This window comes from Phoenix dactylifera, unplaced genomic scaffold, assembly GCF_009389715.1.
Source record: "Phoenix dactylifera cultivar Barhee BC4 unplaced genomic scaffold, palm_55x_up_171113_PBpolish2nd_filt_p 000194F, whole genome shotgun sequence".
Taxonomy (NCBI): Eukaryota; Viridiplantae; Streptophyta; class Magnoliopsida; order Arecales; family Arecaceae; genus Phoenix; species Phoenix dactylifera.
In genome coordinates, this window is record NW_024067718.1 from 47,035 (window position 1) to 191,213 (window position 144,179).

A 144,179-nucleotide genomic window follows, 5' to 3' on the forward strand; every position below is an offset into this window, starting at 1 on the left:
AACAATTGACATGAGGTATGAGAGACCAGTGTATGAGACCACTGGTGTGATGCCGCACAAATGCGGAAAAAGAGGAGAAGAAGGAAGAACAAGAGAGGAAGAAGGAAGAAGAGGTTCTAGAGACACAGGAAGAAGAGAAGGGGAGGAGGAGGAGGAGGAGGAAGAATAAGATCTGGGGGAAAAGAAATTCTTAATCATTCATTAAACCCTAATCATGAAATAGTTCCCTATATATAGGGCCCAAATACACAACTTGCATAAACCCCCCTTACACAGAAATAAATCCTAATGAACCCACAAATAACACAAATAAGCCCTAAAATGCAAATAAGCCCAGAAATAAAATAAACTACAAAATAAACCCTAGAATGCAAATAAGCCCAAAAATAAAATAATAAAATAAATATGCAAATAAACGAGTCTGGCTCAATCCGGGGGCTCAGGATCATCTGGATGAAGGGCTCTGATGTCCCCATCAACTCCTCCCGGTGAGAAAAACTCGACCCCGGTCGAGTACAGGTCTGGCCGGCTGTCGTACTGCTCCAGAAGATCGGGGTCAATGCGCTGCAACTGTGCTTTGGAAATCCACGTCACATCAGACTTTGGTCGACCTTTCCACCGGAACAAGGTAACGTTGGTAACCACCGTTCCTGCTTGAAATAACCTGCTCATCCAATATATGTTCTATTGTTCTCTGCGTGCATGAAATTTGGGAGGTGGTGGCTCAACAGCAGGTAATAGGGCAGGGTATCCAACATAGGCAGGTATATCAATAAAGGGGTCGGAAGGCCAGGAATATTATCTTTTTGTATGGGACTAAATCTTCAATATTAAATGTCGCACTAATCCCATAGTCATCAGGAAGATCCACAACATATGCATTCGAACTGGTTTTCTTTAAGATTTTGAACTGTTCTGCACTACAAATTTGCAATTTCTTAAACGTTTCCGAAGAAAGTCGTTCAAACCTAATTCTTATCATGATGTAATCTCTTTCACTTAACTCATTATAACGTCTGTGTAAATCAGCAAAGGATTATATTTAAGTTTTAAAGTACTACAATTGCTGATTTCTCGATGCAATGAATGTGGATGTGATACAATTGATTGTGCAGACTCAAAGACTCTATACTGATGAGAAATGAAAAACAGGTCTATGGGTTGCCTAAGTTTGTAATCATGCACTACTTCGAATGGACTCATACCTATGGACTTGTTAACCCGAACTATTACATGCAAACTCAACTGTCGGTAACATTAAATTCCAGGTCCTAGCATATGCATTCGGTCTGAGCCTATGATGTAGAAGGTTGGGCAGAGATGCTCCGGAAACTAGATCGATTGCGCGTTGGATATCATGCATTGGAGAAAGTGCATCCCGGAAGATCATCAGGGAGTGCATCATGAAACTCCTCTAGAAGAGAAACTACTACTGGGGAATGTTCAAGGTTGGACTCTGCATGGGTATCCTTTAGCTACAAGTGCCAATTCAGGTGACTTGCTCTCAATATCTGTCACTATCTCTTCCACAATAGTGATGTGAAGTGGCTTGGTTGTACTTAGATCAATAGTCTTCCTTTGGGAATCATTTTGGACAAAGTCTAATTCTGTAGGTTCGTCTTCAAAGTCTTCTTCATAGTCTTCTATATTTGGTTCATAGACTTTCGACATATTCGGCCTCTTGGTTCCTAACTTCTGGTTCAGTAATCGGGTAGGTCTTAGTGAAACATTGGGGCGCTATATGGCCGAATTGTTGACACCTAGAAGTATTGGGTTTGGTGCCTAGGAGAGTGGGGAAGGACTACAGGTGGTGCGACCAAACCGATTTTAGTTTGGGCTGTAACAGGGGTTGGCGATTTAGGGGTCCTAGAATTTTGCACGAGCTCACGGATCTCTTGTTGGAATTCCTTGTTTCCAGCCCGCATGGCAACGATTTGTTCTAAGAGAGACCTCAAAATGTCGGAAATTCCATGGTAGCTACAGGGGTTTTCGGTTGACTTGAGATAGTGCCTCCCATATCACTACAAAGTTGGCTTGCCACTGATGACACTGGGTGATGATGTTGAAATGTAGTTGTCCCTAATGAAACCCTTATAACGAATGATGCAGGACCAGATTTGATGGCAGGGACACCTACTTAATGCAATCTATTATGATTTCCAGAAATCAGCAAGTCCTTTCACAAACTATGAGCTTAAATTTAATGTTGCTGATTTTTACTTTCGGTTATTTAGAATTAAGGATTAAGATCCACTTCAATTTAAGAATTAGATTGCAATCATAGTAGTACAGTTGTTCTGATCCTAAATCAATATGATCGAATAATGTTGAGAAAACGTCCTGTTACTAGGATGTGCTAATTTAATGTCAAGATTTTAAAGGGTAATAGGACGGGTTCGGAAAGTGAGAGGTTCAAGTTCTGAATTATAACAGCAATATAAGTTTTCAAAATGTGGGCTATCATGCAAGAGAACTAGAACATAATTAAATGAACAAGCCAGAAAAAGTAGAAACCTATCACCTGTGGCGGATGCAGTCAACCAGAATCGTCTGCTCGTGGAGTCTCGGACACGAAGTTGGCGCCGGGCAGAGCTAGCTGGAGTTATGGACCTGCATTCTACAGCACAAGGCTTCCGGGGCTGTTGAAATGGGCCTGAAGAACAATCTGGTTTGGGCCTGAGATCGGACCTGCAGCCGCTTGGGCTTGGGCCGCGCTCAATTGATGGCGCACGGGCTTGGGCCAGTACAGAAGCAAGAGCGGCTGGGGCCTTGGTTCGTGCGGGAAAGATGGATGGCCAAGGGGGAGAGCAGATGAGGGAGGCGACGGTGATGGCCAAGGGGGAGAGCAGATGAGGGAGGCGACGGTTGGGATGGCGGCCCGAAGTCGGGGAGGTGCTGTGGTGTGGTGCTCGGGTGGCGGTGGTGAGGATGGCGTGGGTCCGGTGTCGTTCCACGGGAGACGTCCTCGGGTCGCAGTGAAGGCGGACCACGGCGTGCGGCGGCGGACGAGGCCTCGGTGGAGACGGAGCCCGGCGGAGGTGGCGCAACAGAGATGGAGCGGCAGAGAGAAGGCTGCCGCGAAAGATGAGCGGCGGCAGACTCGGCGAGGCGGCGGAAATGGGTTGGCAACGACGGCGGCGAGGAGGAAAGGCGGAGCGGCTGGTGGTGGCGCTGCAGGCGGAGCTCGGCGACGGCGGCGAAGGGGTGGCACGACGGCGGCGAGGAGGAAAGGCGGAGCGGCCAGAGGCGGCGCTTGCAGGCGGAGCTCGGCGACGGCGGCGAAGGGGACGGTGGAAACCCTAGGTTTCCTTTTCGGCAGAACAGAGGTTGGTATTTTTTTTTTTTTTTTTTTTGAGGGGAAACACGTGCAGGTCACGTGATCCAGACATCTTTTTTTTTTTTTTTTTTTTTTTGAGACACGTGAGATCACGTGTGTTGTTATAACCTTGGATTCCGGTCGGATTCGGGTTGTCGGGCGTGAACCGCTCCGATAAACCCGTTAGTTCCTCACGTGCCAAGGCACGTTGTATTTTTTTTTTTTTTTTTTTTTTTGGAATGGATCCGGGCTAGCAGAGAAACGGGTAACGGGTTTGGATCTTACCGTTAGGGTTTGTTTCTTCAACCTCGCCGATGGTTTCGGGAGAAGGCTCCGATCTTCACGCGATGGCGGTGGCGGGGCTCTGGGACTTATGGCGGGCGGCGGGGCCGGTCACGGGCTCCGGCCGGCGGCGCTTCCGGTGACGCGTCGGCAGTCACGGCTGCGGCTCCGTGACCTGCAGCGGGGGATGGCTGTGTTCCCGGGTTTTGCCACGGGTCGGCCGTGGGCGGCGCGGGCGAGCCTGGTGGCGCTGCTGACGTTGTGCGCGGGGGTGAAGGCGGCCGTGGCGCCGACGGGTGGTGGGATTTGGCTCCTCCGACGGTGGGCTCGGGCCTTTCACTGGGCAGCGGCGGCGACTGACTGGATCAAGTCAGAGAGACGCGAAGGAGAGTCTGGTGCAGGGGCTGTGGCTCTTTCTTCTCTCTCGGCTGCAGAACTTTTTTTTTTTTTTTTTTTTTTTTTTTTTTTGCTCTGGTGAAGACACAGACCGAGAGAGAGGGGGGTCGGATGCGGATGGCTGTTCGATCTGGGCCTTCACAGACTCGGCAGTGATCCTTTTTTTTTTTTTTTTTGGTGAGCGGACTGACAGAGGGAAGGGGTCTGTTCTTGTTGTTGATGGTAACCGAGGGAAAGAAAAACTGTTGACGGATCGGGGGCTTTGGCAATAGAAGCAAAACCGGTTGCTCTGATACCAAGTTGATGCCGCACAAATGCGGAAAAAGAGGAGAAGAAGGAAGAACAAGAGAGGAAGAAGGAAGAAGAGGTTCTAGAGACACAGGAAGAAGAGAAGGGGAGGAGGAGGAGGAGGAGGAAGAATAAGATCTGGGGGAAAAGAAATTCTTAATCATTCATTAAACCCTAATCATGAAATAGTTCCCTATATATAGGGCCCAAATACACAACTTGCATAAACCCCCCTTACACAGAAATAAATCCTAATGAACCCCACAAATAACACAAATAAGCCCTAAAATGCAAATAAGCCCAGAAATAAAATAAACTACAAATAAACCCTAGAATGCAAATAAGCCCAAAAATAAAATAATAAAATAAATATGCAAATAAACGAGTCTGGCTCAATCCGGGGGCTCAGGATCATCTGGATGAAGGGCTCTGATGTCCCCATCATGGTGCCTCCATGTTCTCATGTTGGCATGAGAGGATCGGTGTACTTGCAAGAGTGAATGAAATATGTAGGAGATAGTTGAGTGTTGAATTGCCAAGCCAAGGTTTGATCAAACTTATTGTAAGGATTCGTGCGGGCGTGTGTTTAGTCCTATGTCAGTTATTCCCTGGGTAGATCTTAGATACTTATACAAGATCAAGAAATCCAAATAATACATTCCAGCTAGCCATTTTGGATAAGGTCCTAAGTTGTTATAAAATGGTATCAAAGCGGACCTAGCCCATAACCTATGTGGATTAGGGGACACTACAGCACGGATCCATTGGGGTTGACCATGGGCCGATCATGGTGTTTGTGATTAGATTTGAATAGATTGAACTCTTAACCTAACGAGGATGTCGGGGCTTGAACGGAGAAGGTATGTGAGAACCCGCGCGGACGTGTGTTTAGTCCCACATCGGTTATTCACTAGGTAGATATTAGATACTTATACAGGATCAAAAAACTCAAATAATATCTTCCGACTAGACATTTTGGATGAGGTCCTCAGTTGTTACACTTACATGCGTACTAACAAATGCCCAAAACAAGTCTTTAATATGCATTTTTTTTCACTTTTCTAAGAACTAAAATAGAAGAAATTTGGGCAGAGATCGGGTGATGAAAGGATCAAACTTAGGTTACTGGTTAGAGCAGATATGGTATATTGTTTGTGTGGGGAGATTTCGTACGTACTACTTTCAAAAAAAAATCCATGGAGAGTCATGTGTTAAAAAAAAAAAAAAAAAGTTAACATCTCCACCCAATTAGTCTCTTATATAATGTCAAGGCAATACTAGGATCTATCCTGGTTAATTTTTAGGTTGGTTTCATGTTGTTGTCAGGTTGTAACTACGAAGTAACGTAGAACTGAGATAACATATATTAAAGTTTTTCTCAGATGGAAAACTCATCTCTAGCAAGAAGTAATGCAGCTAGTTCTCAATGAAATGGTAATGGAGACAATCAAGAGCGTGTTTGTCTTAGAAGACTGCCATCTCTAGCCTATCTTTATATAACAGTCAGATTCCTTTCTCTAGCTATGGTTGGTTCATCACACTATTAATAAAAACATATGGACTTAAAAAGGGCACTTGGATTCTTTTAGGGACAGCCACCACTGATAAAAACTGGGGCAAGTCTTCTTTCAGTCTCTTTCAATGCTTAGATAAAAGCAACTGTCATTTATTGCTGTAGACCAATTTCATTGATCAATTCCTAGAAGAATATTTCTGCAACATATGAACCGACCCAAGTACTTGGACGTGAGACATATTCTTGGTGATAAGGCCAATCAGCTTTGTCTCAACTGATTTGGTATTTCTATTCACCTGAGGAAGATCTAGAGTTTGAACTATGATTCTGCCACCCCCACCATATTTCTCAACTTTCTTTTTCAAAAAAAAAAAATCTTGGATACAAGTAAACAGCCAAAGGTGGTTTACTTTCCTTGACATTGACCAAAACCCAAATACCAATTAGATTTGTGTTATATTTTTTTTTCTCATCCATGTATCATGTGATCTGGAAAAGCCCTAACATGCCATCAATCAACAATTACATAATGCAAAAATCACTATTTAAATAAATTATGGCAGCATGAACTATTAATAAATCTCTAACCTAGACAACCTCTGAAAGCAAGTGACAGAGTTGGATGGATGCTAACTTAATTAGGTGAATGACAGAGGTTTAGTTGTAAGTCCGGCATGTACCTATTTCAAGATTAGATAACCTTCTCTTTTGAGCAAAGATTTAGTTAATCTTTTCCTCGGATAACCCTATTTCACACCAAAATCATCTTAGTAAACAAATTAGTACGTACTGCTTTCACAAGAATTGAAACCTATTGATGTAGACTAAAACCTTTCTTCTTACAACGCAAGGCTGCTATACTCGTCTAATTTTCACAAAAAAAAAACAAAGAAAGTAAAGGAAACAAAATACCGGGGGCAACCAAGTTATACATTGACAAAGCTAATTGCGTGCAAGGCAGTATCTCCCTCGTCAAAAAGCCTGAAATGGACTGATGGCTGATGCCCACTTGGAGAATTATACACCAAGTTCTTGTATGATGAGGTGTCCTTTTGCTCTCCCTTCTCCACCTCAGGAAGCCTTTAACAATCGCCCACTGATACAATTACTCCAAGCCCATTCATTACATGATCGTTATATTTAAACAGATAGGATGGATGTTGAATTATGACATACCATCAGGCAAATTTATTAACGTTTGACAAATCATTAAGATTCACACAGCGTGTCCTCTGTCTATATATACCTTAGGCTATTGTTTCAAGAGGTAGGAGGGTGGGGATCATCTGGTCCCCTTGGAAGATTTTAAGGAGTAGGTACACATGACATCTTGTCTTAATTAAGCCCGTTAGGTGGCATTCAAGTTTGCTTGATATCTAATTGGCTTGGAAATTGAAATAGTACAGCTTCAGCCCAATCCTGGCAGCCATGGTAAACTAGTTTAGCTCTAATTTCGTTGACTGAATTCTCCCTCTCCATATATGTATGTTTCATGTAGTACTTATTAGTATTTGGCCATCAAGCCAACATTTAGAATTCTACGACGCACTCTGAACAATCATGAATAGCTCAGCTAATGAACGTAAATTCTTTTTTCCCGTACATTTTTTGGAGTTAACGAATGAATGTAAATTCAAATACAAAATGGTGTGAAAATAATATTATAACATCTATGAGTCCTTTGGATTATCTTTATAGCTCTTTGTGGAGAGTCTACACGCAGCTAATATTGGGTATCTCTTCAATTAATGATGTGGAAAATTAGAGTTCTGTGTGCCCCTTGTGTTATGCCAAATGGTTCAAGCACATGGGCTGCAAGCAACTGGATTTAGCCGACAAGGAGCCATGGCGGCCGTGTGTTCCCTTGGGCCTTATCCATCTGCCGTCCTATTAACCCAAGAATACGGCATCCACCGCAGCCCACCCTCTGATTCAAGCACATGGGCTGCAAAGCAACTGGATTCAGCCGACAAGGAGCCATGGCGTCCGTGCGTTCTCTTGGACCTCATCCATCTGCCGCCCCATTAACCCAAGAACACGGCATCCACCGCACGTCTGATCGGTTGGTCTATTAGTTGGGCCCCTGAGCATGTCGTACGTGGTCCAATATTAGGATACATGTTCGCCCGCCAAAAGAGACGAAGAGCTCATGGTTGCACGAATTTTGAGTTGTCTTCCATCAGCCCGACATCATGTGGAAGTTGATAAGGATTTACATAAATTAGAGTATCCTTAGTCTACACACACACACACACCCCGACCGTTTAAATCAGACATGAAGTAGGAATGAACCCAATTTTCTTCATCGCTTTGGACCTTTAATGTCTTAATATTGAACTGTAACAACTCGGAACCTCACCTAAAGGTATTATTTGGGTTCCTTGATCCTATATAAGTACCCAAGATCTACCCAGCAAATAACCGATGTGGAAATAAATGCAAGCCCGCATAGATCTTCACATACTCCTTCCATTCAAGCTCTGACGTCCTCGTCAGGCTAAGGGTTCAAATCTAATCACAAACACCATGATCGGTTCATGGTCAGCCTCAATAGATCTATGCTACAGTGTCCTCTAGCCCACATAGATAATGGGTCGGATCCTCTTTAATACCATTTGTGACAACTCAAGACCTCACCCAAAGTGGCTAACCGAAAGGTATTATTTGGATTCTTTGATCCTGTATAAGTATCCAAGATCTACCAAGCAAATAATCAATGTGAGACTAAATACGCGTCCGCACGGATCTTCACACGAACAGTCTCTCCATATGCTTCCATATGTATATACATACATACATACATACATACATACATATATACATACATACATATATATACACTATTGGCTCTCCTTATTGCCTCCAAATGCCAAAGGCCTTATTGTATGGATAATTGAAGCCAAGGTTAAGCTCTCAAACCTCTTTCTATCCTGTCCCCAAATCTAGCCATTACTCATTAAGAGTCATTCGTATCTTGCTCTTCTTTTGCTTCCTATCTTTCGTCCTGAAGTCAAGGTGATAGCAGAATGTTTTAGTTAATTTGAGGATATGAAAATTGCCATTAGTTTCAAGCTTCTGAGTCCTTTTTGTTTTAAACTAATTCGGTGAGTTAGTTTGTTGGATGCAGGAGAAAGTTTGTTCGGAAGCCTCAGAGAACTAGCAGGCCCTCCATCAGATGCAGAATCACAAACTGGACAGCCATCTCAATAAGAGTCTAGCACAGTAGATAGAATGAAGTGATACTGATATTTAGAGCCACTTCATGCTTATTGTTCTTCTATTGAAAGTCACCGAAGTTTGTATTTGTAGATGAATGCTCCCTTTGCACATCACACGCACACAAAACTAGATACAATGCCATGCCCATGAAGTGTTATAATTAAGTAAACACAGTAGTCATAGAACAACCAATTTAAGCAAACAAGGAGAATGTAATAATAGAAAAACTTACAATATTGGTCTGATCTATAGTACAAACAAAGACATAATAGAAAAGAAATGACAGTTCAAATTGTATAGCAATATAGTCGATTCATTTGTTTTAGTTTGATAAGCATTATTGATAGTTTCCAATAGCTCATTACTTTTAGTGGCTTTGTCAAATGGAAATCCATTCCAGCGGAAATTGATTTCCTTTCTTCCTCAGGTGTCGCATGAGCAGTCAAAGCAATTATTGGGATGTGGAAACCATAATAGTTTTCCTCTTCCCTTATTTTCCTTGTTGCTTCATAACCATTCATAATAGGCATCTGAGAGAAAAAGAATAAGATATCAGAAAACTGATTTAGTTAAATAAGACAATTATTGTGAAGGTACTGCAACATAACCATCATCCATTTTATATGAAATAAGAGAGTACAATGCACGATGAGATGCTTATGTGCAAGGTAAGTAGTAATAGCATTTTTAAATGGCTTGCAAGCATAGTGACAAATAAATACATCAATAGACATAATAACAAAAATAAGATAACATAAAACAGAAATACAAGTCGATGCTTAACATGGTATTTAGTGCAAAACATTATAATATGTTATATATGCATGTGTGTGCATTCTAGCAGATAAGAACTATAAAAATTAAGAAAAAAAACTGAAGGGACAAAAATCATCACAAACTTTGTTATTTTATTTTCAGAAAGACTTACCATAACAGGTGGAATTTAATGTACTTTCTATCTGAAAATCAATAAATAGATCCATATGAGCACTTATGTATTGATATTCGGTTACTCTAACGATGATTTCATATGCTGCTACTCAATATACTAAAACAATTTTATTTATTTGAGCAATGGAGTGGTAATGTGTTACCACCAAGGTTTAAATCCTAGACCTAGCCTAGGATCAAGCCCTTCGGAAAGGGGTATCAACATTGGACTCGAGCCCAGTTGATCAATACAGTCAAAAAGTTTTGTCATTCAAAGTCAGCCACTTAGATCCTTATTTTAACTTGGAGTTCTTTATAGAATTTCAAATCCAAGTAGTTATCTTTCTTTTGGACGACAATGATTATTACTAGTATAAATACATAATTGCTACAAATTTTTTTTGCCTCACAATCCATTAGAATAATATCATAAGGTAAAGGCTTTAAATCTCCTTGTGGTTGGGCAGTTCCATTGTGCTTATCAGATGTTCCTCGCAAAGCCTTTGTAACCAAGTCCACAGCATCCCGCCCATTTTCAGCATGTTCAACAGTTGCACCAAGTCTTGAAAGTGTGTGTTTAGCAACCTTAGATAAAATGGGCATATCCTCCGCAAGTAAGATGTTCATGCCACTTAAGGGCGTGTCATCATCCATACTGTATCTCGATCCAGATGTTTTGTTGGTATGTTGGCTTGATTGCGAAGCAAAAGAATTGGACAATAAAGTTTTATCATCCATAGAAGAACCAAGCTCGATAGATTGTTGTCGTTCTTGCATAGTATTCATAATCTGTATTCCTTGTGGATCATCTACATTTGTTCCTCCGAACTCTTGTAAAAGTTTCAGGAGTGCATATAAACGAGAACCATGTAATGGTTTTTGCAAAACAAGATCACATTTCTCCTGATTAGAACTACTTAAATCAGCGGCCGGAGTATTGAAACTGGCCAACCAAACAATCTTGCACTGGATATTATGAATGCTGCTAGTAAAATTCTTCAAAATCGAGCATATTTCTGACATATTTCCACTGCTCAAATCAATGACAATCAAAATGTAAGTTGGCAAACCACTAAAACTTAGCTTCTTCAGACGTTCCTTAGTGGTAAGAGGCAAAGTTTGATCAGCCACATCTACAGAGCTAGAACACCCCTCATTTTCTTTGTTATAATTGAGAGATGTGGTTCTGGACAAGGAATTTTTACGTGACACTGAATCGGGCTTTGCAGAGGCACAAAGACTATTCTTGATCTTTTCAAGTGAAGGATAAAGAAGCTTGTGGTGGTCGATTGCCCATACCTTTACTCCAAGGCTTTCCATCCATCTTTGCATAATTTCTTTTGTTTCACCTTGAATCAAAAGTAGAGAGTGAATTCCTTCCATTTGAAGACCTCTTTTGAATGTCATGGCACGAATTTTTGATTGGGCAGTCACATTTTTCCCAGCAAGTTGAGTACTAGCAACAGATGTATTTCTTGGATGCAACTGAGAATTGGTATTCTCTTCACCATCCAAAGATGCATCACTTGACTTGAGAAAAATGTTAAACCTAAAACATGTTCCTCTTTCACCAGGATCTTTCTCCTTAATGCTAATCTCACCACCCATCAGTCGCACCTAATAATAGTAAACGAAAGTAGGATATCAATTCAACGAACAGAGATATAATCAAGGTAAAGCATAGAAAATTTGCAACAAATTTGTAGGCAAAAAACACAGAAAAAAACTTGAATATACGTTACAAAGAAGCAACAGATATAATTTTTACTTACAAAGGATTGAACTATTCCAAGTCCCAAACCAGTGCCCTCATGTTCTCCAGTAGTTTTTTCTTTGACTTGCACATAGTTCTCAAAGACAGAAGCTCTCTTTTCCTTGGGTATTCCCTTACCAGTGTCCTCTACCTCAAAAATAAATTCAACAGAATCTGGGCCACGCTGAACAGGATTAAGAATTTCCATATTAGTTTCATTCTTCCAAAGGCACCTTGTCAGATGGCTTAATATGCTAGGAAAGCGGAACTCATGGTTCGAAGAAAGTTTAAAATTTTCTAAGCTAGGCTTCTTAGCCCAAGCACGCACAACCACGTGTCCCTCAGATGTGAACTTCACTGCATTGCCAAGTAGGTTATCGAGAATCTGTTTAAGCCGTCGACAATCTCCTTTGACATTTGAACATCTAAGAACTGAGCAATCACAAGGATCCCAAATCACCTCTAGGCCTTTCTTAAGAGCGACAAAATGGAATATGTCTGCTGACTCCTCAAGCACTTGAGCCATATCAAATTCAACCTCTTCTAGTTGCATCTTTCCTGCTTCTACTTTACTTGTATCGAGAACTGAATTTACTATCCCTGTCAAAAAGGTTTCATCAAAAGAAACCAGTAATTTGTCTGTAGAATGTTTTCTTTCTGAATGTTACCAGAGTAACATGATAAATTACTAACAACATGAACTCCATCAGCACAACCCTTTAAGCTTGAATCAGTCGGGTATCGATAGAAAATTTTGATTTGAAGAGGAAGCTAACAAAGTTTTCCAAGATCAAGCATGAAAGAAACTAACAATGGACTATGAGCAAACATAAATGTTTTCTTTTTTTTTTTGAGGGAAAACAAAAATGATTTCTATACATGCATTTAGATTTATATGTATGTACATTTGTATGATGTTGAAAGTGGTTCTGTATTAAATATGCGTGTCTTATCATGAAGAACCAGATAAGGAAACTATATACCTAGAAGTTGTGATGCACAAGTACTCATCTGCTCCAAGTGCCTATCCAATTTGGAATTTGGGGTGGCATCAAGACGACAAAGTTCTACTAAGCCAGTGATGCCTCCGAGAGAAGTACGCACGTCATGGCTGGCACTAGCAAATGCCAAGCTCTTATTCATACTCTTCCGCTCTGCCTGTTGAATCGCCTCCTTTTGCTTGATGAGGCTCGCATATAGAAATGCCTCTTGTATTCGTGATCTCCTCAACAGTTGCAGCATGATGGAACTTCCGACAATCACACCGAGAATCATAAGTGACAGCAGTGAGACAACAACTATCTTCATCTTATGAACGAGGGGAATTACTTCCTTACAGGGAAAAGCAATTACATATACCTAGTAAATAACCAAAATTCGATCAATTTAGAGCAAGGCAAGGCATAACTATTAATGGAAAGGACTGAACTGAAAATGACATCATTTCATAAGAAGAAAGCATCAAAAAGCTTTAATTCCAGGACCAATATCCAATGCATTACCATTCTGATTCCAGAAACATCAAGATGAGCACAACCAAAATTGTATCTCTTGCCCCAAATGCTCAAATAGTTAGTATGAGATGGATCACTGCCTGTGCCTTCAGGGTTATCAAGCTGGCATGAAAAATTATCATGCTTTTCAAGTGGTAAGGTATCACTCTTATCCATTACATGGATTGAAACTGTATTATTACCAAGCACATAGCGAGTATGCGGTGGTCCAGTCTCTGCTATGACATGCCCATCTTCTGTAGCTACATACAAGTGCCCGCCCCGAAGGTTGACACGAAAAATATTATCAACGAGATCTTTCATGGCAATTCCGATGGAAATAACTCCTGATCTGGCCACTGGAGCAGTGAAAAAGAGCATCTGATCCCTAGCTTTGTTCCAGCCAACTCCCCATGAAGCATACCTGCTCTTACCATTTAATGCATCTTGAAACCATTGGGAACCAATTTGTTGTGGAGAGCAAGGAATCACATCTCCATACACCATCCCAGTATCTCGATCTACTGATTGGCTGTACCATTTATGTGCAGCAGAATAATTGGAAGAATCTGAAATATTCGAAAACATCGTGCGCGCCTGGTTCTCATCATTGTAATAAGAGAGAAGCATTCCACCATGTATACCAACATAAGATATCTGTGATATCCATGGCATTGTTGCAAATGCCAGGAACAAATTTGGCGCCACCTGCAAATCGAAAACATCAATTCAGTACCAACCTACTCTGCTAATGGCATATTGCACTCTAATATCTACCTTGTCTGCGATGTTGGAGAATGCGGACAAGTCTCCAATGGAGCTTAGCACCCTGGTGACATGAAATACAGTGGCATTCGCCTGCATCAGGAGATCCGCACGGTCATGGACGTGCGCCAGCAACAACTTGACAGTATCATAAGGATCATCCCGCATGGCGGGCTTAATTTGCTGGGTCATGAGTACCATCACCGAGATCGCACTGACGCCCAGTGCCACTAGAACCTGCATGTGTTAATGATCACAGTAGCATCTAATTCCATTTTCACCTTATTCCATCTTCCAATGCAACAAGGACGAAGGTTATTTTTATAAGCATAGATTAATGGAATAAGACAGTATAGGGAATGCAACCACATGGCCAACTAATCCTATCCGGAACCCTCTCCTAAGAGTATCTCATGAAAAAAAAGGAAAAATAATAAAGAAGAGAGATGGGAAAAAAGAATGATGAACAAAAAGAAGGGATTAAAAAACAATGAAGAAAATGATATTCATGAAAAAGAGAATGACATGGAAAAAAAAAAGAAAACAAAAAAGAAACACGATAAAGAGAGAAAGAATGATGAAGAACGAGAAGCGATCAAAAGAAAACAACGAAGAAAACGATATAGAAAAATCGAAAGAGAAGGATTACCAGAGGGAATATGATCCAGTAATGAAGAAAAGCGTTCATTTTCGCACTCATTCTTGCCTGCATGTCAAAAAGATCAAGAAGAAGAAGAGTAAGAGGATAACGCTGAAAGAAAACTAGATACGCGGCAAAGAAGATAAAGAGTTTTATCTCTCTTCCTTAAGAGCGAAGGATTATGGATGCATTACCTCTTCTTGAAATCTTCTCTCTCTGCTCTTCTTTTTTTTTTCATGCACCTCTTATTTTTTTCCTCTTCCTGCTTGTTTTGGAAATGTATAAATGCTTTATATAAAATTGATCACCAAAAACAACTCAAAGTGAGAATCTTCCCAGATTTTCTTTTTTTAGGTAACAACAGCGATAAGGCCAAAAACGATATTCACCTTCTTAAATATGTAAATTAAATAGGATACAGAAGCAAAACCCTAAGCAATGAGCATGAAATCGTTTAACCCTAGCGCATAGCAAGAAGTCAGTCCTTGGACTCCCGTTTAATTTTCCCCTTGACTCGCGTAGACCGGCAGCGAAAATATTTCTATTCATGCTTGACTCTGAGATGCTGCCACGCGACATGGAGCCCGAGCCCCCCAAACCGTGGGCCCCCACCGGTTCGGTTGGAATCTTCGAGCGGCCCCCGAAACTAATTCTATATAGGTTTCCACGTCCTAGACAACCATGCCAAACAAGAGAGGACTGAATATTGAAAACAAAAGAGTAATCTTTATTGATTTTGGAAGAAAGTATATTGATCTTGAAAAGGCTTTCACCAACAAAGGCATTACCCCATATATATATATATATATATATATATATATATATATATATATATATATATATTCTTGAAGGTTAATTTTTGTGGACCCTAAATTGATATTTGGACCTCTCTGAACAATTAAAGATCTACGAACAATAAGTTTTCAAAGAAGACATGGCACATACAGAATATCATAGACCTTTTTTTGAAGTTATTTTCAGATCCATTCATCCAATTTCCAAGCACTTGTGCTGCTGAATCATTCCCAAGCATCACATGTCATTCACTAAAGTCCTTAAAGTTGGAGAACCAGAAGCAATCTAAACAAACATAAATGTTTGTTCCAAAGTCAAGCCGCTAATTATTAGTGGAGATATCAAGATTAACAAGAGAGATTAGAGAAACAAACCTAATTGAGTGTTGACCACCACTTTCCAGTTTATTTAGTTGAGGTTTAGGTGCACCTTGACCTTTCCTCAATAGCCTATTCTTCTTGTAGTAGCTGTCCCTGGCAAAATTATTTAGCCTCTTGCACACATAGCAGAATTGTTGGGCCCTTTTGCTTTTGATGTGGGTTTGGACCAGGCTTGCTTTTAGGATGGTTCTGGATAAAGTTAGATCTGTATTTACAATTTTGGCTAGTAAACTTAGAATGAGGGTTCTTCTTCCTAAAGTTCTTCCCTTTAGGTTAAACAAATGGCTAGGTTTTGAACAAGAAGGCTTCGACTGGTTCTTGATCAGGTTCACCATAGGGCTATTATCAAAATTCTGCTTGACCTTGAACCTGTGAAGTCGCCTTGCTTGTGGATAAACTCTTAGGCATAACATAGTTGGCTCAAGAAGGAAAGGAATTAACGCTATGACATTAAAGTTTTCTATGAAGAAAGATCCAAATTTTTTGACTTCTCTATGAATTTCTAACCCATGCTTTTGATCATTAATAGCTTTGTTCTTCACCATAAAGTACCTATGGAGTTTGAAAATAGCAAACTGATTAAGACCAGCATCCTGAAGTCCATATTCTCCCTCTGTGGCTTCCCAATGCTTCTTAGCAATTTTGGTTATTAGTTGATAGGTATATATCATAGAGTGAATCAAAAAGGGTACGTAGACTTCTGTTGCAACAATGGAAATCTATGTCTCGTGGGAATCTAGCAAAAGATTCAGATGCAGTGGAAGAGGAGGGTGTTCTGGGATTCTTTATTAAGGCCCAAGCAATATAGGATTGAGAGAGGCTTGATTAGTTTGATCATTTGGATGAAGATACAATCAGTCCCAAAGTGGTCGGCTAATATGTCACTTGGCCTTGCCACCTTTTGAAAAAAAACTACCCATTTAATTTCTTGGATTTGATAATACGAAGGTGAGCACGGGTTACGATTGGCTAAGGGAAGGATCAAAGAAAAAAAGACTTCTGTACTAAAATTCACAAAGATTTGGTGTTAAGTTTTGAAGATTAATATGTCAAATATGATCAATTTGCTTTAAGATTTATGGAATGTAATTTAAGTTAAGATCCCATATTTTAAAACCTTTGTATTTAACGAGTGAAGAGAAGAAAATTAAATTTTTAATTAAGAGTGTAGGTTTCAAAATTTAAATTGATTATCTTTTTAACTTTTAAGTCATCACTTCAGTAAAGCGTTCAATATAATTATGCGCAATAAAATTGAAACAAAGACAAATAATTTAGAATTGATAGATAGCATATAAGCAATTCGAACCAGAGTATTTAAACCCTTAAATAAAAAGTTGTTTCAAAAATTTTAATCACAAACCAATATGTTATCAAGATATTCAGAAAATATAATGTTATATTAGGTGTGTACAAGAGGCAGATAACAGAAATGTGAGCAACACCTAAGCAGGTACATAGTTTTGAGAATTTATATTTGGTACAGCTACTATTTGCAGATATACAGTATGTGTGTGTTACAGAAACTGCAATTGTGTTAAATTTGCAGAATAACACAATAACAATGTGCAGTTAAGCAGAAAAGTATGTTCAGAAGACAATTAAGTATGCGCAACCGATGATTTTGAGATAAAGCAATATAGACCATAATATCAATTTATCAATCCAATAAATTTTTTAGAGATTGTGGAACTTATGTAAACTAATGTATGATGAATTTCAGAATTAATTTTGATCTGAAAAAAAATTTTTCTATTAATAGTTGTTATAGAAACTAAAAATCTGTGCACGCATTAAACGAAGAAAAGTAATCATATTCAGGAAAATAGATGCGAAAGCAATTTTTTAAAATTCAGATATATCTTTTCGAAGTTTAAAAAGTATGTCTTGCTATTAGACTATTGAACAAATAGTATCATAAATATGAAAAATTCTTGGAAAATCATGTTTTAGAACTTGATATGAATATTTTGAAGTTCTTGAAAGGTCGAAACAGGAAAAATTAATGGTGGGCTTGCCAATGTAAAATGACCAAAGATGTAAAAATGTAGAATGAGTTTGTAAAATAACATGAAAACAATGTAGAAAAATGGAGAAGAGAATTGAAGGAGGCCAGAAGGGAAACCACAAACAAGTTGCATGCCGCCTTGTTCATGAATGTGCACGGCAGGGTCATGCTCAGCCAAGTTTCATGCTTGTGCTTGTGGTGTTTAGCCTAAAAACCCAAAAATCTAGCTAGGTCTTCCTAATTGGAGATGGTACCAATGCAAGTAGACTTGCATTAAAATATCTGACATAGGACTAAATAAGAGATCAAAATAAGAGTCTCCATTTCTAATGTTTAAACTTTTCTTGTGTAATCTAGTCTTGTGCCTAATGGCATACAAGGTGTGAAAACTCTTAAAATCATTAAAAACCTAAGAAATTGTTTTATAATTATTAAATAATTTAAGTTTATCGAGCATTGCATCATATAATCCACTATTTTTGAAACTAACAAACTCTCTAAGCTTTGGAGGCTTCAAACCACAAGCTATATGCTCATGCACCAAACGTAGTTGGGCTTATTAAGTTTGTTGTGATGAATTATCATCAGCAAAAGATGTCGAAATTTAGAAGAGAAATAATACTAAATGAGCACATGAATTTCATAGTCCAGTTAAAATGTTGATGTATAACTTTTTTATTCCTTCTCTTGTGGATGATAATCCAGGAGAATCATCGAATTTGATATGAACCACTTTGACCGCTACGTAGACGACTAAAAAAGGTGCAGGAGCTTGATCTGCTCTAAAGCTATAACTTAGGTCCTGTTTGAGGGAGCTGTTAGTAGTAGAGCTTTTGGAAGTAGAGCTGTTAGAAGTAGAGCTGTTTGAAGTAGAGCGTTTATAAAAAGTTGTTTGCTATTTGGTAACTATATTTTTAAAGTGATGTGGCACTTTAACATGAGTTTGGTAAACAAATTGAGAAAGTACTTTTGTGTGACAAAATGACCATAAAGGACATTACCAGTATTATATAACAGAGCATAATAAAATATAATATGTATTAATATATAAATATATGATATAGTATAATATTAATGTAATGTAATATAATATTATTATAATATAGTGCTATAATATTATGTATTATAGAATAATAATTTAATATAATATTAAATTATTTAACATAACATATCAATGTATTATGATATAATGCAATATAATATTATATTTATAGTATAATACAATAATAAATATATAAAATATTATAATTATTAGTGTAAATTAATTTTTCATCCTTCTAATGACCATTTATCTCTCTAACAAATTTTCTAATTAGGTGATAAAATTGGTTAAATAATTACTAATATTTTTATTTATTTATTTATTTAGATCATATTATTTGTCACTCACTCATTATTTTCCTTTTTATTTATTTATTTTATTTATTTATTTTATTTCATTGAAATATAGAGGGGTCGCCGGTCATGGGTGGTGGCTGGCATGGTGGCTGCCACCGTGGGTAGCCACGAGCTCCCAAAACAAAAAAAAAAAAGAAAAAAAAAGAAGAGGAAGAAGGAACACAGGCGGCGTTGAGAGGAAGAAGAAGATAGAGAGGGAGAGGGAGAGGGAGAGGATGGGTGAGAGAGCAAGAGACGAGATGAGAATTTTGGGGAAAAAAGTGTGATTTAAATAGGGGTATTTTGGTCCAAAAAATAGCTTTCCGACAACGTTTTTGGAAAGCTCCAAATTGGAGCTTCTCCCCAAAAGTTGTTTTCAGCTTTCTGCAAAGCTGAAACAGCTTTCCGAAAATTTTATCAAACACCATTTTTTATCTAAAAGTACTTTTGGAGGGCCAGAAAGTGCTTTTTGGCCCTCCAAAAGCTCCCCCCAACAAGGTCTTACTCATATCACATCCGATTGAAGTGCTCTTTTTTTAAAATCGAATAACTTCTTGAGTTTTATAACATGGAATCTTCTCTTAAAGGTATGGCATACCAAGCGATCAGAGCTAAATTTCTTCATTTTGTCTTCAAACGAGCAGATAGGGCTAAGCTTTGACCAAGCATATATTTCAATTCAGAAAAAAAAAAAAAGTAGTTGAAGACAATGTCGATGTAGAAGTTGAGATCTACCTCTTGTAAAATTTTAGCTTTTAATGCTTATTTCTATTAGCCATGTATATTTCTAGAAAGTTATGTCCTCTTTCAACTAGAAGAAAAATACAATCCGAATTCTACAAGAATGAATCTTACTAGTATAGATAAAGACTATGTAATTCAATTTGTTATTCATTAACAAGCGAACACAGACCCTATTTTTTTCTACTTTTCCTAAATTTTCTTAAGACATTCACTTCTTTCTCCTCAATTGGATCAGATGATATCGTGTTATGTGCTTGCTACAACCGATAAATATAATGGAAGAAATAAATATATATAATGCTTTTATACGACATGTTCTTTTATAATAACCTGAGTACAACTAGAGATTACTTGTTTTGATCATTGCTCAGTTTATTGTGTGTATAATAATAAAAAAACCAGCATAATATGAAAGAGAGAACAACTAGTATGATAAAGATAGATAAGTAGTGTTACCAAATGTCTCTAGCATCATTCAGCCAATTACTAACTTTCACGTAGAATAAGCAAAACCAATCAGTAATCGAACTTTAATATTCTTTATTATATCGCCAAACTAGACCTATTCAACCGGCGTATCAGGCCAAGTTCGAGCTTCAGCCTAATGCTTCCCAGGCCCGAGCTTGGTACTTAGTCAAGCTTCAGGCCAGATCTCGGACTTTCTGAAATTTTTTAATTTTTTAAAAAAAATATAAATAAAATATTTATAGAAATTAAATATTTAAAAGGGATCGATAAGGTCCAGAACCTGCGGAATCTAACCGGATGGTCCCACCAAGCAAGTGAGTCTGTCGACCAGTCGAATTTGGTGGGTTCCACCTCTTACTTTCAGTGGGTCAGGTGGGTGTCACTCGGGTGTGACCCGGTCCGTCCTTTTGGCCTCTCAACGAGCGGCAGTATGGCACATCATCATGTATGGGGCCAAATCCCATCGCTTTCTCCTACCTATGGACGTGAACCGAATGCATCCTCCACAGTACAAACATACCTCAGATGCATGTATCTGGTACTGATGAAGAATGATCAAGGGGCCTTGGCAAAAAAAAAGAATGATCAGAGGGCTGTAGGTTTGAGCTTTGTGGCACTTTATTGTGATCATTGGAATAAAGCTGGGGCTGCATTGGGTACGGCAGGAGCCCCACAGGAGAACCTAACCTCTATTATTCCTTGTTTTTAGTCATGGGCAAGGCTAATGGGGTCCAGACTAGGACATGGCTGTTCTTGCATGCGTTTTTTCAAATGGCTATGATGCTGTTTCAGGTGCAAGTCATTGTCAGGCCTTTTACATATTAACTAAACTTTATAGGATTGTCTGATTTCTCTCTTTTTCTTCAACCAAAGTAACAGTTGGTTGGTGAATAAATACCTTCCTTGTGTTAGGTGTGACAGCTGAAACTATGGTGATTGATGTTTGACCATTTCTCGATTTTGATGCAACCTCTAAAGATTTCAAGTTAGGATCCTATACGCAAAGTCTTGTATGGTTGTAAATAGCTGTTCATCTTGGAGAACAGCATTCTGTAGAGTAAAAGTTGCACCATAGAGAATCCTGTTCGAAGGATTTAACCTAGAACTCTAAACCAAATAAGAAGGATATATGTCGAACCTTTTGGATGTTAGGGAGTTACTTGCATACAATGTAATTATGCATAGACGATATAAAAATTAATGGTGTATTTGTCCTAAAATGATGTAGGATAACATTTATCACCCCCACATGGGGGGAACACATCGAATCTTGGACTAAAGTTGGAGAAACTACGTGATAGAACTTTTATTTAGAGAATACTCCTTAGAACAACTACCCTCGATGATCTCTGCCGAGAGCATTGTTCTTCCAAGCAAGTTCGCTAGTCCATCAAATCATCAGAATTATATATATATATATATATATATATATATATATATATATATATATGCATGTGTGGGCATGATAACGATTTATAGAAAATGACTCCTAGCATAAGGGGTAGAAATGATTTTATTTTATATTTCTCTACTAGTGCGACCTAATAGGTAGCAGAAAATATGAGAGGTGGGATATATATGAGTTTGAGTTAGCTCAAAGCTATTAAAATATTGACCAAGTAAGAGTCAGATTTGATTTGTTGGGAGCTCTTTGATAGAACATTCAATCTCTTTCTGAATAGCGATTAACACACATGGGATTCATGGTGCATGCAAATGATTAAAACTTTGAAGTAGTAAATAACTAAGAAAACCAAAAAAATACAATAATGCAATAGGATTGTAAATATTATCAAGTAACCAAAAATAGTACAATAATGCAACAAGATTACAAATATTATCAAGTAACCAAGAGTTCATAGAATAACTTAAATAACAATAGCATTCTTTTACATGCTGATAGAACAAATTATAGTTATATGTTTTAGTTTTGAGAATTTTGCTTTAGAGAGGAAGCACAATGAGCTGCCTAGATATTGTCCTACTTAATACCGCCTACACTAGGTAACTTTCAATACTAGAAACACATGCCTCCAATAGTATTGGGATCTTATATTTAATTAAAAAGAGTCAAGATTTACATGGCATTGTTATATTAAATCAAATATTATTGTGGACTATCCTTTCCAAATGCATATATTTGATTTTTTTTTTTATCGCTAACATCGGGGACAAATATTCCAAAAGGAGAGTTCGCTCTCTATTTCAACATGTATGAATCTATTTATGTATCTATACATGTATATGCATCTGCATACATATTTATATGTGTACATTAATAGCTTAAAATCAAGATATTGATTTAATATTATTTTAATTTAGTGTACTACAAAAGGTAAACCTACATCATTATGTTGTCATCACCGTAGTTGTTGTAAGTTATTTAATGTTATCATGACTCATAGTGCTTGTTGTCAGTAGTTGCTTGCTATAGTCGCCATGGTAATTGATAACAATGCCATGAGATGGTTGTCAATTACATGTAACAATCTTTGAAATCCATGATTTGGACCTGACAACCTTGATGTTGGCCAATGACTTCCACCATTGGTAGCTCTAATGAGAACCAACAACAATTTTCACTATTGAGAAACTTCGACACAAGTCAAGATGCATTTGATTGATCTCACAATATTGCTGTTACTGACGTGGGAAGTTGATTTTCTTGTTGGCCATTACCTAGACATCAAGCTTCCGTCCTTTCCTCTAGGTTTAGAACTATCGATAATATTGTTCATCCTCCTCGAAAACTAAATTATACCAACAATCACGTCAGTAGTGGACCACCAAGTGCAATTATAAGTTTCGATCCAAACTATGGTAGTCCACTTGCATCCCAATTGATAAGAAGGCATTTAACAATATAGTTGATCCAAAGCTATCATTAGATTTGTTTGAATGATCTGCAATTGGGTAGAATTATTCTTTGGACAATGAGCAAATTAAAGCATATAGAAGAGAATTAGGTACTAGTCTCTTTCTGATCAAAGTGGTTGCATCGGCTTGCATGGTCCAGAATTCAATTTAAATGGATATTACGTACGTAAAATCTGCAAAAAACGTTTTTTGCATTTCTTCATTTCCTTAAACTTAGTCTGTGAGACAAAATCATTAGTTTCTCCAAGATAGAGTAACGGCAGAAATGAATGGAGAATCATAGAAAAGCCAACCTATTTGAACCTTTATCCATGGAAAGACGACATTAAATTTGCTTCTTGATGTTTTCTTTGTTTCTCCTCATCCTCGAAGGGGAAGTGCCTCAGGCCCAACTCTACAACTAAAACAACTAAAGGAAGGCTCCATTGCCATGCGTGATCTGGTGATTGGTGATGCAAACCACAAGCACCCACTGTGTATTCCAGTAAATTGCACCACAGTAACAAGGCTGGACCCATATGATTACTCCTATGGGAATGATGGTTCTACCATGCTCTTGTTTCTCATTTGGACATTGTTTTCTGCATGTGGAACGCTGACAAGAAAATAAATCTTGGATTCCATTTCATCATCAATTATTATCATCAATAATTGCTCATCCACTGGTGATATGACTTACTAAATAGTCCGACATAGACTGGAAGCTCTATAATGCAGTAGAGACTCCGGACCAACATATAAATGCAGTTCTTTTTTTTTTTTTTGGTAGCATATAAAATATGAAGGTCTTTACATGACAACTCTATCATAAATTTTATTTGAAAAATTCTTGATATCACTCATCAGATCACCACTCTCTTCACTAATTTTGTAGAAAAATGGGTGATTAAGTGTTTTCTCGGAACACATGAAGGTCACTTATTATTATTGAACCACACCAATTCCCCATTGCTATATTCATGAAATGCATACAAATTATACTTTTGTCAGGTGACAGGAAAGACTGGTGCAACTCATGAATTTGTTGTCGAACACGATAAGTTGATTGATTATAGAGATGCCAAGTTAGTAGTTTCAGGTCTATTGAATTTGTTGTATGCACTTTACTGGCGCATGAAAACATTTTTCATATTGAACTGGTGAACTGAATAGTGAATGAGTGGATTAGGGATCCGAACAAGGCAAACTGAGCTGAGTAGAGTAACAAATTATTTGAGCTTGTATCACTATATATATATATATATATATATATATATATATATATATATATATATATATATATATATATATATGATATATGTATGTATGTATGTATATGAGTTGCTCAAATAGCTCAAGATTAAGTTGAGCTTGACTTCAATTTTTGAAGTTTGGTTCATTTAAACTTAAGGCCAAGCTTTTATTGATTGAATCGAGCTTATCCATTACATTTAAAAATATTTCATATTCAAGCTTAGGTCATCTATGAGCCAAGCTTCGAAAGCTATTCAAACTCGGTGCAATTTCAAGTCTAAGCCCAGCCTGGCTGCACCTGAGCCAAGCCAAATCCAAATTGCTTCTCGGGCTCATGGCATTGAATTTTCTTCAACACACTCTTAGAAAATATTAATAAAATACCTTAATATACTTTTATAGATATATTTAATATATTTATAATTTTCTAAAGTTTTATTTATTTATTTTGAGCCGTGTCTCCAAGACAAACGAGCAGTCAAAGTTCAGTTTGCGCCTTTGTGGTACTCCTGAGTGTAACTCCCCAAATCTCAATAATATTTTTCAGCAGCTGATGTATTGATGAATAGTGCGAAGGTACACGTCGTTAAATTGGCAAACTTGTTGCATCAAACGGCCCAAAAGATGAGTCCAATCGACTTGTACGGTAGCGATGTATTCTTATCCAAAACTGGCACGGCTTCACCCAAAGCGATGGACCCCACACGTACTACACGCGCCCGCCCAAGCAAACAGCCGAGCAGTATATTTCTTCGTCCGGACCACAATTCTTTTTCTTAATTTAATTGAAACGGATACATGGACCCCGTCTTTTACAAATACGAACCGCATGTTTTCCTCGTGATTGAGAGGGCCAAGAGTAGTTTGTTGGAATATTTGGCGTGTGTTTATCTACCCCTCGATAGGACCAACGAGGATAACGTCGCGTCACCGAAATGCACGGCATATTTCCCACGCCAAGGGGGGAAACCCCTTATGGGTAGTCCCGTAATTCCACTAACCATGTGGGGGTAATACTGTCCTTTCAGTCTTACGGACCCTGACACGTTTCGAGTTACCATACGTCTCTGGCCGGTGCCCGACCACACTTGTTGACACGTTAACCCGTCCTTCTCATCAAGGAAAAAGAAAAAACAGTGTCAACTTGTTAACTTCACCAACTCTTTAACCCATTCTATAGTAAGGATGTTCTCACAAGTGGGGCCATCGAGTCAGCGTGAGAGGGTCGGACTGCGCGTGGACGGGGGCTCGGTGGATGTGAAGGAGGAGAACACGGTTCGAATAGAGAATGATATGGGGAGTGTACCAGCGAAGTGAAAACGGCAGGGTAGCGCTAATTAATCTCGAAGTCTATGCTGTTTTACTCCCTCTCTTTCTCGGTTAAACTCCGGAATCGTTTACCAAAAATAGCAAACGAAAAGTTTTACCGTCTCTCTCTCGTACCTTCTTAAGGCGGGCAAGGAGGGCCAAGAGATTCTCGCTCCTCCTTTCCTCTCTCTCTCTCTCTCTCCCCCCCCCCCCCCCTTTCTTCTCTCCAAAGCTTCTTTTTTTCAGGTCTCTTGGATCCATATATGCTTCTGTTTATCTTTTCTAGATCTGGAAGCTCGTTTCCGTGATTGCTATGAAAAAGATTGTGGATTTGGTTCGATTTTTCTCAATTAATCCGGTTTCGCTGTCGATTTTCTCGATCTCCGGGGTGGAACGGTTTCATTTCAAGGAGTTGTCTGTTATTTTTTAGTAGATCTTTGGCCTCTAGGAGTGGGGAGCTCTCTCCATTCTCTTTTTTACAATGACTTGACGACGAGAGTTCGGGTTCTAGAATCTTATTCTTATCTTCTTCTGTTGAGACATTTCAGCTAGATCTGGTTCTCACTATCTTCGATTAGTCCACAAGTTTTTTTTTTCTCGTTGGATTCATTCCTCAAACCTTCATCTCCTTTGTTTTTTCGATCTGAGTCTTAAAGAACGTAAGGATATGATGCACTTGCACAAAAAGAATATGAGGTTTGCTTCTAGCCCTCTCTCGCTACTTTTTGCTCTTGATTTGAAGAATGTTTTGGTATAAAGATTATTTTGATATAATATATGAAGATCGATACTTTCTTTATCTCTTTCTGCTACTTACCTGTTGCTTTTTTTTTCCTTCTTGTTTTTGGTTAGCAGGTGATGGGTTGGGTTTGGTGCTTTGGCCGGGCATGATGGGTGACAACGAGAGAGAGCACGCCGGTCGGCAGTCATGCAGGGTGCCATGGCTGGGTACTGGCGTGCTCTTTCTCGGTGTCACCTCAGTTCTCCCCACAAAGCATCTCCTCAATTCCTTTGGATCAAAACATACATATGGAGTGTGCTGCCTCTAAGAAGGTGCCCTCTTCGGCAATCCTTGCAAAAGGTACTTACGTTAATCTATGCTGCAATTCATCCTTTTGGTTGTTGATTTCAAGCTACTTTGAGCTGGAAGTGGATGGTATTTGGTGTTCTAGGAATGTACTAGTTTTGTGAACTATTAGGTCTTCGAGTTCCCTTTACAAGTTTACATGATCAATCTTTTGTAACTTTGGGGCGATGAAAAGGAAGAGATTGAAATGACTGCTTAAGATAAATTCATGATTTTTATTTGGATGACGTGCAATTTCTTCATGAGATACAAGTAAATGCGGTTGTTTTCAAGAAACTGATTGTCCAGGTTGATGCTCTCAACAGAGATCTTAGGCTATTTTTATGCTGGTAAATTAGATAATACTTCAGGTTCCGTTTTTATTTCTTAGACGGTTCGTTTCTATCTGGTCAAGTAGGAGCTTAAGGATTTGAATCTTTTATCTTATGATTTAATTTTTCATGTCTTTAGCAACTGGATCTTTTAGGTAAAAGTCAAGTCAAGCTTTAGTAAAGTTTTTGTCTTTAGCAATCTTCAATGCAATAGGTTGTGCAAAATGTTTCTCGATTTCATAAACTTCGAATCGTATTAGGGCTTTCTTTCCGATCTTTAATTGGGAAAAACACTTATATGGATAGGGAAACTGTGGACCGTTGACGTGCAAGTGTGTTGTTGAATTGTAGCCCTCTTCCTCCAGTCCACATTTCTCGAGCATCATGCCACTTCTCTAGTGAATAACAGGGACCGGTAATTGGGAAACTGGCTTATGTGTTGATAACCCAGGCACTCTCTTTGACAGCTTCTAAGAGCAGCACTTTGTAGCATCTTGTGCGCTTGGAAGATTGCAGTTGTGGGAGCTAATAGGGTCCACTAGACAAAGGGACTTTGTTAGGCAGTTAACAACATAATGATTATAAAATATATTAATCTTTGTCTCCAACTTATTAAGCTAATTATTTTCATACTAGTTACGCATTAAATTGGCAACTGTTTATAACTGATGGCTTAGGCTGCTTAATTAGCTCAAGATAACCAAAAAATTTACGATCAGATGTTCATCTTACTTTGTTATTTCTAAGTTTTACATAGGCATTTCCACGTAAATTGAGCAGATGGTTGTGCTATAACATTTATGCATTGCTAAATTTAGCTAGCCAAAAAAGTGAAAAACAAGGGGTAACTGGGAAATAACATATTAAACTATCTGTTTAAGGATTTCTCTTACTAATGTAATGGAAAGACAAACACCTTAGCTAATTTATCTTCAATGGATTGTTTCTTAAAAGAAATGGATTTGATAGTTTTAAGCCGGCTTGACAATGTTTGCTTAGATGTTTACAAGATGGAGGCTCGATGGAGCCACGTGCTTACTAGTGATGGTTCTCTTTTGTTTGTTATGATACCAAGAAATTTTTGTTCCCAAGAGTCAGCGAAGTCAATTGTGGTGTTCTTATGGTCCCTAATTATGAATACTTTATGTAACTTATGCATGGACATGATCTCTTACAGAATTTCATTTTTTTTTTCCTTCATTTGGATTTTATTTTACAAATTTTAAATAATTCATAATGAGCTACCTTCATGTTTTGATTCATTTAAGTACGTCATGATTCTCACATAAATGCTTACATTTGAGTTTCCGTATGTAATAAACCCACTGTGGCATTGTCTGCATTCTTCATAATTTTGTTATATATGACTTTGACTTTCACCAGTATTTTTCTTTTAGTTTTTCTCCTTGTTATCAATTGTAAAGTTTCTGGTGGTTTCCTCATCTAGATTGCTGTTTAGAAGTTTGTATGCAACTTCTACAAAACTTTTTCCTTCATTGAGGCAGTTTTTTTATTACTGTGCTTAGACTTTTTTCACACAATGTGTTGATGCAAGCATTTAATCTTTAGTCTACAGAAGAACCATATGAATAACATTTACTATGTGAACGTTTGCTTTTCTATTGGCGTGTCATTTGATTTTACACTTTCCAACTTTCGTTTTTTTAAAAATATTTGAATGTCCTCCATGAAGTTTTTGCCTTTAACATCAACCATGACGATTCTCCAAACCAAATATGATATAGTTATTAAGAAATATGACCATGATCTTCATGCAACTAGGTGCATATGACCTATGTAACTTGTCAGCACCAATCAGCAATGCACGAGATGTTTGGTATTCGAGATCGAGCCCTAGGTTATACCAGTTATTCTCAAAATTTTAAGCACTGTCATAGATTCATAAGTTTTTTTAAATGAATCTAGTTGCTTCTGATAGCTGATTTGCTACTATCATTACCAATCATGGAGGAATAAAATCTAGACTGTATTGATGGTTGAAGTTAGTACACAATTGGGTGTCTATATTATTGATATAAAACTACAATAAGAAATGGATTTTTAACCTAATTTATATCCATCATTTTCATCTTCATAATTATCATCGTCAAAATCCATTAATACTATGTATAAGTTCAAACAAATTATGCCAAACATAAATGTTTAAACTATATGTTCAAAACTTTGAATGCTAAGCAAGGAATTATTGTGTACCATTTTTGTTATGTACATCGTAATTGTGGCTTGAGGAAAGAATTAAATGCAACATTTTGATGAATTGGATTTGGTAGTGCAAGAAATATTGGAAGATTATAATTGGTGACAATTGAACGGTGTAGGGGAAGATAGTAGGATAACATGGCATTTAGAGACTAATAGATGGAGCAAAGAATGAGCTCGAAGATGCAACCCTTGAACCTCTAGTGGTACATGACATTGTGTAACAATCATCACCTTTTCTTTTTGGAACAAGCTTGCATTGACTTCTAGATGGAGTAGGACCCAATAAATAACGGGTAACGAGACCAAAGTTAATTTTTGGAGATGTTTTGACTCAATGTAAGCTAGTAGTCATGCAACATTTACTAAATTAAAGCAAATGCTATGAGAGTTAAAATCATCTAAGTATGCGATGGTGGAATCCGGGGGGGGGGGGGGCTAAGAAACATTGTGAGAGTTAGATCTAGTGGGAACACTATTGTTTCTAAAATTGTAAGAGATGTGAGCTAGAGGTCATATATTTTAAGCTTGTGCTGATGGAATGTAATGGAGGCAAGGCAATCATATTGTGCAAATTACTACTATGATAGATCATGATGGTATTCTAGAAGTTCATGAATGATCAGATCAGTTTTTGGAATCAGAAATGAGTTGGGATATGTAACACTTGAATTTGTTATGATGTGCAATCATGTAATACAAGATACCTATATTAGAAGGTACATAGTGAGGTTCAAAAGTGGCAGTGCAATTGCAATTGTATTAGTTTTTTCTTAGAGTAAATGAATTACTTTTGAAGTTTATACAAATTACTTTTGAAGAGAAAGTTTGATGATTCAAATGGATTTTCCCTTGTGGTTTGTCATTGATTTCTTTCATTAAACTGAGTGGGCATGTTACTAGGGCATTTCCTCAATCATCTTCCTTAGTTATAGAATTGAGAACTTAGGAAATGCTACTATTTTGAGAAATTAAATGGTTACGAAGGAGGCAGGTCTACAGGGGTATATTTTGGATATTAGTGGAACATAATTGTGTTTTTACCATATATAAGAAATCTTGAAAGTCTTATGGGTTGAATGCATGCTAAAAATTGTTAAAGAGTAGTGAGAGTTAGTAGATATGCAAACATTAGATAGTGGTTTGCAAGCTAGGGGAGTAGCTATAATTCTGTATCTTGAATGCATAGCTATAATTCTTTGGAGTCAAACTACTAAAGGAGCAATTTTAGATCTTGAATGCACACTAATTGTCCATAGTGTGTCTAGAGTTATTGATACAAGAAGAAAAGATTATGAGTAACAATGTTATGAAGTTGTGATTTGTAATTCCTATAAATAAATTGATGTATTGACTTAATCGATGATCATCAATAAACACACTACTCAAATTTTTGGAGTGAAGAATGTATGAATCTAGGAGAAATGAAATAGATCATGAAAGAGTTAGTGATATCCGACAATTGTTAAAAGATAGTTCTGTGTCTTACATCTTTTGATGTTAAAATGTATTTTGTTAGAAAAAGCATTGCCAATAGGACTTGGGTCCAATTGTTGACATATTTCTCCTAAGGTCTTGCTCTTAGGAGAGGCGAGGATTCAAAGTTGGAGGTCGCTCATTGCCTTAATATTTCTCAAAATAAGCATTTTGTTACATCATTTTAGTATACTTCCCATAAAAAAGTATGTCAAAAATCCTTTGAAAGCTTTTTTAGATGTTTGATTATCTTGGCATCAAGATCTACAATCTTGATACTAAGTACCGTACCCGTCAAGTATTGGTACGATATGGTACTAAGCCGAACCATACTAACACTTGATACATAGATATGAATCGATTCAATATTTTTTTTATTTTTTTTGGTTTTTAAGGTTATTTAATCTTTAAATTATGATTCTAAGGATATTTTTGTATTTTTTTATTTCATATTGGTCTCAAGAGATCATATGATTGCTTAATAAATGCAATTATAATATTTAAACATAGATCTTATAATAATTAAAGATAGACACTGCATATTTTTGAGCTTGAAAATACATATATCAAATTGATTTGAATTACAGAATACAATATAGTTATTTAGTTCCTCGTGATGTGTCCGTATCGCTTGTAGACATAGAGATCTTATTTATGGTTAGGGTCTTGGACAGAATCCCAACTTGGATATTGTGCCTATTCCAGCGTTCGATAATTTGTGCTTCCTAAATAGCTATCCTGATATTGATCTTTTGTTGGATGTTGAGCTGGTCATCCCACTCCTATTCAAGGAAAGATTGCAGTAGCAAATTTTCACCCATAATCTGGCTTACTTTGTGAAGGGTAATAGCCGTTGAATATGATGATATGCAAGTGGGTCATATTTTGGCTATGTAGTATAGGATCTAGTGTATGATGAGGATCCAGATACATCTAGAGACCTTACTCTATATGTTATATCATTACCTGCAACAATATCGTATACTTAAGTACCTTGAGGGGCCTATCTTCTAGTTATCATATCTTCATGGGCCTTACGATGTACATGATTGTCCTATTCTTCGTGGCATCAGTGAAATGTGGCTCGTCGGTTTCGATTCGGACTAGATGGTTGTGAGTCGTATACACTCTCAACATATCCACTGCTACCTCTCTAGTCACCAAATGCATTCTCACTTGAATTGTTAGCATCATCGTTCATACTGTGAGATGATCTTGGCACGGTCGGCTAGGGGCTCAATGACCTCAAATTTGAGTGTATGGGCTTCTCATCAACCCTCTCCAACGGATTTGCAACTTTCTTCTTTTTTCTTTTTTTGCTACTTTGAGAAACTACTTTCTTTCCATAGCTATCCCTACTTGCATGGCTCTGCTGGGTGGCTTAATTAGGCTCACCACCCTCATTGGCCCTACCTCATTAACTGGATCGGGTGCCATGGTAACCTTTTCATAGTATCTCTTTGCCATATCTGTAGGTGGATGTGTTAGATATAGAGCCTTACGATCCTGATCGGCTCCCTCGGCCTTTGTTTTAACTAGGAGGTCATGATGGTGGTTGTTTAGGATGTAACAACCAACTCTTGGAATTTGGGAGTCTTGATCTCGGTCACATTAGAGCTGTTAGTGGAACTAAATGATTTGGTAGGTGTTTATGACGACTTTCACCATTACTTTCCCAGGGCATTGTAAAATGGAGATGGGACTCTTTGGGAATTTACTCTTTAAGATATTTCTATAACATGGGACTCGCACCAATCTAGGAGCTTTGAGTTTGTGGAAGTGTGCGGTGCTAGAGAAAGACAAGATGTTCAGTTGTCTAGCTATCAACAACAAGCTATATGTTGACCAAGTACTGTCTCAAAAAGGATGGAAGATCAGTTGAGATTATGTAATTTGCACAGCAATCTTGGAATCTAGAGATCATAGTTTCTTGTATGTTCAACACCTAAAGGTATAGAGAGCCCTGCTGAACATCCTAAGCCAACCCTACTGTTTTAAATACCTATGGATGGCTTCGTGAAGGAAACTAGTTAAGAGGCAAACCATCCAACATAGGTCAATAACCTGGACCATTTGGAAGGGAAAAAATGTAGAAGTATAAAGCATGAGGTGCTAGGAACATATAACAATTTATTCCTTTTCATTTTGGGAAACTCTAGTGGCTTAATGTAGCATGGGTGCCTTTACAGTGGAAAGAAAGAAGTATGAAGCATGAGGAACTAAGAACAAATATCAATTTATGTTTTTTTCATTTTGGGAAACTCTAGTGGCTTAATGTAGCATGGGTGGACTATACAGTGGCTTAATGTAGCACGGGAGCTTTGGACAATGGGGGCCCCTCTAGGCGATTTTTATCTCTTCTTTTCATCAGCTTTTCTCTTAAAAGAAAAAAAAAGAAATAATGCAATGAGTTTATCAACAACAAGATATTTTTTTAAAGAAAAATAAATGAACAAGTTTATGCACAACAACAAGATTCTTTTTAAATACAATTCAATTTTTGGTGCTTTCGGGTTGGGAAGGCCTAAAATTTAGCTAGATAACTTGATTGAGGCATTACTAGTACATCATAGCATACCTAATCACATTTGTGCAAATCTTGCAGACAAGTTTAAGACGAATAGCTCAAATAATTTCGATTCAGCATCTCTAAACCTTCAAGTCAACAGTGTAAGTTGGAATGGTTATTTCATATTTTGTTAAGATCAACACTAATACATGAGCAAGCTTTAAGTTTCTATTTGTTGCACAGTAATCCATTATAAGCAAGCAACAATCTCCTTAAATGAACAAAATCAAGGCATGGAACTAAAGGAAATCTATGCAGAAGAGCTAGGGTCATGCATGGAAGTAAGTAGGCTGTCCTAAAAGCTCAAGAAAGTGGATTTAAATGACTCAAATAGGTTACAATGCGTGTAAAATGATGAAAAAGGAATGCAAAAGAAGGAAGGATTAAAAAGAAATATTATTTGTATGGAAGGATATGTCATTAGAGAGAGTGCTTGCATAGTCTTCCACATGTTGTGAAAGGACAAATCTTAATATATCATGTCTTCATAATCTGAAGAGTACTGGGAGAGGAAGGAATAAAGGTGGTCAGAGAAAAACCCCTTTTTTGTTATTGTTTTGGAGAAATGGATAGCAGCTTGCATTCTCAAGAATTCTACATAACCTTTTCCCTTAGTTGTGTGGCTCTATAAGTTGTTTTGCAAGACTGCTTAGTAGACTAGGAATCCCAGAAGGAATTGGAGGGAAAGTTGTGACAAGACAGAGAAAGAGAGAGAGAAGAGAAACAGGCTCTAACTAAAGGAAGTTGTAGTAGGCTCGTTGCAGTCTTTATCTGCTTGTATATGAGTAAATGGGATGTGCGCCTTTTTGAATTAACTATTATAGGAGCTAGTACCAATCAATGCTGCATCAGCCCTTCTGTTCAAGCTATATGTCTTGAGCCCTGAGAATCCTTTTCCATTTGTTTGGTACTTCACAATTTACGAAGTTACACCTTGCCCGTTGGCAGTCGCTTAAGTCATTATGTGATGAACCTGTAATAACCCAAGTGGATGGGGAAACTGAACAATGAAGATAAAATAAAAAGTAGTTCTTTTTGCATTTATAAATAAAAACCTCGTACCCTCAATTTTACACTTGTCCTTTATATATTCTATTAATTCCCTATCACCCCATATCATTTAGTTGTTGAGAATCATTGTGAGTCCTAGATTTTCTTGGAGTAATGTTCATTTATTTTGGTAATCTATGGTTTACATTACAAGGATCCCCATTACTTTTGGGATTTAATATTGGAGTCCAGGTCTTAGTTATATTTTCGTGGGATATTGAATTAGTTACTGGTAGCGTAATGGTCCAAGTAGGACATGTTGCCAAGTCGGGTACTCGGCGTTAACTTTTTAAGGAAGTCCAGCTTTCAGTAGGATAATAGAGTCCTTATAGTGGGCATCCTCTGAATTGTTAAAAAGAAAGTCTTCTTATGGTTCTGTGAGAGATACTAGTGTGTGTCCTAGTAGTGGAGAGGATCCTGAGGTGTCCTTTGAGTAAATTTTTTATATTTCTCTTTTCAAGTTTATTTCAAATCTCCCATTTTATGCTTCTTTTGTACAGCTTGTTATTGGTGCTTGTTCTTGTGTTCCTGAGCATTGGACAGTCCTCCTATGTAAGATCATGCCATTCTACACTTGGCTACACAGTAAATTAACCAGGCTACACCTAGCATGGTGATAATGGAGTCAACGATGAGGGGATTATTGAAGTCATCATCAACCCCAGCATTTTTTTTTGAGGGTAACATGAAGGAAAACCTCAACATTATTTTCATCACAAAAGATTGATTGGGCTTAATTGCTAATTATGGTTAACTTGACCAGCATTGTTAAAATAATTATGTCCTTATGTTGCATTACTATTCTTAACCACTTCTGTTTCTTTTTCTTGAGCTATTTATACCCTATCTATTCCACTGTTGTTGCAATATGGTGATCAGATGTTTGTAATTCTCCTCTTCACTATTTATCCTTATCCAAGAGCCATGTCTAGGCTGTCAATGACTAGATTGGCCTTCATTAGGTTGCCAACCATCACTAGAGAAGGGGGTTGGTCGGGGTATGCTATACGGACCTCTATAGTGTTTATGCCCATCAAATTTTCCCAATGAGTTTGATAAGTCTTGGCAAAACATCGGACCTCTCATAATGTCAAACACAAAGATATTGACCTCCTTTGAAAAAACTCTATAAATTTGAGCAATTGATATTGGAGGTTTGCATTGGTTGGCGGTAGCAAAAGACTTGGGGCTAGTGTTAATACTTCCAACATTTGCAACCCCCTTCTAGATTGAGATGATGGCAAGATTATGGTAATATGTCAAGTTTCCACCGACATATGCACGTATATTGGATGATCAGAAATCAATCACCACATTGGCATAGTCTCTATAGTATACAGCCGTTGTCTGTCATAAATATCCTATCTGACCACATGAATTATGTATCATAAACATACAAATTTTGGAGAAAAAGAAAAAGAAAAAATCAATTACTAAATACATATTCCCTTCTACTGGTTTGCATGTACATAATGGTCTTTCTTCTTTTCTTTCTTTTAGCTTCGTAAGGGAGGAAAATTTTCCTATTTACAGGTTCAACCTTCTTTCACCTTCTAATTCTAGTAATATGAAAAATGTGGTCTTGGTTTTTAGGATCCTTAGCAAAATCCTGTCTACTCTATATAAACTAGCAACCAAATTATCCAATTATGTCTCAGCAAAACATATGCGTTAAAATGGACCCTAGAAACAAAGAGAAATCGTAAATAAGTTCAAGTCACTGGTAGTATTATATACCAATTCTGGTCACTTGAAATAATGAATGATAATTGTGACATTTTAAGATTTTCAGTGTTGTAGGAATAAATGAAGAGAAGAGACAAACTGACATGAAGAAAAAATGGAATCTACCCAAGAGAAATAAGGAATCAATTGTGTTTTCAGCTAGTAAACTTGCTTTGAAATAAGATGCTAGAAAAATAAAAAAACCTATATATGCTACAATATACTGTAAATCAAATATGACCACTTGAAATAAGGAATGAGAATCATGACATATCCTTACCACAGGTCTGCAACTGGGAGTACCATTTAAGAAGGCAACTCTTTGGTTTCGTCCAACTGTGAACCTTATTCAAATTGAAGTTGTATCAGGCCATTACCCCTTGTGTTAATTCCTTAATGCTCTCCAAGCTTCTATTTAGGTGTCTATATTTGACCTGTCTTGTTCTTTTTGAGCTCATCTACTATGACTGATCTTCTATTTAGATAATCCCATTTTCTAGCGTGAAGTTCTTGTTCGTTTTAAATTTTTTTAGCAGATGGCGGCTTACCACAAAAGAAAATGAGGTCATATGTAACCTAGAGTGCAAGATTACAGGTACCAGGACTCGGCGAATCATGGCACATGAAAGAGATCAGTTCAAAATTTTGTGTGGCAGCTCTGAAGTGCTCTAAGTAACATGGTTTCTACAATTTGAGGTTTATTTCATATGGCTTGAGGTGGCAGATTATAGAAAATAAATATCAAATCTGATTTGGGCATATGCTTCTTGGAGCTTACTATTGCTCTTGGTGTTAACAAAAAAAGAATGCCTCGACTCTGCCATTGAGGTAGAGATAGCTTTATGAACAATAAAAACAACAACATTCATATTTTGATAGACTCTAAAAGAAAGGGGTTGAAAAGCTCTCTAGATTTATAATTCAGAGACCGATTCAGATTAACTTGGTGCTGGAGACCAAGAATGAGCAGTTTTCTGATGGTTTACTCTTGCTGATCGACTTTTTATTGTTGCTGATGCCATAGGTGTTATTATGCTTTGTCTTCTCTTTCAGCTGATAGTTTGAGGAGCTGGATCACTTTGTTTCTCTTTATTTCGCATCTATGCTGTCTTGCCACTGTTGCATGAAGTACCATGTCTATTAGTGAAACATCTTATAAATGTACAAGTGGAGTGGCCATGGTTTTGTTTGAGAATTCTGTTGAATAAGCTTAATAGAATATCTTTTATGTTCATTAAGATCAGATGGGAGACTATGGTATATACTGCAAGTTTTTTGCAGGGGGTAAAAGGAGGTAACAAATGGACATGAGAGACAAGATCCAAAGTAATGTGTCCACTTTTGGCAACAGATGGGAACTAGTAGGTTTGCTCATCTTATCCACCCAGAAATTCAAGGCTTGTGTAAATTAGGAGGTTAAGTATAAATGGAACTGAAATTCTTTTATTATGAAATTCTTATTTGTGCCCATTGATACCTCAGTTTCCATTTGTTTTCTTTGGTGTTGAATGTTATATTGCAGTCTGATTGACTGGTTGCACCTTATATTAAAGCTTTTGAGCAAACATCCTAAATTAAGGGTGAATGTACCTATTTTCGGCATAAAAAATTATTAGAAAATCCAGTTACAATAGGTTAGGGTCTCTTCAACAGATGAGCTCATTAATCTGGTTTAAGTCCACATGCCTGTCATTGTTTTCAACCACTTGCATTAAATAGGCAAGAATTTAAAAGCACTTGTTCCAGGAGAGCAAAACTAAAAGAAAACTCTCGTGCATTTTAATTGAGCACCTGCATCTTATCACCAACAACTCACTTTATTTGATCTTGGTGCCCTCCCCTCTGATTCTGTCTTCTTTCTAACGGTGTTGCTAGTTCTTGTGAAAAGGAATAAGTGTACTTTCTGAAGAACTTTTTCTCCTTTCTTTCTTTCAGGCCAAACAAAACCCTGTTTCAGATTCTGACTAGTTTAAGTCAGTTTTAACCGAAACTGACCAGTTTCAGTCTAGTTCAGCCATTCTGATTGTTCCTGCCAGTCTTGGCCAAGTTTGAGAGAAACTAAGCATGGATGATAAATTACACATGTATGTCTAGGTAAATTTTTGGAACTTTTCAAATCTTATCAGTATTTGCTGGATATTATTTGTAAGCATATCTAGATAAGTAGATGTATTGTCCCAAGTCTAGGAATGATAACAGCTAGCTGAAGAAGAAACCTGCTTCAGTGCATTTTGATGGACTAACAGTCTATTATACCAGAGAACAATATGACAGCCTTGATTTCTAGATTATTGATTTTTTATTTATAACTACATGTATCATGTATATCAATTATTTTTCATTTATGCCTGAAGAACTAACCTCCTAGGTGTGCTATGATGTCTAAATCTAACTTTCAAGAGGCATTTTCTTAATATTATTACAACAAACTGCACGCGCATTGCATGTGACCATGCATATGACAGGAGAGATGGTTTGTGAGGGATTGTCAGAGAAGAAAGTACTTTGAAAATTTTAGAAGCATAGGGAGGTAAAGAAGTTAGAATAATTGTGAACTTGGGGGGATGGATTTGCACTCTAGAGTTTGCATCATTATGGTAAAGATATATTGATTTTATGCAATTATCAAGAACGATTCCGTGCTTAATTGAAGGAAACTCCGGACAAAGTTGGCCTCTTTCCTTTTCTTAATGTCAAGCCTTTCTGGGGTGTTTTGGAGGTATTTCATGGGAAATAAGATAGATGAGGACATGAAGTAGATTGAGCACCCACCCTCCGCCTGAAAAAAAGAAAAAACTGCCTGCCCCTGGAAAGTGGAATCATGACATTTGAACTTGGGTTTTAAAGACAAAAAATATGTTTAGGTGAGCATTATCTAATTTAATTTTGATGATTAAATTTCATATGTCATAATTAATCTGTAACTTGGTAGAAACTGATGCTAATAATCATATCAGGTTTATATCCTCATGCAATGTTAATTTGTAAAGTTTGCTTTAATAGATATATATAGCAATGTACTAGATCATGGAAGTGCCGTCAAAAACGATGTCAAGTATGATCTGTAGCGTTCTCATTGATTTTAGCATGCTCATTGATTTGCCAATATAATTTGGATTAATTATTTTATATGATAGACTTTCAGTCTGAGATTACCAATACCATTACTAACAATTTCCAAACAATGCAAGTTATTTTAAATACTTTGATACATGTTTTCCATGCTTGATTAAATTTTTAATAGTTTTCTATTTTCTTCTTTTCCCTTTTTTTGGCTATAAACTCTAAACTCAAACCAAAAGTGCCGAAATGGCTGAAATTACCGAAAACAAGATTGGGTCAACCCAACTAAAACTCAAACAAATTTTAGAGCCAACATTTTGAAAGGTGGCGACAGCATGTGGGTGGTCCAGTTATGCGGTTGTATATGCATGTCTATATGTGGTTTGTATTTTAAATATTTAAATTCAATAAAATAAAGTAATTACAACAATAATAGCAATATTGTTCTTGATATTATCTAAATTTTTTTAATAGCAATATATAGCCTAACATATTGACAATATTAATATCATGATATGCCATACTGTACCAGTTCAGTATCCGTACATGGTACAGAGAGGTATACCGACACTCGGTACGTCAAACCAATTCCGTAACGAGCATACCGACATAGTGGTAGGGTGGCACTACTGTGGGATCAGATACCGAGACGACGTACTAGTCATTTGAAACCAATACTTATCTCAGTTGTTTGCTTGAACCAACCCCACATGGGTTTACATAATAGTGGGGTATGCATGTGTTTGCACTATCACGCCCCAAATCTGGGGTATAGCAACCCTATGCTATAAAGGGTACCGCCCACAATAATATAAAGCCAATCATAGCCTTCTATATATAAATCCATCTCATATAAAATATAACAAAAGGATCTAAATCTATCATCCATTAAATAACTAAATAAGTGTTGGTACAAAGCATCTAAATCCAAATTTAAATACCAAAATCAATGACCTCAAAATTTCTTAAACAATTAATCAACTAATAAACTAAAATTCTGCTACAAAAGCATCTTAGTACAAACTCGGAGCTGAAAAATAAATCACTTCCTTCTCCTACAAAAAAAAGAAGAAAGAAAAGTGAGCTACATAGCCTAGTAAATAAATTTTATATTATCTTACCAGATCAAGCATAAGCTTTCACATGAATCAATGCAGTATTTAAAGAAAATAACTATCATTTGTAAAATATAACAATTCATAATAATAGTAAAATAAAATTATTCTTAAAATAATTATGCTTTTGCATATCCATAAATGATGCAAATTTCATAAAGTCATAAATCATATATCATTTAACGATATCATAGTTCTAATTACTTCTCTTAGACTAAATGCTAAGATTGCTATTATACTCATGACAAGGTCATAATCGATAAAATACTAACCACTATTATCCACTAGCAGGGTCATATGACAACTATTATTATCTGCTGGCACAATCAAATGTCAGCTATTATTATCCATTGGTAGGGTCATATAGAATTAGCTTCAGATATCGATCTATCCCACTTTTAGGGGCCATATATAGCTATCTGATAACTTTTAGCCATATATTCTTAAAACAAATTTTTTTAAGTCATATTTCATTGAATCATATTTTCTTAAATTGCATATGTTCTTAAATTATAGAAAAATAAATAAATTGAAAAGCACTAATTAACATTATACAGTTCAAAGTTCTAAACAAATTATTAGTATTAAGACATTTATGAAACCATTCTTTCATGACAAATCATGAGTTTCCTAGATCATATGCTCGATCCTTGATTTAAGAAAACATAGAATCGTCAATGTCAAACATTCTTTTGTATTTCATAAAGTTTTAAGCTTTGAAAATAGCCGGTAATTCGAAAACTAGTAAGGAGTGTCAGGATTACCTCTTTCACCTTGAACCCTTAAAATTTAACTAAACGAATCACCCAAACCTATTCAAAGCCATTAAATTCCATAGTCAACAACTTTGAAATCCAAAAGAACTAAAAATGGTAAAAATTAGGCAAATGATCTAGTTTGGTGTACTACAGGATGTGTCTTTATGCCCAAATAAAATTGGAGGAAGGATAAGATTGGCCAAGCAGTGGTGCCTGATTGCTTGGATCGGTCCAAACAAGATCAACTCAACTGGTCAAGATCATATATGTGGTTTAGGTGCCTCAATAGGGGTCAATGGTGACTAGATTGCAGAGATACCTGGCAAGGATTAGGATAATAGGTCGGCATGCCAGCTAGATACCTGGGTGGTTTAGGGTCTTCTCATTAGGGTAACTTGGATCCATAGAAAAAGAAAAATGGAATCCTGTACAGGGATCCATGGACTGCTAGAGAGAGAGTAGAGAGAGAAAAATAGGAGAGGGATGGGACTTCTTCTTTCTCTCTCCTCTTCCTTTTTTCCTTCTTTTTCTTCATTAGTAAAATAGGGCAAGAAGGGAGGGTGGATCGGTGTCAATGTTGGAGCACTGACAATAGGGGGTTTGGAGGCACAACAGGAGGTCGAGCAGCGTATGGCGAACGACGGTGACCGTCACAAAGAAAGCATGAGAATCAGCCATAAAACAGGGTTGAACATTTTTTTCCCTTCTTGGTTTGGTCTTTTGAGTTTTAGCTTACTTGCCGGCTGCTGGGACTCTGACACAGGCTAGGGGCCAATGCAAGGGAGAGGTCGAGTGCCTCAGCAACGAACGTCTGCAGTAGAAACAGATGGAAAGAAGAAAATAAGAAAATAAGGGAAGTGGAATAGGGGCATTTTCAAATAAATTTTTGAAACATTATTTAGAACCTTGTTCCCCCAAACCATGCCCACATTTTGGTTTAACTAAAAAGAAATGTACTTGCTTAGACATGCTTTGTAATAATGGAAGAATTCTCAAATTATTCATGGTTTTTCTCTTGGCCAAATAAGTCTTTGAATTACTCTCCATAAACAAATTAATCTAGAACCATTCAAATATTCTTGAATTATGCACAAGTTCGATGATTTAATCATGAGTTTTTACAAGTAGAGTAAGAAATTTTGTCTTACAAAACCGATGATATGAAATATTGTTGTTGATAATGGACTTTTTTGCCATCATCTATTATTCTTGCCTCTCTTGTACTTACTTTAAAGTAATAAGTGTACTTTTTTTTTAGATTTTTCTTAACTTATTTGAATGAAACTCTTAAACTTGGGGCGACTGAATCAAAACTCTACCCAAGTGACTGAAAATGAAATATGAACCGAGTTTAAAACCTTGGTGATGATTATCCATACCACCAGAAAAAGGTGAAAAATCAATTTTTGGAGTTCTTGCTGAATGGCATTTGGTAAACCATTATAAGTAGTGATCCTCATAAGGTATTAGTCTAGTCGCAGTTGTATATCTTCCATTAGTGAGCATGTTTTTCTTCAATACTTATCTTTAGAACATCTTATTAACAAATCCCAAATTTGCGAATTCAAGAACTAGAATAGCAACATCATGCTACACTTCACTATTCATATAAAGGTTTGCAATACTGGTTTTAGTACTTGTATTGGTAACATGTTGCTATAGTATCACTACCAATCGATTCAGCATACCAGCAATTGGTATGCCCCTTTCGGTTTAGTATATTTTGGTACACTTGATATAGGCAGTACACACAAGTATGACAAATCTTGGTTCATATAATGTTACATAGAAGAGTAGGAAAAGGAGCTTATCTAGAAGCACTTTGGAAGAGGTGGTCCTAGAATATATAGTATAATGTGCACCCAAAGTACCTTAAAGAGTTCCAAACTTCTAATATCATGAGTAGTTATACCTATATCTAATTTAATGGAATTTTTTCAATAAGGTAAAAAGTATTTGATTCAATAAAATCACAAACAAAAAGGGGGTATTGGATTTTAGCTAACTAGGAATTCATTTGGGTCAATCTATGATAGTCAATCAACATCAACATGATGTAAGACATCAAATTATCGGATGGTTGCAATACAATATTCTTTCCTTGGTTGTCTTTTCTCCTTTCCTCTTGTTAGTTGTTGCTAGAGGTTTACATCTTTTCCCCTCATGCTTCCTTCTTTCAAGGTCATTATTTCATCAATAAAATGATCGTCTCCATTATCAAATACTTATCCACTTAATAAATCATATTTTATGGAGTTATCTGTTATTTAGGGTTGTAATTGGGCTCGGGTTGGGTTGACTTTAGGTCGAGCTATGAGCTAGGCCCGAAAGATTTTGGACCGAGTTTGGGCTTAAATATAGAGCCCATTTATTTTTCGGGCCGGATTGGGATAATCATTGGCTCGGCCCAGGCCAGCCTGAGCTCGAGCCTAAGCCTGGATGAGGCCCAAAATGGAGCCCAGACTCAAGATCGGACCTAGCCCGAATTGAGGTACTTGTTTATGCACTGCTTAGAAAATAAGGATGTTATTTCCAATTGTGTTATCAATTTGCTCTTCTGGTAAATATGTTTTTGATCATTAGATGGTTGCTAACATGAAGCTACAATATTTCATCAAAAAAATGTGAAGCTACAATATGGAAGATTGAAAGATTAAGCTTCAACCAGGTTTAGGCCACCCTAATTTTTAGCCTAAATAGATAATTCGAAGTGGCCTAATCGGGCAAGAGTCAGGCCCGACCCTGAGCATGGGTCCAACTTGGGCCGGGATTTTCCACAAGTTGTTAGGCTTGAGCCCAGCTCGAAGCCCAAAAAAAATTACAGTCGGGCTTGGATAGGGGAGTAGCCTGGCCCGTTTCCAACCCTACTGTTATCTCACTAGTATTTAGTATTTAACATAGCTAGTTGCTTTAGTTCTCTTTCTGCAGCTACAATCAATATGGTAAGTTTTGTTCTTCCTATATGTTTGTCTGTTAAAGAATTCTTCATAGTTTCAATATGATATTCCTCTATCCTTTCATTTTTTCCAAAAGGACAAGTTGTTTATGAAGTTCGAAATCTTTTTTTTCCTGTTTCACAATTTTGAATAAATGTGTGTGTGTGTGTGTATGGATGCTTAGCTAAGCCGTATCCACATACATGGTTGATGTTGCTTATCGTATTGGGGAAGTTGAAGTTTACCTGGGTTGATTGCCATGTTATGTTTAGCTCTTGTTGACCAGAAATTTCTTGGCTTTGATGGCCATTTATTGTTTAACCCCTGTTTATGGATAAGTATGTAGAAAGCGGGTATAACTGTGTAAAGAATCAGTTTCCTAAAAAAAGAAAAAGAAAAAAAAGAGGTGTACGGGAATAGGCTTAACTATGTGCAAAACATACCTGCATGCAAGGGACCAGATGTAAAATGGCTACTATGCAAAGACTATCATCAAATGAAAACTCCAAAAGGACTAAGTTGTTTATGAAGTTTGATCTCTTTTTTGTTTCCCTGTTTCACATTTTTGATATTTTATATATATATATATATATATATATATATATATATATATATATATATATATATATATATATATATATATATATATATATATATATATATATATAATGTTTGTGTGTGTTAGTTATGCTAGTCCTTGTTGGCCAAAAATTTCTTAGTTTTGATGGCCATTTATTGTTGGATTTTTTTGCATGTATACCTTCTAAAATATACAAAATTATATGGATGCTCTCTTAAAATTGCTATTTGCTTGTGTATCCTCATAAAATACTTATTTTACATGTATGCCCTTCATTTTCTTTTTCTTTTATATATGTACCTATACTATCTAACGTCATTAAAAATAAATGATTAAATTTGAAATGACTAAAATATCCAAATAGGTAGATGCGTAAAAAAAAAAAAATTATAAGGATTCGCATGTAAATAGTAATTTTACAACAGTATTCATGAAACTATGCATATTTAGGAGGGTATACACTTAAAAAATTCAAAAAAAATGATCAAAATTTAATAAAAATAATTTAGTTGTTATTAATATAAAAGGGTAAAAAATTAATATTATTATGTCACATGATCTTATATTAATATCAACTCTTATAAAATGAGTCATGTTGCTTTGTACAAAATTTTTGCCTCAAAAACAAACAACTCAATACTTACAAATCACTATAAAATATTTTACTAATCTAAACTTGTATAATTAATTTAAATTTGATATGTTTTAATATTTTAAAAATAGTGAAGAATACATAGATGCCATTGATTTAATAATAATAATTGTATCAAAATTAGGTGGAGAATAGCATTATCAAAATGATCACCTAATATTCCAACTTGATCGAGTCATGATCTTTAATCTTAAAAAAAAAATTGATAATGTGGCTCAATCTCTTTTAACTTGTCAATCCAATTGAATCATAAAATACTTAGCAACTTTTAGCTGAGTTTTAATCTTTTTTTTAATAAATTTTTGAATATATACCATTCTAAATATAATAAATTGTATGAATATCTTGTAAAGTTGATGTTTGAGTGTGTACCCTTATAATTTCTTTTGCATATCTATCCATAAGAGTATTTCAATCATTTTAGTTTTAAGCCGTTTGTTTTTTAATGATATTAGATGGTATGGATACATTTGCAAAAAAAAAAGATATACTTGCAAATAATAATTTTATGAGAGTATTCATATAATTTTATATATTTAGGATGGTATATATACAAAAAAACCCTTTATTGTTTAATTCCTATTTATGCATTAGTGTGTAGAAAACTGATATAACTGTTTAAGGATCAGTTTCCTAAGAAAAAAAAAGAAAGAGAAATCAAAGATTACAAAAATGGGCTTAACTATGAGCGAAAATGTGCCTGTATGCAAGGGACCAAATGTAAAATGGCTATTTGTGCAAAGACTATTATCAATCAAAAGCTGGAAAAAAATTTGGATGTTAAGTTTCTATACCATATTCTCTATAAATATTTAAGCAATCTTCTTGACCAACTCATCCATGGTGGTGATGGCCATTGGGTCTTAAACTTTCGAGGTTGTTAAGTTGTGGTTGTCTTTTTTTTTTTGATAAATCGGGTAGATCATACTATTCTAGTACGAATACATTCAACAAAATCAGAAAAAAAAGATCACGCAGAGGGGGTGCAGTAGCATCGTAGCTCTCCTAGATAACACTACTAGAGTGTCGGACAATAAAGGAGGCTACTCAATCAGCAGCTCTATTCACCTCTCGGTATATATAAGTGCCCGAAGGCACCACAATCCATCATCATTCTATGGATGTCATGTAGTAGTGGGTGTCCATTGCAAGCCCTATGCTGGCTCTGTATCCACTTGATCATCGTAGTGGAATTTTCTTCAAGGTAAATACAGTCCGCTCCGAAGACGAGCCTCACATATGTTTATGTCTTTTCATGCAACTCTTAGCTTCGCTCTAGAAACAAAGGTTTTTTAAATATGCCATCCCCTAGTCGCAACAAGTCTAGAATCAGAGTTTCTAATCACGAATCCAACTCCATTTTTGTTGTCGCCATCGGTCACACTGCCATTAAAGTTTAACTTGACGAAACTCAGGAGTGGGGGCTCCCAGGAGATATAAACCACCTGAGTCACTACAAAAGCTAAACAGGATCCCAAATGTCCCTTGCAATCCCGAATGCAACACACAAATGAGACTGGATGGTCTCAGCCACATGGAGTAAGGCTCTATCAACCATAGCCCTTAGATGTTGTCTTCTATTTTCGAAGATTTGGGCGTTTCTATCCAACCAAATGTGGTGAGCCATATAAGTAGAGTTCACTCTCCATAATGTAGTAGTAGGGTTCCTCATGGACCCCTTTAGGTAACCACGGAAGGTTTCAACTAGGGTCACAGACTGCATGAAGCTCTGGGCAGCCTCGGCCAACCTCCATACTTGAGCCGCCCTCAAGCACCCAAACAGAACGTGGGATACAGATTTCTCATCATCTGGACATCCATCACAGGTAGGACTACACCTCAACCCCCATCTAGTCAACATGCCCTTAGTCAAAAAACAACCCTATGCTACCTTCTAAAGGAATAGGGCAACACAGGGGTGAATGTGGAGCCACTAGATTCAACCTCCATCCATCCCCCAAGTTTTTCCAACTCTGAATAAGTCACAGAGGTCACTCACTCTCACTTTTGACTTACCAGTCAATCTCTAAACCTATCTATCAATGGCCCCCCATATAGGAATTAGCATAGCCAGAACTCTCTCAGCCAACTAAGCCCCGAAGATGCGCCAAGTAACTGCCTCATTCCATCTTTTTCTCTCTAAGATAAGTAAGTCGCAGACCTTGAGGCCAATCACGCTCTCCAGGTGAACTGTGTATAGGCTAAATATATAGCAGTAGCTCAGTCATCCATCTATCTTCCATCACATCTATCGGTTGGCTGTCCCCAACCAACCATCTAATGATGGATAACATCAACATAGCACAAGCACACGTCTCCTGCTAGATGAAGGAACCATGTCGTCTAGCCTGGAAGTCTGTCATCATGGTCCGCATGCCATATTTAGCCCTCTTCATAGTACTTAAGGCTGCAAATGGATCGAGTTAACCCATTTTGGAGCTGACCCAACCCACTTAAACCTGACCTGACCTATTTTGGAGGACCCGTGGGTTCGGATCGGATCGTAAAATTAGACTCATTCTATTTTTCAGATCGAGTCTGGATTTACTGAATTTAGACCCGACTCAACCCAACCCGATCTTCTATTGGGTTGGGTCTGGGTCCAAAATTAGGACCCGAACAAGGAACTGGGTTGATTGACCCGACCCGACCCGGCCCATTTGCACATCTGATAGTACTCCAAAGACTCTCCGGCTCAAGCAGGTACCTAACTACGTGTTTGGCTGTTAGAAACTCTCTCCTCATCTGTAGAGAATGAATACACAATCCCCCGCTATGTAGAGGATGACAAACAATCTCCCATGCTACTAAGTGCACTCCACCTCTGCCCTCCCTCTTGCCCCAAATGAAGTTTCTGAACATTTACTCCAATCTAATCAACTGAGCCTTGGGCACTATGGTATTGGATAGCAGAAGACCGAAACCGAGATGAGGACAGTTCTCACCAAAGTGACTCTATCCATCATGAAAAGTGCACTCGTTTGCCACCCCTCAAACCTCTGCTTGATTCTATGCTCTGTGCTGACGCAATCCGCCCTCCGTACTCATATTTCGGTGATGGGCACATCCAGATACCTCTAGACTCTATCTTGCTCCCCCACTCCCAGGGTTTTCTTAATGGTAGATTATATGATCTATGCATCATATAATTCACAAAACTCTGGATGAGAGTTGAGGATCAGCTGCTCCAATGATTACAACTCCATCACGAATCACCTTGCCGGGGTTTAGTATTGGAATATCGGGAGGGAATGGACAGATAGCCTACACACATATTTTCTTAAGGCTTTTTTCAATTTCTATCTTCCGCTTCTTTGCAGAGAAACACCATCACCTACATGGCGCTGCCAATCCACTTTCACCAATATATGTTGTTGATAGATATGTTAATCCTGAGATCAACCTTTCAATATGTTCACTAGAAGTCCCCAAGTTGAAGGTTAGTGCTGATGAGTGACTCCCTTCTAGCTCACAAATAACTCGGCGTTCCTTCCATAGCATATCATTTGTTGTGTAGCTTGTCAAGCCTAACTTTGAGATGCTAATGGTGAGACAAGAAATGCATTACAGAAAAAGCAAATCAAGTCTAAGATCAGACTTCCGGTATTTTTGTTATTTCATGGCTTCATAGAAAATGGTATCTGAGTTTTTGCTCAGTTCAGCTCTTGTGGCATCAAAAGATGCTGGAAGAACATAGTTTGGGCTTGTGCTTTGGAGTCTTAGAATGTATCTGCTTGCTCTTTCCTGTTAGGGTTTAGCACTGAAATACCTGGAGGGAATGGACAGATAACCACATATTTTTCTAAGTCTTTCTCCAATTCCTACCTTCCTCTTCTTCGCAAATAAGCACAATCACTTACGTGGCGCCGCCAATCCACTTTCACCAATGCATGTTGTTGATAGATATGTTTTTTCTAAGATCAACCTTTCAATATGTTCATCGGAAATCCCCAAGTTGAAGGTTAGTGTCAATAATTGACTCCCTTCTAGCTCACAGATAACTTGTTGTTCCTTCCATAGCGTATCATTTGTTATATAGCCTGTCAAGCCTAACTATGAGATGCTGATGGTGAGACAAGGAATCCATTGCAGAAAAAGCTAATCAAGTCTAGGACCGGACTTCCGAGATTTCTCTTATTTCATGGCTTCACAAAAAATGGCATATGGGTCTTTACTCAATGAGCTCTTGTGGCATCTAAAGATGCTAGAAGAAGATAGCTTGGGTTTGTGCTTTGGAGTCTTCGAATACATCAGCTTGCTCTTTCCTGCCAGAGTTTAGTACTGGAATACCCGGAGAGAATGGACAGATAGCCTCCCGATATATTTTTCTAAGTCTTTTTTCAATTCCTACCTTCCTCTTCTTCACAAAGAAATACCATTACATACATAGCACTGCCAATCCACTTTCAGCAATGACAAATATGCTAATCTTGAGATCAACCTTTCAATATGTTTACTAGAAGTCCCCAAGTTGAAGGTTAGTGTCAATGACTTCCTTCTAGTTCACAGATAACTTGTCGTTTCTTTCATAGCATATCATTTGCTGTATAGCCTGTTAGGCCTAACTGTGTGTAGTTTGTTAGGACTAACTATGAGATGCTAATGGTGAGACAATAAATTTATTGTAGAAAAGGCTAATCAAGTTTAGGACCAGACTCCCTAGATTTCTCTTATTTCATGGTTTCACAGAAAATGGTATCTGGATTTTTGCTCAGTTGAGCTCTTGTGCATCTAAAATTGCTAGAAGAAGATAGCTTCAGCTTGAGCTTTAGATTCTTCGATTTGCTTGCTCTTTCCTTATCTATAAGATGTTTTGAGTCACTTTGAAATGCCAATGTCCGAGGATTGTGAGGAGTGAAGTATTTGCATCAAAGACTCTTTAGTTGCTTAGTGAGCTATTGATTCATTTTTTTGGATGCTGGATTACTTTCCTGCTAGAAATCAAAATCAAGTGTAAATAGACTATGTAGATAATTGTCTCCCGAGATCTTTTAGCATAATTTAAGATGCTTGAATTGGTGAAGTTATTGAATATTGCTACCAATTACCTGGATTTGCACCTTGCCTTCACCAGTTTTAACCCGAATTTTTTCTATCCTAATTCGCAAAAAAAAAAAAAAAAATCTTGAGTATAGTTTCAATTTTCAATTTTCTTTCTTTATTAAGATGAACTCTTGTATCCTTAGAAGCAGCTTTGGATGTTCTAATGGTGAAAAGATTTTACAAGACCGATATTATAATTATAGTTTTCGTATACGATAAACTATTATACTATGATAAAAAACATTGAACTTATTATGTTTTTTTCTTCTCCATGAGCTACTTTTCATGCATTTTCACTAGCCCCTGTAAAATAAAGGCTTATTTTTTTTAAAAAAAAAAGTTTTAACTGCAGTGTCTATGAGAGGTTCTAGCAGAACATTCAGTTTAATGCATGTGCCCGATTGAGAAAACTTTGAGCAATAATGCAGATATTTTGGTGATTTACCTGCAAGCAGACCAAATTGAGTCCAACTTAAATAAGATCAAACTATCCCAAGCCAGGCTCAACCTGACCAAATTAAGTCCAACTTAAATCCAAGCATGAATTGAGACAAAGTGGTGCCAATTATGGAACCTAAAGGACTCGAGCATGCCTATGATTTAACATTAATTGACATTATTTACATACAGTTGAGGTTATTTGACATTAATTGAGTTTGATATGAATTTTATAAGTTTTAAACGCTATCCCAGTAATCAAATTGGATGCACTATATGTCTGCATGGATTTTTACAGCCTAAGAATTCAATGTTGGACCTCTTATTCATCTTCATGGTTATAACATGCAATATTACTGTTGATCAAAATAGGGTTATAATATAAACCCTTGATACCCATATAAATCAGAATGATTACCTTAGGTGTTCGACCATATATAACTATCACGACGCTTCTAAATCTAAACTATATATGATGTTTAAGAGCATTCTAATAGTTTTCTGCATTTATCCCCAAAGTTGTATCTTTTGTATTATTTGTCAACGTACTAATTTAGTGTGAGATTTTTCATTCAACATGAACATAATTCATTAAAGTTCAGCATAATATCTAAGAGGAAACATATACCTTATATTTTCCTGACATTATAATAACATAATAATAGGTACATACTATAGTATTTTGAACCTTTTTACAAAATGCTAGTAGAAAGATATTATTTGTATTCATTTGATCTAAGTACTATGACTAGTACATAGCTAATGTAGGACTAAATATATGCCCTAGCTGGTCCTCAAGTAGGCAAAGCTAAACTGTTTAGAAGATCTGTTACCGTCCGAATGGAAGTTTTTCTTGACTATATATATCATATAATATTTGGACCTATTTGTTTTTTTTAAAAAAAAATCAATACCTTGGATGCCTGGTTTTTTTCTTGTTTTGAAGCACCTTAGGTAGCCTTGCATTCCACACGCATTGTATTGTTTACTTTTACTTGATCTCGCTGATTGTACTCACGTTAGAGTGAAATGAAATGAAATGCCATTTTGACCAAAAAGAAAAAAAAAACACCTCAGCGAGCCCCAATCTTGCATGTTTGGACCAAAATGGATGCTGCATTTTACTAGCGTTGAGTATATGAATTATGTTTAATTTGTGTATTTCATTAATGTAACATCATATATCATAGAAATTTTCTCTAACTTACTGCCATTCTAATTGAATATAATCATCAGATGTACAAGACAAGAGACGACATGTCAGTTTTTTCAGAGTTGGGTGGGAAGATTGGGAATAGAATTTTGTAGCATGCAACTTCCTTTCCCCTTCTCCTTATTTGATTGCAACCACAATTAGATGCCTTAAAATTAGTGTGTGGAAGATAGACCCCAAGATTTTATTTTATTTGCTATTTTATTTGGAGATAGGGGAGGGAATTCCCACCCCAGAGGACGAAAGGAGATATCTGGGCATGCTATATTTTTACTTGCTTAATCTAATGATTTTTCCTCAACAAATCCTCAGCGGGGTCAAAATCTTAAGATATAACAACACCAAAGACTCAAACCCTACGCAAGGAAATGAGGGATTATGATCATTAAACTAATGCTCAAGTCTCAGACCTCCAAGATTTTAGAAAGGGCCATCATTATGGTATTTTGGTGGAGCCAAATCTACAAATTCATAGAGGAACTTTGAAAACTTAGGATGCTGTTTCAAGTATTTGGCCTTAAATTCTTTCAATAACCAATAATGATCATCTCAAAATGACAATTGATACTGTTAAACATATTCTGTAGTACGTAGTTTATGAGTCAAGTTCAACTTTGGCTTCCAAATTGAACCAATTCAATTCAAGTCCACTTTGAGCTTCACTCAGGCTGCTGAGATGAGCTACCAGATCTTACGAAACCAAGTTTGAGCCAGATTGGCCTTGAATTTTTGTTAATACTTAACCAGAGGACTCAAGTCCTGGCAGGATGCTATAGGGTACCATCTCAAGTATCGGGATAAGATTGTCCTGCCATTATCCCAATATCTCAAATGGCACATCATGGGATATAGTGTTGGAATATGCTTTGTCCCAAGTGTTGGGACGGCGACACATCCTGTTTCAGGAAAAAACCCGGATAACCCCATCCTTTAGGTAGAGTTACTTATCGAGCATGTGGGACCAAGTTTGAGCCGAGCTTAACCCAAATGATTGCACCAATTTTTCAAGATTGGGCTTGGCCTGGCCGGGCCTTTGGGCCTCCTTCCCAGGGCCAAGCCTGCTACTTATCGAGTTTGGGGCTTCCAGGCCGAGCCTCGGATTAAGTAAAGGCTTCATTTTTCTTTCGAATAGCTTTGTTGGATTAAGAATTTAAGGGTGGGATAGGAAAGTAATAATGAAAAATTTTAAGGTTACTTAAGGTAGTAAATATAGTATATTGTATAATATATAATATATTTATTAATTTAAAATTTATATAAGCGCGTTTGGGCTGGGGCCGGGTCGATATAAAGCCGAGCCGAGCCTATTTAGAAGATGGGCTTGAGTTTTAGACCCGGTCTGACCTACTAGGCTGAAAATTCAGGCCCAAGCCCGTTCTAAATGTGCTATGCTCGGGTTGGATGGGCGGGCCGCCCGAGATTTGGGCAGGTTTACCTACAGGGTTTAAAACCTCAGAGAAATTCTGAGGCTAGCCCTGCTTTATTCTTTTTGTGAATGATAGAATATATTTTCTTAGAAAAGAAGTGAATGATAGAGTAATAGTTGGAGCATCACCAATCATCAAAATTTGAGTAAATAACTCCAAGGTTCAAGCACCAACCCTCCCCCCAAAAGAGATGAATTAACTCTCACCAAAACAAAAAAAAAAACACACACACACACACACACACACACACACACAGAGAGAGAGAGAGAGAGGAATTAGCCACTAGAGCCATTTATTCTGACCCGACTAGTTGAGGTCATGGTCTGGATCCAAGGCTGGTGGCTTCATCCCCTGGTAGGACTTAAGAAGACTTCAGCGCAGTCTATTGCCACCCCAGAAGGCAAGAACGCAATTAACCAGCAAATCTTGTGGCATGTGCCAATAGTCTAAAGGATTTCCATGAGATTTAGGACTCTTATTAGTATAATTGTAGTAGTCATATAATGGTTTCTTACAAACAGATTCTATCAAATAAAACCTGGGCTAAACCTAGTGAAAATGCAGGGATTTGCTCTTCTTCCCTCCTTTTCCTGTCAACTTTTTGAAGTCTTTTTTGTTTGTTTGTCCTGAAAAAATGAATAGGTAAATCTTTCTTAGATTGTATCCTTATTTCATTTCTTGGCAATGGGACAAAACTGCCCTATACATCCAAAGAAAATAGGCATCTAATCTAGCCTAGTGGGGCAGGATCATAAACAATACCCCTTTTTTTCTAATTAAGAAAAATAATGGCTTTTTTTTTTTATAAGTCTAGAATTTAGGTTGATGACAATGTTCTTTGAACAAATGAAAGGATGCAAGCCCTCTTGGCATGAGGACTAGCAATGCCCATGTGGTATCAGACTCTCAACCTCAGATCTCTTTTTTATTTAGAAATCATTTGACATGAATCCACACACTTCATGTTGCACTTACACCACCCATGCAAATACCCAAGGTGTTGAAGACTTTAATATCATTTTAGTGGCATGATGCAACAGCAAACACAGCAAGAAGACCATTAGCCACAACTCACCATGCTCATGGGAACCTAAGAGCACCATTGCCTAGAGGTCCATCATCCTGAGCAGACATGGCAGGCTCAGACTGCCTAAGAGAAAGAGAGGGGAGGGAGAGCAACTCTGGTGCACCATCCCAGCTTTTGATGCTTGAAACACTGTTAGACCCATCCCACCCTATGTGAGCCACATGCTGCACATCTGTTGGGAACCCAATCTCCATCTCCATCTCCATCTCTTCACCTTCCTCCTTGTACACTGCAAACATCTGAGACAAGCTTTTGAAGCTCTTGATCAGCCTCTGAAGGCCCGCAGAGATGTTGCGCCTCGGAAAAGAGAGAAGCCCAAGAGAGCTCTTCATCTTCCCACTAGATGAACTCTCTCCTCCTCCACCTTGAAAACAAAATTACACAAGGAAGGAAGCCAGCGAGTCACTCCAAGGGATCACAAAAATAAGAAAGGAAGTAAACAAATAAAAAAATAATAATGTTACTTGCTGGTGCTGGGTTTGATGTTGTCTGGGCTTGTTTTGCTTGGTTTCCAGTTACTGCATTGCTCGATTGCGAGACGCAGCCAGCAGAGAATGGAAGAACCATGAGCCTCCCCATTTGATCTTGCATTGCCTTGTCAATGAACAGGAAAAAGAAGTTTAGAGTGGAATTGAAGGAAGAGACAGAAACAGGAATGGTTACTATAGGCTACGAGGCAAAAAAATAGTGTTGGTATATGGGGTGGTGTTGGCTTTGTTGGCAAGTCTATTTGCATCTTTACACAGAGAAAGGTAGGACTCACCCAAATCTAGCTCAGAGAGGAAGAGTATTATGAAGCGTCTGGGTTGGATGGTCGGTTGGCACCTACTTTCTGAGTTGGTGTCATCTTGGAGGCCAATTTTAGCCCACCAACTGTTCTTTTTGTGCATAAAAGAACCTTTACACCTGGGTTAAATCCTTATTGGCTTCTTCTATTTCCTGAGTACTATGTCCAAACCTCCCTTGAGGACCAAGCCATCATCCAAAAATCTCTCACCGGCTTTTCTTTTCTTGCACAAGCATCCAACAACTCTCCTTTAAGGAGTGAAATGCAAGCAATAAGTTCTAAGAGTCTCGTACAAAACAACAGTTTATGGAACATGATCCATAACTTCATACAATTTGCTTAAGGCTCTGAAAGAGGTGCAGGTCATGTCATGCAATTTTTCTCTATTCTCTCATTCAGACTCAGCAGCATCATGGATCATTTCTCAAATGAAAAATCCCAGTCTCTTATACACTTTTGCATGCATCAAATCCTAAAGTTCAATGGTTGCTTCTGATCACAGGGTTCTATGCATTTTTTGGAGCTTAAAAGGCTTCCAACAAATCTTTTTCATGGATATATCATGGATTGGTTTCGGAGGAAGAGCTTTCCGTATAAGTAACTTATGAAACTATATTGGCAGAGAAGAGATATAATCCTTTAACTGGCCTTGAAAGTAAATGAATTCCCAAAATTTGGTTGCTTCCATCTGCTGCAGTTCACCTTTGTCCCAATACAGTTGAAGGTATCATTTTCCAGAGTTTAGGTGGCAAATGGAATTTCTCATGTGAAACTTCCAAGAACTTGTTTTGAGCCATTGGCTCTTCCCAGCTTTAGTGGGATCTGCTCCCCAATGACATTGCATGCTTGAATTATAGTCCTTTTTTTTTAACCAAAGGAGGTATTCTAGTCAAATAAATAAAACTTCTAGTAAAAGAAAAAACAAAGAAATTGCATGCTTGAATTATTTGTGACTAGGAAGGCATGAGCAGCATTTGGAAATCTTCTTTCTACAAGTGGTCATATCTATGAGGTTGCTGCCAATCTACTTTGAATGTTGACATGCCTGGCTTATATGCTATCCTGCTTATGGAATTTGGGGTGGTAAAGTTCCACTAAAAGTTAGAATATTCACTTGGGCTCTGTCAAGAAATCACATTGCAATTGGTTATGAGGAAGTTGCAAGTAGACCCCTTACAACAATAAAGTGGTCCTTTTTTTTTCTTTTCCTTTTTTTTTTTTTGAAATAATGGCATAGTCCCAACAATAAGGTTAAGCATAAAAGAATACATAAGAGAGAAAAAAATGAAAGCAAACCTAGCTAAGAGTTAACTCCCAACATCTGAAGTGCGAAATCGGTAGAACCTATTTGCACAAGCACATCATAGCCTCTCAGTTTCCTTTCTTTTCTTACATCCATCCACTGTTTCTATAGTAGTTCTCATTGGCCATCTGATTCCCAATAATGTGCCAATAATATACTTGCTATCCTGTTTGAGCTTTTTCTTGTGTTGAGCTTGTTCTTCAAGGCCAACCACATAAACACTTTGATTTTTGTGATGCTACTGCTGTCCATAAAGCTGAGGCAAGGGGATGGATAACCCCTTCTTGATTAACAAACCTATAGAAGGACTTCACTGAATAAATTTTGCTTTCAAGCCATCCCCAAATTGGTTTGTTCATGAGGTGAGATGCTTTGAAGAATGGTGGCCAAAGTGAGTGCTTAACCTAATTTCCCAACTCCTTGATGCAAGGCTCCAGTGAAGTGCCACTTGGTTCTTCATTTTCTGTTGCATGTTACAGGTTTGGGAACAATGTTGAAAGAGGTTGATCTCCTAACCAAATGTCCTGCCAACAAAAAATGTGTGATCCATTCCCAGAAGTGAACTTTAGACTGATCCAGAAGTCATGCAAACCAGAAAAAAGATAAAAAATCTGATTTATTGATTACAATACTTGAACAGCATATTAGAAAGACCTATTACAACACTCCAGCTGAACCATTAAAGTGCAAGGTTATGTTGGGTGCAACAATATGATACCAGCATTGAGCTTGGAAATCCAGGTCAAACTCCAGACCTTTAAGTTCTAGTTTATGTATCTTTTTATGGCTCTAAAGATCAACTAACGGAATCAAGAGTCAGCTAGTATGTCAGCTCATCATGGTAGAATTACTCTTCATGACTATTATCTAATATCATACATATGTAATTGCATTATTAAATTAAACTTCAAATGGTGAATCCAACTCTATGCATTATACATTTAAAGAATTGGATAACTAATAATTGACAAGGCATTGCAGTCTGACAAACACCTGCTCCATGGGAACAAACGAGTACACTACCGAAAGAATGCAATAGAAGGGCCTTAGAGAAGTGAATTCAACTGCTATATATTATACATGAAAAGAATTGAAGTGCAACATTACTTAATTGGATGTACTTTGTAGAACATGTATAAGATGCAAGTAACAGCAAAAATGGGTTGGGGACAAATAGCTCCTGAAAGAGCCCAATATATGATCTACAATCATAAAGGTGGATAGAAGTATGATGACAAGGAAAACCCAAGGAACAGCAGACCCCCAATGGTTGCAACTGTCCGTTGTGAGATCTTGGATGCCAGCATGCTCCCACCCACCACTGCAAGAGATGTACATATCATGTGGCCTAATGTTGCTCCCACTGCAACTCCAACTGCATTCTTGTGGGTTGCTAGCTGCATGACGCAGACACAGGAAAACAAGATGCAGTTGGTTATTTCAAATAAAAAATAGCCGGATGAGTATTTCACATTACAGCGCTGAGAGATCACTCACACAAATTAATGCAGTGCGAAAACAACTGCGGACACTGCAATTCTAAATCATATATTTTGGGCTGTTACATAAGAGATAATAACAGCATGTGGACTTGTATGGTTATCTTAACCAAGTTATTCACTAGTCCCAGTCACCAAGCATATCCAAAATAATATCCTTATGCTCATTGGCATTCTAAGATGCTTATGCTACAACAATTTTAAGTTTTTATTTAAAATAAACAAAAAAACAAATCTGTGGGGCCTTCTATACAAAATGATGAGTGAGAATGAGAAGAAATGTACAGCAATTACAAATATGGAAGGATATTACACTTTGTAACGTGCTGCATAGTTTTTATGCTGCAGTGCTGTACAGCGAATATAGTCTGTAACTGATCAGTATGTGCCAATGTTTGGATAGAAGATGGATATGATTGCATTGTCCATTAGTACTGGAGTATCACAAGCAGATCAATTTTTTGAAACTTTGCTTTATATATTATAGGACTAAGATTTTATGTTGAAAAGTTAAATTCAAAATCAAATTGACATTAATTTTAACATCATCAGAAATGAACTAGTTTCATCTTATGCACAACATTAAAACAGAGGAAAACAGACTGAGAAACATTTAATGAAATATATAATATGGACACAAATGTAAGGATGAAAACTGGATGTCCTAAGGAGTAATGAACTGCTACATACAGTGGCTTAGACCGAATTATCATGATGTAGCTAAAATTTGAAAACTCCTCAAGGCATATGTAACTTGCAGTGAGGAGAAGGAAAAGGAAGAAAAGGGGGAAAGAAAAGGAAATAAAATTGGTCATGAAAAATAATCTAAGCAATATACAACAAGCTTACCGCAATTGTTGCTATTTGACTACGATCCCCCCATTCTGCTAAAAAGGTCAAAATAAACGACTGCATATGATATCATAAAAAGTGTTAAGACAAATTCCACCTATAATATATTGCAATTGTCAAAATGAACTACAATACAGATAAGTTGTTTGACAAACAGATATTCACAAAGTGAAAAAGATAAGTTGTTTGATAACTATAATAGGCATGGCTGGAGACACTCAGAATCCAACAATTCAGCATACTGGCAAGAGTGCACAGGGTGAGAAAATGTTAAAATGGCCGAGGCCTCCATGTACTCAAGTTTACAATATCCTCATGAAGAAGGCCACCATTACTGCCTTAAACTGAAAAGCAAAACAAAATGTACCTCTAAAAAGATAGGCGTACAAAATCTTGAAAAAAAGCGGCGAAATGTGCTTTTCCCTTGCCCTGTCTCAAGCTTTTCTTCTACCTGCACAGTTTTCACTTAGCAATTAAAAATATGTGGTCTTAACAAATGTCATTGTCTGATAATGGAAAAGTTAAAATTTATAAAGAAACAATTGTAAGCTAGAAAGCTTTTGGTTAAATAGCACATAATCCTATACTTGTTCCAAAAATTTAATAGGAACTTCATGGCAAAAACACTTTCTCCTGTGCACACATGAAGGATATCTCAAAATGCCAATAGAAGTGTCGTAAGATGCTCTTTATTATTCGGATATCCACTTTCTTTTATTTGTGAAGTTATCTTGTATGAATATAAGTATCTACATAAAAAGATAGTACAATCAGTAATTCTAATATCAATCAATTTTTCTTTAATTGCACACAATGTTCTATCATGTTGCATTTTGGAACAGCTCAAATTAACATGGTAATTTTGTAATTTAATGTCTGACACTCTGACAGATCAAGTTATATGATAGGCATCCTTAAGATAAACAGATAGATATACATGTATACAATGCAGTTCAATGCCCAAACTAAGGGCATCCTTCATAAGCATGCTTTTCTTTTTTTAATCTAAACTATCCTATAAATTGGGAGATGTATAATATGCTTCTCAGTGCCTTTGTACAATTTCTCAAATTGAGAAAACTGATAGGTAGGATACACTATATCAACATAACTTGTCAGAGAAAGAGAAATGTATTGACTGATAGTGTAGAAGAATTTGTTGTTCTTTACCCAAGAAGGGTTGTAACTACCTGAACCTTCAACATGTTTAGTTGCATGAAGGAGATGATGATGAGTGTTACAGACGATGTTATATTGGATTTAATTCAAGTAAGGCAGAGATGTCACATGAGTTGACATCTAAGTACACCTGTAGTGCTCCATCTTTTGCACTTAACATCCTTGTAATCAATTGCCCCAATGGACATGTTTCAGTTTTAAGGTACTAGTTGCATGATGTAAACATTGAAGGTCTGACACTGCTTTGATGTAATATTTGGCTGGACAAAGTTGATTTGGCTTGGCATCTCTGCATAGCCATGGCATATAGCCCCTAAAACATAGGTCAGATCAACATCCACCTTTCCTTTGGTTCCCTTTCTTCACTTTTGTAACCTTGCTTCTCTATTTCTTTTTCATATGGGGAGGAAAGCTCGGGCAGTCTAAACAAACAAAATTCTTTTGAAATAGTTATCCCATCATACGCCCTCAAACTTGAATATGAGAATGAAAATTTCTCCAGTTTTACCTCGTGTTGCATATTAGAAATAAAATACAAAATAAGAAAACAAATGTCAAGCTCTGTTACAAACAAAAACCCGATATATCACAAATGCAACAATTCTTTATGGGTTCATCTCCCAATGCAACTTAGCATATTATGCCACATGAGCATGACTCATCTGTAATCGTGCACAGAAAGATATGAAGCCTTCCAAATGATTTGACACTGGCATTCAGATATAATCAGATACACTATTCCTTTTTGTTTAAATATAGAAATTTGACAGCTTTAGACTAGTGTATAAGCAAGTTTTAAACCGACAAACATAGTTTTTTGACTCATCTAATCCTAATATCTTAGATAAATCCAATGTCTGCATTAATTTTTCTTTCAACTAATTTGACTTCCAAATCAAAATTACACAACCGTGTTCCCATATTAACAACATACTACAGTTGTGCAGATAATACCAGAGTACTGCTATTGCAGGACTAGTTCAGAATGATTGATGGAGAACAATTTTTTTTCATTACTGAATGAAATGCTTCAGATTAGGTGAAATAACCTAGATCTTCCCATAAAAATCCTACATGTGTCAAATTAAGTAATTCCTAATGCAAGGCTCTCGCCCTAAACCACCCATTCACCTGCCTTATGATAAGCTATAAGGTCTGATACACCAATTGGGAGATCTTGCAAACAAAATTTATGCATAAATAGCATCTCTAATAATCGGTGATATCCAACACCCAAGTTTTTTCTTTTAATAATATATATTATACTAAGTATATTAAAGCATGTTCAAAAGTTGGTATGTTTCCTCCATCTTGCTAGATTAGAGTCCTCTAGTAGCGTTCATGCTCATTATTTAGCTCAAGGTCTATCATACTACCTTGTACCAATATCTTAGATAAATCCAATGTCTGCATTAATTTTTCTTTCAACTAATTTGACTTCCAAATCAAAATTACACAACCGTGTTCCCATATTAACAACATACTACAGTTGTGCAGATAATACCAGAGTACTGCTATTGCAGGACTAGTTCAGAATGATTGATGGAGAACAATTTTTTTTCATTACTGAATGAAATGCTTCAGATTAGGTGAAATAACCTAGATCTTCCCATAAAAATCCTACATGTGTCAAATTAAGTAATTCCTAATGCAAGGCTCTCGCCCTAAACCACCCATTCACCTGCCTTATGATAAGCTATAAGGTCTGATACACCAATTGGGAGATCTTGCAAACAAAATTTATGCATAAATAGCATCTCTAATAATCGGTGATATCCAACACCCAAGTTTTTTCTTTTAATAATATATATTATACTAAGTATATTAAAGCATGTTCAAAAGTTGGTATGTTTCCTCCATCTTGCTAGATTAGAGTCCTCTAGTAGCGTTCATGCTCATTATTTAGCTCAAGGTCTATCATACTACCTTGTACCAACTATACCATATAGTACTAGAAAGTTACTGATATGGTACCAAGGTTCGATTCAATATGAGCCAAACCAATTTGTACCAATCTAAATCGAGTGGAACAACCCCATACCAACTAATACCAATCTATACTGCCTAATTTCAGGCCATATCATGGCTGGGAGTCAGAAAAACTATTGCGGCCTATGTCGAAACAAGGTACATACCAGCGTATGCCGAACCGGTCCGTACCGGCCGGTACAAACCGGTCCGGCCAGCTACCGGTACGGCGGAGCCGTGGAAACCGGTACAGGCCGGTTCCTTGCCGGAGACGAAGAAGACGAGGAGAAAAAGAGGGAGCGCGGGGAAGAGAGGGAGGGAGCCCACCTTCAGCCGCCATCGGAGAGCCGCGGAGGGGCGTCGGAGGCCGGTGGGGGGCGGCGGAGGCCGGCGGGGGACGGGGGAGCCCGCGGGGGCGCTGCGGAGGCCGCGGCCGCGGCCGCGTCACTGTTTCGAAATAAACAGGGGACGCGGCCGCGTTTTTTAATTTAGGGATTTTAAGTGAAGTCGGCAAATCGGTTGCCGACTTCACTTAAAAATCTCCAAATTAAAAAACGCGGCCGCGTCCCCTGTTTCTTTCGAAACAGTGGACGCGGCCGTGGCCGCGGCCTCCGCGGGCTCCGCCGCCCCCCACCGGCCTCCGATGCCCCTCCGCGGCTCTCCGATGGCGGCCGAAGGTGGGCTCCCTCCCTCTCTTCCCCGCGCTCTCTCTGGTTCTCTTCTTCTTCCCCGGTTCCGGCGGGGAAGAGCTTCCCGGTTCGTACCGCCCGGAGCACGGTACGAACCGGCCTGTACCGGTCCGGTAGGCAACCGGTACGCCTACCGGACCCGGTACGGTGGACCTTGGTACATACTGATAAAGTACTGGTACCATACCGACTATATCGTATCGACCGCACCAGACCAAAGTAGTAACGTACTAGTATAGTTCCTAGCATCGGTTTTGCAAACCTTGATTTGGCCCAGCTTTGGTTGTGAATATCTTCATCCTAGTTGGCTCCAAAAGTCAAAGGTCTAGTTAACCCTAAGTAATGCCATGACTCAATAAGCATAACTACTCCATCAAAGATAAATAAGAAGTTTTCTCATGAATTCATTAGTATATATCTAAAAAAATATTAAAATTAATATTTTAATTCTCGACGCCGGTCCCCATACCAATACCCTATTGGTAAGATACAAAAAGTACAGTATGCCTCCAAACCAGCATAAGGTACATCATTGGAGTTGGCACAGCACCAATCCCATGTTCTAGTAAAGGGCATATCTATACTAGTTGCCAATACCGCCCCACGTCAAGGTTTGTTGTGCCAGTCCCGAAATATGTACTAGATGCCCGACGGCATAGTGAGTACGGTATTGTGCCATTCTAGGCTCGTACCGACACATCCAGAGCAAACAAGGGAGGGAGAGAGGGAGAAGAGAGAGAAAGGGAGGGAGAGAGAGAGGGAGAGGGAGGGGTAGAGAGAGAGAGAGAAGCTAAGAGATGGCTTTCGAGCCCCCTCTTCTCTAGCTGCACAAAAATAGGAGCGAAACCCCTGTTTCGTTGAAGAGAGAGAGAGGAGGAGGAGCGAGCGCAAGGGAGAAGGAAGGAGGAAGAGAGAGAGAGGGAGGGCTTCTGAGCCCCCTCTCCTCAGGTCACATGGTAATACGGGTGGAGCCTCTGTTTTGAAAAAAAAGACCGAAGCTCCTATTTAATTTCGAAATAGAGGCTCCACCCCTATTAGCATGCGGCTAGAGAAGAGGGGACTCGAAATCTCTCTCTCCCTCTCTCGGCCTCTCTCCCCCCACCCTCTCCCTAGCCCCTTCTCTCGGCCTCCCGCTCTCCCCCCCTCCCTCTCCCTCTCCCTCTCCCTAGCCCCGTCTCTCGGCCTCCCGCTCTCCCCCCCCTCCCTCTCCCTCTCTCTTTCCTCTCTCTCCTTCTCCCTCTTTTCTGTTTCACCAGATTTCTCAACCCAAGGGGCGGAACCATGCCTGACCACTCCTAGTATGCCTCGGTACGCCCCGAACCAAACAGTTCGAGGCAGTACAGCATTCCATGCCCCACGTGGTTCAATAATTCAGCAACAATTGAAATTATCCTATTTTCTTCTTAGATAGGTTGAGGAATGTGTGTGATTCATATATGTTCTAGTGTTGTTAAAATCAGCCTATCCACGATCCAAATTAAAAAACTATAAAACAATATCGATCGGGAACTAGAACCAGTTTTGGAAAGGATCGTCTAATCCATTTTTGGGTCATGCGATCCAAAAAGTGAGTGATCCAATCCACTGGATCATGCTTACTGTTTGCTGTCCATCCATGAAACAAAGTAGCATCTCCTTGATTTCATGCATGAACAGTAAATCGCCCCCCATCCCCCTTCTCTCCCACCCACCAAAAAAAATATCTGGTTCTTTTCAATTGCAATTAATGTTTATTTAGACTGATTTTAAGGATGATTTAAAGGATTTTTAACTAAAGTTTTCTCGATTTGTTTTCCTTTTAAAGAGTTCAATTTGAATTCAAATTCATGTGTACATAGGTAATAAGCTGAATCCCCTAGTTTCCTTCTAGAAATAGTGTAGTCTCTATCAATAAAGATCCATATCAATCAATATAAGGCAATTTTCATTGGCTGTTTATATAATATTCTAGAGTCCTTATAAAGAAAAAAAGGCATACTGATTTTCACCTTTTAGAAGAGTATTTGTATCCAGCTAGCTGCAGAGAATTGATTGGGATTCTTACGAGGAAGATTACTAAATAACTTGCTGCAAACCCCTTGTTCATTTCTCTTCTTTTTTGCTCTTTTACTACTATTGTCACCAAGGTCCGCCGTACCGGTACCGGTCGGCGTACCGGTGGCGGCCCGGATCGGTACGAAATCGATCTCGTACCGGTCCGTACCGGTGGCGTACCGGTCCGTACCGGTGGCGTACCGGCCCGTACCGGTCCGAACCGGTCCCGTACCGGTCCGAACCGGTCCCGTACCGGTCCGAACCGGTCCCGTACCGGTCCGAACCAGTGGCGTACCGGTCCTTCAACAATAAATTACCGGTACCGGATTTTACGCTGATTCGGTACCGGTCCCAGGCCGGACCGGTACGTACCGGCCGGTACGGACCGGTACGGCAGACCATGATTGTCACCCTTTTCAACTCTCATCGATCCTATGTGCTCTTATGAGGCAACTCAAGACTATTTTCTCTTTACCATGCTAAACACCAATGCTAAAAGGAAGATTTCTCATTGATGATCAGATTTCTCTTCTTTGTCGTGACTCGTCACTTATTTTTTTCCTTTTTATATTTTTAAAGAAATATGAAAAAAATTTAGGATCCACAATCCAATATATGATCTGATCCAACCTGACACTCTCTATGATTTACGATCCAGCCCCAATCTTAACAACATTGCATATACCCATAGATGTACACTTAACTTTTCTTTAATCTTTTCTTAATAGTTACCATTTGGCAGTCTCACTTGGAATTAGTTATTCTTTGGTAACTCACTAGGAATTCATAAAAGAACTCTATTGCATTAAGATGGCAAAAACTTGAAAAAGCAAAAATGTTGATACAAGCATCCACCGTAGTTAGAAAACCTCTCATTAAGTTGGAGGATTTTGTTATTACTAGTTATATTGTAAGTGCTTATGCACTTGTATCCATGAATTATGAATTAGTAACAGTGATATAGAGAACATAAGTACGGGAATCTTGATTCTGCTCCATTTTTATTGGCATGGACTCGAAGATTATTATGAAGAATTTATAAATACAATTAACTGCAAATAGTAAATATAAATATGATGAATAGTGCTTTACCTATTTAGCCAATGCTAAAAAATTTCATTAAAAAAATGATAAGTGATTTGTAGTGCAATAACTTTCAAGGCCTGAAACATCTTAATGCATTAGAAATCTAAATAAATACCTAGAGTAAAAATATTAATAAAAGAACTCTGGATGTTTTCTCAATAACGAAACCCCTAAATACACAAGCTGGACCCATCAGAGGTCTTTAAAAACAAAATCCATCATTTTAGTAGTTCTAGTCAATGCCCTTTTCGTTGCATCTTTAAATGGACTAGAGAAAACAATGTGTTTGAGTGCTTGAGTGGAACTAGATGATTAGCATGCTTGAAAACTATTTTTTATTTAGAATTTTGACATCACTGAACTTTGAAATGTCCATGTAGAAATCTTTCAGCATGCATATTAAAAATCTCACATCTTGAATTTAGGATTCAGAGATTTGTATCGGATAAGCCCATAAAAGAGTTTTGAATCAGATAGGTACATTTTGAATCAGATTAGAACAAGTTTGCATGGTAGAAAGAGCCTTGAGTCCGAAAGAAACTAATATTCCCTTTCTTATATCCATTGTGACTAGAGGTGATCCATCTGTGGAAGTTTTTGCTTTTACACAATCCATCCTTACAAGATATAACTGAGAATATTATAAGGGCATTTTTTGAAAAAAATCTATTTTAGCTATTATAGACATATTTTCGGTGAAACTATGAGAATAGATCTAATAGAGGTTTAATAGGGTAATTATGAGAATAGCTGAAAACTTGAAAGATTCTAAACATATTGTGGGACGAGAATGTTCTGAGAAAAAGAGAGTTTTCACATGTTTATTACTACACTTCCTTTATTGGATGGATGATTTTTCTTACAACGTTTGCGATTATGCAAGCAAAACTAGACTCAATCATCATATGTCAGGAACAGCTGCCTATCCCACAAAAGCATGATACTGAGTTACTAACCATCAGAATGAGAAGGTCACTTTGTCAGCAACCCATATACTACCATTAAGGCATTAGTTGACCAGCATGTGCAGTGCATGAGCACATGCCAGAAAGATACACAGGGATCCTTTGTGTAATAAACACGTCATCTATATTCAATTTCATACGTGTAACCAGCTAAAAGGAAATAAGCATTTTGTAAGTATATACAATTAAAATGAGTTTTTATATTGCAACTGAATACTTGAACACAAGATGTTAGACAATAACAGTGAGCGAATTTGAAGCATAATTAGTATTCTTGAAGTTCTCATGATCTTCAATATTCAAACGCACACAGGATTTTGGAAATGAAACTTTGTCAATGCCCTTGGAAAGGTTTCCCCTCTAAAAGCAGTTTTCTTTTAATTATACAAGAGATGAATAATTGAATCAGGCATCATTTTTCATTTCCAAGTATCAGTGTATAAGTTTAAGCATCATAAAAAAACTAATGTCACCATTAGAAAATACAATCTTGTCCCACTAGAACATGAGGTATGTTTGATGTCACATTTCATCTTATCTTTTTGTTTATTATACTGGAATAAGAAATACAACAATTATCTTGCATTAAAAAAGGTTGCAGAAAATATGAATAGATAAAATTGCAAACTATACAAAAGATTAGGTGATAATATTCAGGTGTAATTGGTTAAGCAAATATAAATGGCTCTCAGAGCTCCATCTAAGGCAAATATAGCTTGAGTCATCTCAGACAAGTATATTTCCAGAGCAAAATATCATTTGCAGGAAGTGACCAATGATTATGAAGTGAGAAGTAACCAATGATCATTTATTTGACTTTGCTTATGATCCGAAAAGAAATCCAAGTTCTCATTTGTTAACACCTCACGAATAATCAAGAAGAGTTGACAGAACTCAACTTCATAATACTTCATTCTTGACGATGATATAATTGGCATGAGCACAAGTCACATGACAACACAAATATGATGCCACAGTACATTCAATAAAAGAAAACTACATGCGGTGCCAGGATAGAAATTTTATTATCGTTGACCATGTGCAATGCACATGAGAACTAGAACGGATGATTGTCATCTCATATTTCAAGATCTTTACAAATTTAAATCAGATTATAAATGTGCATTCGCTTTTGTCTGCTACACTTCTCTTGTTACTCAAATAAATACAACACAAAAGAATCCATCAAATTTAACTGACCAAAGCATAGTATTTTGAATGAAACATTGTGATTACAAGCTAATTAAGATTGTAGATTAATCACATGAGGATACTCTTAGTTTATTAGCTGAATTTGAACTACTTATATGCTTTATTGTTATCTGCACTAACAAATGCATAATGTGGAGCTAAATGGACTGCCTAATTGCATCAAGTGTAATTATGTTACCATTCTTCCAAAGCATGCTAGTGGAGGTCATCATTCAACAACATGCTATAAGGAATAAAGCAGTTCACAGTGTAAAATAGATCTTATGTGCAAAACTGTCTGGCAATCATAGTCTTTTCAGATAGTCTAAACCAGAGAAGGAAAGAGAAAAAAAAAATGCTCAAAAGATGGAACAAAACCAAATACAACCAAGCACATCAATTGGTTGTTTATGAGGGCTTAACATAACTAAAATGTGTGACATCAATAAAGCAGGAAAAAGAACGTGATAAATGCATAACACGCATCTAATATGAAGCAAAACATGCGTACATCTTCCATTTCCTTCTTCTGTGATGCCTTTGAATTAGACCTCCATGCAATGTACAGCAACCGTAGCCCAAAAAATGCATAAAGCACTACAATAAGAAAGAGAGAGAATAGAGAAAGAGTAGGACTCCAGGAGACATAAGATTATGTATCTTCAATCAATTAAGAGAGTGAACCAGAGGAACAGGTGGACATGAAATTCTACATATTACATGACAAAATTCAATATTTCAGGATATATCAGGATTCCTTCGCCATCATAAAGTAGCTCTATACACTTCTTGAAGTGTAAGCTAAAGCAAGTAAAGAATCAAGATAATAAAACACGATGATACATAGAGGATATATTCCCTTATATAGTCCTTTTACACAGGAGCCAGTAATGTTATCTATCACACAGAGTCTTAATAAACCAAGCTTTTATTTTGGATTAATAACTGTTATGTTCATAGGACTTGAATAAGATGCAAGTTAATGTTATATTGAATGAATTAATGAAACAGTTGACAAAATCTGCGGTAGAAGTATAAAACGAGCAGAAAAAGTATTATTTGAAACAGGTAAACCTTATTTTTTGGTGCACACGTCCCTCCGGGTGCAGTGGTGGTAGTACATCAGGGTGTTAGCTAGGTGGAGGTGAGAGGATTGGCATGGATGGCATACAGAAAGTATAATCAGCAATTCTAATTAAGCCCACTAACTTGCGAGTATGTCAAACAAACAGCTGACTTGAATCTTTTCCATAGAAATAGCGTCATAGCTTTGAGCCACTTTGACTAACTAATCCTAATCATCTCCTCAATGTCATATCTAATCATATCCTCTTTTGCATTCACTGAAGTTATTTATTTTCAAGTTTTATCTCAGTTGGCCCAATAACATGCAAGTAATTCAAGGAAAGAGCAAAACTGAAGCTTTTCCATAAACTTTGTGTTGTAGATTTGAGCCTCTTTAACTAACCAGTTCCACTCATCTCCCTAATAATTGCACCACTTTGACATCCTAGGTTCATTTTTCGAGTCTTTCTTTCCATTCTTTTGGGCAAGATATATCATTTTTGCAGTCTCAAGTGATTCTGACTATATTCTCAAGGAGAAAAGAAGAGGAAGAGAAACAGGTCATTAAAGAAATGATTGTCATGGAAGAAAGTTAAAGCATATGAACTGAATTTCCTTGATATTTTCTAAAATGACATTTCATAAGGCATAGAAAAGACCCAATTCACAGAGCCAATATATATCCTTGAATTCCAATAAGAAAAACATTTCCTGAAAGAAAACCGAGTAGCCTTCCATCATTGGTATCAGATATGACTTGGGGAAGTCCGAAATGTAATGAAAGATAATAAAAGGCCTATCATCATTTGTGAAAGAAAAGGCTGGAAACATGCATGAACAAGCATGGAAGAGCTACAAAGCTAATGATGGGTTGCATAATCAGAAAGGATATTAAAAAGATGAAGCTTAGGATTTGATACAACAAGAAAAACCATCAGAATGCATTAATGCAACCTCCACATAATGGGATTGAAAAGCAGCATGCTATCTGATACATCCATTCAATCTCTGAATTTTGTAACATTAGCAAAATCTCTACCTTTTTTTTTTTTTTTTTTATGTTAAGACCCATTTTTTAATTGTTCATGTAACCAATGACAGTACTTCTCAGTTATGTCAACACATTGATGTTTTGCATTTGTGTTTCAGCAAACTAAAAATAAGAATTGGCTGTTTATAAATTAAGGAGCAAGTGTTTCACATGGTTGATCTGATCTTAATCCTGTAGAAAGAGTTAAAATGAAGCTTTCACAGAAAAATGCTCAACAGTTTATAGCGGAATGCTCATTTAGTCTTGTTCTCATCCTTATTCTCAACTTTAACTTTTTTCGGGTGCCTTCTCTTGGTTTTCTACCACTGTTCTTCATTCCCTTTCAGGGCTCCCTCACTCCCTAGAAAATTCAGAATAAAAGCCTTCTCCAGTCTGTTATAGATATTTATTAATTATGAAAAGGTTGAAAAGGAGGGACCAAAAGGAAGGGGAAATATTATAAGGATAAGAATAAGAAAAGTGACAGAAAAGTAATCATAATCGACAATTTATTCCCAATCATAACGTAATGTAATACAAATAACTACATTGTGGGTGAGTGGCAGAAAGGTGCATGGTTATTTAGGCGGGTAAAAAACAACATACCAGTAGCTGCACTGTTTGTGTGCTTCCTTGATATCAAGTTGGGAACTATCCTACCAAGTCCAGTTGATAGCACCTTACACACATGTAAAACAGCTGTGAGTTTCATTCACAAAATGGGAAAAAAAAGAAGAAATATTACAAAGAGAGAGTGAATAGCCAGTTTCATAACAGGAAAGGACTGAAAACTATAGCACATTGGTTCAAACTAAATGAATAGCCAATTTATATTCCTTGCTAAAAAATAATAAACATCAAAATTGTGTGCATTAAATTTTTCTTTAGAGTCCAACGTCGAACATTAACTAATTATGTAAATTATTTGAATTTGTAACACTGGTAACAAAATTAGAAAAATTTGGAATACCATCAAGAGATAGTCGAAAAGAGCTGGGAAGAAAGCCCATAAAATCTTACTGTCATCACAATAAGGGCGAAGAGTGCACCCGACAGAACTATTGATTTTGGGTGGCGCATTGCCAACAGTGCTGCGATTATAAATGTCTCATCTCCAATCTGAGAAACAGAAATCCAGAATTAGTAGCATCAATAACTCTTCCAATCAATTAAATTACAGATACTTAAGTATCAGAACACAAACCTCACTAACTATGATCATGGATATACTAGCAAAGAAAGCATCAAAGAGCCCCAGGCCAACTTTTTCTAAATCAACACCATCATCATCACTTGCTGAATCTTTCCGAAACGAGCGCAGGAACATCTAGATCAGTCAAAAAAAAAAAAAATCAAAAAAAAATCTCCAAAAATCTAAAGAAGGAAGAAAGAGGACACGTCTGCTTACCTTAGAGCGGCGATCCAGGAATCTAGTCGACTCCAACGAAGCATTCTCGGCGCTCTCCGCCTTTAATTCGTAAGAGGATCAATCCAAAAAACAGCAAATTTGATTACTAAAAGCAATTCTATCTGAACGTTAACAAATCACCCCCCCGCCCCCACCACCACCACCACCAAAAAAAAAAACTAAAAATTACCTGAGCGACGACAACCACGGTGGAAGAGACGAGGAGGAGGACGAGAAGCAGCGCAATCCGAAGGAGTCCAAATCTACTGAAAATTATACTGGATGGATCCATTGCCGGGGAACTCAAACCCTAGCTACAGATCGAAACCAAGAGGGGAACTCAAGAAGGAAATCTAGACGGAAACATTTAGAAAAAGAATTTAATTGAATGAACGAGAGAGATCGGATCTGGGAAGGAAGCCGGGATGAAATGGGCGAACAGGGGAAAATGGAGAGGAGCCGGCGCTACGTTTGGTCTCTTTCCCTTCCTCCCTCCGTCTTCCGTATCATTATTACAGCAAGTGGGACCGGGTCCACCGTGGACCCATCCTAAATTATTAGGTGATCCAACTCTTTTTTTTTTTTTTTTTGAATCACCGAGATGGCCTGACGACTCTTACCCTGCATCCACCTAATAATTTCCATATTATATATAAAAAATAAATAATATAATAATTTTATTTGAGATCAACGATAAAAACTAGTCCATCTAATAATTTATCATCTATCCAAACATAGGCAGACGCTATGATTTACGCGTTTGGCAGTAATTTAGCAGTCAAGTGGATCTAAAACTCAAATTTTTAATTGCAGCCGACTAATTTGGACCAGCCGACCCAAAATTATAATAAAATATTATAATTATTATTATTAATATACATTATTATAATATTAAAGATATTATTTATAATATGAATTATTATAATAATTAGTAAATATTTAATATATTAACATTGCATGATTGAAGGTGAGGTTGGCACAATGGATGAAAGCCACTCTCAACTAATTTTGGTTGCAACTATTTTGTCCGAAAAAGTTTTCAAAGTTGCTACGTATTGACTTGTAGGCAAATGAGAGAAGAAAAAAATCAGTTGCAAGTGCTTGGGTGCAAATCACTTGCAACAATTGGGATCAAATTGCAAGCAACCAAATATTTATAAATAAGTAGAGGAGAGAGAAGTGAAGGGGGGAGAAGGAAGAGGAAAGAGGAGCAAACTCTCCTCATGTTCAAATAGTTCAATTAAAGTTTGCTCAAATTGGATAAAGTTTAGTATTATATAATAACTTAAATTTATAAAATATTGACATATGCCTTTATGGTCGGGCTAAGTTGGCACATGAGCTTGACTCAGCCTATATAGAAAGAGAATGTCTCCTACTGAATAACTTTGAAATAATTGCACACAATTTAACATTTATAAGTTGAATATGTGAAGATGTGATTTTATCATGATAATAGGATGGGCACAAAATTATTATTATGCTTTAATTTCACAAAAATATGTGTTCATGCGTTCAACCTACAAGAATCAGCGTTCTATATGATTTCCTGCAATTTAAGAGCAATTCATCACAATGTGAAGTGGAATAGTCTAAATGATTTAATTTAAGAATCTAGCCAAGCTTAAGCTTGCTGATTTTCTGAAAGGTAGGATGCTAGCTTGAGTAGAGTCCATGCCAAGCTCAACTCAAGGCCTAGATGAGCTTACCAAGCTTGTTTAGGAACTTGGGAAGTGGAATTGTCAAGGAAAAGCGATTCAAAGATGGGTGATCAATGAGATCAAAATGTGGCATGTGCATAGTCACAAAACAATGAGGATTGAGAGATTTGATGGGAGGCCAAACAAGCAAGGAAGGGGGTAATGGAACTTGAAGCAAAGAGTATACTACATGAAGATTAGAGAGAAAGTTAAGAGTTGAAAATGATATGACTGAAAAGAGGATGGAACACAACAAGGTCAACAATGAAGGGCAAAGTTTAAAGTAAATAGGAATAGGGGCAAAGATTGAAGGACGGTGGAATTAATATGGAGACTGGATCAAGTGAGATTGAAGTAAAGCGTAAAATGCAAATTATCAAGGATGGGACAACGAAACTGGATGAGGAATGATGAGAATAAAGAAATGGATTGTTGCAGAAGCAAAAAAAAGAAGAAGGATAAAGTAGGACAATTAGTAGTATGTCTAAAACTTAGGGTCTATTCTTTAGTGGGCAAATATTATAAGAAACTTTGTCAACTTTTCTATTCACCAACTTATATCTCTATATTCTTATTTTTTTGTATATGGGTAAGTTATTTTTTCATGGGTGGCATTTACGATGAAATGGAGGAAAGTCTTACCCACCTAAGAGATGGATAAGACATTTTCTCATCAATTGAAAAAATAACCATTTTATTTTATTTCTAAAATACCCCTAACCCTATAATAATAATACATAATAATATAATAATAATATAATAATAATGATGATATAATGATATAATATATATTATCTATATTATATTGTATATTATTATATATAATATAATATAATATAATATACTTTGTTATTAAAGAACATGGGTGACTTTTGGAGCAATTTTTTAATGCATAAAAGAACATGGATAAGTTATTTTTTTCTCTAAATGTTGCTTGGAAAATACTTATGCAAAAAAATACCAAGTAAGTTTTTTACTATCCAAAGAATGGCCCTTAAGGTTTCATGTAGATAGAAATTATCATAGTCATCCATTAGAATGGATGCATGAATAGCAAGGGTTAATTTGTAAAATGTAATATTTTTGATATATATATTTACAATGATAAGTTAGGGCTTAAAGCTGTCCAACTATAGCATGGAATTTAAATGGATTGTCATTTTTAGATAGAGGTGGAGTCGGATGCCACCTCGTAGCCTCTAAATATCTTTTATTTCTTGAGGATCTTTGATCCCCAATATTTTTGTACTAATATATGCACACCCCCTCCTCCTCCTCCAAAAAAAAAACAAATATCAGGTTTCAATGAAAATTAGCACCTTTCTTTCCTATAATAACTTAAGGATTTGATTTTATTCTAGTAAGCAAATAAATCTCAAGAAAGTAAGCATAGGTTTTTTATACTATTGGATGTAAATATAATTCAAGGAAGATTTTTGTAATTTCCTCTTTTTTTATACTTGAGTAGTGATTTAACTATATTTATGTTCTAAAAAAATCGTGAACATAATTTATGTGCTTTTTATATTAGTAAAAGAAGTACATATTTTTTTAATAAATCTCAGGAGTATGACTTTTGTCACCATCATCTACTTCAACTATCAAAATCATCTAGAATAGTAATAGGCTTTTTCTTCACATCTTCCTTCCACTTCCATGCTTGTCGTTCATAAAAAATAACATCATGACTAATAATCAAAGAGTTTATCATGGTATTATAAAATCTATATGGTTTACTTCTTTCCAAATAGCCCAAATTAAAATATGCACTTAATAAAATTATGATCCAATTTTTGTCTTTCTGAGAGGGAACATAAATATAAGCAAGTTAACTATTGATCCAAAGGTTTGATTTTGATAATGCAAAATATTTAAGTAAAAAATTAACTAATTAGTTATCTTAAGTATTCTTGAATGTTTATAGAAAGCTAGGAAGAAAGTCTTCAATAACTCTTAAATGAAGATTAATTATCCAAAGTTTTACATAAAGAAACTCGACACCAAAAATAGCCTTACAACAACCCTTGAATGTTCACATGCAAATACAAAAAAATTTAACTTATGCTATCTCAAGAGTCGACTTTTAGATTACAATGAGTCGACCTCGGTACACTGATACAGACTGATACGCCTTCATGAGTCGACTCCCAGATCACGAGTTGACTTCTGCAGATCACGAGTCTGTTAGGATAAATTGTCCCAAAAAAATTAAAATCTAAAATATTCTACTTCAACAAATAATAGGCAGAAATAGGCTTAAAGAAAATAAATAAAGAAAGTGGAAAAATGAAACCCGAGATGCTGAGGCGTGGTATGTTGATCACTTTTCTTGAAGTAGATTTCGCCACCTTATAGTGTACTAGGCTTGGATGGCGTTCTACTCCTAAGTTACAACAGCCTCTCGCAATGTTCCTTCTGCCTCAATAATTTGCACGGATCAAAGAGACCTTCGAACCTAGAATCAGGATGCAGCAAGCCCGTTGATTGAAAGTAAAATAGTAGAAATGGAGAATAGAAGTTCTCTGCTTTCAATTATATCCTCTGTCTAATCTGAAGAGATCTATTTATAGACTTCTTCGGGACAAACGCGACCAAAAACCGATCCAACGGTCAAAACTGGTAAGAAAGTTTGAAAAAATATTGGAAGTAGGGCCAGCGGATGCGAGGTTGGTCGCAAAGAGGTGCAAGCGAGGAAACGACGTGGCTCCTCGCGCCTTGGGTGTGAGACACGGCCCACGCACCTCGGCTCATCGCACATGTGGTTCGACCTCGGCTCCTGTTGGCTCATCGCACCTGTGGTTCGACCTCGGCCTTGACTCCCACCCGCTCCGGACGAGCACGGGCGAGATACGACCTCGGCTCTTCGCACTTCGGGGCGGGTTGGACGAGCACAGGCGCAAAGGGCCTCAGATGAGCAACGAAGCAGCTTGTGAGAATAAAAAGGAGAGAATGGAGAGTTGAACCCATGACCTCCTCTAAATCAAACTAACATACTAACCATCCAAGCCATACTCCCACCTTAACATATATATAAATATATATGTTTTAAGCATGAAAACTTTTAATCATTATTTAACAAAAAAATCTAACATTCCCCCACCTGATTAAAATGTTTTCAAAACTTTATAAAATCAGAAAATAGTCAAACCAGGCTTGTTTATGTCACGACTTCAATAAAGATAGCTTGCGGCTTTGAACCTTTACCTAGTGAAAGTATATTTTCATCTAAAAGATATAGTGATAGCTAAAAAGCTTTGAACCAAATTCTTTGGTTCAGATTTCTATATAATTCACCCATGACAAATGCAAATACTGGGTTCATCATAGGTGGTGCTTTTTCCGGCCTCATGCACCAATATCTCAGTTTCATGAGCGCTCTAGGGGTTAAACTCTTATTCCCATAGACTGCGGCCACACAGTCACACTCACATAGATGAGTCCTCCAAGGGTGCTCGCAGCACAGCACCTTGCCATAGACTCGGACTCATTCAGAGTTTTAAACTCTTCCGGATACTTTTGCTGTGTTTAGCACTCACATCATAGGAAGAGACCAAATGAATAAATTCATTTTATAATAGTTCTAACTAATCATTAAACAACTTGTTTTTCCCATTGAACCTTTTGTCTTGGGTTCTCCAGTCAGAATAGGTTGGGTTGCCATTGTCAATGATTCCTTATGGGTTTCAGTCCCATCCCCTTTGATGTTTCTATGACTTTGCTTCTAGACAGTCTTTTAGTCAAAGAATCTGCTATGTTATCTTTAGATCTAACAAATTCCAAAGTTATGATACTATTTTTAATTAGGTATCTAATAGTCTTATGTCTCACACTAATGTGCCTTCTGTTTCTCTTGTAATACTCAGTATTTCTACAAGTATTAATTGCAGCTTCATTATGACATAACAAAGAGATAACAGACATAGACTTTTTCATGATAGGTATTTCGGATATAAGATTCTTAAACCATTTTGCTTCTTGACTTGCAGAATCTAAGGCTACAATCTTAGCCTCCATAGTATATCTGGTGATCACAGTTTGTTTGGATGATCTCCAAGCAACAGCTGCACCACCCAACATGAATATGTATCCACTAGTTCCTTTTCGATTCACTGAATCAGTGATCCGACTAGCATCACTATATCCTTCAAGTACAACGAAAAATCTTGAGTAATGTAAACGATAATGCATGGCACCTCTCAAGTATCTAAGTACTCTGTCCAGTGCTTCCCAGTGACTAAGACTAGGGCAACTATTAAACCTACTGAGCTTTCCTATAGCATAGGAAATGTCAGATCTACTTGTATTTGAGCATATTTTCGTTGGGCCACTGGATCACCTTTGTTGCACTTCAAGTTCAAACCATGCTCATAAGGTGTACTCACTAGTTTATAGTTGTACTTATCAAATTTCTTTAATATTTTCTCAATATATTGTGATTGATCAAAGATTATACCATCAGGTATTCTGGTAATCCTATTACCAAGAATTACCTCTGCTTGACCTAAATCTTTCATATCAAAATTATTAGACAAGAAAATTTTGATATCAGTCACCATATTTATATCAGTACCAAAAATTAAGATATCATCAACATATAAACACAAGATAATACATGAATCATTTTCTAACTTAGAATATAAGCACTTATCATATTCATTAGCTTTAAAGCCATAAGAAACAATTCTTTTATCAAATTTTCTATGCCATTGCTTAGGAGCTTGTTTTAAACCATAGAAGGATTTAACTAACCTACAAACTTTTCTTTCCTGTCCTTGAGCGACATATCCCTCTGGCTGATCCATATAAATCTCTTCCTCTAAATCACCATGGAGGAAGGCAGTCTTGACATCCATCTGATGGATTATCAAATTATGGATTGAAGCTAGTGGAATTAAAGTACAAATAGTAGTTATTCTAGTCACAGGAGAAGACGTATCAAAGCAATCTATACTCTCTTTCTGAGAAAAGCCCTTAGCAACTAATCTTGCTTTATATTTTTCAATTGAACCATCAGATCTTAATTTCTTCTTAAATATCTATTTACAACCTATAGCCTTACTACCAGATGGTAAGTCAGTTAGAAACCATGTTTCATTAGTCATAAGTGAATTCATTTCACTATTAATAGCTTCCTTCCAAAACATAGAATCTAATAAGTTCATAACATCTTTATATATTTTAGGATCATCTTCAACCATAAAGGTATAGAAATCAGATCCAAAATCTCTCTTTTTCCTAACTCTTTTCCCTTTACCAAGTTCATTAATATCATCAAGTTCATTTTCATTTTCATTAGTAGGAATAATTAGAGAATTAGAGGGTGAATTACAAGATGCATCATTAGATCTATCTATTATATGCTTTTCTATTTTATCCTTAAATAGAAAAATGTCTTCAAAGAAAGAAGCATCTTTAGATTCAATTATAGTATTCTTATCTATGCCATTAATATCAGAACTAACGACTAAGAATCTATAAGTAACACTATTAAGAGAATAACCTAGAAACACAGTATCAAAAGTATTAGGTCCTATTTTTTTCTTAATTAAAAGAATATTAACCTTAGCCAAACAACCCCAAACTTTTAGAAAGTTTAGGTTAGGTTTTCTTCCTTTCCAAAGTTTATAAATAGATTCATTAGAACCTTTAAATAGAATCCTATTAAGCAGGAAACATGCAGTAAGCACTGCTTCCTCCTACCAAACCTCAGGTAGACCTGAGTTGGCAAACAAAGTTCTTACCATATCTTGCAGAGTCCTATTTTTCCTTTCAGCCACTCCATTTGACTGAGGTGAATAGGGAGGCGTTACTTCATGTAGAATTCCATTAACTCTACAGAATTCATTCAAGTCATTAGAGGTGTATTCTCCTCCTCTATCTGACCTGATAATCTTTATTCTCTTATCAAGTTGATTTTCTACTAAAGATTTATAAGTCTTAAACATCTCAAATGCTTCATCTTTAGATTTCATTAAATAAACTTGACAACACTTAGAGTAATCATCTATGAAAGTAATAAAATACCTTCTACCCCCTTTAGTCAAAGTTTCATTTAGATCACATACATCTGAATGTATTAATTCTAAGAAAGTTGAATTTCTATTTACCATTTTAAATGGTTTTCTAGGTTGTTTAGATTGAACACAAATTTGGCACTTTTTCTTTTTATTTAATGAAACATTAGGCAATAAACTAGAACTAATCATTCTTTTAATAGTATTATTATTCACATGTCCTAATCTAGCATGCCAAAGAGATGAAGAACATACTGAAAGCACAACTTTATTATTGCTATCAGAAGAAAAATCCAAAGATACATTATTTATTACATATAAGCCATCACACTCATAGCCTTTGCCTACAATTGTTCCATTCTTTGTTATAATTACTTTCTTAAATTGAAATAATAAAGAATAACCATTCCTAATTAGAAGAGATCCACTGATCAGATTCCTTCTTCCATCGGGCACATGGTACATATTAAATAGTAGAATCACATTTTCATACGTAAGCCTTAGAAGTACTTTTTCAGTCCTAAGCACTCATGTCGAGGTGGAGTTCCCTATAGTTACTGTTAGGCTGCTCCGGACTTGATAAGTAGTAATGGTACGATCAATACATATATGAACATTTGCACCGGTATCCACTAACCAATCGGTAGAACAAATTGCTAAATTTAACTCTGGACTTAAAGTTACATACCGATCATCAGTACTAGTAGGACCAATACTGGATAACACCATGTTGGTTGTGGATTTGCAGGTTGAGAAGGTGCATATTCATAATTCTGATACTTCTTCCTCTTCATCCGGCATACTCGAGCCATATGACCGAGTTTCCCATAATTGTAGCAAATCGGCTTCCAATCATTCTTATTGATATGGTGTTTTGGCTTCATAGGTTTTTCTTTGTTTCTAGATCCACCCTTTTCAAATTTGGAGTTCTTGAACTTATGGGTCTTATTCTAGCCTTCTACAAAGTTCACCTTGGTTAGAAGCTCAGGGTTCATGAGTTGCTCATTATCATTTTCAAGATGTTGTTCTTGGATCCTAATGGCAGACAATAGGGTTTTCGTTGTCATATCCTCGGTTTTATGTTTCAGGGATAACCCAAAGTCTTTCCAAGAAGGTAGGATCTTGTCAATGGTACAAGCAACTTGAAGGCTCTCAGTTATACCCATTCTCCTTAAGCCTAATTCATGATAAATCACTATTAACTCATGGGCTTGGTCAACTATGGGCTTGGTGTCAACCATCTTATAAGATAGGAATTGACTAGCAGTATACTTGCATCTTGGATACCATATTTCTTATTAAGATCATCCCAAATTTCCTTGAAGTTTTTAAAAGTGCAGTAGACATTAAAAAGGGAATCAAAAAGATAGGACAAAATCCTTCTCCTACACATGTAATCTTTCTTCTTAAATTCCTCCAAATTACAAATTCTAGCCGATTCATTTTCTTCGTCATTTGGAGGAGAGTCAAAAATTATGGAAAATAACCCAAGTGTGGTTAAGAAGATTTCGATCTTCTGCCTCCGATGCTTAAAGTTATTTTCATTAAACTTTTCAGGAGGAACCGGATCACTTGCATTGGCCATTGGGGTAACTCTAAGTACTAGCCTATTATATGTAAGAAATCTACTTCAAGAATGTTGGGATAAACTATCCCAAAAAAATTAAAATTTAAAATATTCTACTTCAACAAATAATAGGCAGAAATAGGCTTAAAGAAAATAAATAAAGATAGTGGAAAAATGGAACCCGAGATGCTGAGACGTGGTATGTTGGTCACTTTCTTTGAAGTAGATTTCGCCGGCTTACAGTGCACTAGGCTTGGATAGCATTTTACTCCTGACATACAACAGCCTCTCGCAATGTTCCTTCTGTCTTAATGATTTGCACGGATCAAAGAGACCTTCAAACCTAGAATCAGGATGCAGCAAGCCCGTTGATTGAAAATAAAATAGTAGAAAGGGAGAATAGAAGTTTTTTTGCTTTCGATTATATTCTCTGTCTAATCTGAAGAGATCTATTTATAGACTTCTTCGGGACAGACGTGACCAAAAACTAATCCAACGGTCAAAACTGGTAAGAAAGTTTGAAAAAACACTGAGAGTAAGGCCAGCGGATGCGAGGTCGGTCGCGAAGAGGTGCAAGCCAGGAAACGACGTGGCTCCTCGCACCTTGAGTGCGAGGCACTGCCCACGCACCTGTGGTCCGACCTTGGCCTCAGTGAGAATAAAAAGGAGGGAATGAAGAGTCGAACCCACGACCTCCTCAAATCAAACTAACACACCAACTATCCAAGCCATACTCCCACCTTAACATATATATAAATATATATGTTTAAGTATGAAAACTTTTAATCATTATTTAACCAAAAAATTTAACAGAGTCGACCTCAGAACAATCTCAAAAGATAGACAGAAAGCTATAAAATTCATCAAACTGGCGAGTCGACCCATAAAGAACATAAGCCGACTTCAATCATACAAAAGTCGACTCCAAAAGCAAATGAGTCAATCTTCGATTGACCACAAACAAAATATAGAGAACAATAAAATTTAGTCTGTTAGAGAGTCAATCCATAAAGACAACGAGTCAATATCTGACAATAGATGAGTCGACCCCACAATGGTCACACGAGAAAGATAGAGTGCAGCAAACACAACAACTAGTTCGAATCGACCTCTAAAGATCATGAGTCCACTTTTGGAGATCATGAGTCGACCCCTAAAAACATCGAGTCAACCTGTCTGCGTCTGACAATAATAACGATTAGTTTTTCTGCAAATCAGAACGGCTATTTTTATCTTACAATGACTCTTTTGACCTATCTAATGGCTAGGAGAGTCTTCCAACCATTCCTAAATAGTATAAATGAATGAAATACCAAAAAGATGACAAGAGATGGAAAATAGAATAAATTGAATAGCCCAAGAAAAGAAGAGAGCTTCAAAAAAAAAATATTCAAGTGCATTCTTTAAGAGCTGAAAGACAAGGTGAACTTCGATGGTAGTGTCTTAGCAGGAGGAGATAAAGAAGGGGCAGGTTGATTGCGGCGGGCGGACAGTGCACCTGTGATATAACTACTATTGAAGTTGAGCTCATGGCAGCATGGAAGGGTATTATCTATGTAAGGAATATTCTACAAGCTGACAGCATCATCCTGGAAGAAAACTTTGCCATGGTGATCGAGTGGATTCGGGATGTAGAGCGACAAGATGATGGCCACCCACTGCTCAAGGACATCCAGAGGTTGGTGACATGCTGCCGCTCTATTCAGGCTGCTCATGTATACTGGAAGGCGAACAGAGCGGCAGATTAGGTTGCCTTCTTTGCCGCTTATCATTTATGAGAGGTTCTGTGGACATGGTCTGACACTGTCCTCCACCTCTATGTCATCTTATGTCTCTTGACTCTGCTGGTAGCACTCGCGCTAGATTGACGTGAGCTACCATTGTACCAAAAAAAAAAAAATCACATCCTCTACAATAGAGGGAGCTGCTGAAGTGCATTCAAGTTCAATCAAGGCCAATCAATTGATTCAGGCTCCATCTACTTTGTGTATACTTTACTTTAAGGAGCTGTAATTCTGTTGCTTTATATTTTTTTCATTCTTTGTTATGACAAGTTTTAAGGTTTGAAACTAAAAAAAAAGGTCCATCCAAATCTTAAATTAGATTGTATTGAGCCTAAAACAAGCTCGGGTGTAGTTTTGGTTGATTGCGAGTGAAAATCAACTGGATTAATTGTGAGCTCAGTTAAAATAATCGGAATATAATCTTGGAAAGATTATAATGGAAATTTTCAAGAAGAAAGCCTTGGGGGGTAGATGTAGGTGTAAGGTTAGCACCAAACCGATATAAATTTGCTGTGTTTGTGGTGCATGAATTGTGTGCTTTGATCTCTTGCATATTTACTTTTATTAATTACTCATTACAACTTACACATGTTCATCAACTTACTATTCACCTACCTCTTAGGCTCTCGGCAACCTTAACCAAAAACTTTGAAGTGATTTACTTTTAGCTTCCATTCCAATTTCCATCCACGCTTCATACGGGTTAATATGTTCTAAAGATGATGTTGAACAACTGTTCAAGATGTAAGCTATCGTAGGCACTGGCTCAACCAAAACATTTTTTAGGAAGCTTTTTAGCTTTTATCATGCTTTTCATCATCTTCGCTAAGCTCCTGTTTTTGCATTCCACTACCTGCAAATACTATTAGTTTCAAAAAAAAATCAAAATCATTAGAAAAAAATTCTCCTCTATCAGTGCTAAAGATTTTAATCAAGTAACCACTTTTCTTCTAATAAAATAAACTCAAGTGATCCAACTGTAATCATTCACAAACACAATAAAAATAAAGATTTTATTTAATGATGGTATCCACATCAGAAAACATGCATCTGTACGTACTAAAGCAAGTAGTTATTTAGCCCTCCAATTATTTTTTGGGAATACATCATGATGATTCTTCTCTAGCATACATCTTTTACAAGTTATGCCATCATATTAAATTAAAGGTACCTTCTACTATATATTTCTGATGCAAGAGATTGACCCTTTTAAAAACAAAAATATCCTAAGCATATTATGAATTTTATTATAAATTTGTGTGTGGGTCATCCCAAATTGACCCACACATAACAAACTTGAGTCCTATAAGAACATAAAGCATATCATAAATTTTATTAATATCAAAATTTTTTGCCTCAACCTAACTTTTTTCATGTACCTTTCTAACAAAACTATCATCCACCTTCACATAGCCCATTACGAACTTGTCTAAATCAATAAATAAATTTGATTTTCCTACCATATGATTACTACAATCATTATCGACATATCAAATATTGTTAGAATTTCTTTCATAGCTTTTTCTTTAAAAAAAAGGATTTTTTTCATAGCCTGACAAGCAAAAAACGGATTTTTGAATTTTTCTGATACTTTTCCCTCAACAGAATTTAGCATGTTGCTATGTTAATCCATAAAAAATTTCAATGAGCCAAATCTCTTGTAATAATGACTCTGAATATTTTTGTTCAGAATTGGATCCAATCATTTTCTTATGTTTTTTTTTCAATTCTGACCACCAGACCTCTTTGTTCCTCCAACTGAAGCTACCATATCTACCTCTACCTCTCCGTCCACAACTTATCTACACTCGGGGGCGGCCCAATACATTTGAGGGCCTAAGGCGAATCCAATGAATGAGGCTTTTTTTTTTAATAATAATTTTTTTAATAAATATAAAATATTTAAAAAAATGATATGAAAATGGATAGCTATCAAGTACACTATTTCAACAAAGATACATAAATCTAACAAAGATAGGCAAGAAACCTTTTTAATTTAATATTATTTTTGAATGGAAGTGCAGAAAAATAATTATCCTAAAAGAAGGGCCATGGGACTAATTAAATAACTGAGATAATGCTTGGCAATATTGTTTATCATGTCAAGCAAGAGTAGGAAAAGGTCATCCCATGGCACTTCATGGTCAAGGTAAAGAAAAGAATTTGTCTAGAAAGGAGCTTCTCTATAAGAGAAAGTATGGGCATTATGGGAAATTGACTCCATCTAATTAATAAAAGTCCCATCCCACCATCTCCCCTTCAAGTGAGTACCCAAGCAGCAACCGCAACATCACAGCACAGCAGCCATTCAACCCCCTCCCTCCTTCTCTCTCTACCACCCAAGAAGGGAGAAGAAATCGAGAGGAGAAAATTAAAAGAATCTCCACCCTCCAAGAAGTCCATTTCCAATCCCCCTTTCTTCCTGATAGCCCAGCTGGATCAGGAGTAATGTGAGGGAAGGAAAACCAAAGCCAAAACCAAACAAGAGAAGGGATGAAAGATAAGAGTGGCTTCAGGCGTGTATCAAGCCAACCAAATCCCTCCTCTCTCTCTCTCTCTCTCTCTCTCTCTCTCTCCATCCAAAACAAAACTACCATCCCCAACTTCCTAAATTTCCCCTCTGCAGGCCAGGAAACTCTCCACCTCCCTTCCATCAAGGGGGAAGACTCGTAGCCAGCTCCTATTCCCGTTTTATATGGGGCCTTTGCTTCCTTTTGGTCACGGTCAGACCCAAGAAACTTCCTTCCCTCCCTCCCTCCCTCCCTCTCTCTCTCTCTCTTCACCTTCCGGGGGCCTTTCATTGGCCCGGGGCGGTCGCCTAAGGCTCGGGCCGGCCCTGTCTACACTGCTTATCTATTCACCTTTTTTTTTTGATATATTCAATTTAGATCGTAAAGCATGCTCAACAGATCTTTTATGGGATCTATTCAATTTGTCCTCGTGTGATTGCAAAGAACTAAACAATGCACTAACAAAAAATTTACTCAAATCTTTAGATTACTGTATTGCAGCAATAACACGATCATATTTTTTAATTTAATTTCTAAGAATTTTTTTAGCTACATTTCTTTAATCTTCAATAGTTTCAACATATGCGTGCATCCGATTAATAATCTCTATAATTTTTCAAAAGAAATCATACGTAGGGTCACCTTATTGTATCAATAAATTCTCAAACTTTCTTTTAAGAGTTTGAAGTTTAACCGTTGTTATCCTTGCACTGCTACAAAACTTCTACTCCAAAGTAATACATATCTCGTGAAAATTCTTGGGGGCTCAAACTCATAGGGAGATGGTTTTGGCCACACTCTGTTGGATGAAGTATAGGATTTTGTAATCCTTTTTCTGGACATCTTTTAGCATATCAGTTGTCAAGCCGTTCTTATTGTACCAGTTGTCCGCTACATTCTAAAGATCTTGAAAAAGTAAAAGGGTCTTCATCTTTGCACTCCACACATCATAGTTGTCTCTACTGAAAACTGGAAGATTCCAAACTCATGCAATCATTTCCACTCTGTCATACTGATATCTTAGGATCAACACTATCACAACATTATACACCAATTAGCATGCACAGAACTCATGCATAAGAGGTGTAACAATCTAGGACCTCATCCAAAAATACTCACATGGGTCCTCACATACTCCTCCCATTCAAGCCTTGACTTCATCATCGGACTAAGAATTCAAATGTATTCAAATCTAATCACAAGCACACCGATCGGCCTATGATTAATCTTTATGAACTCTATTGCAGTGTCCTCTAATCCACATAAGTTATGGGCCGAGTTTGCTCTGATATCATTTATAACATCCTAGGATCTTACCCAAAAAAGCTAGTCGGAAAGTATTTTTTCGGTTCCTTGGTCCTGTATAAATACTCAAGATGTCCTCGGTGAATAACGGATATGGAACTAAACACATGCCCATACGGATCCTCACAAGAGATCACGAGAAACTAATATAAATAAAGAGAGAAGAGAGGGAGATGTCTCATGTTAGTGATGGATACATGATGAAGAAGTAACTGATTTTACTTATTCACTTTGCCTTGATATATCATAGTGCATGGATTTATATGAACCAAGCAAAGACTAACTAGGAAGGAACAAATAAGAGCTGCACTTTGATTCTCATACCATCATGAAAAGACATACTAACAGTGGAACCTTTCTCTATGGTTACAGTGGAACCTTTCTCTATTATATAAAGACATACAAACAGCTATCTTCTCTATTGCGAAGAAACAAAGTAAGGGATAAGTGGGAGGAAATTTTACGGAATTTGGATTTTGGTGTGCGCTTTTGAGATTAACGCCGACTTCTGTCAACATTCGAATCGGAAGCCGATGTTTAGAGACCCGAGTCATTGAAGCCTAACACGGACGCTCTCACCAGGTGCGGTCATGAAAGTACTATGACCCTGTTTGGGGGAGCTGTTGGCAGTAAAGCTGTTGGAAATAGAGCTATTGGAAGTAGAGCTGTCTGAAGTAGAGCTATTATAAAAAGCCGTTTGCTGTTTGGTAACTACATTTCTAAAGTGCTCTGGCACTTTAACATGTATTTGGTAAACAAATTGAAAAAGTACTTTTGTGTGACAAAATGACCATAAAGGACATTACTAGTATTATAAAACAGAGCATAATAAAATATAATATGTATTAATACATAAAAATATGATATAGTATAATATTAATATAATATAATATAATATCATTATAATATAGTATTATAACACTGTGTACTATAGAATAATAATTTAATATAATATTAAATTATTTAACATAACATATAAATATATTATGGTATAATGTAATATAATATTTTATTTATAGTATAATCAATAATAGATGTATAAAATATTATAATTATTAGTGTAAATTCATTTTTCATCCTTCTGATGACCATTTGCAGTTTGCCAGCGGCAGTCTCGACGGAAGGGAGCCAAGGCGGATGCACGTTGCCGTGGGCGGACGCCGCCGCCCAAAAGGGCACCCCACGATTTCCAATATCATCAAAAATATGAGCATAAATTAATTTTTCATAATATAACATAATATATTAACATATTATGATATAATGTAATATAATATTATATTTATAGTATAATACATAATAAAGGTATAAAATATTATAATTATTAGCATAAATTAATTTTTCATAATATAATATAATATTAAATTATTTAACATAACATATTAATGTATTATGATATAATATTATATTATATTTATAGTATAATACAATAATAAAAATATAAAAAATTTTAATTATTAGCGTAAATTAATTTTTACTTTTCTGATGACCATTTATCTCCCAACAAATTTTCTAGCTAGATGATAAAATTGGTTAAACAATTACTAATATTTTTATTTATTTATTTATTTATTTTATCTTCTCTATTTTTTTTCATTTTCTTTTTTTCTTTCCTTTTTCTTTTCTTTTATTTTTCTTTTCTTCTTTTTCTTTTCTTTTCTTTTCCTTCTCTTCTTTCTTCTTCCTCCTTCCCGAAGCTTCTCCCCTCCCTTCTTCCTCCCTTGCCTCACTTCTCCCGCGTGGTCATGGAAGGGGCGATCAAGCTCCCGGCGGCGCGACGACGGGAGGATGGGCGACGAAGCCGAAGAGAGAAGCTTTGAGGAAGAGGGAGAGCGGTCGGGGGAGAGGGAGAGGTGGTCGGGCGAGGGAGAAGAGGCGGAGGGCGTCAGGGGCGGCGACGGGGGAGAGGGAGCAGCAGAGGAGGATGGAGAAGAGGAAGACGACGTTGGAGGCGGCGGCGGGGGAGAGAGAGCGGTAGAGGAGGAGGGTGTTGGCGACAGCAGTAGGGGAGGGGGAACGGCAGAGGAGGAGGGAGAAAAGGCGGAGGGCGTCGAGGGCGGCGGCGAGGGAGAGGGGGCGGCGGCGAGGGAGACGGAACGGCGGCAGAGGAGGGAGAAGAGGGGGAGGGCGTCGTGGCCGGCGGCGGGGGAGATGGAGAGGAGGGGAATGGGCGGAAGAGGATGAGGAAGAGGAGGGTGATGGGCGGATGAGGAAGAGGCGGTGGATGGGCCACTTTGGGAGGAAAAAAGAGATTTAAAATGGGGGTACTTTTGGTAAAATAACAGCATTCCGACAAAGCTGAAAACAGCTTTTGGGGGGAACATCCAATTCCCCCAAAAGCTGTTTTCAGCTTCCCGCAAAAGCTGAAACAGCTTTTCAGAAATTTTACCAAACACCCTTTTTTGTCTAAAAGTACTTTTGGAGGGCCAGAAAGTGCTTTTGGCCCTCAAAAAACTCCCCCAAACAGGGCCTAAGATTCTATAGTTACAATTTAGAATCAGATATTGTCAAAGTATGTCTTTTGGTGAAGAATCTTAGTTTCTCTCTCCTAAAAAAACAAAAAGAGTCCAAAGTTGAAGCATGTAAAAGCCCATTTAGACCCATCATTGAGTAACACAGTTTTTTGAATTCCTCCTCTACACATTAAGGCTCCGTTTAGGAGTGCTTTTAGAGAGACAAAAAGCACTTTCTAGCCCTTCAAAAGTACTTTTGAATGAAAAATAGTATTTAGTAAAAATTTCGGAAAACTATTTTAGCTTTCTTAGAAAGCTAAAAACAGCTTTTCGAGGGAAGCTCCATTTTGGAGCTTTCCGAAAAAGCTATTTTTAGCTTTGTCGGAAAGCTATTTTTTTACCAAAATACCCATAATAAAATATAACAATTATATACTTTGTTTTTTTATAAACCTAAAAATCTAATGGAACCCTAAAAAAGAACCCTAGCCGTAGATCAGACTTCCTTCCGTGTAAGAAAAGATATTCTTGTTTCCTATTATTATTTTATACATTTATTATTGTATTATACTATAAATAAATATTATATGACATTATATCATAATACATTAATATTTTATGTTAAATAATTTAATATTATGTTATATTAAAAATTAATTTACGCTAATAATTATAATATTTTATACTTTTATTATTGTATTATACTATAAATATAATATTATATTACATTATATCATAATACATTGCTATGTTATGTTAAATAATTTAATATTATATTAAATTATTATGTTGTAGTATACAATGTTATATTTAGGACTGCAAATGGGTCGGATCGACCCCAATTTTAGGACCCATGGGGTCGGGTCGGGTCCACCCAATCTCGACCCGAAATCTGACCCGACCCGATCTATTTTTTTGGATCAATTTTTTTTTTTAAGACATGCAGGCCGGTAGGCCCGGTACTATATAAATCTTCGCTATTTCTTAGCAATATTGACACCACTAATAGTAAACTTTTATAATGGGTTTCATGATTCTTAGCTATTTCCAAAGTATTATTTTTATATGATGTTGAAGCAGACTGTGATACGAATATATATCGGCTCAGGTAGGTAGAATGGTTGGGAGCTAATGAAAATTTAAATGGTTGTGGAGGAGCCTTGACTTTGTTAAAACTACTCTTGTTTTATTTGTAAATCACTTGCAGGCAACCGGTTTTTCAGAAATTTTATGCCAGAGACGTTTAATGTTTGAACAGTGTCAGTACATGGAGGTTTCATTGCTGGATGGCCAAGCTGAGGTTTATAACCTTCTGCCATCCTTCCGTGTTACTCTGGATGCCCTTCATTGGCTTTTAGCCTTTTATTAAGCATTCTTTTCGTGTTTGATCTGGAATTGAATGAGAACCATGAACGGTCGAAAAGTATTGCAAAGTACAAAGGAGAAAAAGCTTTGGTTCAAACCATCCGGTGGGTTTAAAATGCCTATTACTATTTCTTAAAAAAAAAAAAAACCCGACTCAACCCAACCCGACTCGACCGGATCCGAATCCGTTCCGACCTGAATGACCCGTCGGGATCGGCATAGATCCGACCCAACCCGATCCGAATTTCAAGCGGGTCGGATCGGGGTCACTCAGGACCCAACCCAACCCGACCCATTTGCAGCCCTAGTTATATTACTATATTATAATAATATTATATTATATTATAATAATATTATACTATATCATATATTTATATTAATATATGTTATATTTTATTATGCTCTATTGTATAATACTATGCAAGGTCTTTTATGGTAATTTTGTCATATAAAATACTTTCTCAATTTGTTTACCAAACATATGTTAAAGTGCTCAGCACTTTAGAAATGTAGTTACCAAACAGATTTTTATAAAAACTCTACTTCAAAAATCTCTACTTCCAACAGATTTACTGTCAACAACTTCCTTAAACAGAGCCTAAGATCCTCCTCCCTCTCATGGTCAACTAATGTGAGCCTACTATGTCTATTGCTTGATGTCTCTTGTGATGGTCCTTCTAAATATCAGCTACCGTTTTTATTACATGAGAGTAGTTGATCTAAATGCGAGCTATATTGTGATTTCTTCTGAAGGAAGAAAAGAGATCTACCATGTATAAACTACTTAGGTTAAAGTATATGAGTAAAAAATATAAGATTGTAACTAAACCTTGTTGGTATATACGGAGCTAAGCCAGGGGTGTAACCACTATGTCCAATACATGATGAGGTTTTAAATAAAGATGTCTCCCATTACACTCGCACGCATACTTGCATTTATAGCTACACTTAGCTACATTCAAGTATATCTTCATTCAAATCCAATTAGATCTAAATAGAATGATAGGATATCACATTGACGCTCCGAGCTGTTGGAAGTGATTTATTACTTCTAAAATACTTATATACCGAAAATCATATAATTGGGAGATCCCTAATTATGCATCAAGTAATCGAAAAATTAGACGGTTTAAATAATAGCATTTTTTTGTTCATTGATTCATAGATTAGATATCTCTAAATTATATAATTTTTGATATATGAGCAGTTTAGAGACACCAATCACACCCAGTAGTTTGGATCATCAATTATGGGATTTTCATTATCCAATATAAACTTGAATAGATCTAAGTGGAGAACTAGTCAAGTGTAGCCAAATCCATCTCTTTTTCTCTTTCTTTCTCTCTCTATATATGTGTGTATTTACGTGCACATATATATATATATATAATGCTTTTTTTTAAAAAATAAGAAGAAGAAAAGAGATCTACTTGGTATAAATTACTTGGATTAAAATATATGAAAATGCAAAATACCAGTCTAAGTAAATTTTTCGGGTAAATGAGAAGCTAAGTTAGAGGTGTAGCGCGCATATATATATATATATATATATATATATATATATATATATATATATATATATATATATATATATATATATATATGACAGTAGAAAAAAAATAACATTCATTATAATACATAGTTCGACATTCTCATCGTCTACCACATGGTCAAAATAACTACATTTTTTTTTGGTAAATAATAGGAGGGGAGGGGGTGGGACCAGCCCACCCGCGTAGCAGCCCCCACTGGGCCCTCCTTCCATCAGGGAATGTTCGATACAGGTTGCAGATTTTTGCATGCCTTCTTCGACCCAAGGGCTCACCTCACTAGGCTCACTGCCTCACGTGTGGGTACGTCACCACAATGCCTCGTTTATATAGATGGAAGGAACGCATATCCGCCAGCGAGCCATCAAGGCGTAAGGCATCCAGTCCCCTAATTTAATCGACGCCTACGCATTCCGAACCCGGGCAACTCAAGTGGAATTATCGCCCCCTTATCACCAGGCTACCGCCTTGGTGGCAAATAACTACAATTTTCACCTACACATTTTTGTACATATTTTTTTTAAAAAAATTATTCGATCAAATTTTCCTCCAAAAGTGATTATATAAACCAAGAACAACGTTTTAATCCAATGGAAAATGAATCAAAAAAAAGGTAATCCCATCATTTCCTCGCTATTGTCCCTTATTTTCCATTACAACATTAGAATATGAATAATTGAAACAATATTTTTAAATAAATAATTTTAGTGGGACCCATTTTAACGGCATTACGTTTTTTTCAAGCCATGGTTCATCACCGCAAAAGCGATCAAATGCTTAGATTTACGCTTGTCTTCCAAGATCGTACGACTCAGAGCCGAGGAAATACGGACAGATCCTGTGTAGATCCGGCACGTGCTTATCAAGCGCTTTGCACGATTCCTCTCATTTTTAGATGTGACCTTTGACATGAACCAACTTTCGGTGTCTCCCATACTCTCATACACGAGTTTACCTATTCTCAAGCACCCACTTTGGCACTGTCGCTATGTATGGGGCCCGCTTCACGTGGATCCACGTGAAAAAGGATGGGTATTGTTTTGGGTCTTCAGGCTTAGAGTGTGTTTAGTATGTTCATTTATTTATTGGATCAAAATCTCGCGTCGGTGTCGGTGGGTGGCTCCACCGGCCCTTTCTAACGTCATCAAACAGTACTTTCTTACGTCATGTATTACGTGGCACCACCCGTTCTCGTCGGCGGCTCGGCTCGGCTCGGTTCGGTTTGAGCTGATTTTCGTTAGCTGAGCCGGGTTGTGAGTCGGAGAGATTCCAAAGCCCAGACATGCCTATTGATTCCTAACCCAAAAAAAAAGAAAAAAAAAGAAAAAGACTGTTATATCTTAATAATCACAAAAATCAATGTAAAACAAGTGGAAAAATGAGGTGCTTAACAACTAGATGATTTTAATCCATTAATTAAGAGGAAATATTACTTAATATTTACATTTAATATAGATATACATTCAAGTAAAGATCACTAACTGGGTCTAATAGTTATGAGCAAGCTAATTTTCTAATAATCTTAAGGCTTTTCAAGTGTTAAAAATTTAATTGGGGAAACAATAAATATTGGATAGTGAGCTCCTTCCAAATGGGTATTAATGCAGCTATGAACTCCAAGTGGTTTGGCAGCTCCAAGTTGGTTGACAACATTTATGTGTGCTAGCAGAATTCGATTGAGATTGGTTGGCAAACATAATGGCAATTAACCAAATATATCTATTTTGGATCCAATTGTGCTCTTTTTGTAGCATATGGTTGATACTATATCAACTGCATTTGTGGTGGTAAAAGATATTGCTTTTGATGTTGGGTACACGAGAAAATTTAAAAAAAAGATCCAAGATACAAATATAATTTCAATAAATAGAACAAATGAGATCTTCTACTTATGTTAAAGCGTGTTGAGGAATAACAGATCCTCATCGAATAGGTTAATTTTTTTTTTTTGTGGTGTGTATATGCTGATGAGTCCATCCATCTAAATGTCCGATTTTTTAGATAGGATCTTAACAAAGGGCATCATATATGTCTAGCAATTGACAAGAACAAGGCGAGACAAACCACATCAACTAATCACCGGCAAAATACATGTTGTAATTGGATCAAATGGTGCCCAGTTGATATGTCAAACAACTTTTTAAAGTTGTTTGAAATGAAATAGTTGAGCTCTAATCCTGTTTGTCCAATAAAAACTGTTGGTCCAAGTGAGCTGTCTGCATGTTTTAACTATCTTATCAGCTCATGCATTGAACTTTATTCTAAAGGGGGGCATGCTTCATCAAACCAGTTTAGAAAGGCTATTTGTTAACGAAGACAAGACGGTTGAGCTGCATCATTGGGCATACATGTGCTTGCTAGTTCAATCTAGATCTGACTTGAGATCTTTCTTCATCTTGGTTGTGGAAAATGATGTATAAGGGAAACTCGTGGCTCAATAATGCAGTAGTTCTTCAATGTAAAAATAGTATAAAATCACTAAAGTTAGCTTACATCCCTCTCATTCCAAATGGACATGTCCTTTTATATAACCCTTAAGAAAAAACTATATATATATATATATATATATATATATATATATATTGTTGCACTAGGTGACAAGCCAAGAGAGGGGGAGGGGGGGGTGAATTGGGTTTTTTAAATTTTTAATCCCTTAATCAAATTGATAGATGAATGGGTAATTTAGCTAATATTAATTAAGTACGTGTAGTGAAATTAAAAAGACACACAATACAAACACACAAGAAATATAGTGGTTCGGTGCTCTCCTAAGCATCTACGTCCACTCTCCAAGCGTCCCCTTGAAAATTCACTATAATCTCGCGGATTATAGTTGGATTGTTTTCTGGGCTCACAATCTAAAAATCTTTACACTTTGGTTTTTCGGGATCACCAACAATCTATGTTGGTTTTGCGGGCTCACCAACAACCTATACCGTTGGTTTTACGGGCTCACCAACCAACCTTACAATGAATTTAAGAGGAAGAAGTTTGTATCTCCTAAATGAGCAGATATAACAATTATAAACTAAAAGAAGATATGAGAAATAGTTATCGCTTTGAGGAATCTCTTCTCTTCTTTGCTCAGGTTACTTCACTTCACAAAAGGTTGATAGAGCTGTTGAATGCACTTTCAGATTCCTTAACCACCTTCTTTTTGGGATTTGAATGAAGCAACTTGATCAAGAACACTTGGGCTTACTTTCTCTTGAATACTCAATTGATTTTTTGCAAAAGACTCTTTTCTCTGATGAATAGTGTCTCTTAAATACTTTCCAACTTCTATTGGTCACTCCCCAACTGTTTGATTTGAAAAACTAGCCGTTTCTAGCTGTTGGAAGCTCAAAAAGTACTTCTGCAGAACTAGCCGTTATGCTGTCATCCGTGCTGGGGTTAGCTCATGTTACTGTTCATCATCCTTGGGGTCGACTCAAACTTCTTTGGGGTCGACCCCTGATACAGTGGGGTTGGCCTCTGCTACAATAGGGTCGGCCTTCTCAGGAACCACATAACTCTTGTTTTTCTGACTTTTTCACTGGTGTCGACTCATGCTTTCTTGGGTCGACCCGTGCTATAGTGGGGTCGACCCGTGCTCCATTGGGGTCGGCCCTCTCAGGGATTCCAGAGACATGATTTTTGGACACTCATCTTGGGGTCGGCTCATGTTCTCTTGGGGTCGGCTCCACTAGGGTCGACTCAAGTCTTTCTGGGGTCCGCTCAAGAAAATTTGGGGTCGACTCTCTTAGTAAATTTCAAAGAGTTGTTTTTTTTTAGGTTGCAAGTTGGGGTCGGCTCAAAGATACTTGGGGTCGGCCCCAGTTACTGTTCATCTATGCCATTTTTACAAGAAAGTGCCAGAACGTCCCAAAGTGTGCTAGAGTCGACTCCACCTCTTCTGGGGTCGACTCCTACTCTGTGCCAAGTGTGTTACTTTGTGCCAGTGCGTGCCATATGTATCAGGGTCGACTACAAACCTCTTTGGGGTCGACTCAATTCATAATTTCCTGCATCTTAAGGTTAGACTAGCTCATAGAGTCAATAGAGCATATTTTAAATAATTTTGAATGTATGGCATGATAGAGCTTCATACCCTAACAATTAAAATTACAGTTTTGCCCTTAAGAGTATACTTGACTTGAAACTTTGCCGAATTAGATTTAAAAGCTCTCTATCATTTTCTACTATATATTTTATCTCGTTGTTAATCATTGTGAGTCGTCTTAATTTATTTTCTTAATGTATCGTGAATGTATCGAGGGTGTGATATTCATTAGTGATGTATCAAGTTAAACTGCATTATTAATTTGATATTCTCTCAATTTTTGTATTAATTATCGAAATAATATTATCATCCTCAATCTTCCTCTTTTTGATGATTACAAAACATTGAGTATCCTTAAGTTGGCATTTATATATGAATTGAGCTTTAAAGTTTAGAAAATGGTTTAAAGGCTGAAAATTCAAAATTTTCTAAGTTATATAATATGCCTAACAAAAGCTCCCCCTTTCTAATCCAAATTTATGCCAATTGAAGTTTAGTTTTGCTCCCCCTTACCATTGTGTTTTATTGAAGATAAGATTTCCAGAATTTGTACCAATGCAAGAGTTTCAAGTTATGTATCGAAGCAAATGTCGTATGTGCTATTAATTTAGAGTCTTTGATTAAACTTCAAATTTTCTTATTGATTAAACTTCAAATTTTCTTATTTAGAGATTCTATATATCTCTCCCCTTTAAGTAAATACTTTCTTCCAATTTAACTTTGGTTAAGAATGCATATATTCCAACTTCTCTTGCTTCTCCCCTATATTGCAACTTCTCTCTTCTCTTACTTCTCCCCCTTTTTGTCATCATCAAAAGAATATGTAATACATGGGTGAAAAGTATTTCAAAGACAAAGAATAATAAAACATTGCATTTCATAAGAGTCAAAATTACAATGTTCTAATGGGCCAAATAAGATAACATGATTCAATAGAAAGCAAGATACATAGATAACTAGAGTGTCTCTAGGCACTAATCTAGATGAGTCTCTGTAGTGCTATCAGTAGGCCTAGAGGCATCCAAGGGTTGGGATCTGGCTCTAGATCTTCTAGTATAGGTGGCGAGAGGAGGTCTGGGCTGATATGACTGTGAGGGTGGCTCAGTGCCGAGACCTCTGACTCAGTTACTCGAGCTCTCGAAGGACCATAAAACTCTCTCTCTCTAAGGCTGTCATCCGATCTGTGAGGCTCGTCATCTGAGCAGATAATCCCCTCATCTCAGTGGTCATACTGTCCATCCGACTCATCATACCCTTGGAAAGGCTCGTCATCCTATCAGAGAGGCCTATCACCTAAGCTGATATGAGCTCAGTCATCCTGCTCCAAAACTCCTCTGTGTATCCAGTAGGGTGGATGATGAAGGTCCTGCCTCTGCATGTGCCGAGGGGTGATCAACAGGCACCTCAACCTCAGAAATGGGATCTCCAGGCTCTGGTGCATCAGCATCACCTCCATGCACCCCTACACCTCCATGCACCCATTGACCGTTCACATTCTCATAACCCATACGCACAAGGGATCATGCAGTATAAGTGTCAGTAAATAACAGATCCCTGGATATCTCTCCCTCTACACATATGTCATGATGACTGAAAATCAAGGTGAGTACCATATCGTATGGCAAGGAGACTCTTGATCTAGATACGGCCTTACGCATCTGCCTGATCATCATGGCTGGAAGATTCAGGGGAATATCCTGGATAACATGCTCCATAATGGCCAAATCACGCTCAGATACATGGTCAAATCTTCCGCTCTTCGGAAACAGTATCCGGCCTATGTAGTTATGCAACAACCTCATCTCACCTGATAAGGAGCTAGCTATCAAATTATCTGAGTAATCAATGTCATCTCTTTCTAAAATCAGCTGTAGAGCCCTAATCTTGTCCTCTGGTTTGTCTGGTGTGGCACCCTCACAGGAAAGATGAAACAACTCACTCAGACTTTTCTCAGAAACACGAACTCGTACTTCTCGGACCTCAGACACCAGCCCTTCCGGACTGACCCGTAGAAAAACATAGAACTCACGAACTAAACCCAGGTAAGTCTTTAAATCTAGGGACCAAAGATACTCCCATCCTTGCCGTCGAATCCAACCACTCAATCGGATCCCTTCTTGATCCAAAAATTTAGAATGAATCCTTCTACCCATGGTAACCGGTCTTCCTGCATACTTAGCAAGTTGGACTGAAGGAAAAGGAGGTGGAGGAGGCTCTGCACGTGTCTCACCTTGTAGAGGCACTGTCGAAGACTCTCTAGGACACCCTTTGATAACAGTTGGGTGTGATACTCTCCCGGATCTCTTAGCTACGGGTCGCTTGGGTCCCTTTTTCACCAAATTCTTGCTTAGATCTTGATCTAACGGCTTGGAGGAGCAATCTACCACTGTGTGGAAGTGATTGAAAGGTATTGGAAAGCAAGAAATTTGGTTTGAGAGAGGGTACAATGAACAGTGATGCCCTAAAGATGATTTCGGCCGTCCTTTAAAAAGAGGGTCCCGCCATTGGGTCGACCCCAAGTTTTGCTTGGGTCGACTCAAGGAGGGGTCGACCCCACTCTAGGCTCGGGTCAGCCTCGGTTTAGGCTTCCATTTTTTTTTTAAATTCTTCCTTCTTTTTGATCCTTACCAAATCTTTATGAGACATTGATATATGTGTAAGAAATCTATAAATGAATAACTTTACCAATATTTCATGGGATTTACAAAATGGAGGAGCGTATCATGAATCAACTTTTTTCTTTTTTTTATTCAAAGGGATCACATATGCTTAATTCTTTCCTAAGTATGCAAAATCTATCTTCACTTAAAGGTTTTGTAAATATATCAGCTAATTATTTCTCGGTACACACATGCTCAATATATACATTTCCATTTTGCACATGATCTCTAATGAAGTGATACCTAATTTCAATGTGTTTTGCCTTAGAGTGCTGAACCGAATTTTTAGTGAGATTGATGGCACTAGTGTTATCACATTTTATAAAATTTTTGTCAAGTTTGATTACATAGTCCTCTAGTTGTTGCTTGAGCCATAGTACTTAGGCACAACAACTTCCGACAGCGATATATTCGGCCTCAGCCGTTGACAATGCTACTTAATTTTGCTTTTTACTAAACCATGATACTAAGTTATTTTCTAAGAATTGATATGTTCCACTAGTGCTTTTCCTATCTAACTTGCATCCAGCAAAATCCGCATCAGAGTAAGCAAGCAAATCAAGACAAGAATCTTTAGAATACCATAACCCTATATTTGTGGTTCCTCTTAGATATCTAAGAATTCTTTTGACAACACTTAGATGTGATTCCTTAGGGTCTGATTAGTATCTAGCACATATTCCTACACTAAACACTATGTCAGGCCTACTAGCAGTGAGGTAAAGCAAAGATCTAATTAAGCCTCTATAATATTTCATATATATACTTTTTTCTTTTTCATCTTTGTCTAGCTTACTGGTGGGGTTCATTGGAGTGCCCATTTTCTTGTGATTTTTATTCTCAAACTTGTTTAGTATTTCCTTTGTATACTTAGTTTGATGAATGAAGATCCCTTCCTTAGTTTGCTTGATTTGTAATCCGAGAAAGAAATTAAGTTCTCCCATTATACTCATCTCGAACTCTCCTTACATTAATTCAGCAAACTCTTTACAAAGACTGTCATTAGCGGCACCGAATATGATATCATCTACATATATTTGTACCACTAGTAGATTTTTATCTTTTCTCTTAAGAAAAAATGTTTTATCTATATTTTTTCTACTAAAATTATTATTTAACAGAAATTTGCTTAGTCGGTCATACCAAGCCATAGGTGCTTATTTTAATCCGTATAGCGCCTTGTGTAATCTAAACACATGATTAGAAAATTCATGACTTTCAAAACCAGGGAGTTGCTCTACATACACTTTCTCTTCTATATAACCATTTAAGTAGACACTTTTTATATCCATTTGATATAGTTTGAAATTCATAAAGTATGCAAATGCTAGAAGTAGTCTAATAGCTTCTAATCTAGCTACGAGAGCAAATGTTTCTTCAAAATCTATCCCTTCTTCTTGATTGTATCTCTTGACTATAAGTCTAGCTTTATTTCTTATAACTACTCCATTTTCATCTAACTTATTTCTAAAGATCCATTTTGTTCCAATTACAGAATTATATTTTGGTCTTTCAGTTAATGTCCATATATTACTCCTTTTAAATTGATTTAATTCTTCTTGCATAGTATTAATCCAATTTATGTCATGCTCAGCTTCTTTATAAGTTTTAGGTTCTATTTGTGAAACAAAAGCAAAATAATCATTCAAATTTCTAAGAGAGGATTGAGTTCTTATCCCTTGTGATGGATCACCAATAATTAAATCTTTGGGATGTCCATGTACGTATCTCCATTCCTTTGGCAAGTTTGAGATTGTGGTGGAACTTGATCATCTTTCTTTTCTTTTTCATCTTTCTTTTCTTGATTTGGCACGTCATTAAGATTCAGCTTTTCAAACTCAATAATTCTTGCATCATTATCAAGAATACTTTCTCTCCTAGGGGACTCACTATCAGACTCATCAAAAATAACATTTATTGACTCTTCAACTACAAGAGTTCTCTTGTTGAAGACTCTGTATGCCCTGCTAAAAGTTGAGTATCCTAAGAAGATACCCTTATCTGACTTGGCATCAAATTTGCTTAAATCCTCCTTGCCATTGTTCAAAATAAAACATTGACATCCAAATACTTTAAAATATTTAGCAGTTGGTTTCTTATTCTTCCAAAGTTCATAGAAAGTTTTTTTTGTAATCAGACGAATTAAAATGCAATTTAAAATATGTCAAGCAGTATTTATAGCTTCAGGCCAAAAGTACTTTGGGATATTTGATTCACATAATATAGTGCGAGCCAATTCTGCCAAAGTCCTATTTTTTCTTTCAACAATCCTATTTTGTTGAGGCGTTCTAGGTGCTGAAAATTGATGAGAAATACCATGTTCATTACAGAATTTTTCAAAATATTGATTTACAAATTTCGTTCCATGATCACTTCGAATAGCAATTAAGGTAAAATTCTTTTCAGTTATAACATTTTTATAATATTTCAAAAATACTGAAAATGCTTCATTCTTATGTGCAAAGAACGAAACTCATGTATATCTTGAGAAATCATCCACTATTACTAGTCCATACTTTTTCTCTCCTAGACTTGTAATTCTAGTAGGTCCAAATAGATCCATGTGAATGAGTTCAAACGGCCTAGTGGTTGACACTACATTCTTTGATTTGAAAGATGATCTTATTTGTTTTCCTAATTGACATGGTCCATAGATTTTGTCTTTCTCAAAAATTAATTTTGGCACATCTCTTATCAAATCCTTTTTGACTAGTTTTGATATTAAGTCCATACTAGCATGTCCTAATCTACGATGCCATAGCCAACTTGTTTCATTTTTCTTTTCTTCATTAGTGATTAAGCATAACCCATTTTTCTTGGCTAAGTCATGAAGATCTACCATATAAATGTTTCCATGCCTATGTCCCATAAGTACAATGTTATTATCTTTAGAATTTGTAATTATGCATACTGAAGCTTCAAATGAAACTTTAAGACCTTTATCACAAAATTGACTTATGCTAAGTAAGTTATGTTTCAAACCATTAACCAATAAAATATTTTTTATAAAAGTAGATGGAGTGATACGAATTTTACCCTTTCCAATGATATGTCCTTTTTCATTGTCTCCATAGGTTACCACTCCACCATCCTTAGATTCCAAGGTGGCGAATTGCTTTATGTCACCTGTCATGTGTCTTGAACAGCCGCTATCTAGATACCAATGTCTATTCTTGTCATTGACTGTGAGACATACCTGCAATCAAAATCAAGGATGTACTTTAGGTACCCAAACTATGTTGGATCTTTTAGGGTTAGTGTTTGATGTTTCTTTTGAAATCCAAATTTTCTTGTATTTTAACTTGCTCTTTTCACTCAATTTGTTCTAGCTGAATTTTCTAAAATTATATTCGTATGCTTTGTGTTCTACTTTATTGCAGCAATAACAAGTTGTATTTTCATTTTTGGCTTTCACAAATATATTCTTTAAGTATTTTTTGCTTCCTATTTGTTTTATATCCTAATCCTGCTTTATCATATACAGCTTTTTGACTACCAAGAATCATATTTAATTTAGTCGAGCTAAGTGTAAACTTGTCCACTAAGAATTTATATTTTTCTGCATCTTCTTTTAGTTTAACATTTTCAGTAATTAGATTTTTAGTTCCATTAGTAAACTTCCTACTTAATGTTTCATAGTCATTAGATAGTTTCAGCTTTTCTTTCATAAGAGATTGATTTTCATCTTTTAGAACTTTATTTTTATTAATTAGCTTCTTGTTCTCTTCCATAAGATCTAAGAATGCATCATGTAATTCTTCTACTGTAAAATCACACTCAAGTTCAGAATCTACCTTATCTTGATTCGCCATGTAGTAAATTTGAGTCGTCTCTTACTGATCTTTCTCTTCCGAACTTGACTCCTCACTTTCACTCTATTCAACCATGAGAATCTTCTTTTTGAGTTTTCTTACCATCCATTTTAATTTAGGGCAATCTATCTTGAAATGCCCGGACTTGTTGCACTCATAGCAAATTGGCATTTCTTTTTCTTTCTCTTTGTCCTTTCATTTTTCTTTGCTTGAGCTGCCTTTAAGGAAGGACTTCCTTTTATAAAATTTCTTCTTTCCTCTCATGAATTTTCTGAATTTTCTTGCAAGCATAGCTATTCCTTCTTCGTCATATTCCTCCTCTTCATCAGACTCCTCTGATTCAATGTCTTGTTTCTGAGTCGTGGACTTGAGGGCAATGGTTTTCTTTTTCTTGACCTCTTCTTCTGAATTTTGCTTCATAGTCAACTCATGGATCATGAGTGATCCTAGAAGTTCTTCTAATTATAGTGTGTTGAGGTCCTTTGCCTCTTGAATTGCGGTTACCTTGGCCTCCCAAACTCTTGGTAGAGATCTGAAAATTTTTCGCACCAATTCAGAGTTAGTATAAAATTTGCCTAAGCTCTTTAGTCCATTTATGATATTCGTGAATCTAGTGAACATTTCATTTATGGACTCAGTGGACTCCATTTTAAACAATTCATATCTATGTACCAACATATTTATTTTTGACTCTTTAACTTAATTAGTTCCTTCATGTGTGACTTCTAGTCTATCCCAAATTTCTTTGGCGGAGGTACATACAGATATTCTATTGAATTCACTTACATCTAGAGAGCAGTAAAGTACATTAATGGCTTTAGCATTTAGTTGCGCTGGTCTCTTATCACTGTCATCCCAATCTATTTCAGGTTTATAAATAATTGTGCCCTCTATGCTAATTGTGGGTGTGTGTGGTCCTTTAGTTATGATATTTCACAAATCATAATCTAGAGCTTGAATAAATATTCTCATCCTAGTTATCCAATATGTGTAGTTAGTGCCATTAAACAAGGAAGGTCTATTTATGGATTGCCCCTCGCTAATAGAACATCCTACTTGGGTTGCCATGATCTTTGGCTCTTGATCGTGAGATCAACAAATACTATGAGAGCACCTGCTTTGATATCACTTGTTGCCCTAGGTGACAAGCCAAGAGGGGGAATGAATTGGGTTTTCTAAATTTTTAATCCCTTAATCAAATTGATAGATGAATGGATAATTTAGCTAATATTAATTAAGTGTGTATAGTGAAATTAAAAAGGCACACAATACAAACATCCAAGAAATATAGTGGTTCGGTGCTCTCCTATGCACCTACGTCCACTTTCCAAGCATCCCCAGAGAAATTCACTATAATCCCGCGGATTACAGTTGGATTGTTTTTCGGGCTCACAATCTAAAAACCTTTATACTTTGATTTTTTGGGATCACCAATAACTTACGTTGGTTTTGCGGGCTCACCAACAACCTACACCGTTGGTTTTACGGGCTTACTAACCAACCTTACAATGAATTTAAGAGAAAGAAGTTTGTAGCTCCTCAATGAGCAGATATAACAATTATATACCAAAAGAAGAGATGAGAAATAGTTATCGCTTTGAGGAAGCTCTTCTCTTTTTTGCTCAGGTTACTTCACTTCACAAGAGGTTGATGGAGCTGTTGAATGCACTTTCAGATTCCTCAACCATTTTTTTTTGGGATTTGAATGAAGCAACTTGAATAAGAACACTTAGGCTTGCTTTCTCTTGAATACTCAATTGATTTTTTGCAAAAGATTCTTTCCTCTGATGAATAGTGTCTCTTAAATACTTTCCAACCTCTATTGGTCACTCTCCAACTATTTGATTTGAAAAACTAGCCGTTTCTAGCCGTTAGAAGCTCAAAAAGTACTTCTGCAGAACTGACCATTATGCTACAATGGGGTCGGCCTTCTCAGGAACTACAAAATCTTTGTTTTTCTGACTTTTTTACTGGGGTCGACTCATGCTTTCTTATGGTCAACCCGTGCTCCATTGGGGTCGGCCCTCTCAGGGATTCCAGAGACATGATTTTTGAACACTCATCCTAGGATCAGCTCATGTTCTCTTGGGGTCGACTCCACTGAGGTCGGCTCAAGTCTTTCTGGGGTCGGCTTAAGAAAACTTGGGATCGACCCTCTCAGTAAATTTTAGAGAGTTGTTTTCTTTGAGGTTGCAAGTTGGGATCGGCTCATAGTTTCTTTGGGGTCGGCTCCTCTCCTAGGGTCGGCTCAAGGATACTTGGGGTCTGCCCCAGTTACTGTTTATCTGTGCCATTTTTACAAGAAAGTGCCAGAACGTGCCAACGTGTGCTAGGGTCGACTCTACCTCTTCTGGGATTGACTCCTATTCTGTGCCAGGTGTGTCATTTCGTGCCAGTGCGTGCCATATGTATTAGGATCGACTCCAAATTTCTTTGGGGTTGACTCAACTCACAATTTTCTGCATCTTAAGGTTAGACTAGTTTATAGAGTCAATAGAGCATATTTCAAATAATTTTGAGTGTATGGCACGATAGAGCTTCATACCCTTAATAATGAAAATTATAGTTTTGCCCTTAAGAGTATACTTGACTTGAAACTTTGCCGAATTAGATTTAAAAGCTCTCTATCATTTTCTACTACATATTTTATCTCGTTGTTAATCATTTAGAGTCATCTTGATCTCATTTTCTTAATGTATCGTGAATATATCGAGGGTGTGATATTCATTAGTGATGTATAAAGTTAAACTGCATTATTAATTTGATATTCTCTCAATTGTTGTGTTAATCATCGAAATAATACTATCATTCTCATATATATATATATATATATATATATATATATATGGGGATTGATAACCTACCAGAGTAGGTTATCAATCTACCCATTTTTTATTGGACCAAAAATATTCTTACTTTTTATAACTCTTAAGGGTATTTATGTCTTTTTAGAATCTTACATTAACTCACCCTCTCAACCTTCTAATTAATACTCTCTCCCTCTCTCTCTCTCTCCGGTATACATATATGTATATATATGTATACATATATATACATGTATACATATATGTATACGTATGCGCGCGCGCACACACACATATGTATATGTATACATGTGCATATATGTGTGTATATATATATATATGCATATATGTGCGTATATAACATACATATATCTATCTATATATATACATACATCTATATATATACATGTATATATATATATATTTGTATGTATGTTTATATATATATATATATATATAAGAGAGGGAGAGAGTATTAATTAGGGGGTTGAGACGGTGAGTTAATGTAGGACTATAAAAAGACATAAAATATCCTTAAGAGTTATAAAATGTAAGGATATTTTTTGTCTACGGAAAAATCAGTAGATTGATAATAGAGAGTAGGTTATCAATCCCCTATATATATATGCTCATGTTTGTTTATATGCTCCAATAATTTTTGTATTATATAATAAAAATTGTCGTATGTAAGATTTAGTATATGGCTCTTGCTTATCTAATATTCACTTGATATCTCCCGCTATATTTAATAAGAACTTCGAGCACTTATTGTTGGTTTAATAGCACATGAGAAAAGATAAGGATTAACTTCATATAAGGTTCCATGATCATAGCCATCCATGTGTTATAGGATAATCCATGATGCATTGGGCTCATACTATATATGCACAATTCCCTATGACACATCTGAGAACCAATTTCTGCTAATGGGGGAAAGCTCGTCACCTAATTGTAGGCTGATCATTAAAGTTTGCCACATGGCCGACCTAAAATGCACATAAAGAGTCCTCTGCATTTTAAGTTCTTCCTCCAGCTAGCAACAACTCGGTGGTGATCACTAACGTTTTCTAACAAATATGACACCCTAGCAAACTCCTACAACCGAGAAGCACGGATGTGATTCATAAGTAAGATACACGATTTGTTATCTTGTCAACCAAAGTATAGCTACGAACTACCTGGCGGCAGATTCCAGCCCTCACCTATATATTGCATTCCTAGGGGCCCTTTAGGTAAGTTTTCTTTTGATTTTCTTATGCTGCCTCTCTGCTCCTCTTAGGCCTCCTCTTGCTCCTTGAGAGCTGTATTTGACTCAGGCATCGGAGGGTCTCCAACCGGACATACTTCGGTGGGTGGACTTCTTTATTTTTGTTATTTTAGGTTGGGGTGCCGACTGAAGCCGTTCCTCCAACATCTAACACCAACTCATAGGTGCTCAGTGTTGGGATTATCATCGATTGAATGGAGCGGCCACCAGACCATCGCTATGGAGTCGTGCGATGATCCCATCCGATCTTTCTAATCTAGATAACGGACAAGTTGAGATCTTTAACAACCATATTAATTTGGCATCTGGGCTTAGCAGATTTATAGCGGCAACACCCTATGATATATAAGTCCTAATATATCATGGCCCATCCTGCAGTATATGGTCAAACATGATTATGAAGGGGGCCGATCTGAACTCGCTACATGAATGGTTAAAGAGTTTCGAAGGAAAAGTTGCCCAAGTATCATAATTATATGAGAGTTTCAATAAAATTAAAGAGACTCATCAGAGTTCTGAAGAAAAAAAATCACTAATAGAAATTTAACTTAAATAAATTTCCACACTAGTTATATAATTATTTTGACATTCTCGCAATTTTGCCACCAAACTACATGCTCAAGCGAAAAAACCAATGCACTAGGACTCATCTTTGGAAGTTGCTATTCTTTTATCTTTAGAGCATTTCATGAATTTGAATCTTATTATGGTGCTATGTGATTTTAGAATGACAATAAGATCAAATGTTGATGGAAGTACTTATCAGTAAAATGAGAATAAAAAGAGTTTGGGTTTATGGTTTTTAGGGTTTAGGGTGTTTGTTAAACCAATCATAAGGGTTCTATCCAAAACCAAAAATAGGAGAGAGTAGACCTCCACACGATATCCTTTGAAAGTACCGATAGCAAAAAATAACCATCGCATTGATCACATTTTATATTAAATTAAGAAAGTTCACATACTTTTACACGTGATTTCGTAAGGGGAAATAAGCCCTTTCAAAATTAAATAAAAAAAGCATTGTGGGACAATTGTGGGGGCTAATTTTCCTCCAATATTGTACACTTCATTAGGTTTGAGTTCGATGAATATATTTTAGATTTGAATACTGCATGTTGCATCTCTCAATATTTATCCTAGATACTTTAATTATTGGTAAAGATTTGAATATTGCATCTGCATCTCTAAATATTTATCCTAGATACTCTAATTATTGGTGATCATCTACCCAATTCATTTTATTGCATGCTCAAACTAAAATTCTTTGCAATCCCACATCACACACACACACACACACACACACACACACACAGAGAGAGAGAGAGAGAGAGAGAGAGAGAGAGAGAGAGAGAGAGAGAGGGTACCAATGTAAAAGTTCAAAGTGTGAAATGTGCTAACTATTCATCCCATGAAACCCATGCAGCCTCTTAAAAAACCTGGCTAATGTCTCTCTCTTTATCTCTCTTATAAAGTGAAAGAAAAAGAGAGAGAAATATTTTAATGCAAAAATATATGTGAAGAGTATAATGCAAAAGTCTTCTTGTGAAGGGTACAAACTGCTCATCCCATGAAATCTATGCAGCCTCTGAAGAAACCCCGCTAATCTCTCTCTCTCACGCCGAGCCAACTCTTAACCACTAGGGGAACAAATGAATTGGGTTGACCATGATCCGATCCAACCTGATTAAACCTGATCCAACCCATTTTAAAGAATCCATAGGGCAGGGTTAGATTCTAATATTGGACCCATATCATTTTTAGAGCTAAGTCTGGATTTTCTGAATTCTGGCTCGACTCGCCCCGACCCGATTTATTTAAAATTTGGATAATTTTATATTTCCAATCCTACGATCCACCCTGACCCGACCTAACTTGAACCTGAAAAATTATTTAGGCCCGTGGGCTGCATGGGGTGCAAGCCAAACAAGTCAGCTGGTTTTTAACGTCCGACCCAATGCTTTGTGACTCATTAGAGTTAAGAGTTAAGTCTTAACTCTTAAGTCTTCGGTCTCTACTCTCTACCATTTTGATTTCCACTGAGCTTCATCTCTTCCCCTCTTCCGTCTGGCCATCCCGAGTCCCGACCCATCCGGTCTATTGACCATTGCTCTCTCTCCCAGACAGTAGGCCAAATCGCAATAGATTCACCTGTTCTTTATGCCCATCGCGAATCACAATCGATCTCTTCGGCAAAACCCTAGATCCTGCATCTCTTTAGCGTCTGGTGACTTCGGCGTCCGGCAACTTTGGCGTACTTCATTCCGACTCTCAAAGTATCTCCCTCCTCCAAAACCTTGGAACTGCATTTTCACTATTTAGGGAGTGTTGGGAGAGAGAGAGAAGCGATCGGCTCAATTTTTCTATCATATCTCGAGGTGGCTTCAACAAGTCTCTGATTGTCGCTTTCTTCTTTATTTTCTCAATTTCTATTATCGATTTAATTTTTTGGGTTTTAATCGGGAGAAGATTCGGGTTGAGAGTGGGAATTTAGGTTATTTTTTTAAAATTTGTTGGTTGTTTTCTGGTGAACGACAGAATCAAGGAGGGTTTAAATCTTGGTTCCGGTGACTAGTTCCGAAGTCAAAACTCCTTCACCTAAAAAGGCCTTATTGATTTCAGAGGGGCAGGCTCTGAAGTCAAGTTACAAGTGATGCTCCTCCACTTGCTCTCTCCTCACAAATGAGTCATTTGAGCAATATTTAGGTGTTAATTATTGTTGAAAATAATTCAATGATGATTTTAACACCTAAAAATTTCACTTCATTTCTTCAACTTCCTGCAAAACAATAACCTATATGGAAACAAACACTTCTGTTAAAACTCAGTTCTGAGAATTTCAGTTCTCAAACGCCAATGCTTATGTGGAAACAAACAATCCCTTAATGTACTGCTTCTGTGACCCTGTAGTTGTTGCATTACACCATGGTGCTTGTGTTTAGTTTTGTCATCATACTGTATGTGCAAAGATTATTTTTGTTTCAGCTTCTAAGTGCTGCCTCCAAGGTATTTGGTTTTATTGTAGCCTGCTTTCTTCTAGATTGAAACAATGGATAGGAATGCAACAACTTGACTGTCCATTTCTGAGGAAGTTCTCGAGGTTAAGCCTCAGAACTATGCTAATCTTACTTTCAAGCTCTCTTTGTTGATCAGCTAAATCTGAACCTTACAATGTTTCGATCTAAGGTCCATTAGTCTTCCTATCAGGACTAAAGAAAAAGAAGCATACTTTTTTCCCCTTTATAGTTAAGTGTGAGATTTTGTTTAATAGTTTGGATTAAAACTTCTGACTTTTGTTTTCACTTCTATGGTTTTAGTATATAAAAACTTTGAGTATATCAAGTGGACTTGTTTCTTCCTTATATGTCTACGTGGCATGATTCTTATCCTCTATCATTTATAAGTCTCAAGTATGTTTATAATCAGTCTTCTCCTCTAAAAGTTTCTATTGTTCGAAATTGGACCCGAAGGTGACCGCGGACCAAGGAGGAGCTCCGGCTGGTGGTGCGGTAGCGGACGACTATCTCCCACAGACTTGCAAGAAGCCTGTGGCTGGAGGTTCTAGCATAGGCCCTCCGATGCTTAAGTCAGAGAGGGACTTTGAATGGAGAGAAATAATGGAGAGAAATGATCTAGGAAAGTGTTTTTTGGCCGGGGAGGAAAAAGAGGTCCCCCGCCTAGAGCTTCTCCCCCACTTTTTATAGGAGGGGGTGCAACAGTTACCTGTGATCGGGCGTGATTGCACGAATCAATGAGTTATCGTAAACGGTCCGAGATTTCGGGCTAGCTGGCGATCCGTTGAGATCGTGTGGATTCAAATGTTGACAGCCGTTGAGGCGGAGATTGTGGGATTTGATCCCGCATGTGGAGGACTTGATTTTTGGTGGAGTGAGGAGGTCTGCTTCTCTCTTTGACTGGGTCTTTGTTGGCCTTGAGGTCGATCCGGCTTAACTCAGCCGAGACCATGCCTGTCAAGGTCATGCCGAGATCGAGGTCGTGAGCTCTGGGGTCGTCGATCCCGAGATCGAGCGCTCTGAGGTCGGGCGTTCTGAGATCGTGACTGCTGAGAGTATGCTTGATGTCGTCACGTTCGTCGTTAAATGTTGGCGATTTGACTATGTGCTTTGAACAATCCATTTTTTCCCCAACACTATCCCCCGACTTTCGAGTTTGAGCCGTTTCTGAGCTCGGACAAAGGAAGTAGCTATCTTTATAATACTGATGAGATTAGGCGGTTTTGAATTGTTTTGTCATTTTGAAAGGAGGGAAAAGGGCGCTTTTGGGGGTCTTCAATGAGAGCATGAGGCGGTGGCTTTTTGCTTTTCGAGGCAATTTCGAACTGCAGGTTCATGATGAGGCTCCAGTGTTCGACGAGACGCCGCGTCGATTCTGCTTTTAAAGCGATGATCCAGGTTGATACGCTGGTTCGGTTTCTGAGGTCGGCACGTGGCGTGATATGGACGGAAGGCGCAGTCAGCTCTTGTCAATTTGGTCCGTCGGAGGAGTCTATATAAAGTCTAAACCAGCCCTAAAAATCTTTATTTGGCCGCCGTAGCTCTTGTCTTCTTCCTTTTTTGCTTTCTTCTTCTTCCGATCGTTATTTAGCCTTCTCCGGAGGTGCTTCAAGGTGTTTTTTGACAATTTCTCTTGGTTCTTCGCTTTTGACCGCTAGCCTTTCCAACGAGGACTACGGTAGGTTATTCTTCTCGCGTCCGCTCGGAGGATTGTCAGTTTTTCTTCTTTGCTCCTCCATTTTTCTTCTTCTTTTCTTCTTCTTAATACTATGAGTGAGACAATGTCAGACGACACTTCTCCCTCTGCTGGGGCTTCTTCCTCTCACGAGACAAAGGTGAGCTGTGGTCCGGATGGGGTAGGGTCGACCCTGACCAGAGAATAATTGGGCGCAATTCGAACCTAGTTCTTTTTTTCACGCGAGTTCGAGCTTGAGTTCGTGGGGCCGCGGGACCGAGTTACTAGGCCCCCTCCAGGTCGGATCGGAGTGTATGTGGAGACACTTCGGGCCGGCCTGAGATGCCCCCTACACGGGTTCGTGAACGAGCTCCTGGAGAGGTATCGCTTCGTCCCAGCGCAGCTTGCTCCGAACTCGTGGAGGATAATCATCGGATTTCTGTCTCTTTGCATTGCACATGGGATACCGACCTCAGTAAATATTTTTTGCGGGTGTTATACATTGAAGTCTAATCCCGCGGATAGAGGATGGCTGTACTTTGCCCTTCGGGGAGGTAGGCCGTTGTTCTGAGGTGCTCCTACCTCCATCCGTGGATGGAAGGAGAAATTCTTCTTTCTTTCCTTCGATCATCCGTGGGGGTTTAACCCGTCATGGGGCCTGCCGATAGTCATGGCCAACAATAAGGTCCCCGAGCTTACTGTGAGCAAGCAGAAGATCCTCGTAGCTCTTCGCGGTCTGAAGGGGGATATCCTTCTGAACGACCTCCTGAGTGAGGAGACTTTGATAAAAGTCGGCTTGAGCTCGGCGCGTCCTGGAGGTAAGGGCGGTTGTACTGCTCCTCCCTTATTTCGTCATCCTTTGTTTTATTTATGCTTTCTTGTTCTTTTCTCTTTTCCTCCCTTTCTTTTGGGGGGTTGGTCTGACACTTGAGTTCTTTTTCCTTTTCAGACATTGCGAGGATGGTGACCAGTAATGAGGCCCTCCTCGCCAGATATCAAAAGAGGGCAACCGAAGTCGGCGGAGCCTGGACCATGCCCAAGAAGAGGGCTAGACCGATCTCGACCTCTACTCCTATAGAGGTTGAGGATCTTGAAGTTGAGGCTTCCGAGCTCGTTTGGAAGAACAGCAAGAAGAAGACCGGGGAGCGTAGACCGGAGGAAGCTCCTCTCATCGAGTGCGTGACTGTTTCTGGGGCCACTAAAGAACCAGCGGCCCAAGCATGCCCAACTCCGATTTTCCAGCGATCCCGCCAGGTCATCCGTTTGCGGCGCTCGGGTCTCGAGCCGGGCAGCAGCCTCAGGGTCCCGAGCTCCTCTCGTGTTTCTTTGCCAAGCTCTTCAAGACCCAACCTCCCGAGCTCTTTAGAGGTCGACATCTCGAGCTCGTCGGGGGCTGGGGGCCATCCCAAAAGGAGGCCCTTTTGCCCTGAGTGGTCGGTCTTCGACAAATGACTCGGCCCTCCACAACAGTGATGTCACTCGCGAAGTCGTTCGCTGCACATTGCTCCAGGTTGACCGAGTCGAGCTCAAAGCTGGTGGTGTCGGTAGTTTTGTCGATCGGGCCTACCGCTCCACCATCCGAGTAAGTCATCTTCCCGCTTTTCCATATCCTTCTACATTTTCGATGTTGGCTCACTTTTATTTTTCTTCCCCACAGCACCTCCACGAAATCGATATGCTGGTTGTCGTGGGGCCCGAGTGTCATAACCAGGCTCAGAAGAGCCAGAGGGGGCAGGATGATGCCAAGAAGAAGCTCGGCGAGGCTGAGGCCAAGTAGTGGGAGGCCACCACGAGGATGGAGGCTGCCGAGGCCAAGCTTCGATCCAAGGCCGAGCGCCTTGATGAGGAAGAGGCCTCACATGCTCTGACCAGGTCAGAGCTCCGTGCCTCTGAGGCACATTTGGCTGACACCCGCTCTGAGCTCGCCGACCAAAAATATGAGGCAGGGGTCTTTCGATTGAAAATCGAGCAGCTTGAGGCTTGAGAGAAGAAGGCGTGGAGCATGCCCGGAATGCAGTGCAGATCTTCCGTGAGTCGGTCGAGTTCTGGGATCTGATGGAGGAAGAGGCGGTCGACGGGCTCATCCGCGGCTTCGAAGATTTTTGGGCCTAGGCTCGGAGGCTTTGCCCCAAGCTCGACTTCAACAGCCTTCAACCTCGTCTGTTCGGGGCTGCCGAGGATGACACCGTACTCGAGGCCGCCGAGGATGACAGCGCGCTCGACAGTACCCCTGAGAGCCCTGAAATCGAGGCTGGGCATGCAGTCGTTGAGGCCGAGACCGGGGGGGCTGAGTAGGTTGCTCGCGAGGCCCCATATGAAGGAGCCGCTAAGGGTGCTCCTGAAGAAGCTTCTGAGGCTGCTTCTGAAGTTCCACCTGAGGCCGCTATGGACGCTCGTGAGGATGGGCCAGCAAAGGATCCCGGGGTTGCTCCTTCAAGGGATCCCGAGGTGGTTCTTATGGAAGACTCTGAGGTCGGCACCGAGACCATCGCCACCCCGGAGATATCTTAGGACTTAGCTTTTCTTTCCTCTTTTTATAAACGAGGTCGGCCGCTGTAGCCATTGTGCAGCCAAGTGGGTCGGCCACGGAGCCAAAATCTTGTAAGTAGCCTTACGGCCTTTTATCAATGAAACTTCAGTTTTCTTCACTTGTCGCGACTATCACTTTGGACTTGCCTCTGTATTGCTTAGGATTTAACTTCCCTTCTTCTGTTCTTTTTGTAAACGAGGTCGACAGCTGAAGCCATTATGCGGCTAAGTGGGTCGGCCTCGGAACCAACATCTTGTACTTAGCGCTATGGCTTTTTATCAATGAAATATATGCTTTTCTCCACCTTGTTGTGTCTTTGGACTCATTTTCGTTCGCACTTTCAACGAGCTTTTATTTTTGACTGTTTGAGTAGGACTTCGCGCATCATTTGCTTTCGCATGCGATTTCAACATTTTTTGAAGAATTCCGCTAAGTCTTCGAGCTCAGCTTTGTTGTAGTGGGAGTCGGGGCTGGGTTGCTGTTCGGCCGTTGAAACTTGAGTGCTTTTTGACCCGTAGTTTCTGCCTCAGGCATCTAGGACCGTAGTCGAATCTTCATTAGATAGTTTCCGAGATCGGAGGAGCCTTTAGCTCGCAGTAGGCTTGGCGGGGCATCTCGAACTTGGTCGGGACGCCTTTAGGTTGTGTTCGAGGTTGTTGCAACAGATCAAATCTCGAACTTGGTCGAGGCATCCCGAGCCTGGTTGAGGCATCCGAACTTGGTAGGGCATCATTGGGTTGGACCCGAGGTCGAGGGAGTCTTGGCTCACGGTCGACGCAACGGGGTGTTCCAAACTTGGTCGAAACATCATTAGACAGGACCCGAGGTCGAGGAAGACTGAGCTCGCGGTTGACCTAGCGGGGCGTCTCGAGCTTGGTCGGGATGTCATTAGATAGGACTCAAGGTCGAGGAAGACTGAGCTCGCGGTCGACGCAGCGGGGCGTCTCGAGCTTGGTCAGGACATCATTAGATAGGATCTGAGGTCAAGGGAGACTGAGCTCGCGGTCGACCCAAGCTTGGTCGGGACGTCGTTAGATAGGATCTGAGGTCGTCACAGCGGGTCATCTCGAACTTGGTCGAGGCATCCTAGGCTTGGTCAGGGCATTTCGAACTTGGTCAAGGCATTTCGAGCTTGGTCGAGGCATCCCGAACTTGGTCGGGGCGTCGCTAGATTTTTTCTAAGGACTCGAGTCATCTTAGGGACATCCTGGAGTTCACAAGCAGATTATCATTAGAAGAAGCGTTGAATAATTTAGAGAAAATTTTGAGAAATGCCTTATTGGTTGTGTTTTCAAACACTGGAGACCCTTAGGAGGGCTTCACTGATAATACATCCGGAGATTTTTGGAGTGCCAACTTCGGAAAATGGAGGTCCCATCAAGGGACTCCAACTTGTATGCTCCAGGCCATTGGACTCGAGCAACTCGATACGGTCCTTCCTAGTTTGGGGCAAGCTTTCCTTGCTCCGTAGGTCGAGAGGCTTCAGCTTTTCTCAAAACGAGGTCTCCTTCTTTGAAGAGCTTAACTTTCACCCTAGCATTGTAGTATTGTGCCGCTTTTCGTTGGTACCTAGCCATGCGGATTCGAGCGGCTTCCCTCATCTTTTCAAGGAGATCTAGGTTACCTCTGAGCTATGGTGAGTTGGAGGCTGCATCATAGTTCTCCACCCTTGGCAACGTGAGCCCGATTTCCAAGGAGATGACTGCTTCCATTTCATAAGCCAGGTTGAAGGGGGTTTCATCAGTAGGGATTCAGAATGTAGTTTTGTAGGCCCAGAGCACATTGTTGAGATCTTCAACCCATTATTCTTTGGACTTGTCGAGTCTTGCTTTTAGCTCTTGAAAGATAGTCTGATTTGTCACCTCCGTCTCTCCGTTGGTCTGGAGATGGGCGACCGAGGTGAAGCAATGGTCGATGCCGAGCTCGGAGCAGAATTTTTTGAAGCGAGCATTGTCAAAATGTTGGCCGTTGTCGGATATGAGGATGCGGGGGAGTCCAAACTTGCAGATTATTGATTTCCAGACGAAGTCTCGCATCTTAGGCTCGATGATTTGGGCCACTGGTTCAACCTCGATCCACTTGGTGAAGTAATCGATGGAGACGATGAGAAATTTTTTTTGTCCGGTGGCTTGGGGTAAAGGTCCCAAGATGTTGATTCCCCATTGGGTAAATGGCCAAGGGGCACTGATTGAGGTCAGCGGAGCTGAGGGTCGACGCTGAATGTTGGCGTTCCGCTGGCATCGATCAGACTTTTTGATGAAGTCTACTGCATCTTTCTGAAGTGTAGGCCAATAATATCCCTAGTGTAGAATCTTATGGGGTCTTACCTCCTAAGTGGTTCCCGCATATCCCCTCATGTACCTCTCGCATGGCATAGTCCGCTTTCGAGGGACAGAGGCATCTGAGGAGTAGAGATGTCAAGGATCTGCGGGAGAGTTTGCCTTCGTATATGAGGTATCGAAAAGCCTGGCGTTTAATTCGGCGTGCTTCGAGCTCATCATTAGGGAGGATCTCATTCTGCAGGTAATTGACGAATGCATCTATCCAGCTTGGCTCGATTTCAACGCAGAGGACTAGTTCAAGCTCCTCGGTGCTTGGTGCTTGGAGGTACTCGAGCATTGTAGTCTTCAGGAGCTCGCTTATGCGGAAAGTTGCTAGCTTTGATAGTTGGTCAGCCCTTGTATTCTCTGCTTTGGGGATGTGCTGGATGTCGAAGGTGTTTAATGTGGAAGTGATATCTCGCACCTTTTGGAGATATTTTTGAATTGACGGCTCCCTTGCCTCAAAATCTTTCAAGATCTGGCTCACGACTAGTTGGAAGTCACTGAAGACCTTTAGGCTTTTGACCTCAATCTCCTTTGCCAGTTTGAGCCCGGCAATGAGCGCCTCATATTCTTCCTCGTTGTTAGAGGCAGAAAACTCGAAGCGTAGGGCTTGTTCCACGACCACCCCATTCGGGCTAGTAAGAATGAGGCCTGCACTGCTACCCACCGAGGTTGAGGAACCGTCCATGTGTAGATTCTATGGTTGCTCCAGGGTATCCTCTTTTGGTGTAAGCTCGGTCTCGGGGCCATCTAGTAAAGTGTACTCTACTATGAGGTCAGCGAGCACTTGTGCCTTGATTGCCGGCCTCGGGCGGTACTCGAGGTCAAATTCTTCGAGCTCGATCGCCCACTTTACGATTCTTCCTGCACGATCCGACCATTGCAGAACTTGTTTTATGGGTTGGTCGGTTAATACGGCCACAGTATGAGCCTAAAAGTACAATCGGAGCCCTCGAGCTGAGATGAGCAGCTTATAGACCGTCTTCTCTAGCTTGGAGTACCGGGTTTCTGCATCCCGCAGAACTCAGCTGGTGTAGTATATGAACTTTTGAGATTTGTCTTCCTCTCGTACTAGGACCAAGCTCATTGCTACCGGAGAGACAACGAGGTACAGGTAAAGAAGCTCGTCCTGCTGGGATTTCGTGAGCAACGGAGGGGAGGCGAGATAGCGTTTGAGCTCTTCAAAGGCTTGTTGGCATTCTTCGGTCCATATGAAGTCCTTCGGTCGTTTGAGAATCTTGAAGAGCGGAAGGCATCGTTCTGCTGACTATGAGACAAACCTTCCTAAGGCCGCAATTCGCCCGACGAGCTGCTGTACTTTTTTGACCGTCCTCGGTGGCGTCATCCCTTGCAGTGCTCGGATCTTTTTTGGATTCACTTCAATTCCATGTTGAGTCACCATGAAACCAAGAAATTTGCCCGAGGTGACTCCGAAGGCACACTTCGTGGGGTTGAGCTTCATCTGGTACCTTCTGAAGGTGGAGAATGCCTCGTCGAGGTCGGTTATGTGGTGCTCGACCATCTGGCTTTTTACCAATATGTCGTCTCCGTAGACCTCCATGTTCCAACCTATCTGGTTCTTGAAGATTTTGCTGACCAGCCTCTGATAGGTAGCCCCGACATTCTTCAACTCGAATGGAATCACCTTGTAACAGTAGAGGCCTTTGTCAGTGATGAAGGTCGTCTTCTCTTCATCTTCGGGCGCCATCCGGATCTGATTATATTCCAAGAAGGCGTCCATGAAGGTTAGCAGCTGAGGTCCCGAGGTAGAATCGACGAGTTGGTCGATCCTAGGAAGGGAAAAGCTGTCTTTCGGACAAGCTTTGTTTAGGTCGGTGTAGTCTACGCACATACACCATTTGCCATTAGCTTTTTTTATGAGGACCACGTTGGCGAGCCAGTTCGCATAGGAAACTTCTTGGATGAAGCCGGCCTCGAGAAGTTTGTCGACCTCCTCGGCCGCTGCCTGCTGTCGTTCTTACACGAAGCTCCGTTTCTTCTGCCTCATGGGCTTATAGTTTGGCTTGACCAGAAGCCGATGAACCATGACCTCGGAATTTATCCCAGGCATATCAGTGGGCGACCAAGCAAATACATCTATGTTGGACTGGAGAAATTCAATCAAGCGATCTCGATCGTGAGGGCTCAGATTGGAGCCGATCCGGACGATCTGCTCCGGACGATCTTTTCTCAAAGGGATTTGAAGGAGAAGCTCGCCAGGCTCTGCCCGTTGTTTTTCAAGCTCGTCGCGTACTTTCAGAGTTTTGATGGGCAATGCCTAGGCCGAGACTTGGGCTGATGCTTCAGCTGGTTGTTCTACTCGGCTCGACGTTTCAATCGGTTGCTTTGCTTTAAGTGTCGCCATGTAGCACTGTTTGGCTGTTGCCTGGTCTACTCGAACCTTGCCAACTTCCTGTTTGGTAGGGAACCGCACGAGTAGATGATAAGTCGAGACTACCGCTCGGAGGGCATTGAGTCCTGGTCGGCTGAGGATAGCATTGTAGACTGAAGTCACGTGGACCACCAGGAAGTCCATCCTCCCAGTGCTTTCTCTAGGGGCGAGCCCGGCCGTGATAGGTAAGGTAATTATACCTTCGACCGAGACCGAATCTCCGGTGAAACCGACCAGCGGTACGTTCATTTTTTGGAGTTGGCCCTCTGTCATTCCCATTTTTTGGAAAGCATCATAGAATAACACATTTTTTGAGCTTCCATTATCAACCAAAATGTGCTTTACATCAAAATTATTTACAATCATAGAGATGACCACATCATCATCATGGAGAGGTTCAACTCCTTTCAGATCTTCATCTGAGAACGAGATGGCCTCGGTCATGCATTGACGCTTCAGGGGGGCTTCTTTTCTAGCTGGTTCTTCAGTTGAGCTCCCTTCAGCAAGGCCTCCTCCTATGGCATTGATGGTGCCCGACAATAGGTCTGTTGTCATTTTGAGTTTTAGGTGGCGCGACATTCTCTGTTGCTGCTCTTTTGTCTCGCTTGTTCCACACGAACTGGTTGAGTATTCCGCAACGAATGAGCGCTTCGATCTCGTCTCGAAGCCAGAAGCATTCCTCGGTGTCATGGCCGTCGTCTCGATGGAAGCGACCATACTTCTTAGAGTGCTGCCGAGCTTCCGACTCTCGTATTGGTGGTGGAGCTTGGAGATAGCCTCAGCCTTCTATCTCTATGAGTATCTCAGACTGAGTAGCAGTAAGGGGAGTATAGTTCCTGTACCTCCCTGGTGGTGTTCTCTACTGAGGTGGTGATCTCGGTCGGGGCCGCGGTCTCTGGCGAGGTGGACTCTTCAATCGAGGTAGGTTCTTCTCGCGGCGAGGTGATCGACTCCTTGGGCGGCCACGCTCCTTGCAATGCCTTTTCTGTCCTTTTAAGAGCTGCTCGGCGGCGTCTCGCCGAGAAGCCATGGCTTGTTCAGCCTTGCATATTTTCGAGCTCGGGCCAGCATTTTCGTGAAGTCGGTCGAAAAATTCTTCTCGATGGAGAAGAAAAAACTGTAGGACCGAGCTCCTATTTTTAAAGCTGACATGGCAATCGATTGATCGAGCTCACGAACCTCCCAAGTGGCGGCAGTGAAGCTGTTGATGTAGTCTTTCAGGAATTCTCCTTTCTTCTGCTTGATGTCGAAAAGAGAATCCGACGTTCGTTGCTGGCGCCTACTAATGGCAAAATTGGCCGCGAACTACCTACCGAGCTGCTCGAAGGAGAGCACAGTGCTCGACTTTAGCCCGGAGAAGAGAACCAGAGCCGGGCCGTTCCTCGGAGGGTTGTAGAAAAAGCCTTGCACAGCAAAGCCTCCAAAGATGCTTGCAGCGCCATGAGGGCTTTGTAACTCTCCAAATGATCCAGAGGATCTGTGGTCCTATTGTAGGGTTCTATCTGAGGCATTTTGAATCTTGGTGGGATCACTCATCCTCGATTAGGCGGGAGAAGAGTGACTTGGTAGTGAAGTCGGGGTTGCCCTCACGCCTGATTCTTTGATCCCGAAGCGCCTCGACTCGCCACTCGAGTTCTTCAGCCTTCTTGTCGAGTTCTCCGCCTTAGGAAGTCGCCATGGTGGTCTGTTTCGGTACTGACTGATCGGGGGTTGATTTGGCTTTCGAAGGTTGTGGCCTTTTATCCTGGTTCTTCCTTAGCGGCTCTCTCCGAGGACATGCTCGGGTTGAACCCTGGTGATAGCGCCGTTCTCCATTGTTGACCCTCGAAGAATCATGGGGATCTCGGCCTTGGGACACAGGTCCATTTGGAAGGAGCGTCGATTGAACATAAACCCGCGGAGGCGGCATAAGAGGGGCCTCCATGCGTTGTAGGCCTTGGACTGCTGCTACTAGTGTTTGGACTTGCTGCACCAGCATATTGAATTGCTCAGGCTGGATCTGCGGAACTTAATCTACCGGAGGCCTTAGCGGTGGATTTTGGACTGAGCGGCCAGGACTCGGTGCATGATGCCGAGAGGCATTAGAGGCTCCTTTGCTTCTCAGTCTCATGATCACGACTCGATCCCTTCCTCTAGCGCCAACTGTTGCTAGAAATTGAACCCGAGGGTGATCACGGACCGAGGAGGAGGAGCTCCGGCTGGTGGTGCGGTGGCAGACGGCTGTCTCCAGCGGACTTGCAAGAAGCCTGTGGCCGTGGGTTCCGGTGCAGGTAGGGCTGCAAATGGGTCGGGTCGACCCGGGACTCGACCCGACCCGCTTTAGACCCGGCCCCGCGGGTCGACCCGATCCAACCTGCTTTAGACCCACCCGACCTGAATTTTAGGACCCACCGGGCCGGGTCGGGTCCTAAATTTAGACCCAATCTATTTTTTGGGTTGGGTCGGGTCCACCCAATCTTGACTAGGGACCCGACCCAACCCGTTACTATATAAAGCTCCTGCCTTCCTGGCCTTCGACCTTCCTCTCTTTTTCGATCCCGTGCGGCCGTGCCCTAGATCTTGATCGCCTTCCAGCCTTCCTCTCTTTTTCGATCCCGTGCGGCCGTGCCCAGCAGCCCAGGTGCCCTATATCTTGAGCGCCTTCCTCTCTTTTTCGATCCCGTGCAACCGTGCCCAGGTGCCCCGTGCCCTAGATCTTGAGTTGTGGCGGCGGAGAAGAGTAGACCGCTTCCGTGTGGCCGTGCTCGACTTCCGGCCCCCCATTCTGCGGATCTCCCTCTCAGCCTCTCCCCATTCTTCGGCGTCCCAAGGACCTTGCGTATGCCTGTACCAGGTGCTGGTCGCCTTTGTCTGGGCCTCTTTACTCTCTATATTTTTCATCCTGATATCTTGCAGATCGTTCTTAGAATATTTTGCTAATGCTATTCTTGTTCTATTATGATAATGGATAAGTAGATCTTGAGCTGCGGCGGCGGAGAAGAGAAGACCACTTTTGTGCCCGGTGCGGCGGTGCCCTAGATCTCCTGACTTCCAGCTCCCCATTCTGCAGATCTCCCTCTCCCCATTCTTCGGCGTCCCAAGGTATGTCCCTCCTTTGTAGTTTTTTTTAGCATAGGCTTGTAGGAGGTTCCGACAAGTGGGGCTTGTCTTGTAACAGGGCAACAAGGCCAGACTTGAGGTTGGGACCGAACTAGTGAGCAGTGCTGAATATGGGATTATCTCAAGGAAACAGTACGAGTATCTTTGAGGGAAGATAATGATTTACTGATTTAATTGAAAGAATCAGGGTGACTGTTACTGCATGGGCTGGCCGAGTATCATTTTGGTTCTCACCTGGTCTTCATTTTTATGTGCACTATATTTTAAGTTTCTTAGTACTCTAGTAATCATATTTACCTCCACTTTATAACTATTTAAAAGATGCTTTAGTTATATGAAGTACGCTTTAGTTATATGAAGTCTGTAGTGTCAGTAATTTTGAACAGTTAAGTACATGACATGGCATTTATTTCAGCTTTCAGGAATGCTGAAATGTTGTTCATAGCTTAAATTTTGTAGATAAACTGATCATGATTTTTTTATGCTTGCAGTAACATGACAAACATTATAAAGCTTAGATTATATGCATCTATAAAGTTGCATTTTATGCTCATACATTTTTATTGAATTCTATGCAAAATAGGTTAATGTCTACGATGGATAGCAATGAAAACATGGTTGAAGTTTCAAGTGTACTTCGTTGTGGTAGTTCTCAAGCTATAGAGCCTTCTAATACAGATACCTCTAAAACGAACAAAAAAAAGAGATCAGAGATATGGAATCACTATTGTGAGGTACAAAACCAAAAAGACAAGGCTAGATGCAATTATTGTAATTTTATTTGTTTAGCTGATCCAAAAAAGGGACAAGTCATCTTCACAAGCATACAAATATTTGTAAGGCAAAAAAATTTCATGATAAGAAACAGAAAATATTAATAGGCACTGTGACTTCAAAAGATGGTGTTCCGTTGAACAAATTAGTTCCCTATTCATTTGATCAGGAAAGAAGTCGTGAGGACCTTGCAAGGATGGTAATTCTACAAGAGATGCCATTTATAACAGTTGAACATCCAGCCTTTTAGATAATTATTAGGAACCTTAGACCAGAATTTCATATTGTTTCAAGGACAACATTGTCTTCTGATTGCTTTAAAACTTATGAAAAGGAAAAACGAAGACTTGAAGATTTGTTCAAGATGAACTGTGGAAGAATCAACTTAACATCAGACATGTAGATATCAAATCAAACATTGGGATATATGTGACTCACTGCATATTACATCACTAATGATTGGAAACTGAAAAAGCATATTATCAATTTTAAGTTGGTTCCTTTACCACATATGGGCTTAGTCATTAGTGATGCTATAGCTAACTTTATTTTATCTTAGAATATTGAGAAAAGATTGGGTTCAATCACTCTTGATAATTTGTCAGCAAATACAGTTGTAGCAACAGAACTTCAAAAACAATTTAGAAAAGATTTACTTTTGGATAGTAAATTCTTTCATGTGCGTTGCTGTGCACATATTCTTAATTTGATTGTGAAGGATGGGTTGAAGGTAGTGGAGAGTGCTATTCATAGGATCCGCGAAGCTGTTAAATATATAAAATCATCTCAAGGAAGGTTGGAATTATTTATGGGAATTGTGAAACCGTTCAAGATGCATGGTAAGAAAAGGATATGCATTGATGTACCTACACGTTGGTATTCTATATATCTCATGTTAAATGACGCTATAGAATTCAAGGATGTATTTATGCGACTTGTGGCCCGAGATTCTAATTTTGAAAATGCGCCAACTAAGAAAGATTGGTCTCAAGGCATTATTATTTGTAACTTCTTAAAGGTTTTTCATCTTATAACTGAAGTTTTTTCACAAACAAAAAATCCACCTGCAAATTTGTATTTCTATGAAATTTGGAGAATCAATATGCTCTTGATTGAAGAATCTAGAAGTTCAAATGCAATTGTGATGATGATGGCTTTAAAGATGCAAGAAAAATTTGACAAGTATTGGAAGGAATGCTCTCGCATTCTTGTTGTAGGGGTTGTTCTTGATCCAAGACATAAGATGAATCTTATTATTTATTGCTTTCAGACAATCCATGGTAATGGTGATCGTGCTTCATTTGAGATCAACAAAGTGCATGATGTTCTTCAAACTTTTTATGATAATTATGCAATTTTATATGGCACAAATGTCTCTCTTGTTCAAGTGGATGAGAGGGTGTCTACATTCCAAGGTAGAAGAGATGAGAATCGTTTTATGCATGGCTATAAAGAATTCATCCACAGAGTATAAGTTACCCAACCATCGAAGTCAGAATTAGAGACCTATTTGGAAGAGAAGGTATTTTACAATCTCTAATTTGGATGCTTACATTAAAATGTTAGTCAATAATTCTAATAAAAATGACTTGCCATTTAATTTTTTGGAGCAGGTTCATCCATTAGAAGATCAAAATTTTGACATTCTACAGTATTGGAAATTCAATGAATCAAAATATCCAATATTGTCTGGATGGTACATGATATCTTGGCAATTTTCATTTCTACCGTTGCATCTGAGTCTGCCTTTAGCACTGCTGGTAAGATTTTGGATGATTTTTGTAGCAGTCTATCTCCGAATACAGTTGAGGTATTGATATGCGCACAAGATTGGCTTCAAGATAGCTTGCCTCATCTTGTAGATTCAATTTCTACAACATTCATAAAGTTTATCATGTACCAATTGTACTAGTGTTTAAAAACTTTGAGATTTTTAATTCATATTTTTTTCATTTGCAGATGTTCCACCTCCTCATACAAAATACAAGGTTGGAGATTACGAAACTGTTATTGATATTAATACCGATGATTAGCTTATGCTGGTAAGTAGTAACAATCATCTTCATTATTATATTGACATTTGAATTCTCTCATTGGCATCATCTCATGTTGCTTCTTTGAGTTATGCAAGATGGTGGTAATCTATCTTAACTGATGTTCTTGATTGTTTCTACCGTGCGGGTGATCCTTTAGCTGTAGTCGAATGGATGAAGAAAATTGTGGTTCATTATGCATGTTCTTAGTTATGTAATTCTAAAATTCACTGAATATGATGCTGATGCTCTGATGCATCCTTTTGGATTGTCATGTGGGGTTGAATTTTGCTTTGAAAAATCCTATGAAAAATTGGTTCAACTTTTGAGCTTCATCCTTCTACATGAATATCTTCTCCTTTCCATTTTTGTTCTATGTCAGCTCTTCCTCAGCTCTTTTAAATATTGTTTCTTTTTGAGCACTCTCCTTCTTAGCTATTCTTCATGCAGGTCTAGTTTTTAATGAACCCTAGTTTTTTCATTTTACTGGGATGATTGATGACATATTGACACGACTAACACATTGTCTCAGTCACCAGATTTTTCCCCCCTATATTTCCAGGTTTTGGATCCCTTGGTCTAATGACATCAGTACTGGTATGTTGGAATCTGGTATAGTGGTATTCATATTCTAAAGCAAATCTGGTTTCTTGTCTGTGGAAATTATTTGTCTTTATATTTCTGTATTGAACTTTGGTTTTATTAGAATCCATTCATGGTAGGAATTGCATGCCTGGTAGTTTTAGAATATGAATTGGCAAGATAGCATTGCACATGGCACAGTAACCCGTCATTACAGGGTTCGCCAAAAAGGAGGTGAAACCAGTACAAATAGCATTGCTTCAATCTTTGCCTGGTCACGAGGGCTTGCACACAGGTATCTTCGGCTTTCTTTTGGATTATTGTACTGGTTCTAACTGCAAGCACTAACTGGAAATATTTCTTTTTATTTGTTTTTCCAAATATGTATTTCAAGAATTTGTTTATTTGTTTTCACAGTTTGTATTTCAAGAATTTATAACGTCTTCTTGTTTCTTTTGTTTGCTCTGGAGAAACTCGATCTGTATATCCATAATTTTAGCAGTCACCCAATTAAATAACCGTGTTCTACTTCATTAGCACTGTAGTTGATGAGAGCACAAAAGTGCAATCTACACATTGCTTAAATTAGTATTACTGCTAACATATAACGATAAAATTACTAAGTTAATATTATATTTTTGTTTGGCACAGGTTAGTATAAATTAAAGTTTAAATGCGCATTTGGTAGGGTTTAGAGGGATGCATCATGGCCCCAAACCGCACGGGCCCAATCTTGCCATGATTTGATCGAGCACATTTGCATCCAAACATTCGAGCCCGCGTGCGATCTCCCAGTGATCCTCGCGTTCCCTTCTTTCTGGATTAGTACCCGCACTTTTCCGGAATAGAGATTCCCACTCTCACTCATCATAAAGAAAAAGAACTTTTTAACCTCCAATTCCATGAAGAATAGCTGAAAATATTATTCATTCCTGAAGTTACTATTCATGCTGAAATCACTGTTTATATAAACAGTATCCCGAGATGACACTATTCATATGAATAGTGTTCCGTGAAAATACTGTTCATATGAATAGTATTTGAGATGACACTGTTCATATGAACAGTGATACTGTTCATATGAACAGTGTTACGAAAAATACACTCTATTCACTGTTCTTCTTCTTCCTCCTACAGTGCATCACAGCCGTCCATCTTCTACGGATCACCTTGCAGATCAGATCCCGCGCTCGTTCGCCTCATCCGCGTCAAAGCAGGCTCCAGCCTCCTCCGTGATCCATCCCAGCATCCGTGCAACTTCTTCCATTTCCAGCACCCATTCCACAACGCGTCTCAGCTTCTGGATTAGCAGCCATTCACGTGCAATCCTACCAACGATCTCACGGTGTCCTCTCCGGATTAGCATCCGCATCACAGCCGTCCTCTTCATCCGGAAAGCGTCCCAGCTGGGATGCGCATCATCGCCTCCCCCACGTCCGCCGTTGTCCCCCATTTCAAAAATCTTCCCACGATGCTTGCAGCCCCGCGTCCGGATACTTCCGTTTCTCGCCATCAAGGAGCCGCTCCAGCCGCATCTCAGCTCCCTTCTACATCCCGCGACCCCCTCTCCGTGATCACTGCATCTGCGCCGGATCTTCATCCACGATCAGCTCCCAGCGATCACGCATCCTCTCCACGTGCTCGCTGGCTGATGGGACCTATATAAGGAGGCCATCGACAGGGGACGAGGGGAGGAGAAGTGCTCGGCTGGTTCAAAAGAGGAGAGGTGCTCGGCTGGTTCAAAGGAGGAGAGTGCTCGGTTGGGCCAAAGAACAGGTGAGGAGAGGAGTGCTCGACTGGTTCAAAAGAAAAGGAGGAAGAATAGAGGATGCTCTGTTCTTGAGAAAAAAAAAAAAAAGAAGAGAGAGTTCCACCATGAGAGAGAAAGGGAGAGAAAATGCAATTTTTTATTTTTATTTTATTTTTATTTGCAGAAAAGAAGAAGCATTAGGCTTCCATTCTCCATTTTTATTTTTGTAATCAATTGTCTTTTTATGAAATCCGTCAATGCTCTTTCATGCAATCCTTGTTCTAGGTGCAGTTTAATTTTTATTTTTTTAGGTAATCTTTAATTTTTCTTTCATCCAATATATGAAATTTTCTCTCATGCAATCTATGTTCCAGGCTTCAATCTTCTTAAGCACTATTTTCATCCATGCCAAAATTTTCCTTTGAATAGTTAAATATTTCATTAAATTTATAAATGCTCTTTAATTCCAAGTATCTGTCTTTTCGTTATTTTCAAATATAAAACATTCTCTGGTAGACTAGAGAATCATTCAACATCCCCGAAGTAATATTTTTCTTTTGTTATTCAAAAATCGATTTTAAATCCGAGTGAACGTTTTGATTTTTATGCAACTCCAACCGCCTCCCTGTGGATCGACCTCATACAACCACTATTCTTCGAGTAAAAAAGGTAAGAGTGTAATTAATTTAAACTTTGTTTGTCGGTTCTAACAGCGATCTGTTTAGCTTATTTTTAAGTAAACAGAAATTCGACAACAAAATTTTGGCACCGTTGCCGGGGAGGCAAATCGAGAAGTAAGAACGATCACGAAGATCAAATCAAATTTTGGATGCCTAGAGTGAACGCACTCCGGTAGTAAGTTTTTTTTATTAATTTTTTTGTTTTGATTATTTTTAGTTAATAATTTCATCGTTATTAAATTCTAAAATTTGAAATTCAAAATTTAAAATTTTGATTTTTTTAAAATTAAAAAAATTAAAAAATTAAAAAAATTTCAAAATTCTAAAATTTAAAAATCTAAATTCAAAATTTGAATTCTGAAAAAAAATTTGCTTGCTCATTTAATCAGTACAACCTAATGACATTCTATAAACTTTAAAAAAAAATCATTGAATATTTGCTGCATTTAATATTAAGCATTTGCATAAAATAATTTAAGGGCAAAATCCATTAAAAAGATAAGGTCGAGAAGTCATTACCTGTCCTTAGTCCAAAAATCACCACCTTGCATACATATCCTAAGCCAAATTAAATTAAAATCAATTAGACGTTGGCCTTAGGGTTTTCGAGCTCAATTAGGCTCTTGGAAAGAAGCGGCTGAAAGCCACTCCAGTGAGAATTTAGTAATTGGTGATGTCTAGGAAAGTTTTACAACAGTGAGAACTGTTACGGGTATTATGGTACTGGTGTATTCCATCTGGTACCACCACACACCCCAGAACTTTACTGGTCACTGGTTACTGGATCGTTTAACTGATGAGCTCAAGCTTAATCTGGAAGGAAGATTAGGAGCTGTCTAATCTAGGAGAGAATTTCAGAAACTTTTTAACCTGAAAAATCTCTGTGCAACTAGATTAAAAGCTACTAAACCTTCTTTAATCTCAAGTTAAAGAGCCAATCCGTTGTGTGGTGTTGATTGTGGTCATCTTGGTCTAGCCCTTCTTCTTCTCTTTTAGGATTTTGTTTAGGAGTCGAGTCTAATTAGTTGTGGATAATGTATGCATGGTAGAAGATCATTAAGGGGTAAGTTAACACCATTTAACCCAGAGGTTGGAAAAAAATATCGTCACATCTAACAAATTATTGATCAACCACCAATCTCTACAATGGGTGATCATATTAGAACCCTGAATGAATTATTCGCTCCTACATCCGCTAGTCCACCTACATGTATAGTGTTGTCAATAAATAACGCAGCCCAATTTGAAATTCGGGCTGCGACAATAAATATGCTACCCAAATTCCATGGGTTTGAAAGTGAACAACCCTACATTCATCTAAATAAATTCATGACAATTTGTCAAACTTCCAAGAATCAAAATTTAGATGAAGAAAGTGTAAAATTGAAATTGTTCCCAATGACCTTAGAGAATCGAGCCACGGCATGGCTATATTTTCTGGCCCCAAATTCCATCACAACATGTGAACAACTATCTAGGAAATTCATGGCAAAATTTTACCCCATGATTAAAACAGAAAAAATTAAGGATGCCATAAGAACTTTCAGAGAAAAATCTGAAGAGAATTTTTTTCAAACTTAGGAACGATTCCATGACTTGTTGGTCAAATGCCCACACCATGGGCTTGATAAAGCTGACCTGGTCCACTTCTTTTATAAAGGGCTACTTTCGGCACATAGAAACATGATCGAGTCCATGCACAAGGGTAGGTTCATGAACCAAATCTCGGATCAAGCCTATGAATTTCTTGTTGACTTAGCCGAGAACGCCCAAAATTGGAGTAGCTATGGTGAGGACGTAAATAGAGATGAGTTCGAGTCTAGAAAACTAGATAATTATGAAATAAAAGCAGATCTAGATTTCAAAAATGATATGTCCAATCTGGTGTTTGGAGTGAACAATTTAAGTAAAAAGTTTGATGCTTTCACAGTTTCCACTAGTTCGAGTTTATACAAAGAGTCAAATCCCATCATGAAAGTGGAACACGAGCCACATAGTTTGTGTATCTTATGTAACAGTCCGAGCATCTAGTGGAGTGCTGCCCTAATCTGCCCACCATAAAGGCCGAACAAGCAAATGCTCTAAATTCATATAGTGCCTTTAAGAAGCCCACTCCCAATTCATTCAGCCCAGTCTACCATCCTGATAATAGGTTCTACCCAAATTTCTTATACAAGCAGAACGAACATATTTAGCATCAAGGTGGTCCACCAGGTTTTCAGAAGAACTTTCCCAGAATAGGTCCATCACAAATGAACCAACCTTAGGTTCCATCTTTACCTCCTTATAATGCTCCTATCCCATAGCAACCTTCACCATTAGAAACCATGATGGCTAATATGATGAAACAACAACAAGATTGTATCCAACAGCAACAACAAACCAACATGACCCAAACCCAGACTAACCAATTCCATGCACAAGCAATTGTAAAACTTGAAGTTAGTCTGAGCCAAATAGCAAACTCTCTAGGGGATAGGAAGAAAGATGAACTACCTAGGCAACTGGTGCCTAACCCTAGTAGACAACAAGGTCAGAGAGGTCAGTATCAATTCAATTCTAATGAAAATCTGACCCATGAAGTCCAGACAATTATCACTTTAAGGTCTGGCAAGCAAGTGGACAATGAAGTCCAACTTCCTGAACACGTAAAAGAAAATAAACATGAACCCAATAAGAACTCTATTCAAAAGAGGGGTCAAGAACAGAACAAACCAGAAAAAAAGGAAGAACCTATAGAAACATACAAACCTAAGGTTTCCTTTTCCAGTAGACTTCAGGACTCCAAAAAACAATCTAACTTTGATGAAATAATGGAAGTCCTTAAAAATGTTCAAATAAATATACCTTTCCTCGATGCCATACGACAAATTTCCTCCTATACAAAATTTTTGAAAGACCTCACCATGGTCAAAAAAAAAACAGCATTTCTAGGCAAGCGGTTATAGCTGCACAGACTTCATCTCTCATTCAACAACATATTGCCCCAAAATACAAAGATCCTGGTTGCCCTACCATTAAAATAAAAATAGGAGAAACAATCATCCAGAGAGCCCTATTAGACTTAGGAGCAAGTGTAAACCTGTTACCCTATTCTGTCTACACCGAACTAGGTTTGGGGGAATTAAGGCCCAGAAATATTACTTTGTCATTAACAGATAGGACTGTGAAGTATCCTAAGAAAATTGTCGAGGATGTAATTGTAAAGGTGAATGAGTTTTACTACCCTATGGATTTTGTAGTCCTTACAACTGAACTAGTGAAAAATTTAGGTAGTCATATCCCGGTAATCCTTGGCAGACCATTTTTGGCCACTTCAAATGCTGTGATCAGTTGCCGAAATGGGATAATGATCTTAACATTTGGAAATTTGATTGTCCAGCTTAATGTCTTTCACATTAGTAATTAACCATCTGAGATGGATGATTTAGAAGAAATTCACATGATTGAGAACATAATCAGCAAGAGTCCTTCGAGGAATCAAGTTATTCTGATCCACTAGAAAGATGTTTGGCCCAATTTAGTCAAGATTGTGAGGAAGGAGAGTCGAATCAGGAGGTTAATGCATTGTTAAATTCTATTTTCCTGTAATGGATATTAGCAGATGGGCTACTAAATTTGAATCATTATCTATACCTGAATCCCAACTAGTACCTTCAAGTATCAAGCCTTCCCAGCTTGAACTTAAAGATCTACTTGAAAACTTAAAATATGAATTTCTCAGGGACAACAACACCTTACCTATTATTATTGCATCAAATTTAACTGAAGAATAGGAAGAGAAGTTGTTAAATATCTTTCAGAAAAATCAAGAAGCGATCGGCTGGTCTATAGCTGATATCAAGAGGATTAGCCCTTCTGTAGTCCAACATAAAATTTATCTAGAAAAGATGAAAAAATCTCTAGAGAACCACAAAGGCGACTTAACCCAGTCATGAAGGATGTGGTTCGAGCTGAAATCATTAAACTTTTAGATGCAAGGATTATATATCCTATTTTTGATAGCCAGTGGGTGAGCCTAGTTCAAGTCGTACCAAAGAAATCTAGAATTATTGTAATTAAGAATGACCACAATGAGTTAGTCCTAACTCGAATCCAAACTGGATGGTGAGTATGCATCGACTACAGAAAGCTGAATGCCATGACTAGAAAAGACCACTTTCCACTACTCTTCATTGACCAAATGTTAGAACGTCTAGCTGGCCACTCTTATTACTGTTTCCTTGATGGTTATTCTGTATATAACCAAGTTCCAATTGCACGTGAGGATCAAGAGAAAACCACATTCACCTGTCCTTATGGCACTTTTGCCTATCGTCGCATGCCTTTTGGGTTATGCAATGCACCGGCTACATTCCAGCGGTGTATGATGAGCATTTTCTCTGACATGGGGGAGAAATTTTTAGAAGTTTTTATGAATGACTTTTCTGTATTCAGATCTAATTTTAATGAATGTCTGCATCACTTGACCCTTGTTGTAGAACGATGTAAAGAGAAAAATTTAGTTTTTAACTGAAAAAAATGTCATTTTATGGTTCAATCAGGTATTGTTTAATTTGGGACCCATTGTGTCACAAAGGAGAATTGAGGTGGATAAAGCCAAAGTAGAATTAATTGCTAAGTTACCACCTCCCAAAACTGTTAGGGAAGTCAGATCCTTTTTAGGGCATGCGGATTTTTACCGCCGCTTTATCAAGGATTTCAGTAAATTGTCGAAACCATTATGCGATCTTTTGGCGAAAGTGTTAGATGTATGCCCTAGAAGCCAATTTGGCTGACACATTGTTGATTCTAGGGACATAATTTTGTACTTGACTGTTTATTATTGAATAAATAAAAGGCATCTTTTCATTCATATTATTTATGTGTCTATGAATCATCCAAGGAATTAATAAGATGATGATACATATTCTCAAAAGTTGAGAATTTGAGCCATGTATCATTGGTGATTAATTTCTAAATGCTCCTGATCAATGGATCATCACGAGGACGGTGATCGATCCGATCAGTGCACAGATCACTTTCCTTCTGGATGGACGAGACTTGAGTCCACAGTGTAGGGACACTGAAGTGATAGTGCAGGTGCTTGTTAGAGAACAAGGGTACTGAGCGTGACCAAGACAAGAAGTCACTTGGATGTCTATCCACTCGTCAGTGACTTACTTGATGTTGCAGTAGTGTGACTGGTCCTTTGACCTGCGGTGCTTCGGCTACTCACAGTGAGGTTATTGTAGTTTGACTGCACACATACATGGTCTCTAGCCATATGGGTCCATACAGTGTAGATTGGCTGCAGTAAGTTCACTGTAGGAGTAGGGTATGCACCTATAAGGAATCTATCGACCTTGATAGAAGAGGAGTGATCCTATGTGATTTGTTAGACTGAGTTCTAAGACCTTGGCCAGGGCAGTAATATAAAGTGGAAAAAGAGTTTTCCACTATCGAACTCAAGTCGAATAAATCTTGACATATGACAGACGATGGGGTTTGACGAGTTGTCCATGACCTCCGTCCTGTAGGGATCCACGATAGTAGGACTGTATCACATGTTAACTGCACCTAGAGGTTCATCTTTCTATTCTACTGGGTAGCCACTACATGCTGCTAGGTGTCACTGGTGGATGGTGGGACTCATAGGGATTATCTTGATGATCGATAAACCCTAATGAGTTGAGTTGGAATCGTTCCAACCCATTGAAAGGAGTTTACAATGATAAAGTGATAGAGATCACAATATATCTCACTACCAGTCAGAATAGAACCTATGGGGTCACACACACTAGAAGTATTGACCGATCCGATGGTTGAATAGTGATTATGAATCACGAGTAATCAATTCGATTGATATTCGGTTGAAGAAGGAACAAAGGGAATTAATTAATTGGACTTAAACACAAATCCTACTTCGGGTAGGATTCCTAGAGTCCTAATTCGATTAGGACTGGGAATCCTAGTTGGAGTAGGACGGGGATTCCTACTTGGAATAGGATTCCTACAACCCTAATGAGATTAGGAATTTTGAATTAAAATTGGATTCCTACTTGGAGTAGGATTCCTAGAAATCCTAATTGGATTAGGACTTCGGATTCAAATAGAGTCCTAATTGGATTAGGACTAAAATTAAATACATCCTAATTGGATTAGGATTCCTTAAGTCTAAATTAATTATTAATCTAATGAATCAACATGACTCCTAATTGGATTAGGATTGAAGAGTTCAATTGAGTCATGGTTCATTCAAGTTCTAATAGGATTAGGACTAGCATGGATTGAATCCAATTGATTCATGATTTGGTTAAAGCCTAATAGGATTAGGACTTAGCCATAAGAGGGACACCTAATCCTCCTTAGAGGAGGATTAGGGCATCACAAGAAGGAGGGATCACGCCCCTCCTCCTCTCCTTGTGTGCGGCATGAAGAGAGGGGCCGGCGCCCCCTTCTTATGGAATTAACTCTAGGGCTCCTAGATTGTAGGAGCCCTAGATGGCTATATAAGAGGAGGCAAGGGGCCAGCACCCTAATGCACTTGAAGCCCTCCTCTTGCTGCCGCCACCCTCCCCTCTCCTCCCTTGGTTCAACCGCAAGCAAGGTGCAAGGGAAAGAAGACCTTGGCGACATCCCTTCTTCCCCCTTTTGGCTTCAACGCATGAGAAAAGAAGAAGGCTGCGAAGGGCTTTGATCTTCTTCATCCTTCTTCTTCCTCCTCTCAAGTGCAATCAAGAGTTGATTGAAAGAGAGGAGATCAGCCATCAAAAGAAGTCTTTGCAAGGGAGCTAGCACCCCGGGAAGACAAGAAAGATTTGATCGGTCCTCTACTTCGTGTGGATACTCGTAGAGGCCGGACGTTTGAACGGCTTCAAGCGAACCCTCTTCCGAAAACCACGAATTCAAATTTGCGGTGTGTTGCCCAGATAGACAACCCAAGAGGGGGGGGTGAATTGGGTTTTTAAAATAATTTGGCTAATTAAAACTTTGTGGATGATTAATTAAAAACTATAGCAAGTTATTTAATTAAAGCCTAGTGCTGTGAGTAATGTGCGGGGAAGAAGATGAGAGACAATGCACTACAAACACAAAGTTTTATAGTGGTTCGGAGCTAACCCTTGCTCCTACGTCCACTCCCCAAGTCTCACTTGGGAATTTCACTATAACCCCCTTGGATTACAGCCGGTTGTTTTGCAAGCTCACAACCGAACTTGTTGTTTTACGAGCTCACAACGAACTCGGTCGGTTTTCCCAGGCTCACCGACTAGAACCAACCCCGATTGTTTTCCCGGGCTCACAATCAAACCCTTACACACGTTGGTTTTAACTTGGCTCACCAACCAACCTTAAACCCCTTGATTCAATCCCCCGATTGAATCAAGTAAATACAAGAGATAGAAGAAAACAGAAAATAGCTTCTCAAAAAGCAGATTTAAAACAATATAATCGTAAAGGAGTTAGAAGCCCTCAAACGCTTTTAAGCTGGTGAAGAGGTATGGCTTCTCGAACTCCGGTCTCCTCTTGAAAGAGTGGTCGACTTGAATGCAGGAGGAGGAAGCTTTGATTGTTGGGAAGAAGTTGTTGGAGCAGTAAATGCAGATCTTCCCTTTTTCGTTTAAGAGCACTTGGAGAGCTTGAAAACTTGAATGCTTGGAGTCGAATATCTGTTCTCTGCCTTGCTACAGTCCTCTGTGGCTATTTAAGCCAACCCCCACGGAAACTAGCCGTTACTCTGCTTTTTCTGGCCGTTCTGCACACTCTGCGCAGCCTGACAATATGACCGTTGGTGGGTTGGAGTCGACTCGCGCGATCAGGAGTCGACTCGGCTGTAGCAGGAGTCGACTCACGCTTTTCCGGAGTCGACTCGGCAACTGTTCCAAATTTGAATTAAAGTTGCCGTCTTGACTGGGAGTCGACTCGTCTTGACCTGGAGTCGACTCGCCAACTTCTGGAGCTGACCTGGCAATTTTGGAGTCGGCTCATCCACTGAAGTCCGTGATCCAATTTTGAATTTTGTCTACTCGAGTCGACTCGACTGTCCTGGGAGTCGACTCGAATCTCAGAGCCCGAACTCCCGTTTCTCTGTCTTTTGGCTCATCCAGTCTTGGAGTCGACTCGAACTTCCTTGGAGTCGACTCGGCTCTCAGTTTCCGAAAGTTGGTCTTCTGCCTTTTGACGTGAAGCTTGTCTCGGAGTCGACTCGAGCTGTCTGTGAGTCGACTCGAATCTCAGACCCGAAAACTGTTCTCTGACTTTTCTTTGTGTTTCTCTTGGAGTCGACTCTTACTACCCTGGAGTCGACTCGTTGAACATTGGAGTCGACTCGCGCACTTCGGGAGTCGACTCGTTGACAGTTTCTGAGTTGAAGCTTTCTGTCCTTCTGTCTGTTCTCAGTCGGAGTCGACTCGTACTGATCTGGAGTCGACTCGAGCTCGTGCCAGTGAACTTGATACGCTTGGAGTCGACTCGTGATACTCGGGAGTCGACTCGAGTCTCAGACTTTGGTTCAGCAGACTTCTTACCTTATCCAAAATACTATGAACCAAATCTAGAGACACTTGGACAGGATTTTCACTGAAATACTCAATTGAATTCATTAGTAATCACAAGATATACTCAAATGCTTTGAGCTCATCAAAATCAAATGGGGTTTTAATCAATCACTCCACAATCTCTCCCTTTTTGATGATGACAAAACTTTGAGTATATGTAAAATGAATTGCTCATAAAACAATGAAGTAAAATCCATAAATGAATTCAAATGTCTGATAATTTAATTTATCCAAGTTTGAAAGGAGTGAAACATTAAATTTCGGAGTTAAAGCTCCCCCTTTCATTTGGAATTATATAAGCCTTCATATTATGCAATCAATTGTTTGGCTTATATGTCATTAATGATTTAGCTTGATTAAAATTCAGATTCTCCCCCTCAACATATGCATTCAACTATGTTTTGATTCTCTGAATTTCCTTTTAATGCTTTGAAGTTTTTGAACTGAATTTTATCTTTTTAGAGGGAAAATCTGTCAATTTGTTCTTGAGTAGGATTCAGCTAATCTCCGAATATTCCTTGAATAGATTCTGGAGATTACTCCATTAGGAGCCCCAAAAGAGAGATAATGAGCCTCGAGGTACCGAATCCACTTAGAACAAATTTGAATGTGTTTTTAAGAGTTTATCTTTTTATTTATTTCCATTGATTTCTTTTACATATTTTTTCATATTTCTCCCCTTTTACACATTTTATACATATTTCTCCCCCTTTTTGTCATCATACCAAAAAGGAGGTAATCACACACAATCAATCATAAAGCAAAGCACATAATTGAAGATAAAATGTCTACTCATTGTATTGATATGAATGTGAATACATGTGAGAATACAATAAGTAAAGCAAAGCAAGACAAAACACAACTCAAACACATCTATGTCCTCCTCGAGGATGAAGCTCCCCCTCTCGAGGATGCATCTCCTCCTCTGGAGGATGTGGCACCTCCTCTCGAGGATGGTGCTCCTCCTCTCAATCGGCTCTGCTCCATGAGGAGGGTGACTGCATCTGTCACATGTCCGAGCTGCGTGATAATAGACGTGGTGGCTCTGCTATGTGTAGTGGAGAGCTCTGTCACCGACGCCTGAAGCCCAGTCACCGATGTCTGAAGTGCGTCCAGCTTGTCGATGAGTACATTCGCCAAGCGCTCGGCCCCCTCGGTGGTGGTGTGCATATCACGACCTATCTCCTCTCGCATCTGTCGAGTGGAGCTCGTGACCTCACTCATGCTGTGGAACTGGGCCTGGACCAAACTCCGGACATTGTAGATCTCTTCCCGTACATGAGCCGTCATGTCAGTCACGGCTGTCAAGGAAGGGACCAACTGAGAAGATACGGGTGCAGGAGTGGGGGCAGGCACCGCACCTCGGAGCTCCCGAAGCAGCTCATCCCTCAGATCTCGGACGATCTCCTGCCGCAGCTTCCGGAGCTGCTCTGTATCAATACGAACCTCCATAGATGGTGGAACTGAGGAGGAAGGTCCGGCAGAGGTGGTAGGAGCAGGAGGAGTGGATGGGAGGTCTGGATGGTCTGGAAGGTCTGGGTAGTCTGAATCTGGCTCAGGACTGGGTGATGGTCTGGTGGTCTGAGCAGTGAGAGTGGACTTCCTAACCCAGATCCCTTCTCTCTTCCGAAACCCCATCCTGTGCATAGTCCCCGTACATAAGCGATCAGTCCATCGCAAGGCACGAGAGGGTTCCCTCTCAGGAATGAGAATCTCGTACTGCCTAAAAAGAAGAGTGAATAACATCCCGTATGGGAGTGAGAGCCTAGGTCTATCTAGGGGCTCACACATATACCTATAAATGAGCTTTGGGAAGTTGATCGGGGTGTCCTGAAGGATATAAGACATAATAGCTAAGTCCCTCTCATTCACAAAATCAAATCTCCCTGTCTTAGGGAAGATGGACCTGGACAGAATGCTCAAAAGGATTCTCACTTCAATAGGAAGTGAGCTAGCAGATACCTCATCTAGGGGGGACTGAGGTGGATGCCCTAAGACGACCGTAAGGGCCGCAACTCTATCCTCAGGGTGTGCGGGAGCCACCCCTACTAATGGAAGGTGAAGGATATGGGCAATGAGGTCCTCTGTGACACGCAACGGGACACCTACTACCGTGCCCTCGATACCTCCATCTCCCCGATGGACGGTACTGTAAAACTCTTGAACTAGGCCAGGATAGGTGGGAAGGTCCAAGGTGAGGAAGTACTCTAGGCCCTGGGCTCTAAGCCTATCGCCTATGGTGAACCCCTCCCGGGAGAGATAGTCGAAATCGACAAACCTCCCGGAGGTGACGGCCTTCCCGGCCAACGGCCTCACGAGAACCACCCTAGGCGGGGAACGATCCGGTGGTGGTTGCCTCGCGGGATCGTGCCGCGCCTTGGAGCGCCGCTCGGGACCGGCCTCGGGACGGGACCTCTTCCTAACGACGGTCTTACGAGGCATCTTGACCTAAACGGGAAGAAAAATACCTAGAGGACGGTGAAGGACCGACAGAGGAAGCTCGGGACGGACCGAAAATGACCTAGGAACGGACGGAAACTCAATGTCCGGCGAAAAATCGACAGAAAAAGGGCTTGGAGACGATCGGGGATGACCTAGGAGTCGGCTCTAGGGCTTTGTGAACAGTGGCGGCTTGAGGAAAAGTGTTTGCGAAACGACAAACCTAGGGTTAAAAAGTCGGATCCCGACTGCGAGTCGACTCCCCTGAGTCGCGAGTCGACTCGACCTCGAGTCGACTCCAGAATATGCGCGAGTCGACTCCCGACAGTGTGCGAGTCGACTCCCCCTCAGCTGCCAACTTTGCGAGTCGACTCCCGCAAATGCGCGAGTCGACTCCCCCTTAGGAGCCGGCTCTGAAACTTACTCGAGTCGTCTCTAACCTTGGCACGCACCTAAAAACCATGCCATAATCGTGCCAAATGAGGGAAAATCACCTAATTAAGGACTGATTTGATGATCACTGCATAGAAACTCTATTTTAACCTCATTCTAATCATCAAAATCAATTAATCTAGTGAAAAACCCCACTAGGATGGATCAATCACTCCTAATCCCCTTCTAAGTACACTAAACCTCTCTTCACTTAGGGGTTTTGTAAAAATGTCTGCTAATTGATTATCAGTACACACAAATTGGAGTGACACATTACCATTCAATACATGATCTCTTATGAAGTGATGTCTTATCTCAATGTGTTTAGTTCTTGAGTGTTGAATTGGATTTTTAGTGAGATTTATGGCACTTGTGTTATCACAATTAATGGGGATTTTATCTTGTTTAATGCCATAATCTTCTAATTGTTGTTTAATCCATAAGATTTGAGCACAACAACTCCCGGCTGCAACATATTCAGCTTCTGCAGTGGATAATGCAACCGAGTTTTGTTTCTTGCTAAACCATGAGATTAGGTTTTCTCCTAGACATTGACAGGACCCGCTGGTACTTTTTCTATCAAGCTTACATCCAGCGAAGTCTGAATCTGTATACCCTATTAAGTTTAGGCTAGATTCTTTAGAGTACCACAGCCCTATGTTCTTAGTTCCAATTAAGTATTTAAAGATTCTCTTAACTGCAGCTAGGTGTGATTCTTTAGGATTAGCCTGATATCTAGCACACATGCACACACTAAACATAATATCAGGCCTACTTGCAGTAAGATACAGTAAAGAACCTATCATACCTCTATAAAGTTTTTGATTTACAGATTTACCTGATTCATCTTGGTCTAACTTACATGATGAGCTCATGGGGGTGCTGATTGACTTGTTTCCCTCCATATCAAACTTCTTGAGCATCTTCTTGATATATTTTGCTTGATTGATGAAGATGCCTCCTTCAGATTGTTTGATTTGAAGCCCGAGAAAGTAGTTCAGCTCTCCCATCATGCTCATCTCAAACTCACTCTGCATCAAATCAGCAAATTCCTCGCAGAGGCGATTGTTAGTAGCACCGAAAATGATATCATCAACATAAATCTGTACTAATAACATATCCTTATTTTTCTTTTTCAGAAATAATGTTGTATCTACATTTTTCCTAGAGAATTCATGTTCTAATAGGAATTTACTAAGTCTCTCATACCATGCTCTAGGTGCTTGTTTTAGTCCATAAAGTGCTTTGTTCAGTTTATACACATGATTAGGGTATTGATGATTTTCAAAACCAGGAGGTTGTTCTACATACACCTCCTCATTAATAAACCCATTTAGAAAAGCACTCTTTACATCCATTTGATATAGTTTGAAGTCCTTAGAGCATGCATATGCTAATAGAAGTCTAATTGCCTCAAGTCTAGCTACGGGAGCAAAGGTTTCATCAAAATCTATGCCTTCTTCTTGATTATAACCCTTTGCTACTAGTCTAGCCTTATTCCTTATAACAATTCCATTTTCATCTAGCTTATTTTTATATATCCATTTAGTACCTATAATTGGATATTCAGAAGGTCTCTCCACTAGATCCCAAACCTTGTTTCTAGTAAATTGATTTAGTTCTTCTTGCATTGCATTTATCCAATTTACATCATTTTCGGCTTCTTCTATATGTTTGGGCTCAAAGTGTGAAACAAAAGCTAGATGATTATTCAAATTCCTAAGGGATGCTCTAGTCCTAACCGGTTGTGATGGATCATCTAGAATTAGTTCCTTAGGATGCCCGTGAGCATACCTCCAAGCTTTAGCTAGCCCATGATCCACTATAGGCTCTTGGTTTGACGATTCTCCTTCAATCAACTTTTGATTATCATCTTGTAATCCCATCTCATCTATCTTTTCTTCAAGTATTTCAATATCATCATCAAAATTAACCTTCTTACTAGATGAGATGTCACTAGAGTCATCAAAAACAACATGTATAGATTCTTCTATAACTAGGGTTCTTTTATTAAAGATTCTATAGGCTTTACTAGTTGTAGAATAACCTAGGAATATTCCTTCATTAGATTTAGGATCAAATTTTCCTAGATTATCTTTTCCATTATTATGTACAAAACACCTACATCCAAAAACATGAAAATAGTTAACTTTTGGTTTTCTGTTTTTCCACAGTTCATAAGGTGTTTTCTTTATAATGGGTCTTAATAAAACTCTATTTAATATATGGCAAGAAGTATTAATGGCTTCTCCCCAAAAGTACTTAGGGAGGTTACTTTCACATAACATCGTTCTAGCCATTTCCTCTAGAGTTCTATTCTTCCTTTCCACAACTCCATTTTGTTGTGGTGTCCTAGGTGCAGAAAAATTATGGGTTATCCCCTTTTTACTACAAAATTCATCAAATAATTGATTTTCGAATTCGGTACCATGGTCACTTCTAATGGCTATGACTGAAGACTCTCTAGCATTTGTTACTTCCTTATGGAACTTTTTAAACATTGAAAATGCTTGGTCCTTATGTGCTAGAAACATGACCCATGTGTACCTAGAGTAATTATCTACTATGACTAGACCATATTTATTTCCACCTAGGCTTGTTGTTCTAGTTGGACCAAATAGGTCCATGTGTAATAATTCTAGAGGCCTAGAGGTAGAGACACATTTTATGGATTTAAAAGAGTTCCTAGATTGTTTGCCAAATTGACATGCTTCACATATTTTGTTCTTTTCAAATTTTAATTTTGGCAAACCTATCACGGAGTCTCTTTTAACTAATTTAGTTATTGTGTCCATGCTTGCATGACCTAACTTACGGTGCCATAACCAACTAGCATCATTATCTTTAGTTTCATTTACAACTAGACATTGGTTATGTTTTGCAAGATCTTCTAGGTCTACAACATATACATTTCCACGTCTAATCCCTTTAAAAACTAAGCTATTATCATTAGGATTTGTTATAATACATAGTGATGGTTTAAACATAACATCATATCCTTTATCACATAATTGACTGATGCTTAACAAGTTATGCTTAAGACCATCAACATATCTAACATTATCTATAAAAGTAGAAGGGGTGATTTGAACTTTACCAATACCAATGATGTGACCTTGGTTGTTGTCTCCAAACGTCACAGCACCTCCCTTCTTAGCTTCAAGGATGAAAAATTGGTCTTTATCACCCGTCATGTGCCTTGAGCAGCCACTATCCAAATACCAGCAATTTTTGTTGACCTTGGCTGCAAGACACTCCTACACAAGCAAATCATGTCATCTTAGGTACCCAAGTTTTCTTGGGTCCTTCATGGTTAGTCAAGTTGGTTCCTTTTGGAACCCATACCCTTTTAATTTTTCTTTTAGTTTTACTTTTCCTAAAATTACATACATTTGCTTTATGGCCTACTATACCACAACAAAAGCAGGTTATTTTCTTAGTTTTTGTTTTCCCAGCTTTAACAAAGAAGTTACTAAGAAGTTTTTGCTTATTCCTTGGTTTATATCCTAAACCGGCTTTATTAAACACTGCACGTTGACTATTTAGTATCATGTTTAATTTTTCAGAACTATAGGTAAATCTTTCAACTAAGGGTTTGTATTTGTTAAGTTCTTTAGTTAGTGTCTGATTTTCGGCTTTTAGATCATTAAGTTCTTTAGTAAGATCCTTATCTAAGGTTTGTTTATATTTTTTAAGTTCTGAAAATTCCTTAGTTAGTTTTTCATTTTCTTTAGTTAAGGTGTTGGTCTTTTGAGTTAAAAGTTGGTTGCTTGTTTTAAGTTCTATATTTTCTTTGGTGATTAAATCCTTATCCTTAACTAATTTATCGTATTTATGTAGGTATGATTGATTAGTTATTTTCAGTTCTTTATTCTTAAGATTTATAGCCTTATATTCTACCATTAATTCATTAAATGCATCATAAAGTTCATCAAAAGAAAAATCAGGATGCGTGTCGGAAGTTACCTCGTTTTCGTTGGCCATGAAACAGAAATTGGCCTTCTCTTCTTGTTCATCATCTGATGAGGAGGATGATGAGTCGGAGTCCGATAGGGTAGTGACAAGTGCCTTTTTCTTCTTGTACTTACTCCCCTTCTTCAGTAAGGGGCACTCCGCTCTTATGTGACCCGGCTTCTTGCACTCGTAACAACCAATCCCCTCATTTTCCCTTTCCTTACCTTTGTCTTTGCGGTAGGAATTTGAGGGGCCTCTCCTTTGATGATAGGACTTCTTGTGATTGATGAATTTCTTGAACTTGCGCACAAGAAGAGCCTCACCACCATCTTCCTCATCTTCTTCTTCTTCACTGCTGCTGCTGCAAGACAAGTCCTTGTTAGAAGAAGTAGATTTAAGGGCTATTACCTTTTTCTTATGGGAGGACTCTTCTTCGTTGTGTTGTTTCATGGTGAGCTCGTGCGTCATGAGGGATCCAAGAAGCTCCTCAAGTGGTAGCTTGTTCAAGTCCTTGGCTTCTTGGATTGCTGTCACTTTAGCTTCCCACGACCTCGGTAGACACCGAAGGATTTTCCTGACAAGCTCACTGTTAGTATAGTTCTTGCCAAGGCTTTTTAGACCATTGACAATATCAGTAAACCTAGTGAACATGGATGTGATTGTTTCATTTGAATCCATTTTAAATAGTTCATATTTATGAACCAAGATGTTTATTTTGGATTCCTTGACTTGATTCGTGCCCTCATGGGTCACTTCAAGTCTGTCCCAAATTTCTTTTGCTGAATTACAAGTTGAAATCCTATTGAATTCATTACGGTCTAAGGCACAATAGAAGACATTCATTGCTTTAGAGTTTAATTGTGCCTTCCTCATGTCATGTTCATCCCAGTCCATTTCTAGTTTAGGTACCTTAACACCATCTACGTAAATGGATGGGATGTATGGCCCATTTACTACAATGGACCACATCTCATAGTCTTGGGCTTGGATGAATATTCTCATCCTAGCCTTCCAGTATGAGTAGTCAGATCCATTGAAGAAAGGGGGTCTTTGGGTGGACTGACTCTCAATGTGAGAAGATCCAAATGGGGTTGTCATTTTGATCTTTTAACTCTTGAGTGGAAGAGTTTTTGGCTCTGATACCACTTGTTGCCCAGATAGACAACCCAAGAGGGGGGGTGAATTGGGTTTTTAAAATAATTTGGCTAATTAAAACTTTGTGGATGATTAATTAAAAACTATAGCAAGTTATTTAATTAAAGCCTAGTGCTGTGAGTAATGTGCGGGGAAGAAGATGAGAGACAATGCACTACAAACACAAAGTTTTATAGTGGTTCGGAGCTAACCCTTGCTCCTACGTCCACTCCCCAAGTCTCACTTGGGAATTTCACTATAACCCCCTTGGATTACAGCCGGTTGTTTTGCAAGCTCACAACCGAACTTGTTGTTTTACGAGCTCACAACGAACTCGGTCGGTTTTCTCAGGCTCACCGACTAGAACCAACCCCGATTGTTTTCTCGGGCTCACAATCAAACCCTT

At 38.5% G+C, this 144,179-nt stretch overlaps 3 protein-coding genes and 3 long non-coding RNA genes across 9 annotated transcripts; 2 read left to right on the forward strand and 4 right to left on the reverse strand.

The window, feature by feature from the left end:
* Positions 1-8,946: 8,946 nt before the first annotated feature.
* Positions 8,947-13,700, reverse strand: LOC103712309 (probable histidine kinase 2). The gene is made up of 6 exons (XM_039117238.1): positions 13,203-13,700; positions 12,684-13,059; positions 11,720-12,300; positions 10,353-11,564; positions 9,383-9,547; positions 8,947-9,012 (listed from the first exon to the last, which is right to left on the reverse strand). Exons 1-6 carry the CDS (start codon positions 13,698-13,700, stop codon positions 8,947-8,949), a joined length of 2,898 nt encoding a protein of 965 aa, XP_038973166.1.
* A 12,285-nt stretch (positions 13,701-25,985) lies between these two features.
* LOC103712280 lies at positions 25,986-37,696 on the forward strand. 3 transcript variants are annotated; one of them, XR_005507502.1, is made up of 3 exons: positions 25,986-26,484; positions 26,641-26,869; positions 33,488-37,696. It is a non-coding gene; the product is annotated as an uncharacterized LOC103712280 (long non-coding RNA). The 3 variants fall into 3 exon arrangements; XR_005507501.1 differs by having other exon boundaries at positions 26,644-26,869; XR_604912.4 differs by having other exon boundaries at positions 26,644-26,869; positions 35,002-37,696.
* A 16,653-nt stretch (positions 37,697-54,349) lies between these two features.
* Positions 54,350-55,261, reverse strand: LOC103712281 (CRIB domain-containing protein RIC4-like). The gene is made up of 2 exons (XM_039117246.1): positions 55,003-55,261; positions 54,350-54,902 (listed from the first exon to the last, which is right to left on the reverse strand). The coding sequence occupies exons 1-2, from the start codon at positions 55,127-55,129 to the stop codon at positions 54,532-54,534; spliced, it is 498 nt and encodes a 165-aa protein (XP_038973174.1). The 5' UTR covers positions 55,130-55,261; the 3' UTR covers positions 54,350-54,531.
* Positions 55,262-55,547: 286 nt separating this feature from the next.
* On the forward strand, positions 55,548-56,181 carry LOC113463053. Its single transcript, XR_003386646.2, has 2 exons — positions 55,548-55,687; positions 55,828-56,181. It is a non-coding gene; the product is annotated as an uncharacterized LOC113463053 (long non-coding RNA).
* A 777-nt stretch (positions 56,182-56,958) lies between these two features.
* Positions 56,959-72,089, reverse strand: LOC103712282 (GDT1-like protein 4). Of its 2 annotated transcripts, none has more exons than XM_026806650.2 (9): positions 71,785-72,089; positions 71,595-71,654; positions 71,391-71,513; positions 71,207-71,305; positions 70,793-70,865; positions 68,603-68,688; positions 59,347-59,430; positions 58,977-59,036; positions 56,959-57,152 (listed from the first exon to the last, which is right to left on the reverse strand). In XM_026806650.2, the coding sequence occupies exons 1-9, from the start codon at positions 71,884-71,886 to the stop codon at positions 57,102-57,104; spliced, it is 738 nt and encodes a 245-aa protein (XP_026662451.2). In that variant the 5' UTR covers positions 71,887-72,089; the 3' UTR covers positions 56,959-57,101. The 2 variants fall into 2 exon arrangements, with proteins under 2 accessions (XP_026662451.2, XP_008796982.2); XM_008798760.3 differs by lacking the exon at positions 56,959-57,152 and adding an exon at positions 57,682-58,025 and having other exon boundaries at positions 71,785-72,087.
* On the reverse strand, positions 60,915-62,381 carry LOC120105111. Its single transcript, XR_005507503.1, has 2 exons — positions 62,085-62,381; positions 60,915-61,534 (listed from the first exon to the last, which is right to left on the reverse strand). It is a non-coding gene; the product is annotated as an uncharacterized LOC120105111 (long non-coding RNA).
* Positions 72,090-144,179: the final 72,090 nt, after the last annotated feature.

Bases quoted from the DNA above. Each gene is read 5' to 3' on its own strand.
- LOC103712309 (XM_039117238.1), bottom strand. From the start codon at position 13,700: ATGGTGTATGGAGATGTGATTCCTTGCTCTCCACAACAAATTGGTTCC. The intron at 13,060-13,202 runs GTAATGCATTGG...GTTATTTACTAG, and splicing joins ATGTTTCTGGAATCAGAATG to GTATATGTAATTGCTTTTCC. The intron at 12,301-12,683 runs GTATATAGTTTC...CCTTTTTGACAG, and splicing joins TTGTGCATCACAACTTCTAG to GGATAGTAAATTCAGTTCTC.
- LOC103712281 (XM_039117246.1), bottom strand. From the start codon at position 55,129: ATGCAAGATCAAATGGGGAGGCTCATGGTTCTTCCATTCTCTGCTGGC. The intron at 54,903-55,002 runs GTAACATTATTA...TTTGTTTTCAAG, and splicing joins ATCAAACCCAGCACCAGCAA to GTGGAGGAGGAGAGAGTTCA.
- LOC103712282 (XM_008798760.3), bottom strand. From the start codon at position 71,886: ATGGATCCATCCAGTATAATTTTCAGTAGATTTGGACTCCTTCGGATT. The intron at 68,689-70,792 runs GTATGTTGTTTT...TTCTTATTGTAG, and splicing joins CACAAACAGTGCAGCTACTG to TGCTTTATGCATTTTTTGGG. The intron at 59,037-59,346 runs GTACATTTTGTT...TATCATATGCAG, and splicing joins GTACGCCTATCTTTTTAGAG to TCGTTTATTTTGACCTTTTT.